This window comes from Esox lucius, chromosome 7 (assembly GCF_011004845.1).
Source record: "Esox lucius isolate fEsoLuc1 chromosome 7, fEsoLuc1.pri, whole genome shotgun sequence".
Classification (NCBI taxonomy): domain Eukaryota; kingdom Metazoa; phylum Chordata; class Actinopteri; order Esociformes; family Esocidae; genus Esox; species Esox lucius.
The window spans coordinates 14,865,617-14,970,402 of NC_047575.1; the positions used below are offsets into that span (position 1 = coordinate 14,865,617).

At 41.2% G+C, this 104,786-nt stretch overlaps 4 protein-coding genes across 4 annotated transcripts; all 4 read right to left on the reverse strand.

The window, feature by feature from the left end:
• Window positions 1-29,771: 29,771 nt before the first annotated feature.
• LOC117592730 (protocadherin beta-16-like) lies at window positions 29,772-56,593 on the reverse strand. Its single transcript, XM_029121148.2, has 2 exons — window positions 54,034-56,593; window positions 29,772-31,202 (listed from the first exon to the last, which is right to left on the reverse strand). Exons 1-2 carry the CDS (start codon window positions 56,452-56,454, stop codon window positions 30,864-30,866), a joined length of 2,760 nt encoding a protein of 919 aa, XP_028976981.2. The 5' UTR covers window positions 56,455-56,593; the 3' UTR covers window positions 29,772-30,863.
• Window positions 56,594-59,648: 3,055 nt separating this feature from the next.
• LOC105009176 (protocadherin gamma-A4-like) lies at window positions 59,649-61,671 on the reverse strand. The gene is made up of 2 exons (XM_029121001.2): window positions 59,939-61,671; window positions 59,649-59,765 (listed from the first exon to the last, which is right to left on the reverse strand). The coding sequence occupies exons 1-2, from the start codon at window positions 61,490-61,492 to the stop codon at window positions 59,649-59,651; spliced, it is 1,671 nt and encodes a 556-aa protein (XP_028976834.2). The 5' UTR covers window positions 61,493-61,671.
• A 4,465-nt stretch (window positions 61,672-66,136) lies between these two features.
• Window positions 66,137-76,107, reverse strand: LOC117594744 (protocadherin gamma-A8-like). The gene is made up of 4 exons (XM_034293447.1): window positions 74,869-76,107; window positions 69,780-70,757; window positions 66,773-67,174; window positions 66,137-66,160 (listed from the first exon to the last, which is right to left on the reverse strand). Exons 1-4 carry the CDS (start codon window positions 76,105-76,107, stop codon window positions 66,137-66,139), a joined length of 2,643 nt encoding a protein of 880 aa, XP_034149338.1.
• An 11,109-nt stretch (window positions 76,108-87,216) lies between these two features.
• LOC117594745 (protocadherin gamma-A12-like) lies at window positions 87,217-90,524 on the reverse strand. Its single transcript, XM_034293448.1, has one exon. It carries the CDS (start codon window positions 90,522-90,524, stop codon window positions 88,104-88,106), a length of 2,421 nt encoding a protein of 806 aa, XP_034149339.1. The 3' UTR covers window positions 87,217-88,103.
• Between the last annotated feature and the right edge of the window lie 14,262 nt (window positions 90,525-104,786).

A 104,786-nucleotide genomic window follows, 5' to 3' on the forward strand; every position in this document is an offset into this window, starting at 1 on the left:
CGACGTTCAATGTGCGAACAGATGATTGGAAATGAGGAGCATTGTCATTTATATCCTGAATCTCAACTTCTACCCTATGAAGCTGGAGAGGATGCTCAATAATTACTTCTAAAGGCAAAAGACAACTCGCGCTTTGTCCGCACAGATTCTCTCTGTCGATCCTTTCACTGACAACCAGCTCGCCCTTTTCCAAATCCACACTGAAATATTGTTTCCCAGACACGGAGGCTATTCTCAATTTACGATCAGAAATCTCAGCTATTTCCAAACGTAGATCTTTAGCTATGAGTCCAACCACGGTTCCCACACTGAGTTCCTCTGGAACCGTATACCGTATCTGCGCTTCTGATGTATTCCACCACAAAAAGAAACAGAGCAACCATATTAGCACTTGTCGTCTCCCATCACTGATTCGCCGCCCTTTCAATGTCTTCATATTGCTGTAATTCGAAATAAGTAACTTGTGGAAAACATGCTTAATATAAAATCTTCAATAAAAATCGCCATGGATCGGTCCTTTTCAACCAGGTATTTCCATTGTGATAGGAGAATAGGTATTCATCTCCCAGCTCGATGCATTGTATGGACTAACATGGCTGTGTCTGGGGGAGGGAGTAGATCTCTTTGTACCTTGCAGTGTGCTATTGGTGTACAGCGCCGCACTGTCCAAGCCAACTGAAAAGGTTTACCTCTTAAAGCCATACCCTTCTTTTTTGCTCTGCGGGTAAACCTGCTAACACGCTGTAGCGCATTTAGTGAATAAATGGAAATGTAATCATGATTAATGCAATGTCCTAACTTCGAAAAAAAGGACAGTGATAATGATGAGGATGATAATAGCGAAATTATCTAAACAAAGCAAAACGTTTGTAGTTGACTAAAAGTGGAACAACGTCTAATAGATGTTGGAGACAACATAGCATTGACAACACAGCAAGTCCGTCATTTCATGGCCTGTGGAGATCACATGTCGCTGTTCATGGTGCTGAATGTTAAAACGTTCCCAGCTCGCATGGAGGGAACGATAGCCCCTCATGAGACGATCGTTAATCACTTCTCGTAATGGAGATTATTTCAGTAAGGGAGATAAACATACAATTCTTTCTTTCATATATATAAAGCATAGAATATACTATTTTATTTCCATTACTATTTTAAAGGAAATTATTATAAACTCCTTGGGAATTTACCAAGGAAAAACAACATTTGGACATGCTCAAGCGAAGAAATAGGTCAACACACATTTTGGGAATTTCAGTAAGGGAAAGGATATGCCAATTCATCGGAAAATACACCAATTTACATAAAGAATGTAACTTAAAAAGTACGACAGGAATAAAACCTGCCAATTTATTCCCACACATTTGAGCTAAACAATTGATTAACGAAAAATGTACGCGTCATACCCACTCAGTGTTTTTTTCAATAACATTATCTCAGTCAAGTGAATGCTTAAAATATGGCCTCACCTGTTGACTCTCGAAAGTCCACGCACTGTCAGGTAAAGATGCATCAAGCACATTAATCATGTCCTTAAAGTCAGTGGTGCTGCTGGGCTTAACGAGGGTGAAATCACTGAACTCTGACATTGGAGAAAGACACGACCTGAAGGACTGGCTCTGAGACAACATGTCCCCTCCCAGGACCTCCACGTACTTAATAGGGCCGTCAGTGTTGAGCTGGATCTGAAGGTTTCGGTTGGGGTTTTTGTATCCGTCAGAGTCAGCCCTTCTGATACAGCAACTCGAGCTGTTCCTACTGTTTCTAACACACTTCATCACTAAGATGAGAAAAGTCAAAAAACACAACACAGACACTGAGGCCAGAGAGATAATCAGATAAAGGGTGATTTTACTGGTTGTCTTGCTGGGCTCTGCTGTTTTCTGGCGGAAGTCCAGGATGGGCTCGTGGAGTCCGTCCTCTAACATTATGTTGACTGTGACTGTGGTGGACTGGGCCGGATCCCCGTTGTCCTTTATTTCAATAACCAACCTTTGAGATGAATCATCCTGCTCAGAAACAGAGCGTTTAGTCCTCACCTCCCCTGTGTAAAGATTCACACTGAACAGAGATAAATCTGTGGCCTCCACCAGCCTGTAAGAAATCCAGGCGTTATGGCCCGAATCTGCGTCAACTGCGGATATCTTAGTGGCGAGGTGGCCGGATTTAGCGGACCGGGGCATCTTCTGATGTGAGCCCGTAATGGCGGATGGGTAAATAACAGCGGGAACATTGTCGTTCTGGTCCAGGATAAAAACATGAACAGTGGTGTTGCTACTCAAAGATGGAGAGCCGAGGTCCTTTGCCTGAACCGTGATCTGAAACACATTTAGTGTCTCATAGTCAAACGAGTGCATGCTATAGATGCTGCCGTTATCCGAGTTCATGTAAAAATATGAGGAGACAGACACGTCTTGTACTTTAGTGTCTAATATTGAAAACGAGATCTTGCCATTTATGTCCATGTCTGGATCAGAAGCGGACACTGAACCTATTACTGATCCAGCAGCATTGTTTTCTCTGACATAAACTGTGTAAGAATGCTGGGTGAAAACTGGACAGTTGTCATTGACGTCAAGAATAATTACAGTAATTATTTTACTGGACGAGAGTGGAGGTGATCCAGAATCATTTACTTTCACCTCAATAGCATACTCTGGATATGTTTCCCTATCTAGAACTGAGTCGGTAACCAGTGCATAATTATTTGAAAGAGATCGTTTTAATTTAAATGGAACACCGGGTGGTATACTCAGAATTACTTTACCATTGTCACCGGAGTCCATATCCTTTGCGCTTAGAAGAGCCACAACAGTTCCAATAGGCGCGTCCTCCCTAACTGGGCTAGGTTTCGATTTAATAACAACCTCAGGAACATTGTCGTTCACGTCCACCACATCTACCTCCACAGTGCACAGTCCTTGCATCGCAAGTAGGCCATTGTCTGTAGCGAGAACGTCAAATTTAAAAAGGTTATCTGCTTCAAAATCGATTTCTCCTCTAACAGCAATCTCTCCCGATGTTGAGTCAATAGAAAATATGCTATGAAGGGATTCAGGTGTGTGTGGCTCAAATGCATAGACTATTTCGCCATTGGCACCTTCGTCCGGATCTGCAGCTTTGACGGTCAAAAATACCGTTCCCACTTGTGTGTTTTCTAATAACTTAACGTAATATAATGACGTTTCAAAAACAGGAGTATTGTCATTCTGGTCTAATACCCGAACAGTTATTTCTGTTGTTCCTGATCTGGCAGGACTTCCACCGTCTACTGCTGTCAGAATGAGACTGTGCGAGGGTGTGTGTTCTCTATCTAGCGGTTGTTCCAACACTAACTCGGGTACTTTACTTCCATCTTTCCTTGTTCTGACGTTTAAAACAAAATGTTCGTTTTTACTTAGTATGTATGCGCGTATGGAATTCAAGCCTACATCAGGGTCTTGTGCCGATTCTAAACGAAAGCTAACACCCGGCACAGTAGATTCTGCAATATTTAAAACATTCTGGTTGTTTGGAAATACTGGGGAATTGTCATTTATATCTTCTAACTCTATTTCAACACGGTGGAGCTGTAGTGGATTTTCTATTATAGCTTCTAAAGGCAACATACAGCTGACGCTTTGTCCGCATAGACTTTCTCTGTCTATTCTCTCATTGACAACGAGCTCTCCTTTTTCCAAATTCACGCGAAAATAATCCTTATCACCCTCAGAGGCTATCCTAAGTTTACGTACAGATATGTCAGGTATTCCGAAACCCAGATCCTTTGCTATGTTTCCAATAACGGATCCCACGTCCAATTCCTCAGGAATGGTGTATCGAGTCTGCGCCTCTATTGTATTCCACAAGAGAAAGAACACCCATAACGTCCGAAAAGGCAAAACAATACCACCGATATGAATTCCCATTGTTAAAAAAACGTATCCTTAGAAGACAAGGTAGTTTGTTATGCATTGCAGAATACTGCAAGGAATTAGAATTTATCCAAGTAGTGTTATTGTGAGCATTGCAAAATGGTTCGTATTGCAGTACTGTTGATGTTGCACCTCCCTCTCGCTCATCTCTGTGCGTACTGGACTATGGTCCTGTAGATGGGGGAGGGACTAGATCTCCATATACAGGTCAAGACATGATTGGTGCAGAGAGTTCCAATAGAATATGGTTGTGAGCCACATAATTGCTCTTTCCAGAACCAATGGACTGCATGACGCTAGAGTGGGTGGGCTTTTATGAATACACCTCATCATGACAATAAGCCGTTTCAATAATCACATGTTAAATATTGAATTGTTGTTATATGTTATTACACAAATAGAGCCGGTGAAGCCTGATGCAGCGTCCTCATGCAACAGTGAATAGTCATAATAAATACAAAACAATTCTAGCGTTCCATAAAATACCACAGTGGAACAGTGAATCACATTACTTCAGATGAAGGTTATTCAAAATTGCCATGACAAATTATGACAAACTGCTAGAGCGCCAAAAAAACATAATGATAGACTGTCACAGTGGCATTGTTAGGCCTGGGCGTACGGGACTATAGCCCCGGTTCGTTTATGAATAGCCCCGGATCACAAATTTACCAAAAAAGTATTAATAAAGAAATAGCCCCGGATCTATTCATCTAAAATTCCGATTGTGTATTATGACATTGTAGACTAGCATGTGCATCGAAAATGTACGTTCAAAACCCTGTACTTTCTGTCCCGGGCGGGGCGGAGGAATGGGCTAAGCCCCAAATGTATTGTGATCTTGGTGACGCCTCTGGACTGAAGCATAATTTCAGAGATACGGTGAAGTAGTACATGATAATGACATAACACAGTGGCACACGTCACAAACCAATATTTGACTACAATGAAAAATCATTACCTCAAAACATGTCCATAAAGGCGAACGCGGGAGGACGCAATTTATGGGAACATAATTAGATTCCATCAACGGAGTGTCTATTCCATCAACGAAGATTCCGGGTGAGAATAGACATACTACAGCTAATCGGCTATTTACACCCACCCAAATAAATGACACAATATGTGACGGATAACTACATCAACGGCAGCAGATGCGAAAGGGTACTGGTCACTTACTACAGGCAGTTGACTCCAGCGTATAGTAGGTAGGGTGTCAGTCTCATCACGTGGGCCATGGTTGCATTTTGTTGTACTGTACTTGTACTTGTTCAATGACAACGTTTGGGGAATGTGGAATTTACATGCATATTATCAAACTGTCAAAGGTGCATTGATGACCTAAATTTGACTTTATACATTGGTTCTTGTGACATATATGATTAATAATTCCAAGGGTCAGCACAGATATGCATGTTTTGTGCTAACCGGCCAAAGCGTGAATAGTGCTCGTGTGCATCATGCAAAAAAATTGTCACAACTGGAAGAACTAATACTAGGTATTCTGGGGATGTTTTGTATTAGTGACGTGCATACACAGACTGTGGTAATAAACCTGAAAATTACAGATGAATGAAGTCATTACCTCACCAAATCATGTTCCATGTAATCGATGCAAATAGTATTGAGGTGTGATTAGTTTGAGTATTTGCACACGCGTAGTTGGCTACTGACAAATTGTCTGCCATTATATACACCTGGGTGTAAATAGATACATGGTCTAATTCCACCCCGGGTGCAAATATCATTGTTGGCTACGGACCAGGGTGCAAATAGCATTGTTGGCTACGGACACCTGGGTGCAAATATCATTATGGCTACGGACTACGGACACCTGGGTGCAAACATCATTGTTGGCTACGGACCAGGGTGCAAATAGCATTGTTGGCTACGGACACCTGGGTGCAAATATCATTTTTGGCTACGGACCTGGGTGCAAATAGCATTGTTGGCTACGGACCTGGGTGCAAATAGCATTGTTGGCTGCGGACACCTGGGTGCAAATAGCATATTTTATTTAATGTCAAGTTTAATGTAAAATACGTGTGATGTCAAAAAAGCACATCAGTGATTTTTTCGCATTGTTGTGCTTGGCGTGCCAATTCCAAACACCATGACAAAGGGGGGTTTCAGGCCCACAACTGTGAACAGCGTCAGACATGACAAATGAACTGTTGGAATGAAGGCATGTCAAATTATATTGATTATGTCAGAATTAAACATTAACAATCATCTAATTTTACATTACATTATTAATAGTATAATCATGAATGTTAAGACCAACGCTCTAAAAATAGGCTAACCTTACAGCACTGTACGACGTCCCATGATCTGGGGTTAAATTGGACGGGAGCTGAGCTCCTCCACACTTGGTCGAAATGAGTGATGTAGCGGTGCTCCTTATCCTTCAATTAGCCATGCAGTTGAACATTTTGCGCCATTTTGACCGGCCTATCTATCCTATTAAGGGCATGATAACCCTAACACCTACAGTGGCTATGCGCTGTGGAAATCCCGCTCCCTTTTATTTCCAATGGATACGTAGCATGGAAAGGCGATCTGTGCTGCGAGAAACGGAGCTGCGCGATTCAGACTTGGGAAGGGGTGAACCACTTCGACAACGTTTTATTAAAGATATTAAACACAACTGAATTCTACACAATTTCTATATATTCTGTAATGAAAACATTTTGGGCCAATTCGCACTCAAGCATTCCCTCAATGTAATACCTGCCCACGATGCCCTTCAAGGGTAAGCCCTGACTAAAAATCACCACAGAGTTATATTCATTTATGTGCTCACCTGTTGGCTCTCGAACGTCCACGCACTGTCAGGTAATGATGCGTCAAGCACGTTAATCATGTCCTTAAAGTCAGTGGTGCTGCTGGGCTTAACGAGGGTGAAATCACTGAACTCTGACATTGGAGAGAGACACGACCTGAAGGACTGGCTCTGAGACAACATGTCCCCTCCCAGGACCTCCACGTACTTAATAGGGCCGTCAGTGTTGAGCTGGATCTGAAGGTTTCGGTTGGGGTTTTTGTATCCGTCAGAGTCAGCCCTTCTGATACAGCAACTCGAGCTGTTACTATTCTTTCTAACACACTTCACCAATAAGACGAGAAAAGTAAAAAAAGACAACACGGACACTGAGGCCAGAGAGATTATCAAATAAAAGGTGATTTTACTGGTTCTCTTGCTGGGCTCTGCTGTTTTCTGGCGGAAGTCCGAGATGGGCTCGTGGAGTCCGTCCTCTAGCAATATGTTGACTGTGACTGTGGCAGATTGGGCCGGATCCCCATTGTCCTTTACCTCTATAAACAGCCTCTGAGATGAGTCATCCTGCTCTGTAACAGTTCGTTTAGTCCTCACCTCCCCTGTGTAAAGATTTACACTGAACAAAGATAAATCTGTGGCCTCCACCAGCCTATAAGAAATCCAGGCGTTATGGCCCGAATCTGCGTCAACTGCCGATATCTTAATGGCGAGGTGGCCGGATTTAGCGGACCGGGGCATCTTCTGATGTGAGCCCGTAACAACAGAGGGGTAAATAACAGCGGGGACATTGTCGTTCTTGTCCAGAATAAAAACATGAACCGTGGCGTTGCTGCTCATAGACGGAGAGCCGTGGTCCTTTGCCTGAACCGTGATCTGAAACACTTTCACTTTCTCATAGTCAAAAGAGTGCATACTGTAGATGCTGCCGTTTTCCGAGTTTATGTACGTATAAGAGGAGACAGACACGTTTTGTACTTTTGATTCTAAAATAGAATAGGAGATCTTAGCATTATCTCCTATATCTGTATCTAAGGCGCACACTGAACCTATTATTGATCCAGCGTCATTGTTCTCTCTAACATAAACAGAGTATGAAGGCTGCGAGAAAACCGGAGGACTGTCATTGACATCTAATATATTCACTGTTATGATTTTATTCGACGTCATAGGTGGGGACCCTGAGTCAGATGCGTGGAGCTCAATACGGTATTCAGGGGATTTCTCCCGGTCTAAAGTAGAATCTGTTACTAATGCGTAATGGTTGGAAAATGAAGGGTTTAATTTGAAAGGATAATCAGAAGACATACGAAGGGAGACCTTACCATTGTCCCCTGAATCTAAATCCTTTGTACTAATAAGAGCAACCATTGTTCCTACTGGGGCGTCCTCTCTAAGAGGTTTAGGTAAGGAGGTAATAGTGATCTCAGGTGCGTTATCGTTAACATCTACTACTGTAACCAGCACACTGCAATGGGACTCCATAGATGGCGTTCCCTTGTCTGTAGCGCATACGTCAAATTTAAATGAAGGACTTTTCTCGTAATCTAATGTTTCTGATAAAGTTATATCTCCAGTTTCTTGATCTATAAAAAATTGCTTTAGAATGGAATCCGGGGTATGTGATTCAAATGAATATACAATTTTACTGTTTGTGCCATCGTCCAAGTCGTTGGCTCTAACCGTTAACACTACAATTCCTGGACCTGTATTTTCGCTCAGTTGAATTTCGTACAAGTCTTGGTCAAAACTAGGCGCATTGTCATTTGTGTCTAGCACCCTCACTGAAACCTGGGTAGTTCCAGATCTTGCCGGCGTACCTCCATCGAAAGCGGTAAGAATTAGATTGTGCACCCCCTGACGTTCCCGGTCCACAGCCTTTTGCAGAATAAGTTCAGGAACCTTTGTACCGTCTGTATTGGTTTTAACGTTCAAAACAAAGAAGTCATTTTTATTCAGAGCATATGATCGCAAAGCATTGACTCCAACGTCGAGATCCTGTGCCGTTTCCAAACGAAATCGAACACCAGGGAGAGTTGATTCGAACACGTTAATAGTGTTCTCGTCTGACTTGAAACGAGGAGGATTGTCATTTATATCCTGTATTTCCACCTCAATCCGATAAAACTGCAGTGGATCCTCAATGATAACCTCCAGAGGTAACAAACAGCTGGCGCTTCGTTCACATAGGCTCTCTCTGTCTATTCGCTCATTAACAATAAGCTCGCCTTTGCTCAAATCAACACCGAAAAACGTCTTACCAATCTCAGAGGCTATCCTGAATTTACGATCAGTGAGCTTCGTAATTTCCAAGCCCAAGTCCTTCGCTATATTGCCAACAACAGAACCCACGTCTAATTCTTCAGAAATGGCGTAACGAGTCTGCGCCTCTATTGTATTCCACAAGAGAAAGAACATCCACAGCGCAAGACATGGCAAAACCTTTCTTTTGACTAGCATCCACATCTCCACAAAGTAAATGATAAAACAGATCCGTCACACATGGCAAAAGAAAGCAATGAACTTTTCAAATATTGAGTTAATTCTTAAATGAACAATCGAAATGTTGAAATCAATCCAGTAGGCTACATGTAAGGATGTGAGCTCTGCTCTCTCCTGCCCGGCACTGTCGGTAAGATACGGTGTTGGGCAAAAGGGGGGAGGGACTAGATCTCTTTGTAAGGTTCAGTTAATGGTTGGTTTATAGAGCTCCAATAGATTACCACGAATAACAGTTCTGAATTAAAGAAACAGTGCAACCAAATATAGAGGAGAGAGATAATGCATGAGGTAGGTCTAGAAGTAAAACTTAACTGGTGTCGAGAGTCTGGTGTTATTTTCGTCAAAAAAAAAACCGTTTTTACCTTAATGCAGGACACATTAGACCAGTAAAGTCATGTTTAATAAATCTGGAAACGTGAAACTGATAAGAATATGATGTCACAAATTCATTTTTAAAGATGTTGAACCATTATCAAATTAATAAATGTCAAAGTATAGTTATTTAAAAAAAAAAAAGACAATTACGGTGACCCTTAATGTAATTATGTAATTTAATCATTATCACACAAATAAACACATGTGTATTTCCAAAAGGCCAATGGGTGAATTTTTTTTTTAAATGTTGGTTAACTAAAATACCCAACACAAATTGCCAAGGCCCCTGATTTAGAATGAACACGTGAAAGAAAATAGGCTGTATGGTTTTCAGCACCTAGAAAGAGAACCGGCTAGAACGGCGCCAAACCGAACCACTCACACAGCACTGATTACAAACATTGCTCGAGACAAAAATTTATTTCTCGATAACACAACTCACCTGCATAATTTAAGTGCAATATAAGTTCAAAAGACATAGCAGGACACGTTTTAATAAAACCATGCCGTTATCTGCACTGAAAAAATGTAAAAGGCAATAGCACTGAGGCTAAAGAAATTCGTTCGTTACAGCTTTCAGCACTAAAGCATGTGGACAGCACCACAATGACGTACTGAAGATAGACAATGCAGCACAAAATGATCAGACAATATAAAGTTCCAAAAACGAAGAACATTTTCCATATAAACAGTGGAACGACCTTAGAGGGAAATAATATATGAAACAAACAACAGTCTTATGTTTTGGGATTATGAATCTACAATTGTGCTCACCTGTTGGCTCTCGAACGTCCACGCACTGTCAGGTAAAGATGCGTCAAGCACGTTAATCATGTCCTTAAAGTCAGTGGTGCTGCTGGGCTTAACGAGGGTGAAATCACTGAACTCTGACATTGGAGAGAGACACGACCTGAAGGACTGGCTCTGAGACAACATGTCCCCTCCCAGGACCTCCACGTACTTAATAGGGCCGTCAGTGTTGAGCTGGATCTGAAGGTTTCGGTTGGGGTTTTTGTATCCGTCAGAGTCAGCCCTTCTGATACAGCAACTTAAGCTGTTCCTACTGTTTCTAACGCATTTCATCACTAAGATGAGAAAAGTCAGTAAAGACAACACGGACACTGAGGCCAGGGAGATGATCAAATAAAATGTGATTTTACTGGTTGTCTTGCTTGGCTCTGCTGTTTTCTGGCGGACGTCCGAGATGGGCTCGTGGAGTCCGTCCTCTAGCAGTATGTTGACTGTGACTGTGGTGGACTGGGCCGGATCCCCATTGTCCTTTACCTCTATAAACAGCCTCTGGGATGAATCATCCTGCTCTAAAACCACGCGTTTAGTCCTCACCTCCCCTGTGTAAAGATTCACACTGAACAGAGATAAATCTGTGGCCTCCAACAGCCTATAGGAAATCCAGGCGTTATGGCCCGAATCTGCGTCCACGGCTGATATCTTTGTGGCGAGGTGGCCGGCTTTAGCGGACCGGGGCATCTTCTGATGTGAGCCCGTGGCAGCAGAGGGGTAAATAACAGCGGGGGCATTGTCGTTCTTGTCTAGAATAAAAACATGAACAGTGGCGTTGCTGCAAAGAAACGGAGAGCCGTGGTCTTTTGCCTGCACGTTGATCTGAAACACCTTTAGTTTTTCATAGTCAAACGAGTGCATGCTGTAGATGCTGCCGTTTTCAGAGTTTATGTAAATATATGAGGAGACAGACACGTCTTGTACTTTAGAATCTATTACAGAATAGGAAATCTTGGCATTTTCTCCTAAATCTGGATCCGTAGCAGACACTGAACACATTATTGATCCAGCAGCGTTATTTTCGCTGACGTAAACACTGTAAGATGCTTGTGAGAAAACTGGAGAATTGTCATTGACATCTAAAACTTTAACCACTACTTCTTTGTGCGTAGTGAGAGAAGGAATACCCGAATCAGAAGCCACAATTTTTAGATTATATTCAGACAATACCTCTCGATCGAGTTTAGAGTCTGTAACAATTGCATAATTATCTGCAAAAGAAGGTTTTAGTTTAAATGGGTATTCTCCTGGTAAGCTCAAACTTACCTTGCCATTATCCACTGAATCTAGATCTTTTGCGCCGATTAAAGCCACAACTGTTCCAAAAGGGGCATCTTCTCTCACTGGGCTAGGTAAAGAGGTTAGGATTATTTCGGGTGCATTGTCATTAACGTCTAATATATCAATCTGAACCGCGCAGTGTCCCTCTAATGCTGGAGTGGCTTTGTCTCTTGCACGGACGTTAAATTCATAAGTTTTACTATTTTCATAATCTAGAAGTCCAGTAACAGTGATCTGTCCAGACCCAGAATCAATAGAAAACATTTCATGTATGAGGTCTGGCGTTTGCTCAGCAAACGAGTATTCAACAGCCCCATTTGAACCCTCGTCAACATCAACGGCTTTGACAATTACAACTGCAGTGCTATCATGTGAATTTTCTCGCAAAGACGATTCATAAAGTGATTTCTCAAAGACTGGAGCATTGTCATTTATATCTAAAACTTGAACAGTCACCTCCGTAGTCCCTGATCGCACCGGATTGCCTCCATCGACTGCAGTCAGAACAAGCTGATGAATAGCCTCTTTCTCCCGGTCTAGAGTTTGTTGTAGAACTAGCTCGGGAATTTTGGTCCCATCTCTACTTGTCTTAACATTTAATACAAAGAAATCATTGTGATTTAATGTGTAGGAGCTGAGGGAATTAGAGCCCACATCAGGATCTTTTGCACCTATAAGGGGAAATCGTGCCCCTGCCGCTGTAGATTCGGCTATTTTCAGCATCCGTTCAGAAGAAAGAAAAACTGGACCATTATCATTGATATCCTGGATTTCAACCTCTACACGGTAAAGCTGCAGCGGCTCCTCAATTACAACCTGCAGTGGTAACAGACAACTGGGGCTTTGTCCACACAGACTCTCCCTGTCTATCCTCTCGTTAACAACCAACTCGCCTTTCCCCAAATCCACGCTGAAATACTGTTTACCAGCCTCGGATGATATCCTTAGTTTTCGCACAATAATCTCAGATGCTTCCAAACCAAGATCCTTTGCTATATACCCAACAACGGATCCTTCATTTAATTCCTCCGGTATAGTGTAACGGATCTGTGCCTCTATTGTATTCCACAGTAGAAAGAACAACCAGAACACCCGGTTAGGAAGAATCTTCATCTTTATAGTCTCCATTTCCAAACATGTATATTTCATACCGCGAAGATTTTGCATTGAAATACATCGCAATTATAAACAGCTAGATATTGATTATTCCAGTATTTTCCATGTACAAGTAGTAAAAAAAAAAATCCCTTTTATTCAACGTGAGTGTTGCGCCTTCTATCACAGCTCGGTGCATTGTATGGTTACAGTGCGGTGGCTGGGGGAGGGAGTAGATCTCTCTGTGTAGTGCCATCCGCTATTGGTGCTCAGCGCTCCAATAGGTTATGATGAGAACCAGTGCAGCATTAAAGCCGCAGTAGGCTAAGATAGAGGACAACAATCATTGTTTACTAAGCTCTACAATATTATGGACATTTTTGTTAGGTCTACTGTTAATTTAACTCAATTATTTATAATGTGTCCACAATCATGTGTTTCATGCTGTGTTGATGTACATACAGTGTTTATTTGTCCTTTATCAAAACCAAAAGAGAAAAGCAATAAATCTTTAAAAAAGATTATATATTTTTTCTCTCTCTGTAAGTAGCCTACTATTAAATATGTATAGCACTGTCTCTATGTGAGTGTCACATACATTTTTCAGTAGATGGCACTGACCCATGGTCACCCAAGCATTTTGTTGCAAGCAATATAAAAATGTGTAACCTGTTAAGCAAAAATGAAATGATCCAAAGCAGGAGGATTAACATGAAATAATTCAAATCAGGACGATGCCTGATGTTTTATGTACAGCCTAAATCAGTGAACATCAAATCTGTATGGATCCTCGGTTAGACAACTTGACAAATCAGGCTTCCTGAATTGTTCTGATGTTTTCTGAGATCTGTATTAAAGAGGTCAATTAAACTCGACCAAAACCATTGAAAATAAATTGCCCTCCTCGTGGGGGAATGGTAAATAATATTAGTTAAGTTATTTTTATATATTTCGAACTACATGAGAATAGTGTACATAATATTATTTGAATGATCATACTTGCATAGATCGTCACAAATTAACTGCAGAATTCACCTACCAATATGAATTGCTACAGTATCTCACAAAAGTGAGTACACCCCTCACATTTTTGCAAATATTTGATTATATCTTTTCATGTGACGAACACTGACTAAATGACACTTTGCTACAATGTAAAGTAGTGAGTGTACAGCTTGTCTAACAGTGTAGATTTGCTGTCCCCACAAAATAACACCACACACAGCCATTAATGTCTATACTGCTGGCAACAAAAGTGAGTACACCCCTAAGTGAAAATGTCCATATTGGGTCCAATTAGCTATTTTTCCTCCCCGGTGTCATGTGACTCAGTGTTACAATTCAACCAATGTTTGATTCACCAGTGACCAGGTATACATTTTTTGTTCAACCTGTCTAAATATAAAAGCAGCTGCCAAGGTCTCTTCATGCATGATCAACAAATGATTAGAATCTCTGAAAGCATGTGAGAAATCTAGATGATGCTTTACACAACATCAACATTTCCTCTCATGACTAAGTCATTCCAAATATAAAAATTTTTAAATGATGTAGGCTGATTATTTTTTAAACAATTTTAATAAGATTTTGTAATTCCAGTTACCTTTAATGTTTTGCCACCCAAACCAGGCAACAACAACTAATGTGATTTACTAGTTTATTATTATAATAAATATTATTGAAGTAGTAGTAAGCAAGCAAGCACTTTTATTTATATAGCACAATTCATACATAGAAGCAATTCAATGTGCTTTACAAAGAAAAAAAAAAGAATACAATAGCATAAAAACAAATACGAACCGGTCAAACTGAACAGGTTGGTTATGTTTTACTTGACTAGAATGAATTACTTTTCACCTTAACCTTTAGCTGTATCATGTTGGTGTTTTAACTAATAATAATAACCAACAGACTTAAAGTTGACTTTGCAACTCATTTGGCATGGTCATTGTTTTTCAGAAATATAACGTGTTGCCTCTCTGGTGCTTACGGTAACAGTATATAAGCAAAGCAATTTTAGCTAGCTAACTGCAATACACTGATGTTAATGAGTTACCTCAGGCTAGTTTACCGGCTGTCTAGCTATTTTTGAGTTGGACGCCGGAGAAACCAAAGCAACATTAGCCTGTCTTTTACTTGTGGAATAAGCCAACCAAGAATACAGTACTTTAATGTTAAACACCACATTCCACACAACCTGTTCTTTAGTTGACATGTTTTAGTTAAGCAAAATTTACATCTTAGATCTAAGCCCAACTATTGTTGTCATCATAACCTTTTCCATTTTGGTGTTAAGGCACTTTATCTGGGAGTGTCCATTGAGATGATCTAACATTTCCAGCACAGACTGCTGTGGGATTTGTAGGTAAAGGAATGATAACTAACCTTTTCCCATTTTTGTTGTTTTCATCAAAGGTTTTAACACTAACTTGAATACAATATGTTCAAGTTCACCTACTGGTGTCCTAGTAGCGGATTGCATTTTTGCCTTTAGAAGCTTTACGCAGGAGAGACCAGCCACATACAGACAATGAGAACAGGAACCCTTTACAAGGGCCTACACATCAGTTAGGCGGCGACTGTGAAAGGGAGCCTCTTACATCTGGAAACAATCTCACATCACCCAATGCCATATCTAGACCATATCTTTGTTTTTCAATTGTACATTACAAACAATGAACCTAATAGTCAAATTACCAAACACATTCTCAATACTCTGCCCAGCCCAGCCATTTACCCTGCTGGCGTTCTAAAGCCTATAAGCACAACTTGGCTTGTACTTGACTAATCTTGATAATTTATAATTTGCAGATGTTTCAACAATCCAGATCATCGGGCCCAGCACAGCCACATTTAAAGTTATTTTCAAGAACTATGCAAGGTAAAACGAAGAGGGCATTCAGTGACTCTTGGTACAAATTTCATCCATGGCTTGAGTACTCCCAAAGCCAGAACTCACCCATGACTTCCCTTTTTTCCAAAGAATTATGCATACATAAAAACAGGGTCCGAAGTACTTTTCTTGACACGTAGCCTACAATATGCAAAAGTCTTAGGCACATTTCTTTATGAAAATGCTAATAATTCTCTATAACACTGTATGTACATCACCAGTCAAATGTAGACACATTTTCCTAATCATTTGAACGGGAAAAATGTGTCCAAACTTTTGACTGATACTGTGTTTATATATGAAGAATACCCGACCAATTACTTTTCTATTTTTTGTATTTCGATTGCAAATTTTAGATTGCCTGACATCGGCTCACTACCTAAGTCAGTCTGAAAATTATATTATTTGGCTTCATTAAGAGGGTTGAGTAGCCAGGCAGTTTGTAGAACCACATTGGTCATCAATCAATACACAAATTGGTTGGTTCACGGACGTCTTTTTTTTGGCGGATTGTATTTCAGCTTGCTCTTAGAAACCTAAAAACCTACATTATGAGCAGATTAGACTTTGATTATTACAGTTTTTACATGTATTTAATAAAGTGAAAAAGATAAATACTTTGCGTATGCTAATATCATTATTTCTAAGGATGAACCTAAAAAGAGGAAAGCTGACCTGCAAAGAGATTTAAGCAATACATACCAGTAGGGAAATGGACATTGTTACATCTGGCCATTAGTGCAGATCGGGAATGACCTGCTTGAATACCTTAATGCAGTGGTAATCAAATCCCTCCTGGGGTCCCCCATTCCATTGATTAGATGTATTCCAGTGGTAGGGCACCTCTATCAACTTGTCAACCAATTGGCTGCTTGATTCAGGGGAGCTACTTCAGGGTAACAACAACATTTTGAGAAGGATGGGTATTCCCAGGAAAGAATTGAGTACTACTGATTTACTACAACAATCCTTTCATAAATTTAAGATGGGTGCAAAGTAGAATGTTGCATCTTGAGTGATCTTGAAATAGCTGAGTTGGTGGTGATAACTCTTTCAAGTCAACTGATATGGTACATTATACGATACAATGATATACAGCTCTGACCTTGAATGCAAATCTTAACAATACATTTGGAATTGTTCAATTTGAGTGTTGAATCATGACAATTCTAATGAAAAAATCGTATGGCCTCCCTAAACGGCGTCTGTGCCCCACCTTGGCTACCACAATCAACATTTTCTGGACACGTCCCTTGTGTAGCAGGATCTCAGGAAAATGGACGGAGTTAAACATTAAGCGTCAGGCTCACAACGCAGTGTACAGCCTCAGAAAGGCAGGGTGTGGTCCATATCAAATATATATATGTGCTCTTACAGAATAATGGTCGTCTATAACAACATATTTGGCTATAAGTCGCTGCAATGGCGGGTACAGAACTGAACCAGGGCATATTAAGTCACCTTAAGTGGAATCTTTTAGTTAATACAATATATTATGTGTAATGGTTTGGACGAGTGTAGACTAACTGACATCCAACCGCTGGGAAATCTGTAATGATTCTGCAAATTCCGAGTAAAGGAAAGCCTTAAAAGTCTCCTAAAAGTACGCATTATGCAAGTATATTGCCCTAAAACCTACGCCCATAAACTAAAAACACCCAGAAAGCAAAAATAAACACACAAGGTTATGTTGAACTGTGCACAGCTAGTGGCTGTCGAAATAAGAGCCCACTGGATATCATAACCAATATTTAAACCGGAATTGTGCTCACCTGTTGGCTCTCGAACGTCCACGCACTGTCAGGTAAAGATGCGTCAAGCACGTTAATCATGTCCTTAAAGTCAGTGGTGCTGCTGGGCTTAACGAGGGTGAAATCACTGAACTCTGACATTGGAGAGAGACACGACCTGAAGGACTGGCTCTGAGACAACATGTCCCCTCCCAGGACCTCCACGTACTTAATAGGGCCGTCAGTGTTGAGCTGGATCTGAAGGTTTCGGTTGGGGTTTTTGTATCCGTCAGAGTCAGCCCTTCTGATACAGCAACTCGAGCTGTTCCTACTGTTTCTAACACACTTCATCACTAAGATGAGAAAAGTCAAAAAACACAACACAGACACTGAGGCCAGAGAGATAATCAGATAAAGGGTGATTTTACTGGTTGTCTTGCTGGGCTCTGCTGTTTTCTGGCGGAAGTCCGAGATGGGCTCGTGGAGTCCGTCCTCTAGCAGTATGTTGACTGTGACTGTAGTGGACTGGGCCGGATCCCCATTGTCCTTTACCTCTATAAACAGCCTCTGGGACGAATCATCCTGCTCTGAAACCACGCGTTTAGTCCTCACCTCCCCTGTGTAAAGATTCACACTGAACAGAGATAAATCTGTGGCTTCCAACAGCCTATATGAAATCCAGGCGTTATGGCCCGAATCTGCGTCCACTGCCGATATCTTAGTGGCGAGGTGACCGGCTTTAGCGGACCGGGGCATCTTCTGATAGGAGCCCGTGGCAGCAGAGGGGTAAATAACAGCGGGGGCATTATCGTTCTGGTCCAAGATAAAAACATGAACCGTGGTGTTGCTGCTCAAAGGCGGAGAGCCGTGGTCCTTTGCCTGCACGGTGATCTGAAACACTTTCAGTTTCTCATAGTCAAACGAGTGCATGCTGTAGATGCTACCGTTATCTGAGTTTATGTAAATATATGAGGATAAAGACACCTCTTTTACTTTAGAATCTAATATAGAATAGGAGATCTTGGCATTTTCTCCAATATCGTCATCTGAAGCTGACACTGAACATATAAGTGATCCAGCTGCATGGTTTTCTCTGACATAAACACTGTACGTTTGTGAGAAAACGGGAGGATTGTCATTAACGTCTAGAACTCTGACAGTTATTTCCTTTTGTGAAATTAGGGAAGGAAAACCAGAATCAGAAGCTACAATTTTCAGCACATATTCAGGCCCTATCTCTCGATCGAGTTTCGAGTCTGTAATTATGGCATAATTATCAGCAAAGGAAGGATTCAGTTTAAATGGGTATTTGCCTTGTAAACTTAAATTGACCTTCCCATTATCCAAAGAATCTAAATCTTTTGCGCCTATTAAAGCAACAACTGTCCCCAATGGGGCATCTTCCTTCACTGGGTTAGGTAGAGACGTCAGGACAATTTCAGGTGCATTGTCATTTACGTCTAAAATATCTATCTGCACCGAACAGTGGCCTTCCAAAGCTGGGGTACCTTTGTCTCGTGCGCGGATAGAAAATTCATACATTTGTCTCTCTTCATAATCAAGACTACCAGTAACTGTAAGTTGTCCAGACTTAGAGTCACTAGTGAACATGTTCCGTATAGAGTCGGGGGTTTGGTCGTCGAAAAAATATTCTATATCCCCATTAGAACCATCGTCCGCATCAAAGGCTTTGACTGTCAACATTACAGTGCCTTTGGGTGAATTTTCTAGTAAAGAATGTTCATAAAGGGATTTCTCAAAAATCGGGGCATTGTCGTTGCTGTCTAAAACCTGAACAGTCACTTCCGCAATCCCGGATCGGACCGGATTGCCTCCATCAAATGCAGTCAGCACAAGCTGATGTACGGCCCTTTTCTCTCGGTCTAATGTTTTTTTTAAAACCAGTTCGGGAATTTTCGTTCCATCTCTATTCGTTTTAATGTTTAAAACAAATACATCATTGTGATTTAATTTATATGAATTAAGAGAATTGGGACCCACGTCCGGATCTATAGCCCCCTTAAGTAGAAATCGCGCTCCAGTCGCCGTAGATTCAGCAATATTAAGAACACTTTCGCTGGAAGGAAAAACTGGACCATTATCATTGATATCCTGGATTTCAACCTCTACACGGTAAAGCTGCAGAGGCTCCTCAATAACAACCTGCAGTGGTAACAGACAACTGGGGCTTTGTCCACACAGACTCTCCCTGTCTATCCTCTCTTTAACAACCAACTCGCCATTTCCCAAATCCACGCTGAAATACTGCTTACCAGCTTTGGCGGATATCCTTAGTTTACGCACAACAATATCAGACGCTTCCAAACCAAGATCCTTTGCTATATGTCCAACAACAGAGCCTTCTTTCAATTCTTCCGGTATAGTGTAACGGATCTGTGCCTCTGTTGTATTCCACAGAAGGAAGAACAACCAGAACGACGGATAGAAAACCATCTTCATCGCTGTAGTCTCCATTTCCAAACATGTATTTTTGATATAAAATAATTTGTTGAAAAGCAATACATCGTAAAAATTTGATTTTGGATAATTACTATTTTAGTATTTCTACGTTTTCCCTTTTACTGCGTGGATGTGAGAGGTTAGCTCGTCATCCCAAGCACTGTGCATTGAGTAGTTAGGCTACAGTGCGGTGGCTGGGGGAGGGAGTAGATCTCTTTGTACAATGCTGTACGCTATTGGTGCGCTGCGCTCCAATAGGTTATGACTACAACCAAAGCAACCTTAAAGCGTCAGTAGGCTACAGGCCCAGGCTATGACAGAAGACAACAATCATCATGTACTTTCCCAAGGATAACTAACCCTCTTCCTGGAGATCTATCATCCAGTACGTTTTATCTTAAACACCTATTTAGCACACATGATTCTAATAATTACCTGGATGAAAAACTTAATTTGGCTAGACACAAGTGGGGTTGGATGACAATCCTTTTGGATGGATGCTCTCCAGGAACAGGCTTAGGCAGCCGTGTACTAAGTTCTAAAATCAGTCAAGAACAATAAAAAAAATGTTTTTGTCTCAGCCCCATGGTTTTAAACTGCTATATTAATGTGCTAGGGGAGTAAGGTCTCTTACTTTCCTGGTGTTCTGTTCTGTTTAAACTTAAGAGGACGTGAGCCCTTGGACCACACCGCAGAACTACCAGGCCCGGAAGACTCATAGCTGTCCCTGTCCAAAGTCCTCCTGGTTGTATTGCAGATGAAGCAGCTGTCTGATGATTCCGGCTGCCACTGCTCTCAGCCACCTGGTTGTCCCTGTCCTTGTACACCTGGTCATGCAGCTGGCTTGGATAGTGATTATTGACACAGCCCACATGTATCTATTCATTATTATAAACGTGTACTGTCATAATCTTCACCCTGCATAGACAGATAAGGATTTGCATCCTTCAGAGTCTGGTTCCTTTCTATGTATCATTCTGACCTAGTTCTGACCTACGAGGGAGTTTTTTCTAGCCACTGTGCATCAACTCGGTTGTTGCTTGCCCTTCGGGGCTTCAGGCTAAGTATTTGTAAAAGCACTTTGTAACAACTTCTGATTTAAAAAGGGCTTCATAAAATAAATTTTCTTAATTGATTGATTTTACCTAAAACAGAAAGAAATTGAAAGAAATACTTATCTAATTGAAATATAAGTAGAACACTACTAAACTAATTGTAGTAAGTCAACTGATTTATAAAGTTACACAAACATGTACTCCCTTGATTGATATCCAAGCACAAAACCGCTACGATGTTTAGATTTTTAAAATACAGTGATGGGGGTTCTACAACAATGAAGTAGAGAAATAATAACTCAGATCTCTCCTGATGCAAACCAGACAGCAACAAAACAATCCCTTTTCAGCGTCTCAAAAATTTTAGGACCTTGGAAAGCACCACACGTCAGAACTGTTTTACATACATACTTAGGATGTGTAAAAAAAAGAACCCCAGGCAAACGGCATGATATTTGTTTAAACTGATATATCGACTTGAAGACATTTTAAGAAATGCAGAATAAGGTATAACGTAATTCGACTGTGACTATGAAAACGTGGGATATAATAACCCTAATTCATTAAGAATTGTGCTCACCTGTTGGCTCTCGAACGTCCACGCACTGTCAGGCAAAGATGCGTCAAGCACGTTAATCATGTCCTTAAAGTCAGTGGTGCTGCTGGGCTTAACGAGGGTGAAATCACTGAACTCTGACATTGGAGAGAGACACGACCTGAAGGACTGGCTCTGAGACAACATGTCCCCTCCCAGGACCTCCACATACTTAATAGGGCCGTCAGTGTTGAGCTGGATCTGAAGGTTTCGGTTGGGGTTTTTGTATCCGTCAGAGTCAGCTCTTCTGATACAGCAACTCGAGCTGTTCCTACTGTTTCTTAAGCATTTCACCACTAAGGTGAAAAAAGTCAGAAAAGACAAAACGGAAACTGAGGCCAGAGAGATTATCAAATAAAAAGTAACATTACTGGTTCTCTTGCTTGGCTCTGCTGTTTTCTGGCGGAAGTCCGAGATGGGCTCGTGGAGTCCGTCCTCTAACAGTATGTTGACTGTGACTGTAGTGGACTGGGCCGGATCCCCATTGTCCTTTACCTCTATTAAAAGCCTCTGAGATGAATCATCCTGCTCAGAAACAGAGCGTTTAGTCCTCACCTCCCCTGTGTAAAGATTCACACTGAACAGAGTTAAATCTGTGGCCTCCACCAGCCTGTAAGAAATCCAGGCGTTATGGCCCGAATCTGCGTCAACTGCCGATATCTTAGTGGCGAGGTGACCGGCTTTAGCGGACCGGGGCATCTTCTGATGGGAGCCCGTGGCGGCAGAGGGGTAAATAACAGCGGGGGCATTGTCGTTCTGGTCCAAGATAAAAACATGAACCGTGGTGTTGCTGCTCAAAGACGGAGAGCCGTGGTCCTTGGCCTGCACGGTGATCTGAAACACCTTAAGTTTCTCATAGTCAAAAGAGTGCATGCTGTAGATGCTGCCGTTATCTGAGTTTATGTAAATATATGAGGAGACAGACACGTCTTGTACTTTGGTATCTAATATAGAATAGGAGATCTTAGCATTTTCCCCTATATCTGTATCAGAGGCGGACACTGAACACATTATAGACCCTGGGGTGCCGTTTTCTTTAACATAAACAGTGTAAGACCGCTGGGAAAACGCAGGCAAATTGTCATTGACATCTAAAATATTTACCGTGATCGTTCTTTTTGAGATAAGAGACGGTATTCCTGAGTCAGAGGCAAGGATCTCCACAGTATACTCTGGGTGAATTTCTCTATCCAAACTAAAGTCGGTGACTAAAGCGTAATTGTTAGATACAGATGGTTTCAATTTAAACGGTAAAGCTGATGCTATGGTCAGATTGACTTTACCATTTTTACCCGAGTCTATGTCCTTGGCACTTAATAAAGCAACAACCGTTCCAATAGGTGCATCTTCTTTCACCGGACTAGGTTGAGACTTTAAAATGATTTCTGGAGCATTGTCGTTTGAGTCCACAACTTCTATATTAATACTGCAAAGTCCCTGCATTGATGGGGTTCCTTTGTCGGAAGCTAGTACATCGAATTTAAAATAATTTCCTTCTTCGTAATCTATAGTTCCTTTGATCTTAATTTCGCCAGTTCCTGGTTCTATACTTAGTATTCTTTTTAATGACTCCGATGTGTGTGGTCCAAATGAATAGACTATTTCACTGTTGGCACCATCATCATGATCAGCTGCTTTAACAGTGAGCACGATCGTTCCTGGTGGTGTGTTTTCAATCACTTGGATGTCATATGTATTCTCATCAAAAACAGGCGCATTGTCGTTAATGTCGAGGACACGAATTGTAATTTCTGCTGTTCCCGATCTAGCTGGATTTCCTCCATCTACGGCTGTTACCAACAGAATGTGTACAGACTGCTTTTCTCTGTCCAGTAATTTCTCTAAAACTAACTCTGGGACTTTTGATCCATCCTTTGCGGTCTTTATATCTAACAGGAAATGCTCGTTTTTACTTAGAGTGTATGAGCGTAGAGAATTGGAGCCAGCGTCAGGGTCTTGTGCTGACTCTAAACGAAATCGTGCACCTGGAATTGTGGATTCTGCAATATTGAGAACATTTATATTATTCTGAAATACTGGAGAATTGTCATTTATATCCTGTATTTCTATTTCAATTCGATACAGTTGTAGTGGGTTTTCTATGATAGCCTCTAAAGGCAACAGACAAGTGTCAATGCCTCCACACATATGCTCTCTGTCTATCCTCTCATTAACAAGGAGCTCGCCTTTTCCCAAATCCACACTGAAATACTGCTTACCACCCTCGGAAGATATCCTCAGTTTACGATCAAAAATCTCTGACACCTTCAAACCCAGGTCCTTAGCTATATTCCCAACAGCCGATCCCACGCTAAGCTCCTCCGGGATGGTGTAGCGCGTCTGTGCTTCTATTGTATTCCACAGAAGGAAGGAAAACAGAACGCCTCGCCATAGAAACACCTTAATCGTCATTACAATCCTCATTTCCATGGATGATCACTTGGACTTCGTAAAGTAATTGGTTTGTAATGCATTGCAAGATAATCAAACGATTGTTATGGAATTGAACAACGTTTTAAATATCCGTTAAATAATGTGCGCATGCACCTCTGTCTCTCCCAGCTCAGTGCAATGTAAGGGTTACGGTGCTGAGGCTGGGGGAGGGACTAGATCTCTTTGTACAGTTCAATTCATGATTGGATTCACAGAGCTCCAATGAATTATCGTCGGGAGCAGCTCAGCTCTGCTAGTTAAAGAAACAGTGTAGCTATCTGCAGTGATGATGCAATTGTGTCTCTTTCCTCGAACATTATGGGTAAAGCTTGGTTCATGTCAAAATAAATACATACATAAGGGATAAGTCAAAGTGTAGAAGGTCATTTCATTAATACAAATGTATGTTAAAAGATGTATTGCATGATATTTGGCCACTCGTTGTTATGGTGGTGTCTAGCCAAAGATTTTCCCCAAATATTGTGTTCAATGCCATGCATGTACTGATTTGTTCACTATTTAATCAAAACAACTAGCTTTCAAACTTAAAACGTCATAGCAAAATTTGAGATGATAGTGATTCTACTAATAGATTATGCATATATAACAACATTACACATACTGCCCAGAATGGGAGGTTACATTTATTGTTTTGTAAATCACAATAGTCCCAGACTGCATCTTACCCTCTGTACTGCAGAAATAGTTATTTTAAGACAGACGCAAATGGACCTCCCCCAAAACGTTTAGAAGATAGCACAGAACAGACCCACTGGCTCTGATCCACTCTCTGACGATGTGAAACCAGAATAGTCAAAACACATGTTTAAATCATACATAAAATAATACACCTTGTACTTGAATTAAATATGACAAATATATGTACCCAGCAAATTATTAGATTGTTTCCTTATTTAATACAATTTCTTCATTTAGACTTAATGTCGATATAGCAATGCTTTTTAATTAATAGTCCAGTTAGCATTTGGACAACATAATGTAGCAGTAAGAATTTTGTTTGGACTGGTTCAAATAGGTTGAAAATATAATTATTCAAAATAAATTAACAATCAGATTTTGCACCGGGCCTTCATCCTCCATACAAATATGAGCAAAATACGGCTAAACAGAGGCAAGGGGTCTCAGTCGATGGGGAGTAATCAAGACAATTCTAAATAAATTAGACGAAGAATTAGACTAAAGCCTACCCACGCGATCCGAAGAATTGTTTTATTACATTATTTTCTGAGTAATGCTTGGACGTGGACTTCAACATCACTTGCATATATATAAAATTAGTACGATTAGAAGTAGCCATTATTTATGAATGACACCATTCTTTGTTCAAAATATAATCAATGAAATAATTAATATATATATATATATATACATATATATATATATATATATATATATATATATATATATATATATAAAATAGGTTCAATATAATGAAATTAATAATAGTGGGAACATGTATTGTAGTACTAAGAGATACACCAGTAAAAAAAGAACAATACAGTTATCGGCTTGTTATTAGTTTACTCCATATCGACATTGAATCATTAGAAATATAGCATTTGTTTAGCGGATTCGGAATATGAGGAATGAAAACGTGTAATATTATTACCCTTATTTATAAAACCTGAATTGTGCTCACCTGTTGGCTCTCGAACGTCCACGCACTGTCAGGTAAAGATGCGTCAAGCACGTTAATCATGTCCTTAAAGTCAGTGGTGCTGCTGGGCTTAACGAGGGTGAAATCACTGAACTCTGACATTGGAGAGAGACACGACCTGAAGGACTGGCTCTGAGACAACATGTCCCCTCCCAGGACCTCCACGTACTTAATAGGGCCGTCAGTGTTGAGCTGGATCTGAAGGTTTCGGTTGGGGTTTTTGTATCCGTCAGAGTCAGCCCTTCTGATACAGCAACTCGAGCTGTTCCTACTGTTTCTAGCGCACTTCATCACTAAGATGAGAAAAGTAAAAAAAGACAACACGGACACTGAGGCCAGGGAGATGATCAAATAAAAAGTAACATTACTGGTTCTCTTGCTGGGTTCTGCTGTTTTCTGGCGGAAGTCCGAGATGGGCTCCTGGAATCCGTCCTCTAGCAGTATGTTGACTGTGACTGTAGCGGACTGGGCCGGATCCCCGTTGTCCTTTATTTCAATAAGCAACATCTGAGATGAATGATCCCGCTCTGAAAACACGCGTTTAGTCCTCACCTCCCCTGTGTAAAGATTCACACTGAACAGAGATAAATCTGTGGCCTCCAACAGCCTATAGGAAATCCAGGCGTTATGGCCCGAGTCTGCGTCCACTGCCGATATCTTAGTGGCGAGGTGACCGGCTTTAGCGGACAGGGGCATCTTCTGATGTGAGCCCGTGGCGGCAGAGGGGTAAATAACAGCGGGGGCATTGTCGTTCTGGTCCAAGATAAAAACATGAACCGTGGTGTTGCTGCTCAAAGACGGAGAGCCGTGGTCCTTTGCCTGCACGGTGATCTGAAAAACCTTAAGTTTCTCATAGTCAAAAGAGTGCATGCTGTAGATGCTGCCGTTTTCTGAGTTTATGTAAATATATGAGGAGACAGACACGTCTTGCACTTTAGAATCGTATATATAATAGGATATCTTTGCATTCTCACCCATGTCTGCATCAGAGGCAGACACTGAACTCAGTATAGTTCCCGGGGTGCCATTCTCCTTTATATAAACTGTGTATGATTGCTGGGAAAAAACTGGCGGGTTGTCATTTACATCCAATATTTTCACAGTCACTGTTTTCTTTGTTGATAAAGGCGGGGACCCTGAATCATCTGCGTTTATGACAACATCATACACTGCGAAAGCCTCTCGGTCTAATCGGCCATTGGTCACCAAAGCGTAATGGTTGGATGTGGAGGATTTCAGAGTAAAAGGGGAGCCGGGAGTCAGGTATAACTTTAATTTGCCATTATCTCCAAAATCTAAGTCCCTAGCGCTAATCAATGCAATAACCATTTCGGGGGCTGAATTCTCTGGGATTGGGCTTGTCAATGACGTTATAATAATTTCAGGAGCATTATCATTAACATCAGTTATCTTGATCTTTACACTACAGTGCCCATCCATTCGAGGATTGCCTTTATCTTTTGCCATAATATCGAATTTATGTAAAGTTGCCTGTTCATAATCAAGATGTCCTTGAACAGTAATGTCTCCAGTCTCAAAGTTTATAGCAAATAGTGTCCTTATTGCTTCCGGGGTTTTGTCTCTGAAGTAATACTCGACCTCTCCATTCAGTCCTTCGTCGCTATCTTTCGCTTTGACATTTAAAACCAGCGTGGAAACAGCTGCATTCTCTGCAACTGACACTTCATAAAAAGGTCTCTCAAATTGGGGCTCGTTATCGTTAATATCCAGAACTAAAACTGTGATTTCAGAAGTGCCAGATCGTGCTGGTCTGCCTCCATCGACGGCAGTCAGCACTAGTTTGTAAACTGCCTGCTTCTCTCGGTCAAGTGGAGCCTTCAACACTAGCTCTGGTATTTTTGTTTCATCTTGGGTCTTCACGTTTAACACGAAATTGTCGTTATCACTGATACTATAGGACCGTAACGAGTTTGAAGCTACATCAGGATCATGTGCGCTTTCCAGTGGGAATTTGGCACCTGTGTTTATAGATTCTGCAATTTTAAGAATGTTTTCATTATTAGAGAAACCTGGAGAATGGTCATTTATATCCTGTATTTCAATTTCTATGCGGTGCAGTTGTAATGGATTTTCCACAATAACCTCCAATGGCAATAGACATGCAATGTTATCTCCACATATATCTTCCCTGTCTATCCTTTCATTGACAACCAGCTCACCCTTTCTCAGATTCACACTGAAATACTGCTTACCAGCTTCAGAGTGTATCCTCAGTTTACGGTCATAAATCTCTGATGTCCCCAAACCCAAGTCCTTGGCTATATTTCCAACAACAGAGCCTTCTTTTAATTCCTCTGGTAATGTGTACCGAATCTGCGCCCTTACTGTATTCCACAATATAATTAATTGACAGATCCACAACAATTGCCACTTCAAATGGCTTGGAATGCTCATTATCCTTTGTTCCATCGAGCCTCCTTACACAGTAATTCTTTACCATCACACAATATAGAAATTGAAGTTAGACGCTGTAGTTTCTTGAATATCCATTTCCCCAAACTGCTGAAAGACCGTCTTTTGTTTCCAGTCAAGGCAATCGAATAGCTTTCAGATGTGAGCATCGTAAATGATGCGATGCTGAGACTGAGGGGAGGGAGTAGATCTCTTTGTATGTCTCGCCACAGTATTGGTGCAGATAACCATAAGCTACTGACCAATCACAGATTCACTGCATGTTAAAGGGATACTATACTTTCACTGGAGTATAATGCTACTGTATTTACATACAGGTAGAAGTCGATGCTTTGATTACAAAGTAATAGCAGTATTTTAAATGTGTCAATTCACTACATTGTTAATATATTTAAAATATTGTAAATGTAAAAGGTATGCGATAATTATTATAATAAAAACGTATTATAAATTAGATTAACCATTATTACAACTATTATATTTACTGTGTAATTATAACACTACTGTAAGCCTTCAGTTTCCTGTACTCTTTCTGCCGTCATGTGGCAGCGAGAGGGAATCACAGCCTAGTGGTACTCTCATTTGCGCAGTATGAAACGGAGGGGGCTAGACTCTCATTCCCTCACACACACACACGTCGGGTGCTGAGCTCACGCGGGATAACGACTACAGGCGGGCAGTGAAAAAGAATCGCGAGGTTTGAAGCACACATACATAATCACATAGAGAGCAGGAGGGACACACATGCAGACAAAGGCTATGATTTAGTATTGTAAATTTCCATCATGTTAAAAAAAATCATCTTCCCAATTTACTATTACCGAGTCTGTGAATAACTACTACACAATTCATCCACACGAATTTGAATCACTAGGCGATAGAAGAACGGTATAGAAAAGTGCATTGACCTAGGTTATCTAAAACTCCGTAGAGGGAGCTGCAAATTCACCATGAAATTAAAGCCATTATATTTAATCATAAATCATTCTTCTTATCATACACTGTATCATGCAACATGGGCCAGATCGACAAAACAAATATATTCTTATCCAATCATGTTGCAGAAAGCGCTCTGTCAATGACCCACTTGTCTATGACCCACACAGCACAAGATTATCCAACCCCTGGTAGCAGCAGCGCTGAGGCAGAAGGAAGACAACGCGCGCTGCATAGACCGGAGCATTTCAGTACCACGCGGGTGGACAGCGCCACACAGGAGGACAACTGAAGCTGGTGCACGCGCTAGACAAAAACGTCTAGAGAAAGGCCTGAACAATGTCGCCTGTTTTCTCTCGCTAGAGCGTGTCTGCAGTTAATTCTGTTCATTCATTTGCCAACAACTATTTTATTATTAATGAGTTGGGCTTCTTTTTAAGGTAGGCTGTCATGCCATAATTGCCATGATTCTAAATGAATTATTTTCATCCAAAAGGTAATTTGTGCTTGAAATAACATTTTCACTAGATCCTCTGAGACTTTTCTCTCTTTTTATACCTTATTTAGCAAAACATTTGCATTTCTATAGGATGCAACACTTAACCATGCTGGGTCTGTACCTTGATGCCTTATAAATGTATATTGAACATGGTCACAGAAGTGTGTCTGTTTGTGTGTCACATTGCACAGATAGATAGATAGAGAGAGAGAGAGAGAGTGAAAATGACTGAGCCTGTCCCTTTTAAGCAAGGGCAGTGTGGAGGCTGTGGGCAGGACTTATAACTTCAGTAGACACACACACCATCTCCTTGTGAATTCCTTAATCCGTTTATTTGCAACCAATACAAGGTAAAGTTATTGCAGGCGTGCAATCTCCAACTACATACATTTGTGTCATGTTTAATAACGACATGTCCTTCCTCCATTTGCTTTACGTGTTGCACTAACAGACAAATACAATTGCAGCATATGAATCTTCCTTTTCGTAATGACTTCGATGTGTGTTAATTTGAATAAGTAATAATGTCATGACGTGATTGCAAGTTAGGAGGGAGGAAGAATGTACATACATTTCATTGACGTTAATTAACCAATAGACTAGTTCAATAGCCTACCAATACGTTACTCTGTCTGAGATTGCCCACCTTTAATGGCTTTATACCTTTGATTGAATAATTATTATACAATTGCGATCTACGATTAGAAATAATTCATTCGGGTATATTAATCAGTAGACTCGTTTCACACCAATGCATGAGTACGTCTCTGACTGAGTTCCTGGAATGACTATAACTATTACTTCGATTGATCAATTAAATCAGACTTCCTCTCCATAATGATTTCGTGTTCATTGGATTAAGCAATGTCATAACATTTCAATAACTGCATTCAAATTAACTATAAATCAAATGTATATGAATGCAAGAAACTATATATTTGATCCTTGTCTGATTGTGTCTCTTTCGCATTTACATTTTATACCAGCATGCCAGGTAATGTAACGTTTCTATGTATTGATTGGTAAACACATGTCAGGCCATACGGCTGGTGTCAGGCCTCTGGACAGTGAATAGGGTCTGTGTCAGGCCTCTGGACAGTGAATAGGGTCTGTATCAGGCCTCTGGACAGTGAATAGGGTCTGTGTCAGGCCTCTGGACAGTGAATAGGGTCTGTATCAGGCCTCTGGACAGTGAATAGGGTCTGTATCAGGCCTCTGGACAGTGAATAGGGTCTGTATCAGGCCTCTGGACAGTGAATAGGGTCTGTATCAGGCCTCTGGACAGTGAATAGGGTCTGTATCAGGCCTCTGGACAGGGAATGGGGGTTGTATCAGGCCTCTGGTATCAGGCCTCTGGACAGGGAATGGGGGCTGTATCAGGCCTCTGGACAGGGAATGGGGGCTGTATCAGGCCTCTGGACAGGGAATGGGGGCTGTATCAGGCCTCTGGACAGGGAATGGGGTGGTGTCAGACCTCTGGGCAGGACATCTGGTGGTGTCAGACTTCTGGGTAAGACATGGGGTGGTGTCAGACCTCTGGGAAGGATATGTGGTGGTGTCAGATCTCTGGGCAGGACATGTGGTGGTGTCAGACCTCTGGGAAGGATATGGGGTGGTGTCAGACCTCTGGGAAGGATATGGGGTGGTGTCAGACCTCTGGGCAGGACATGGGGTGGTGTCAGACCTCTGGGAAGGATATGGGGTGGTGTCAGACCTCTGGGAAGGATATGGGGTGGTGTCAGACCTCTGGGCAGGACATGGGTGCCTGTAATACCTTAAACTTGTATTGGTTGCTAATAATAGAATTTTGGTCTAAGATGGATTGATACATCTAATGTATGGCGAATAAAAGTTGTTCTTACCTTGTTTGGAGAATCACAGAAGTGGTGACAACATGGAAAAGAGAAAGAAACAAGACATAGACTCATTAGCTTAAGACAGCGATAGCCCTCACGGCACATGTTCAGTGTACAAAGTCCCAAAACAGAGGCGTTCAGACATAGACCTGGGTAAAGCCCCAGTAGGTCAGTCACTTGGCATGACCACTGGGTTGTAAAGCAACGATGATGACATCAAACGGTGTGTGTGTAGTGGGGGTTCAATCTGTACACCAACCATGTTGTAACCTTGTCAGCAGAGTATCAGTCATGATAATAGATTCAGTTGTAGGTATCAGCATTGGCTCCAACAGCAACCCCAGCAATAAGAGCAACCTGTGGCATAGTGCCATTTAGCACACCCACATTTTACCCAAACTTGCGGTTCATGTAAGACGACCATAGACTTTGCATGACCTGGAGGCATTTTGCCAAGTCGAATGGGCAGCTATACCACCTGCAAGAATTCAGGGCCTCATAGACAACTATTACAAAAGACTGCCCGCTGTCATTGATGCTAAAGGGGGCAATACACAGTATTAAGAACTAAGGGTATGCAGACTTTTGAACAGGGGTTAGTTAATGTCTTTCTTTGTTGCCATGTTTTGCTTTATGGTTGTGCCATTCTGTTATGACCTACAGTTGAATTTGAATCTGTGAATGTGTTTTGCCCGCTCACTCACGTTTTCTTTACAAATGGTATATTACCCATTCTCCAAGGGTATGCAACCTTTTGAGCACAACTGTAACAGACACACTTTTCCCACACCCTCTGTCCTGTCTCCCTGCCCTGTTCCATTCTCCTGTCCGGTCCTATTCTCCTGTCCGGTCCTATTCTCCTGTCCTCTTCCATTGTGAATCAGTGTTGGTAAAGACTGAAATACGACAGTCTGCAGGGCTGGTTGTCCTGCACGTTAATACCCTCCCTTTCTACCAGACACCTACATACATTCAGCTGTCTCCCCCACAGCTTCTAAAACGATGGTGCAGTCTCCACCATGACTCAGACAGTAGTCATGGCAACACATCCCACCTTTAAAAAAAAAAATATGTGTGTGTTTCTGTGTCTGTGGGGAAGGCTGGGGTAGGAGAAGCCAGCTGTATGGGAAAAAATATGTTCAGAGAAACATATTTGATTGGAAGGAAAGATATGAATGGAAAGACAGAAGGTGTGCTAATTAGGTGGTGTGTTGTTGGCCCTACTGTCTTCACAGTTCAAGATTAGCACACTGACACACATTCATGGCGTTTTAATGGTTATGAATTCTATATGACAAAAGGCGGAGGACTACTGAGAAGAGATTTTGTCCATTTAATAAGAAAAAATTTGTGGGGTATTGGCTAGACAGCTCTACACCACTCCCGCTCCCTCTAACGGTCACGGGCTCTGTCCTAAAAAAGGTGGTGGGAAAAGCACTGCTTTCCCCCCTAGCTCAAGTGAATGCAAACAATTTTGGCGGTTTTAGTACGATATTCTACTACTCACTAGTAGGTTCATATGCTTTTGGGGCGTAGTTATGTCGCTTCAAGCCAATCAAAATATTACTGTCCAGTACTGCGAGAACGTCTAGCAAAGCCAACTGGCCTAACTAGCTATGGAAGCACCAAACTAATTCATCTAGAAATATTTCCCACATTATCTTTTGAAGAAAAATGTCTAAGAGAAGACCAACATCTGATCGAACGGATTTACAACAGCGTATGGGGCAGAAGATTACCAGAAGTTTCCAAAATGAATTGTATTTAAGAACCGGGAGGCTGTGGGGTTACGCAAAAGGCAGATAACACGTGTCTCGGTTGTTCTGCTTTCCCTGCCTGCTGTTCTCAACTGCTGACACCTTGTGGTCAAGGACTGGCTACGCTGACATGAATTATCTGCCAACAGCGATCCAAATTTGTTCAAAAGGATAGGTGAATGGATTTCGTCTTCAAATAAAGTAAGTTTACAAATCGCTTTTTTAGTTTCTTCCTGCAAGAGTTGGTTCATCTACTTCCTTATTTCATAGGCTAGACTATAGGCCTATTTGTTTATTGGATTTACGTTTTTGGAATGTCAATCAGACACGCTACTATTTTTCCTAATCGGTTGTTTTGTAAAGGCCCCGATGATGCTTACCTACCTGTGGGAAATAGGTTCCACTGACGAGATGAAAAAAATACTACAACATACAATGATGGCACTGGCGCACTCAATGGTTTACTTTGCAAGTTATGCGGATAAAACCGATTAAACCTGTTACGGTAACGTCCTGAGATCGATGTAATAAAATATTTCTTTGCATGAGGTATTTTCCAGGGCAGTCTCAATATATACGTGAATGCAAGGGCGTAGGATTGACTCTGATATTGGGGGGGACACACATTTGACCAAGTGTGAATGTTTTTCACCAAAATGTATTTTTAATATGTAGTTCTATGTGTTTTTCCCTTTCTAGAATCCACTTCTTGTTCGATTCTCTTTGTCCATGACTACGTTAGATATAGACACGCTCTGTTAAAAAAAAAGGTGTTGGCATTATTTACCAATGAAGTGCGAGTAGGACCAGTGCGACCTACACAATTTTGCTCAGAGGCAGTCTGGTTGAAAATACTGGGGGCGATAATTGTTTCCATAACGCTAACTTGCAATAGTCATTTTGTCTGGAAAGGTTGTAGCAAATAGATAGTTACCCCAAACAATATTGTCTACTCAATATGCTTTCTGTACCGATGCCTTGTGGGTGTTGAAAGGACTTTTGTGGCCTCTCTCTCCCTCGCTCAGCCTACCTTTTTGATCCATGCTATTGTTGACTGCCTCTCTCCTGAATGAAGTAACACATACAGTACAGTCCTAAATTCAGCTGCTGTCCAGATATCAGAGATTCTATTCAATGACTGATTGATTTACATGATGACAGATCAACAGTCTATTTTGGAGTGGCACTTATCAATAATTGACCTGTTGGTTTGTTGCCTTTTGCCTGTTGTTGTTCATGTCTATAACTTTCCTGCCATGATCATACATAGCATAAACCAAATTCTTAATATATTGAACACACTTTAGCTATAGTGAGCAGAATAAGTATTTGATACACTGCCGATTTTGCAGGTTTTCCTACTTACAAAGCATGTTAGAGGTCTGTCATTTTTATCATAGGTACAAAAATCCAGAAATTCAGATTGTATGATTTTTAAATAATTAATTTGCATTTTAAAGCATGACATTTTAAAGTAATTGATCACCTACCAACCAGTAAGAATTCCGGCTCTCACAGACCTGTTAGATTTTCTTTAAGAAGCCCTCCTGTTCTCCACTCATTACCTGTATTAACTGCACCTGTTTGAACTCGTTACCTGTATAAAAGACACCTCTCCACAATGACCAAGACCAGAGAGCTGTGTAAGGACATCAGGGATAAAATTGTAGACCTGCACAAGGCTGGGATGGGCTACAGGACAATAGGCAAGCAGCTTGGTGAGAAGGCAACAACTGTTGGCGCAATTATTAGAAAATGGAAGAAGTTCAAGATGACAGTCAATCTCCCTGGGTCTGGGGCTTTATTGCTTCTAGTGCCCCCAAAGTCCTCTGAACGCCCCTTGGGGGGGGGGGGGGGGGGGGGGGGGGGGTACCGCCCCAGTTGAGAAACACTGAAGTAGACAATCAGATTTTAGTGTGTTTCTCAATGTCTACCCTGACCTCACGTCAATGGGAGAGATTTATGACCCTACACAGATTAGAAATGTGTCATTATTCCCTGATGTGTTCCAACCAACCAAGATGTCAGTAGAGAGCAGAAGTACAGTACATAGTGAATGGAGAGGGAAAGGTTTTGTCTCCATGTTATACAAAGGAATAAGAGAGACACGTTGAGAGCTAGAGTTGGGATGGGCTAAAATAATAGATTATCCGATTAAAATCAATCTTTGTTTGAGTAATCTGATATTGTTTAATAAAATCCCAAAATCGATCTTTTAATATACAGTTAGGTCCAGAAATATTTGGACACTGACACAATGTTCATAATTCTGGCTCTGTACGCCACCAGAATGGATTTGAAATGAAACAACCGAGATGCAATTGAAGTGCAGACTTTCAGCTTTAATTCAAGGGGTTGAACAAAAATGTACTCAGCCATTGCAGAATACTTCACTTCTTTGCCTTAAAAAAAGTCCTGGGTTGCTTTCGCAGTATGTTTTGGGTCATTGTCCATCTGTAAAGTGAAGCGCCGTCCACTCAACTTCACTGAATTTGGCTGAATCTGAACAGACAATATATCCCTATACACTTCAGAATTCATCCAGCTGCTTCTGTCACCATAACCATGTCTTCTGTCATCATCAATAAACACTAGTGACCCAGTGCATATTGGAAGCCATGCACGCCCATGCCATCACACAGCCTCAACCGTGTTTTACATATGATGTGGTATGCTTGGGATCATAAGCCGTTCCAAGCCATTTCCATACTTATTTCTTCCCATCATTCTGGTACAGGTTGCTGTTCCAGAACTGGGCTGGCTTTTTTTGATGTTTTTTGGCAAAGTCTAATCTGGCCTTTCTATTCTTGGTAGACTGGGATAATGATATGCGTACCTCCTGGAGAGTGTTCTTCACTTGGATGATCGTAGGATCCTTGGATGATCGTAGGATCTTTTTCATGGTAATTCACATGTTATGAAGGGGTTTTTCATTACCATGAAAAGGATCCTACGATCTTCCACCACTGTTGTTTTCTGTGGACGTCCAGGCCTTTTTGTGTTGCAGAGCTCACCAGTGTATTCTTTTTTTCTAAGAATGTACCAAACTGTTGATTGGGCTACTCCTAATTTTCCTGTTATCTCTCTGATGGATCTTTTTTTTTTTGCAGCCTAAAGATGGCCTGTTTTACTTGCATTGAGAGCTCCTTTGACCGCATGTTGTGGGTTCACAGCAACAGCTTCCAAATGTGAATGCCACACCTGAAATCAACTCCTGACCTTTTACTTGCTTAATTGATGAAGAAATAATGAAGGAATAGCCCACACCAGTCCATGAAACACCTTTTGAGTCAATTGTCTGATTACTTTTGGTCCCATGAAAAAGAGGGGGATACATATTAAAGAGCTGTAATTCCTAAACCCTTCCTCCAATCTGGATGTGAATACCCTCAAATTAAAGCTGAGAGACTGCACTTATACATTATTTAACAAGAACTTCAATATATTTTTGTGGACAGCCAATATAACAAAACTTGCGTCAGTGTCCAAATATTTCCGGACCTAGTTGTATGCCTTTTCACATGGATTTGTGAAGTTTTAGCCCTGTTGATCTTGTTGAACATGCTAGGCTAGGCTGAAAATAGTCAACATGGCAGAAGTTGCACCACTGAAGGCATCGCCAGGCCTAAAGGCAGATGTCTGGATTCATTTCGGATTTAAAATCTATGAAAACAGTGAAGAACTGGAAAAAAAGCAAAGCAAAGTAAGATATGCATAATTCGGGTGAAATATTGTGGAAATACAACAAATTTCCGAACCCATTTAACAAGACATCACCCAGATAGGTCTAAGCAATCTGCAAAAATGTCTATTCTGAAACAAACTCCACTGGGGAATGCATTTGCTTTGAAGTGGCCATCCAATTCTCATGCCCAAAATATAACTGAAGCTCTCACAACGTTTCATATGCAAGGATTTATGCCCATACAGCGTTGCTGAAAACGATGGCTTCATTAAAACACAAGAACCACACTACGTTTTATGGACACACATGCAGCTGAGTGAAGTGGCAATGCCAAACCGGTATAGAGAAGTGAAACATCGTCACAACTTCACTCAACTCAGTAGAGAGAGTCGCCCTCAGTTGTGACAGCTGGACATCCAGATCAACATCTAGATACTTGACATTGTTCGTACCTGAGTCAGTTATCTAGCCAAATAATCAGCCTTTATTGGCAGTGACCCATGGTGAGAAAATGACCAAGGCCCATATCATAGGCCTCTGAAATAGTACTGATCTGAGTTCACTTGTTTGTTCACATAACATAATTAGCTCACACTTCCTGAAGAACCGATTTGGGGGAATCAGTGGTGATACCTGGCCCTAATAGAGGGAGAGACAAACAGGCAACACATCACAAACCCTGGTTACTTTGTGGGGTCTGTGTTACACACACGCAGCATACGCACACGTCATCTGAAACCAACAGTCTGACATCAATGAAGTGGAACCCGGGAGCTACTGCTGCAGTGAAACCTGCCTCCCACAGCAACCTTACTGCAGCCTGATGAACTCCACCACCTCGTCCCACAACCCCCCCCTAAAAATCAAGCCCTTGATTACTGAATCTGGAGTGCCTCTTCAAGGCTACAAAAACACAGACAACAACAGAATATCTTTGGTCCATGAGGAGATTGTAGATCTAGGTTTTAGCTAAATGTCTGCACAGGCATCATGTTGTAATGTAGCTAAATGTCTTTACTGGCATCATGTTGTGTTGTGGCTAAATGTCTGTACTGGCATCATGGTGTGTTGTAGCTTAATGTCTGTACTGGCATCATGTTGTGTTGTAGCTAAATGTCTGTACTGGCATCATGGTGTGTTGTGGCTAAATGTCTGTACTGGCATCCTGGTGTGTTGTAGATAAATGACTGCTGTGGCATCATGTTGTGTTGTAGCTAAATGTCTGTACTGGCATCATGGTGTGTTGTAGCTAAATGACTGCACTGGCATCATGTTGGGTTGTAGATAAATATCTGTACTGGCATCATGGTGTGTTGTAGCTAAATGTCTGTACTGGCACCATGTTGTGTTGTAGCTAAATGACTGCACTGGCATCATGTTGTGTTGTAGCAAAATGTCTGTACTGGCACCATGTTGTGTTGTAGCTAAATGACTGCACTGGCATCATGTTGTGTTGTAGCTAAATGTCTGTACTGGCATCATGTTGTGTTGTAGCTAAATGTCTTTACTGGCATCATGGTGTGTTGTAGCTAAATGTCTGTACTGGCACCATGTTGTGTTGTAGCTAAATATCTGTACTGGCACCATGTTGTGTTGTAGCTAAATATCTGTACTGGCATCATGGTGTGTTGTAGTTAAATATCTGTACTGGCATCATGGTGTGTTGTAGTTAAATATCTCAACTGGCATCCTGGTGTGTTGTAGCTAAATGTCTGTACTGGCATCATGGTGTGTTGTAGATAAATGTCTGTACTGGCATCATGGTGTGTTGTTAATAAAGTATTGTACAGGCTTGTTACTAGGGCTGCACAATATATCGTTACAGCATCGACATTGTGATGTACACATCCCTAATAGTCACATGGCAGAAGGTGTGATTTAGTAAGGTGAACATATATCAGTCTACATTATATCTTTTTTAAAATGGAAAACTAGCATTATATCTGGCTGTAATTTACTCTGATTTATGGGTTATTGAATACACAGTTAATTATAATTATTGTTATTATTATTTGAAACACTGGGTTCGTTGCTGCACGTGGTTGACATGCAGGCTCTGCTTGCGCGTGACGAAATGATGAGCGAGGAACAGACAAAAAAGGCTGAAATTGAGAATTTGGTTGGAAAAAGAAATGCATTGTCAGTTATTTGGAAATATTTCGGCTACAGACAGGATTATGTTGACCAAAAACAGGTACTTTGTCGAGAGTGCCTTGCAATAGTTGCCACAACACAAAGCAACACGACCAATTTGTTTGATAATTTAAGGCGGCACCACAAATCTTCGTATGACGAGTGCAAAGCATCTCAATGCCGTTCAAAGCAAAAACACCATACAAGAAAGGTTCCAAACGGCAGAGAGAAATCACAGATTCAATAATATTTCACGTTGCTAAAGACATGGTACCAATTAACACGGTTACCAAAGAGGGTTTTGCTTGATCCGTTTGCTTGACATGCAGTATGTAATGCCATCACGCAACTATCTTTCTCAAGTTGCCATCCCAGAGCTGTACGAGAAATGCAAGGCACAAGTTGAAACAGAGCTGTCACAAGTGGGATATTATACAGCAACAACAGACTTGTGGTCCAGCCAGACAACGGAGCCCTACATAAGTCTGACCGTACACTTTATTAATGAGGACTTCCACCTGAAATGTCGCTGTTTGCAAACTGCCTTTTTCCCAGAGGATCATAAAAATGAGAACATTGCAACAGGGATGAGAGAAGCTTTAGCTGATTGGGGCCTAGATGAGAGTCATCTAGTCTCTATAACAACAGACAATGCTGTGAACATGGTAAAGGCTGCACCTGAACAAGTGGACCAGATTGCAGTGCTTTGGCCACAGACTGGATCTTGCAGTTGGTAAGTTATGCCCATTGTGCATTCTATTTTACTACTGTTGCTATTGCTATACTATTACTGTTACATATTATTACCTAGCAACCTGTTCTGAAATATAAAAATTTTCATAAGTTTCATAAATTGTAATTGTAGAGGATGGGGCTGGGGAAGAATCAAGGATACAGACTGTCAGGTTTATAGCCAAAGCTCTTTCTGAAGACATCCTCTGTTTTTTCATATCACAATATATATTGCAGAAAAACAAAATATCACAATGTCAGTTATTTCCAATATCATGCAACCCCACTTGTTACACAGTATAAGAGTCAGGGATAAATTACATTATCCAGTAATAGATTTTATCTTGGCTTATCATCCATATCTCTGTGATGCAAACTGGCATTCACTCAAACACACACAAACACACACACACACACACACACACACAGAGTAACCAACATTGACTCTGTCAGGGATTGCTATATGGAGATCGTGTTGCCATGACAATGTGCATGATGTCGAGGTGAGTCTTCCTGAGATGCTGGAGAGGACAGACAGATTCTGAAATTTGAGCGTAGAGGACTTGAGGTGGTCTCAGTTTAACTATATTCCCAAATCTTACTAACAATCTGACAACATCATCATGTTGACCGTGCCTACTCCTTAAAATGGAGTCAGCCGTGTGTGAATGTGAAAACACACCCAACAGCACGTCAAGCTACCTTCACTCAGCCTAAACCTGCACAACCTGTGATCCACTGACACAGGTACACAGGTACTGTAAATGACAAGTACTGAGCAAGGCCATTGCTTACAGACAGGAAGGCAGACAGACAGGTGTATCTGTACCACTGAGTGTAACGCTGCAATTGAATGAAGCCTGTGGTGTGATGGGGAGATTGGAGACTGTAAGCCCATTACCGCAGCACACCACATGAGAGCAGCGTGTGAGTGGGGGAAAGTGGGTCAGTGTGCCCAAGCTCTGGGTGGGGGTTTATGATGACGCAAAACTGACAGAACGGGTAGATCCATTGAAGAGAACAAACACGGTGGCTCCTCAGAACAACCATGGAATTCACGGTCGGTCAGGGCGGTTATCAGTAATAATGTCAGTCCGTCAGTCAGAAGCCTTATGAAACCAATACGATGTCATAACATGTTCCTGCAACCACAACCCGGCTGAGTGAATGAGAAGGGAACGGAGTAATCACCTGGTTAACATAGACACCTGGTTAACATAGCATTTCATTTAGCATGTGAAACAGGTTAACAAAGGCATAACATCACACACTTTGTGCGCGCCTGGCCTCTGTAATGCTCTTTAGTCAGGTTGAGTTTTGGAACCATGCAACTGACATGATTTATATGGAGGCCAGAGAGAAAAATGATTGTACTTCAGTCATTAAAGAGGATAGGGGGGGTTGTCTCACCTGTTCAAACACTTCACCATCCACCTGCTCTCTCCTTTCTGTCTGCAATGTCCCGGTTCGACTCACATCCACCAGTGAGTTCTGACTATCAGGCCTTGTGAACTTCACATCACTCATCCTAGAGTCAGTGGTTCCACACACCTCATAGTTGTACACACGCTGCAGGGTTCCCAGAGTTCCGTCTGGGTAGACGGGAGGGTAATATGGAATAACGGGGAGATTTGCTGCAGACTGATAGAATAACTTATTCTGTTTCCAACGGTAGATTTTAACTGAAATGATTGCAATAATTGAAAAAATAAAAAGCAGCGAAACAACAGTAAGTGCCAGAATTAAATAAAAAGTCAGGTTATCATTGTAATCCTTCTCGTGTGTAAAGTCAGGATATTCTGAGAGGACTTCAGGGAAGCTGTCCGCTACCGCGACATTCACATTTACTGTAGCTGATCGAGAGGGCTGCCCGTTGTCCTCCACTACAACAGTGAGCTTTTGTTTCACAGCATCTTTATCAGTGACTTGTCGAATAGTTCTTATTTCTCCATTCTGTAAGCCCACTTCAAACAGCGCCCTGTCTGTGGCTTTTTGCAGTTTATATGAGAGCCAGGCATTCTGTCCAGAGTCCACATCAACAGCCACCACTTTAGTGACAAGATAGCCCACATCTGCTGAACGAGGCACCATTTCAGCCACCAGAGATCCACCAGTCTGTACTGGGTAGAGAACCTGAGGAGCGTTGTCGTTCTGGTCTTTAATATAAACAGTTAAAGTCACATTGCTGCTCAGAGGAGGCGAGCCTCCATCTTGCGCTTTGATACAAAACTGGAATTGTTTGATTTGTTCAAAGTCAAAAGCACGTACTGCATGGATCACACCGCTTTCTGAATTTACAGAGACATATGATGATACTGGAAGTCCATTTTTATGTGAATCATCTATTAAATACGAAATGCGTGCATTGTTGCCGGTGTCTTTATCACTGGCTGTTAGTGAAAATATGGATACACCCGGAGAGTTGTTCTCCATTAAATAAGCAGTGTATGAATTCTTCTCAAATAATGGTGCATTATCATTGACATCAGATATTCTTAATGTCAGTGTCTTGTTAGTAGAACGCTGAGGAGACCCATCATCCGTAGCTGTTATGGTGATGTTGTATTCAGACATAATTTCACGGTCTAACATCTGATCTGTGACCAAACTGTAGATGTTCGATGAGGAGGACTTAATACGAAAAGGTAAATCCGGGTTAAGGATACATTTGAACTGTCCATTTCTACCCGAGTCTAAATCTTTAATGTTCAACATTGCTATAACAGTATCTGGTGACGCGTCTTCAGGTACTGGGTTAGAAAATGTCATCAGTGTAATAACAGGGGCGTTATCATTCACGTCCAAAACATCGATCTGTACTTTACTGGAGTGTGATAAACGCCCCCGATCCATTGCTTGCACACTTATTTTATGCTGTTTGTTAGTTTCGAAATCCAATTTTCCTTTAAGTTTTATCTCCCCAGTGAGAGGATTTATAGTGAACATGTCGGAAGCATGCGAAAACGAATACATCACCTCCCCATTTGTCCCTTTATCTGCATCGGTAGCACTGACTGTCAAAATCACAGTTCCATTTGGGGAATCTTCAGGTAAGGAAGATTTATAAAGTCCAGAGCTGAAAACGGGTGCATTGTCGTTGGCATCTGATACTTCAATATAGATTTTTACAGTGCCCGACTTCTGAGGAGTACCTCCATCTACAGCAATCAACACTAAATTATGTTGCTCTTTTATTTCCCTGTCTAGCATAGTTGTAAGAACCATCTCTAAATACGTACTACCATCAGCGTGTGAACCTTCTTTCAGAGTGAAATGATCACTCGGTATGAGGGAATATGTTCGAACGGAATTAATTCCAACATCAGGGTCCATTGCATTCTCTAGAGGAAACCGTGCTCCAGACAGAGACCCCTCGCTAATCTGGAATCGAATGTCTTTATTCGGAAATATTGGTATGTTGTCGTTAATATCTAGTATCTCAACGTCAATACGGTGAAGTTCAACTGGATTTTCTAGGATTATCTGGAAATGTAACGAACATGGAGTCATTTGGGCGCACAGCTCCTCTCTATCAATCCTCTCTTTCACGATCAGAGTCCCTTTGTCCGCATTAAGACCGATATACTCACGGCTGTCTTCTGTAAAAATACGTGCTCGACCTAATTTCAGCTTTTTAACTTCCAGCCCTAGGTCCTGAACGATATTTCCTACGAACGAACCCTTCGTCATCTCCTCGGGAATAGAATAGCGGACCTGGCCGTCCACATAGTACACGAAAAAATAGAATGAAGATAGAAGATACAGTTGCCATTTCCCAATTGCTGTTCCCCTTGTTTCACGAAAACGTCGAAATGGCATGTTTCCCACCATGCGATGCACAGCGATCAATTGTAAAAAATCAGATAATGGGTATGTAGGCAAAGCAGTATGTATGTGTAAATGTATGTGGTATTCCAATGACATTCGTCTGAGATACTATTCTAACTGACAAATCACTGGTAATTAGGCACAGTCAGACCGCCTTCAGTATCATCCACTCTAGGCACGTCCAAAATCACGCTGTTGTGGGTAAACAGCGGCACTAAGAGCATAGAGAAGTTACTACATTCGTATAGATTTATCAAAGGTTTATCAAAGCCCTCTCACCATTAATCGGTTCATAATTCTTGAATTAAAAATGAAAATCTGGAAGCCAAACGAAACAGGAAAGAAGTCTTGTGTTTCGTGTTCCAAATACAGTTGTTTAATAGACTGCTTGGTTGTGATATTTAACGGTGCTTGTAGACCACTTTTGAGTTGTGTTCTCTTAGTCTAATGTTACATATCCCTGGTCCTGGGAACCCTCAAGATGCACATTTTAGTTCTGACCTCAGCAGTAGGGTAACATGGGGTTAGACACCCCCACCCCCAGACTGAATGTCCAATTGCTGACACAAAAAAGCAAGGTTTGAAAGTAATCATGCTTGTCTAATATGGCCATGGTAACAAACTATACATTAAAGTAATTGGCTAGAGGTGATACAGTTTTAGTCATTCAATAAAAATAATTATTTTTTAGGAAGGGACATTTGGCTCAGCTAGTGTGGTTAGATCCAATGGGGAACCTCTGACACTGTTTGCATTGTGTCCAGTCCCCACCAGAAACACATAATATCTTGATACAGAATATAACTTTTGGGGCGGTTGTTGTGGTTTTGGAACCTATAACAACTTTTTAAACATTCCGCTAATGTTCCGCTCTAACCAACACAGGGAATCTATGTCTGTGATGTTTCTAGGGCAGATGGAAATGTTTTCCAGTAAACATAGAGTGGTGTTGCTCACCAAGGACAACATTATGCTCATTGAATTCTCCTCCGAATGCAAATGATCAAGTATATCATGTCGCAAATTAGTTTGACATATTTTACCAACACCGTTGTTGTCATCTCTGGCACACAGCCTAATAGAGTAATGTATCTTTATTCATTTTTCCCCAAAAAATGAGTCAGGCAGAAATGGATTACATTTACAGAGAGAAATGGCAAGCATGCAAAAGATGTTACAGCTAAGAGTCCTTTCATGACAGTTTAATAAATTTCCATCAGGTTTAGGCATTATTAGCCACACTGACCCAAGTTGTTTGATCTGTGGCACTCTGTCTAACTAACTCTGCAACAGGATTAGCCTGCCAGCAGAGCCTGGTTGTACTTGTAAATCTTAACTAACTAGTTGGTATGTTTCTTTGTCATGATTCATTGATAAATAACTGCTGATGTGCAGTGTTCGTTTGTACAGTTCTGATCTGGGAAAAAGGCCATTTGTGCCATGTTTTGAACTGCATATGGATTCATGGATGTTGGGCTTTTTGACCATTGTCATAGGTGATTGATTGTTTGTCATCAAAGAGTTATTCATATTCATCAGGAATATGTGCATGCCAGTGGCATCAGCTGAAATGTTGGCAGAGGCAGAAATTATGGCAATGATTCGATCAAGATAACCAGACATTTTAAATGATCAAATACTGTTTTAATACTATTTTATGTACTGAAGTACAACTTAAAAGTGTATTCATTTGAAACCATAAGTTTTAGGCTAAAATGTTTTGACTTGGAAAACAGGGTTAACCAGTGTCTTAGCTAGAAACAAATTGTCAACAATAAAGGGACACGGTGTCCCCGGGAGCATCTTGCCCCATTTGAGGGCAGGGCATCATCCCCGTTGGAGGGCAGGGCATCTTGCCCCCAACACACTATCCTAACACATTACTACTTAACTCAAGAACCAACTACTGTTTTCTCTTTAAATAAGTGGATGAATTATCTTAATGCTTCCCTATACATCAGTATAAAACTTTGCTAATATAACTTCATTTGTTTGTATCTACAACTTTTTCAAAAGAACAAAAAATATCAATAATGTATCAACTTAATTCTAATTCAATTTGATTGAATTACATAAAACATATAATGACAGAATAGATATTAATAGTTTCTCAAGTCTAGTGTTAGCCAGAAAAAACAACGATTTGGACAGTTGGAGTTTTTGAAAGAATTATGGCGGGGCATTTTGCCCCATGTTACCCAAGACCTGGTTCCACTGAACAAAAGACTGATGATGACTAGATTATTTAAATCAGGTTTGTCTGGTTTAGGCCAAAACATAAAAAATGCTCCCCTTTGGTTCCCCATAACCACTATTATGAAACACTCGTAACATTTCACATATATTAAAATGTACAAACCTCAGCATTGCCAGAAAAATAACACTTGACTTAAATGATTCTACAAAACACTCATCGGTGAAGAGATCATTCACACATACAGGCTATTTACAAAGGATTAGTGATGCCATTGTGAATTTGAACTGAATTAAGTACATGTTGGAAACGGCATAATTGCATGCAGAATATCATTAAGTAATTTAGATTGATAACATCTGAATATAGGACAAGTTTGGGGGTCTCACCTTTGCACCGACATCAGCACCCTCCTTCTCTCTCTCTATCGTCCCCATTCGACTCACATCCACCAGTGAGTTCTGACTATCAGGCCTTGTGAACTTCACATCACTCATCCTAGAGTCAGTGGTTCCACACACCTCATAGTTGTACACACGCTGCAGGGTTCCCAGAGTTCCGTCTGGGTAGACGGGAGGGTAATATGGAATAACGGGGAGATTTGCTGCAGACTGATAGAATAACTTATTCTGTTTCCAACGGTAGATTTTAACTGAAATGATTGCAATAATCGAAAAAATAAAAAGCAGTGAAACAACAGCAAGTGCCAGAACTAAATAAAAAGTCAGGTTATCATTGTAATCCTTCTCGTGTGTAAAGTCAGGGTATTCTGAGAGGACTTCAGGGAAGCTGTCCGCTACCGCGACATTCACATTTACTGTAGCTGATCGAGAGGGCTGCCCGTTGTCCTCCACTACAACAGTGAGCTTTTGTTTCACAACATCTTTATCAGTGACTTGACGTATAGTTCTTATTTCTCCATTCTGTAAGCCCACTTCAAACAGCGCCCTGTCTGTGGCTTTTTGCAGTTTATATGAGAGCCAGGCATTCTGTCCAGAGTCCACATCAACAGCCACCACTTTAGTGACAAGATAGCCCACATCTGCTGAACGAGGCACCATTTCAGCCACCAGAGATCCACCAGTCTGTACTGGGTAGAGAACCTGAGGAGCGTTGTCGTTCTGGTCTTTAATATAAACAGTTAAAGTCACATTGCTGCTCAGAGGAGGCGAGCCTCCATCTTGCGCTTTGATACAAAACTGGAATTGTTTGATTTGTTCAAAGTCAAAAGCACGTACTGCATGGATCACACCGCTTTCTGAACTGACAGAGACATATGATGATACTGAAAGTCCATTTTTATGTGAATCATCTATTAAATACGAAATGCGTGCGTTGTTGCCGGTGTCTTTATCACTGGCTGTTAGTGAAAATATGGATACACCCGGAGAGTTGTTCTCCATTAAATAAGCAGTGTATGAAATCTTCTCAAATAATGGTGCATTATCATTGACATCAGAAATTCTCAATGTCAGAGTTTTGTTAGTAGAACGCTGAGGAGACCCATCATCCGTAGCTGTTATGGTGATGTTGTATTCAGACATAATTTCACGGTCTAACATCTGATCTGTGACCAAACTGTAGATGTTCGATGAGGAGGACTTAATACGAAAAGGTAAATCCGGGTTAAGGATACATTTGAACTGTCCATTTCTACCCGAGTCTAAATCTTTAATGTTCAACATTGCTATAACAGTATCTGGTGACGCGTCTTCAGGTACTGGGTTAGAAAATGTCATCAGTGTAATAACAGGGGCGTTATCATTCACGTCCAAAACATCGATCTGTACTTTACTGGAGTGTGATAAACGCCCCCGATCCATTGCTTGCACACTTATTTTATGCTGTTTGTTAGTTTCGAAATCCAATTTTCCTTTAAGTTTTATCTCCCCAGTGAGAGGATTTATAGTGAACATGTCGGAAGCATGCGAAAACGAATACATCACCTCCCCATTTGTCCCTTTATCTGCATCGGTAGCACTGACTGTCAAAATCACAGTTCCATTTGGGGAATCTTCAGGTAAGGAAGATTTATAAAGTCCAGAGCTGAAAACGGGTGCATTGTCGTTGGCATCTGATACTTCAATATAGATTTTTACAGTGCCCGACTTCTGAGGAGTACCTCCATCTACAGCAATTAACACTAAATTATGTTGCTCTTTTATTTCCCTGTCTAGTATAGTTGTTAGAACCATCTCTAAATACGTACTGCCATCAGCGTGTGAACCTTCTTTCAGAGTGAAATGATCACTCGGTATGAGGGAATATGTTTGAACGGAATTAATTCCTACATCAGGGTCCATTGCATTCTCTAGAGGAAACCGTGCTCCAGACAGGGACAACTCGCTAATCTGGAATCGAATGTCTTTATTTGGAAATACTGGTATGTTGTCGTTAATATCTAGTATTTCAACGTCAATACGGTGAAGTTCAACTGGATTTTCAAGGATTATCTGGAAATGTAACGAACATGGAGTCATTTGGGCGCACAGCTCCTCTCTATCAATCCTCTCTTTCACGATCAGAGTCCCTTTGTCCGCATTAAGACCGATATACTCACGGCTGTCTTCTGTAAAAATTCGCGCACGACCTAATTTCAGTCTTTTAACTTCCAGCCCTAGGTCCTGAACGATATTTCCTACGAACGAACCCTTCGTCATCTCCTCGGGAATAGAATAGCGGACCTGGCCGTCCACATAGTACACGAAAAAATACAATGAGGATAGAAGATACAGTTGCCATTTGCCAGTTGCTGTTCCCCTTGTTTCACGAAAACGTCGAAATGGCATGTTTCCCACCATGCGATGCACAGCGATCAATTGTAAAAAATCAGATAATGGGTATGTAGGCAAAGCAGCGAATCAAAAATGTATGTGGTATTCCAGTGACATTCGTCTGAGATACTATTCTAACTATGAAAAATCACTGGTATTAGGCACAGTCAGACCGCCTTCAGTATCATCCACTCTAGGCACGTCCAAAATCACGCTGTTGTGGGTAAACAGCGGCACTAAGAGCATAGAGAAGTTACTACATTCGTATAGGTGTATCAAAGGTTTATCAAAGCCCTCTCACCATTAATCGGTTCATAATTCTTGAATCAAAAATGAAAATCTGGAAGCCAAAGGAAACAGGAATGAAGTCTTGTGTTTTGTGTTCCAAATACAGTTGTTTAATAGACTGCTTCGTTGTGATATTTAACGGTGCTTGTAGACCACTTTTGAGTTGTGTTCTCTTAGTCTAATGTTACATATCCCTGGTCCTGGGAACCCTCAAGATGCACATTTTAGTTTTGACCTCAGCAGTAGGGTAACATGGGGTTAGACACCCCCACCCCCAGACTGAATGTCCAATTGCTGACACAAAAAAGCAAGGTTTGAAAGTAATCATGCTTGTCTAATATGGCAATGGTAACAAACTATACATTAAAGTAATTGGCTGGAGGTGTTACAGTTTTAGTCATTCAATAAAAATATATTTTTTTAGGAAGGGACATTTGGCTCAGCTAGTGTGGTTAGATCCAATGGGGAACCTCTGACACTGTTTGCATTGTATCCAGTCCCCACCAGAAACAAATAATATCTTGATACAGAATATAACTTTTGGGGCGGTTGTTGTGGTTTTGGAACCTATAACAACTTTTTAAACATTCCGCTAATGTTCCGCTCTAACCAACACAGGGAATCTATGTCTGTGATGTTTCTAGGGCAGATGGAAATGTTTTCCAGTAAACATAGAGTGGTGTTGCTCACCAAGGACAACATTATGCTCATTGAATTCTCCTCCGAATGCAAATGATCAAGTATATCATGTCGCAAATTAGGTTGACATATTTTACCAGCACCGTTGTTGTCATCTCTGGCACACAGCCTAATAGAGTAATGCATCTTTATTCAGTTTTCCCAAAAAAATTAGTCAGGCAGAAATGGATTACATTTACAGAGAGAAATGGCAAGCATGCAAAAGATTTTACAGCTAAGAGTCCTTTCATGACAGTTTAATAAATTTCCATCAGGTTTAGGCATTATTAGCCACACTGACCCAAGTTGTTTGATCTGTGGCACTCTGTCTAATTAACTCTGCAACAGGATTAGCCTGCCAGCAGAGCCTGGTTGTACTTGTAAATCTTAACTAACTAGTTGGTATGTTTCTTTGTCATGATTCATTGATAAATAACTGCTGATGTGCAGTGTTCGTTTATACAGTTCTGATCTGGGAAAAAGGCCACTTGTGCCATGTTTTGAACTGCATATGGATTCATGGATGTTGGGCTTTTTGACCATTGTCATAGGTGATTGATTGTTTGTCATCAAAGAGTTATTCATATTCATCAGGAATATGTGCATGCCAGTGGCATCAGCTGAAATGTTGGCAGAGGCAGAAATTATGGCAATGATTCGATCAAGATAACCAGACATTTTAAATGATCAAATACTGTTTTAATACTATTTTATGTACTGAAGTACAACTTAAAAGTGTATTCATTTGAAACCATAAGTTTTAGGCTAAAATGTTTTGACTTGGAAAACAGGGTTAACCAGTGTCTTAGCTAGAAACAAATTGTCAACAATAAAGGGACACGGTGTCCCCGGGAGCATCTTGCCCCATTTGAGGGCAGGGCATCATCCCCGTTGGAGGGCAGGGCATCTTGCCCCCAACACACTATCCTAACACATTACTACTTAACTCAAGAACCAACTACTGTTTTCTCTTTAAATAAGTGGATGAATTATCTTAATGCTTCCCTATACATCAGTATAAAACTTTGCTAATATAACTTCATTTGTTTGTATCTACAACTTTTTCAAAAGAACAAAAAATATCAATAATGTATCAACTTAATTCTAATTCAATTTGATTGAATTACTTAAAACATGTAATGACAGAATGGATATTAATAGTTTCTCAAGTCTAGTGTTAGCCAGAAAAAACAACGATTTGGACAGTTGGAGTTTTTGAAAGAATTATGGCGGGGCATTTTGCCCCATGTTACCCAAGACCTGGTTCCACTGAACAAAAGACTGATGATGACTAGATTATTTAAATCAGGTTTTTCTGGTTTAGGCCAAAACATAAAAAATGCTCCCCTTTGGTTCCCCATAACCACTATTATGAAACACTCGTAACATTTCACATATATTAAAATGTACAAACCTCAGCATTGCCAGAAAAAGAACACTTGACTTAAATGATTCTACAAAACACTCATCGGTGAAGAGATCATTCACACATACAGACTATTTACAAAGGATTAGTGATGCCATTGTGAATTTGAACTGAATTAAGTACATGTTGGAAACGGCATGATTGTATGCAGAATATCATTAAGTAATTTAGATGGATAACATCTGAATATAGGACAAGTTTGGGGGTCTCACCTTTGCACCGACATCAGCACCCTCCTTCTCTCTCTCTATCGTCCCCATCCGACTCACATCCACCAGTGAGTTCTGACTATCAGGCCTTGTGAACTTCACATCACTCATCCTAGAGTCAGTGGTTCCACACACCTCATAGTTGTACACACGCTGCAGGGTTCCCAGAGTTCCGTCTGGGTAGACGGGAGGGTAATATGGAATAACGGGGAGATTTGCTGCAGACTGATAGAATAACTTATTCTGTTTCCAACGGTAGATTTTAACTGAAATTATTGCAATAATCGAAAAAATAAAAAGCAGTGAAACAACAGCAAGTGCCAGAATTAAATAAAAAGTCAATTTATCGTTGTAATCCTTGTCTTGCGCAAAGTCAGGGTATTCTGAGAGGACTTCAGGGAAGCTGTCCGCTACCACGACGTTCACATTTACTGTAGCTGATCGAGAGGGCTGCCCGTTGTCCTCCACTACAACAGTGAGCTTTTGTTTCACAGCATCTTTATCAGTGACTTGACGTATAGTTCTTATTTCTCCATTCTGTAAGCCCACTTCAAACAGCGCCCTGTCTGTGGCTTTTTGCAGTTTATATGAGAGCCAGGCATTCTGTCCAGAGTCCACATCAACAGCCACCACTTTAGTGACAAGATAGCCCACATCTGCTGAACGAGGCACCATTTCAGCCACCAGAGATCCACCAGTCTGTACTGGGTAGAGAACCTGAGGAGCGTTGTCGTTCTGGTCTTTAATATAAACAGTTAAAGTCACATTGCTGCTCAGAGGAGGCGAGCCTCCATCTTGCGCTTTGATACAAAACTGGAATTGTTTGATTTGTTCAAAGTCAAAAGCACGTACTGCATGGATCACACCGCTTTCTGAACTGACAGAGACATATGATGATACTGAAAGTCCATTTTTATGTGAATCATCTATTAAATACGAAATGCGTGCGTTGTTGCCGGTGTCTTTATCACTGGCTGTTAGTGAAAATACGGATACACCCGGAGAGTTGTTCTCCATTAAATAAGCAGTGTATGATTTCTTCTCAAATAATGGTGCATTATCATTGACATCAGATATTCTTAATGTCAGAGTCTTGGTAGTAGAACGCTGAGGAGACCCATCATCCGTAGCTGTTATGGTGATGTTGTATTCAGACATAATTTCACGGTCTAACATCTGATCTGTGACCAAACTGTAGATGTTGGATGAGGAGGACTTAATGCGGAAAGGCAAATCTGGGTTTATTGAATATTTGATCTGGCCATTTCTACCCGAGTCTAAATCTTTTATGTTTAACATTGCTATGACGGTATCTGGTAACGAATCTTCAGGTATTGGGTTAGAGAAGGTCATTAGTGTAATGAGAGGGTCGTTGTCATTAACGTCCATAACGTCAATCTGTACTTTACAAGAATCTGCAAGAGAACCCGGATCTATTGCTTGTACACTTATTTTATGTTGTTTGTTAGACTCGAAATCCAATCTACCGTTCAGTTTTATTTCTCCACTAAGAGGATCAATAGTAAACATATCTGAAGTGCCATCAGTAGCATGTGAAAATGAATACATCACCTCCCCATTAGTCCCTTTATCTGCGTCGGTAGCGCTGACAGACAAAATCACAGTTCCTTTCGGGGAATCCTCAGATAATGAGTATTTGTAAAGTCCAGTGTTGAATATGGGTGCATTGTCGTTTACATCCAACACTTGTATATATATTTTCACTGTGCCTGACTTCAGAGGATTACCTCCATCCACAGCAGTTAACACTAAATTATGTTGCTCATCCGTTTCTCTGTCGAGTATGTTTTGAAGTATCATTTCTAAATACATACTACCATCAGAGTGAGAATGTTGCTTTAGAATGAAATGATCACTCGGTATAAGGGAATATGTTTGAATTGAATTCATTCCTACATCAGGGTCCATTGCATTCTCTAGAGGAAACCGTGCTCCAGACAGAGACCCCTCACTAATCTGTAACCGAATTTCTTTATTCGGAAATACTGGAGAATTGTCGTTAATGTCTAATATCTCAATATCAATACGGTGAAGTTCAACTGGATTTTCAAGAATTAGCTGAACATGTAACGAGCATGGAGTAATTTGGGCGCACAGCTCCTCTCTATCAATCCTCTCTTTCACAACTAGAGTCCCTTTGTCTGCATGAAGACCGATATTCTCACGGCTATCTTCCGTAAAAATACGTGCTCGACCTAATTTCAGTCTTTTAACTTCCAGCCCTAGGTCCTGAACGATATTTCCCACAAAATAATCAGTCGCCATCTCCTCCGGAATAGAATAGCGGACCTGGCCGTCCACATAGTACACGAAAGAATATGAGAAAAGATATAGTAGCCATTTCCAAATGGCGGATCCCCTTTTTTCAGGAAAACATAGAAAATACATATTTCTTAACATGCGTTGCAAAACTGTAGTTCAAAATCCGATAATACTTAGGCCCGATGTAAAGCAGCCAATCAAAAATATATCTTATTTCAAAGACAATTATATACTGACTCTTAAAATCTCTGTCGATTGCGCACCTATCCAGCCACTCTAATATCATCCACAATATAGGCATAGCCAACATGACGTTATTGTGGGCCTAAGCAATATTGGTCAACAGCGGCACTAAGAGCATAGTGGAGTTATTACATGTGTGTATAATAACTTTTCTCACAACCCACACATATTCTATCAATGTCCTATACAGGTTTCCACTCAAAACAGGACAGACGACTCACGGCATTTTCAGGTTGCTCCATAGCTTAGTTGAGTCCACACACATTACAATGATCTACAAACACCATTAAATTGTAAATATTGGCCGGGCCTGGATACCAAACTATTGAAGTAAATAAGCCGTGTAAAAAAATCATGATTCAGTTCAAACTAAATGAATCAAGCAAAGGTCAGAAAATAAATATATACAGAATATAAATATCGTTCAGGAATTCAAGAAATACAACTCTAAAGTCTAAATAGAGAACAGGATGGGGAGAGGGTTGTCTCACCTCTTCATGGACATCAACATCGTCCTGCTCTCTCCTTTCTGTCTGCAGTGTCCCCATCCGACTCACATCCACCAGTGAGTTCTGACTATCAGGCCTTGTGAACTTCACATCACTCATCCTAGAGTCAGTGGTTCCACACACCTCATAGTTGTACACACGCTGCAGGGTTCCCAGAGTTCCGTCTGGGTAGACGGGAGGGTAATATGGAATAACGGGGAGATTTGCTGCAGACTGATAGAATAACTTATTCTGTTTCCAACGGTAGATTTTAACTGAAATGATTGCAATAATCGAAAAAATAAAAAGCAGTGAAACAACAGCAAGTGCCAGAATTAAATAAAAAGTCAGGTTATCATTGTAATCCTTCTCGTGTGTAAAGTCAGGATATTCTGAGAGGACTTCAGGGAAGCTGTCCGCTACCGCGACATTCACATTTACTGTAGCTGATCGAGAGGGCTGCCCGTTGTCCTCCACTACAACAGTGAGCTTTTGTTTCACAGCATCTTTATCAGTGACTTTGTACGTAATAGTTCTTATTTCTCCATTCTGTAAGCCCACTTCAAACAGCGCCCTGTCTGTGGCTTTTTGCAGTTTATATGAGAGCCAGGCATTCTGTCCAGAGTCCACATCAACAGCCACCACTTTAGTGACAAGATAGCCCACATCTGCTGAACGAGGCACCATTTCAGCCACCAGAGATCCACCAGTCTGTACTGGGTAGAGAACCTGAGGAGCGTTGTCGTTCTGGTCTTCAATATAAACAGTTAAAGTCACATTGCTGCTCAGAGGAGGCGAGCCTCCATCTTGCGCTTTGATACAAAACTGGAATTGTTTGATTTGTTCAAAGTCAAAAGCACGTACTGCATGGATCACACCGCTTTCTGAATTTACAGAGACATATGATGATACTGAAAGTCCATTTTTATGTGAATCATCTATTAAATACGAAATGCGTGCGTTGTTGCCGGTGTCTTTATCACTGGCTGTTAGTGAAAATATGGATACACCCGGAGAGTTGTTCTCCATTAAATAAGCAGTGTATGAATTCTTCTCAAATAATGGTGCATTATCATTGACATCAGATATTCTTAATGTCAGTGTCTTGTTAGTAGAACGCTGAGGAGACCCATCATCCGTAGCTGTTATGGTGATGTTGTATTCAGACATAATTTCACGGTCTAACATCTGATCTGTGACCAAACTGTAGATGTTGGATGAGGAGGACTTAATGCGGAAAGGTAAATCTGGGTTTATTGAATATTTGATCTGGCCATTTCTACCCGAGTCTAAATCTTTTATGTTTAGCATTGCTATGACGGTATCTGGTGACGCGTCTTCGGGTATAGGATTGGAAAAACCCATTAATGATATAATAGGGGCGTTATCATTGACGTCCAAAACGTCGATTAGTACTTTACTTGAATCTTTAAGACGCCCCCGATCCATTGCTTGTACACTTAGTATATGTTGCTTATTATTCTCAAAATCCAATCTACCGTTCAGTTTTATTTCTCCACTAAGGGGATCAATGGTAAACATATCTGAAGTGCCATCAGTAGCATGTGAAAATGAATACATCACCTCCCCATTAGTCCCTTTATCTGCGTCGGTAGCGCTGACAGACAAAATCACAGTTCCTTTCGGGGAATCCTCAGATAATGAGTATTTGTAAAGTCCAGTGTTGAATATGGGTGCATTGTCGTTAGCATCCAACACTTGTATATATATTTTCACTGTGCCTGACTTCCGAGGAGTACCTCCATCCACAGCAGTTAACATTAAAGTATGTTGCTCATTTGTTTCTCTGTCGAGCGTCGCCTGCAGTACCATCTCTAAATAAGTAGTACCTTCTGCGTGTGAATGTTGTTTCAGCGTGAAGTGGTCGCTCGGTAAAAGGGAATATGTTTGAATTGAATTCATCCCTACATCAGGGTCCATAGCATTCTCTAGAGGAAATCTGGCTCCCACAAGAGACCCCTCACTAATCTCTATTCGAATTTCTTTATTAGGAAATACGGGCGTATTGTCGTTAATATCCAAAATCTCTACATCAATACGGTGAAGTTCAAAGGGATTTTCAAGAATTATCTGGAAATGTAACGAACATGGAGTCACTTGGCCACACAGCTCCTCTCTGTCAATCCTCTCTTTCACAACCAGAGTCCCTTTGTCCGCATTCAGACCGATATACTCACGGCTATCCTCGGTAAAAACACGCGCTCGACCAGATTTCAGTCTTTTAACTTCCATTCCTAAATCCTGAACGATATTCCCAACGAACGAACCGGTTGTCATCTCCTCCGGAATAGAATAACGGACTTGCCCTTCCACATATATGGAAAAAAAGACAGAGAAAATAAGTCCAAATTGCCATTTCCGAATGGCGGATCCCGATGATCCATGAAAACATATCCAGGACATGTTTTCAACCCTGCGTATTAGGACTATATATCAAAATCCGATAATTTGCACATGTAAACAGATTTTCTTTAAATCTACAATGTTACACAAATGATATCCGATTGAGAAAATATTCACACACTGCCAAATCAATGATGAATCCGCGCAGGTCACTTCGACTATAATATATTTTACAATCTAAACCCGGCCACTATGACGCTTTTGTGGACAACGCATCATTGGTCAACAGCGGCACTAAGAGCATAGCGGAGTTATTACATGTGTATAAAAAATGAGTTCGCACAGTCCAACAATTTATATAAGTAATTCCGAAATATTCAAATAATGTTGCCAAACAACATGATTTGAATGCCCTGTTTCATGTGCTCTTCCACTAGCGTCTCGTTTTGTAATCAGTTAACACATCTGAAAGGTTAGCTGGAAACACCATAAGACATCACAAAAATAAATATAACAGGATTAATTTTACAGTGAATTCCACTAAATATAGGCTACTGGAGAGGGATTCGTGATGCAGTGGCACAATTTAACCTAATCCACTTAATCAAAGAGAGACATAGGCCTAACTTTTTCAGAATATGAACAGAATTTAGTAATTCAGGTACAAAAGCCGTTGTAATCCTTGTCTTGCGCAAAGTCAGGGTATTCTGAGAGGACTTCAGGGATGTTGTCTGCTATCACGACGTTCACATTTACTGTAGCTGATCGGGAGGGCTGCCCGTTGTCCTCTACTACAACATTGAGCTTTTGTTTCACAGCATCTTTATCAGTGACTTGTCGAATAGTTCTTATTTCTCCATTCTGTAAGCCCACTTCAAACAGCGCCCTGTCTGTGGCTCTCTGCAGTTTATATGAGAGCCAGGCATTCTGTCCAGAGTCCACATCAACAGCCACCATGCACTTTAGTGACAAGATAGCCTATATCTGCCGAACGAGGCACCATTTCACACAAACACAACCATAATCCCCAAAAAACATTCCAAAGGGTAAAACTGTACATAAAGAACAAGATTGCAAAAAATCCCAAAGCTCTTTCACCTTCATATCAATTACAACAAACATAAATATTAACAAAATGAACTGCCACAAAGCATGCTGGGATATCAATAATAAAACAAATACTCTGTATTTATATAGCTTTTTTATGTAAGCTGCGAATCAAAGTCTGTGGAAAAATAGATAATTTCCTGATAACCGACTTTTCCAGTTATTTTACAGGACAAATGTTAAATGAAGGTTTGAATGTGAAATTTAAAACATAATTTTACTGTAATTCTGAAATACAGAGAATTGCATGTACCATTAAAAGTAAATTACTGTAAAATAAAATATTACAGTGAACCACTGTGCCTGGAGGAGTGTCTTCTGAGACTGCATCTGATGATGACCTGTCAGCAATCGTGGGGATGTTGTCATTTACATCTATAAAGTCAATACTAACTTTAACACTATCAGTCAGACCCCTTCTGTCATGTGCCTGCAACCTGGTCTCAGAATGATGACGTAGACTATTTTACATAAATGTTAGGCTGGGGATTTCGTAAAATAGATTACGTGCAGTAAAATAAGGTTAACCATGGTTCAAACCGGCGACATACTGCGTCTTACACAGGCGCGCTACCCACTGCTCCACTGGGGAACCTGTAACTGTTCCTGGCGAGTGGTATTGTCACAACATAAGTTTGAAGTGTTTGAAGTGATTTTCTTTGTAATCCTAACCCAAACCATAACCCTAACCTTAACCCCAGTGCTGTGATAGCTAACCTTAACCCAAACCCTAACCTGAACCCCAGAGCTGTGAGACGTAACATTAAGCTAACCTTTTTTGTCTCCTAACCGTAGCCCAAACCTTAACCTTAACCCCGGTGATGTGAGATCTAACTTTAAACCTAACCCCAGTGCTGTGAGGCTATTTATATTTACTTTTTAAAAACTGACGAATTGTCATTACTATCAAGCACATGTAGAATTATTTTAGCAGTGTTAGACAATATCGAATATCCGCGGTCAATGACAGTAAGAATTAGGGACATATGTTCATACATCTCTCTGTCTAATATTTTTTCACCATAGACACATGTTTAGTACCGTCAGTCTGAGAGTCCACTCTTAGTGTGAAATAATCTTTGGTTTTCAGCGTATAGCTTTGAGGCGTATTAACACCCACATCACCCACAGCACTCTGAAGCACAAACCTGGCCCCCGATAGAGCAGACTCACTAATCTCCAGTTTAATTTCTCGTTCTGAAAATACGGGATAGTTGTCATTGATATCCAATATTTCAGCAGTTACTCTGTAAAACTCAATTGGGTTATCAAGGACGGTCTGAAAATGTATTGAACATGGGCTCATCTGTCCACATAGTCTGTCTATTCGGTCTTTAACAACCAATATACCACTATCTCGAATTAATTCAACATACGCAAATTGTAGATAATCCCAAATCGTGATTAGACCGTTGCAACCGAATATGGCGTGTGGTGTCAACACCAGACTTTTCGTAATGGGTCGACTGAGGATCTTTATTTCAATTGAAGAGAAAAAGGGAGGTCCTTGTTCCTCAACACGCCATCAACCCACCGATCAACATCGCCCCCACGAGTCAAAGCACATGAGTGGAAAATCACATTATAAAACCATTTAAATGTATAACGCGTTATCTTCTCGAAAGGTTGATACCAATAGTACGCAAATTCCCCAAAATGAAAGGTGACAGTATATACGGGAACCACATAGTATTGTTCGAATTCAAATCCAAACCTCGAGCATAGCCGAAGGAAAAAGAAAATAATGCCTGTCCCAATTATAACAGAGAGCATTGTACTACTGACTCGAAATGAGTAAAACGTTTAAGTAACTGCCCAGTAAAAATATTTGAGTAATTAATACCAAAATAATGTACTTTTTCTTGTTCTGTACTCAAATCTGATGCCAAAGCTTGGAGTAAACATTTGAAATAAACAAACTTCAATCTCAAACACAGACCGTTAGAAAATGTACAATCACTAGTCTAAAGAAGTTTTCAAATTAAGGGTCTACTCACATTAATAATTGACACGTATACATAAACCTGGAAGGAAAAATATTTTACTCGTGTCGTATTTCATAAGATCGTGTAGCCTATACACTGGGAAAGCACTTCAATAATAATATTATTATTAATAATAATAGATAGATATAAAGTATAACTAAATTACCCATGTGCAACCATTCGGTCAATGTAAAATACGTTTTGCAGTGTATTCCCTATGAAAGCGCATTTGCAAGATGCTGCAGGACTGGTCCGCGTAGCTGTCCAGCAATGGCAGTGCTGAAATGAACAAGACGCTTTTGGAAATACTTTAGGAGTTACCCCGAAACTCTGCTAGAATAACACTCTATAAAATTATAACGAGTGAGACGTCAAAGACCTTAAATTAATTCAAATAATGCAATTTAATATATAGAATGATCAAGAACCATAAAGGTTTGGTATTATCTCACCTCTTCAGGAGAACCTGGTTCGTCTAGGAAGTCTTTCTCTCTTTGTGCACGCCGTAAAGTCTCAGAGGAGCTCGCGTCCATTATTAAAACGCTCTGATTTAAAGGACTGGGAAATGTACAGTCACTCTTCCTCGAATCAGTCGTCATGCACACCTCATAGTTGTACACGTGTTGCAGAGTCCCTGTTCCTCCGGCGTCGGCATACCGGGGTGAATAATATGGAATAACTGGGAGATTGGAGGCGTGGAAGTTGCGAAATGTTCTCCACCTGTAGATCTTAACTGATATAATAACTACCACACACGAGATGAAAAGAAAAGACACGACAGCCAAGGCCAACACCAGATACAAAGTTAAGTTATCATTGTAATCCTTGTTGTCTGTAAAGTCAGGGTATTCTGAGAGGACTTCAGGGAAGCTGTCCGCCACCACCACGTTCACATTAACTGTAGCTGATCGAGAGGGCTGCCCGTTGTCCTCCACTACAACAGTGAGCTTTTGTTTCACAGCATCTTTATCAGTGACTTGACGTACAGTTCTTATTTCTCCATTCTGTAAGCCCACTTCAAACAGCGCCCTGTCTGTCGCTTTCTGCAGTTTATATGAGAGCCAGGCATTCTGTCCAGAGTCCACATCAACAGCCACCACTTTAGTGACAAGATAGCCCACATCTGCTGAACGAGGCACCATTTCAGCCACCAGAGAGCTACTGGTCTGTACTGGGTAGAGAATCTGAGGAGCGTTATCATTCTGATCTTGGATGATTATTTTCACAGTAACATTACTGCTCAGAGAAGGGGTGCCACCGTCTTGCGCTTTTACGCAGAACTGGAAATCCTTGATCTGCTCATAGTCGAACGAGCGCACAGCTTGAATCACTCCACTTTCAGAGTTAACGGACACATATAATGACACAGAAAACCCATTAACTGACGATTCTTCTAAAACATAAGAGACACGGGCATTCTGTTTCCAGTCTGCGTCTCTTGCCCATAAAGACAAAATGGAGAGCCCGGGTGAATTATTTTCAGTAAGAAAAGCCTCATATGCGGTCTGCTCAAAGATGGGCATGTTGTCATTCACATCTGTCACTTTCAGCATGAAAGTCAAATTTTTAGATAGAGGAGCTGTACCCTGATCAGTGGCAGTGATAGTGATATTATATTCTGGATTTTTTTCACGATCTAACAAAGCATCCGTCTGCAGGCTATAGAAATTATTTGATGATGATGTTATTTTAAATGGGACGTCATCATTGATTGAACAAACCACTCTGCCGTTATTGCCTGAGTCTGAATCGTGCACTTTTAATACAGCTATAATTGTTCCCGGAATTGCATTTTCTGCCACGGTGTCAGAAGATGACATCAAAGCTATCGTTGGAGTGTTATCATTCACATCTATAACATCAATAATTAAATGTGCGTTGTTAATAAGTCCACCCCCGTCACTAACCTGGACATTCAGCTGATAATGTTTCAGCCTCTCATAGTCTAATTGGCCAGTTAGTGTAATTTCTCCTGTTAATTTATTAACCTTAAACATCTTCTCCATGCCGTCGTTATTATGAGTAATTGAATATAACACTTGAGCATTCGATCCTTTGTCAGCATCGCTGGCACTTACAACTGCAAGCAACGAGCCATTCTTCGCATTTTCAGATATAGACGTCTTGTAGATTGGCTGACTAAAGACCGGAGGATTGTCATTACTGTCAAGTATATGTACCAATATCTTAGTCTTACCAGACAACTGAGGATTTCCACCATCTACAGCCGTTAACGTTAAGGACATCTGCTCTGAATGTTCCCGATCTAGTTGTTTCTGAAGGACCATCGCTACACTTTTAGTACCATCAGGCTGAGAATCGACTTTTATCGTGAAATGATCCGCGGGTTGTAGTGAGTAGCTCTGCAACGTATTAACACCCACATCAGTATCCACCGCACTAAATAATACAAACATGGCTCCGGGTAGCGCAGACTCACTGATCTCTAACACTACGTCGTGTTTAGGGAAGACGGGTGGGTTATCGTTTATATCTAAAATCTCAACGGTTACACGATGGAATTCAATAGGGTTATCAAGGACAATCTCAAAGTGTATTGAGCAAGGCGTTGTCTGTCCGCAGAGTGCTTCCCTATCTATTCTCTTTTTGACTACAAGCACTCCTCGATCCCGAATCAGTTCCAAATACTCACTGTTTTCTCCTTCAAAGATTCGAGCTTTTCCGTTTACAAGTCGTTTAATATCCATCCCTAAATCCTGAACAATATTTCCAACGAACGAGCCCCTTGTCATCTCCTCTGGCACTGAATATCGAACATGGCTGACAACGATCCCACTAGAGAAAAACAGCATGAGAAGCTTAATACGCCATTCCATTGTCCTTGCCGTATGAGTCCACATTACTGAAATTGACAAACACTAAGTCTTCCTACAAAAATAACACAATCAGCTAACCGAGTTGTCCTATACTGACATCGATTTGTTTTACAAACAATATCGCGGACTAGAGCCGTCTGGTGTCTTAATCTATGGCCTCCTGCACTACAGGTTTGCGTCTCATCCACACGGATATGGAAGGGCGCCTTGAATCTACAACCACAAAACATTGTTACACTAATCAACAGCGTCACCGTGCGCTGAACATCCTTAATACAAGAGTTGGTTCCCAGTTCGATTTCCATAAGGATATGAAGAATAAACACAATAATTAATAATACATAGTTGACACTCGAATGAAAATTAGTAAGGAACATTATTATTATTACACACGGCATATTTGTGTTGAGAGTTAGAGCTCAATAAGCCCTTACCTCTTTGGGTGCATCGCCCAGTGATGTTCTCTCTGTGTACACATGAGGGAGTGTGTCTCTGCCAGTGGTGTCTATGCTCAGCTGATTTTGACTGATGGGTCTGATATATGTCATATCACTCTTCCTCGAGTCAGTCGTCATGCACACCTCATAGTTGTAAACGTGTTGGAGAGTCCCTGTTCCTCCGGCGTCTGCGTAACGGGCTGGATAATATGGAATAACTGGGAGATTGGAGGCGTGGAAGTTGCGAAATCGTCTCCATCTGTAGATCTTAACTGATATGATAACTACCACACACGAGATGAAGAGGAAAGACACGACTGCCAAAGCCAACACCAGATAAAATGTCAGGTTGTCATTGTAATCCTTGTCGTGTGTAAAGTCAGGGTATTCTGAGAGGACTTCAGGGAAGCTGTCCGCCACCACCACGTTCACATTAACTGTAGCTGATCGAGAGGGCTGCCCGTTGTCCTCCACTACAACAGTGAGCTTTTGTTTCACAGCATCTTTATCAGTGACTTGACGTATAGTTCTTACTTCTCCATTCTGTAAGCCCACTTCAAACAGCGCCCTGTCTGTCACTTTCTGCAGTTTATATGAGAGCCAGGCATTCTGTCCAGAGTCCACATCAACAGCCACCACTTTGGTGACAAGATAGCCCACATCTGCTGAACGAGGCACCATTTCAGCTACCAGAGAGCTACTGCTCTGTACTGGATATAGAACTTGAGGAGCGTTGTCGTTTTGATCTTTAATATAAACAGTTAAAGTCACATTTGTGCTCAGGGGCGGAGAGCCTCCATCTCGCGCTCTGATATTACCTCTAAAGGCTTTGATTTGTTCATAATCAAAGGACCTTAAAGCATACACTATACCGGTCTCCGAATTAACAGAAATGTAAGATGACACAGGGGAACCTGCTACATTGGTCTCCTCCAAAATATAAGATACCCGCGCATTGTGATTCCAATCACAGTCTGTAGCGTTTACTGTAAATATGGATATACCGGGAGAGTTATTTTCCACTACTTGTGTGGAGTATTCACTCTGACCAAACACCGGCGCGTTATCATTAACATCAGAAATCTTAACAACTAATGTATTGCTACTTGAGAGTGAAGGTGTGCCAGAATCCATCGCTGTTATTGTGATATTATATTCAGAAACTGTTTCTCTGTCAAAAGCAGAATCTGTTACTAATGTGTAGTAATTAGTGAGCGAAGACAGGATCTTAAACTGACGGTTGTGATTGATGTTGCATGTCACCTGACCGTTCATCTCTGAATCTATGTCCTTGACATTGATGACAGCAATTGTAGTACCGACCCGTGCGTCTTCCGACAGTGAATTTGAGAAAGACATAACATTTATGACAGGCGCATTATCATTAATATCAAGAACTTCTACAATAACTTTGCTTGAATCCGCTAGACCACCGTGGTCTTTAGCCTCAACACCAATTTCATACCGTTTTGTTTTTTCGTGATCTAGCTGCCCGACAAGTGATATGGTTCCCGTGTTTTCATCCAGCCCAAACATATCTGCCACCTTACCTTTCAAATTGGAAAAGGAATACGTTATCATACCATTTGACCCACTATCTGCGTCACTTGCATTAACGGTAGTGATGTAGGTACCTTTTGACGCATTTTCATTAACGGTTGCTGTGTAAACCGACTGATTAAACACAGGCACATTGTCATTTGCATCTAAAACATTAACCTCAATAGTAACAGACCCAGATCTCTGTGGATTTCCACCGTCGACTGCAGTTAAGATAAGAGAGATTCGGGGATTCTGCTCTCGGTCTAACGGCTTTTGAATAACCATTTCTGCGTATTTAACCCCATCTGGACGAGTGTGTTGTTTAAGGACGAAATGATCATTAGGAGTTAGTATATAATTTTGAAGAGCGTGTATTCCAACATCGGGGTCTTCCGCGCTCCCTAAAACAAAGCGCGCCCCCGTTGTAGCAGACTCGCTGATTTCCAGTTTGATTTCCTGTTTTTGAAATATCGGCGTATGATCATTGACATCCACAATCTCCACTGTGACACGGTGCAGTTCAATTGGGTTTTCTAAAATTATGTCAAAAGTAAAGCTACATGGAGTAATTTCTCCACAGAGCTCCTCCCGGTCAATCCTCTCGCTAACAACCAACATCCCTTTGTCTGTCTTTAGCTCCGTATATTGAATGCTGTCTCCGGTTACAATACGAGCCCTGCCTGCTAGTAATCTTCGCACGTCTAACCCTAAATCCTGTGCAATATTCCCAACAAAAGAACCTTTCTTCAATTCCTCCGGAATAGTATATCGAATTTCTCCACAAATCGTCTGGATTAGGCAAGCAATGAAACATATCCAGACTTGCCAACGCAGACGCAAAAACAGTGGCCATCTTGGGATGTTAAATGGGAGAAATTCTTCATCCATCCTTTACAACTCAGAGTTATCCCAATAAATCAAAAAGGCCAATTAAAAAAAGCGGCAAAAATACACGGAAGCAAGCTATCCTAAATATTCTAGGCGACAGCTATTAACACCCGTACGTGTTATTTCCGTCCGTCCAACACAGTAGGTCTATATGGGAGGGACCATTATAGATCCAAAATACTTACTGACAAACAGCGGCACTCAGAGACCACACACAGAATGAATCATAAAACAGAATACGCACTGAAAGCTGTAGAAAGTATTGTATTTAATATTAATCTAACCAGTCCGCATTATTCTATGAATATTGACATAGTATTGATATTGACTCTATGAAATGTACTATTACAATGTGCTAACAAAACCAGCTCCTGGTATAACATTTATACCAGCAGCAGACGAACCAAAGTTAAAAGGAGAAGGTGTCGGTCTAAGGGGCTTAACATTTGAAAATAGCCTACATAATGCAACTCAGACTTGGTACAATTCAACGGTTAGGCATACGATTATGTAGATATACAGATCTACACTGTGGCCTCGGGTCTCCTCTGTCTTTCACCAATTCACTGTGCAGTTAAAAAAATATACAAAAAAATCCACGCAACATCGATGTACTGGGCATACTGGTTTTATATTGGCAGTAGAGTGTATGTTCTGTAGAAAAGACTGTCCACAGCAACATAACATACATATAAAAGGGAAACCATGAATAAATGAGTGGAGAAAAATTACAAATGCAGTCATTTCCATACAGGTGTACAGCATGACACAATTAACATCTTATCATGCTCTGTTTTAGCATGAAGTGAATGAAAATGCTGAGCAGGCCCAGATGACCCCGATTTTGGATCAAGGTGGCAAGAGGCAAGGAACTAAGTTAAGGGGGTACATTACCGGTGCACGGATTGCACTGGATGGTTTGATGAGTACAAAAATTATGTGAGTCTTATCCTCCGGCCATCTCCAGATCCTAAACAAATTGAACACCTACGGGATCTTAATCAAATTAACTTACCTCCAGCGTGGAATCTGATGTATCCATTGAGATTTTTTCAGTCTGTTTGTGATGCAAAGTATCCGACGAACAGGTGGGGTCCATTATTAAAAGGTTCTGACTAAAAGGTCTGGCAAATGTACAGTCACTCTTTCTCGAATCAGTCGTCATGCACACCTCATAGTTGTACACGTGTTGCAGAGTCCCTGTCCCACCACCGTCAGCATACCGGGGTGGATAATACGGAATAACTGGGAGATTAGAGTGGTGAAAGCTCCGAAATTGTCTCCACCTGTAGAGCTTTACTGATATAATAACTACCACGCAAGAAACGAAGAGAAAAGACACGACAGCCAAGGCCAACACCAGATAAAATGTCAGGTTGTCATTGTAATCCTTGTCTTGTGTAAAGTCAGTGTATTCTGAGACCACTTCAGGGAAGCCGTCCGCCACCACTACATTCACATTGACTGTAGCTGATCGAGAGGGCTGCCCGTTGTCCTCCACTACAACAGTGAGCTTTTGTTTCACAACATCTTTATCAGTGACTTGACGTATAGTTCTTATTTCTCCATTCTGTAAACCCACTTCAAACAGCGCCCTGTCTGTCACTTTCTGTAGCTTATATGAGAGCCAGGCATTCTGTCCAGAGTCCACATCAACAGCCACCACTTTAGTGACAAGATAGCCCACATCTGCTGAACGAGGCACCATTTCAGCCACCAGAGAACCACCAGTCTGTACTGGGTAGAGAACCTGAGGAGCGTTGTCGTTCTGGTCGTCAATGAGAATGTTTAATGTGACATTTGAGCTGAGAGGAGGAGAACCTCCGTCTTGAGCTTTGACGGAAACCTGGATATGTTTTTTTTGTTCATAGTCGAAAGAGCGCACCGCGTAAATCACACCGGTCTCAGTGTTGACTGATATATAGGTGGACACGGGTGACCCAGCCACTATCGTGTCCTCCAGTAGGTATGAGATTCGGGCGTTCTGATTCGAATCAGTGTCATGAGCACAAACAGTAAATATAGACGTGCCGGGTGAGTTATTCTCTGGAACGTGCGCTGTATACACCTGCGCTGCAAAAACAGGCCTGTTGTCATTCACGTCTGACACCTTCAAGTGTAATGTTCTCTTGCTAGAGAGCGGAGGGGATCCAGAGTCGGTGGCTGTAATTGTGATGTTATATTCTGATATTAGCTCACGGTCCAGTTTTCCGCCAGTTACTACTGTATAATAATTTCTCAAAGATGACTTTATCGTGAATGGAATATTCTGGTCAATTGAGCAGCTAACCTGACCGTTTTCTGCTGCATCTAAATCTTTTGCATTTAGAATGGCTATAGTAGTACCAGGCGGGGAGTCCTCCGACACAGGACTAGAAAACGACATCACACTGACAGTAGGCACGTTGTCATTTACATCAATTACTTCGATTATGACTTTGCTAGAATCTCCTAGACCTCCTTGATCTTTAGCCTCTATGCCAATATCAAATTTATTTGTCTTTTCGTAATCTATATCTCCATTTAAAGATATCATACCGTTGTGTTGATCTATCTGAAACATTTCAGCAACATTGCCTTTCAGATTAGCGAAACTGTAGGTAATAAATCCATATGATCCACTATCCGCATCACTTGCATTAACTGTAGTGATGTAGGTACCTTTCGGTGCGTTTTCCATAACACTTACTCTATAGACTGACTGATTAAATACAGGTGTGTTGTCATTCGCATCTAAAACAGTGACATCGATGTTTACAGACCCAGACCTCTGTGGATTTCCTCCATCGACTGCAGTCAATGTCAGAGAGATGCGGGGCTGCAGCTCTCTGTCTAGGGGGTTCTGAAGCACCAACTCTGCATATTTCAGCCCATCTGGGCGAGTGTGCTGCTTCAAAACAAAATTATTATTTGTGTTTAATATGTAATTCTGAAGAGTGTTTATTCCTACATCAGGGTCTTCCGCGCTCCCAACTAAGAAGCGCGCTCCTGGAACTGCTGATTCACTGATCTCCAGGTTAATTTCCTTTTTCTGAAAGGTCGGCGAGTGGTCGTTTACATCCAAGATCTCTACTGTAACTTGGTGAAGCTCCATGGGATTATCAAGAATAATTTCGAACGAAAAACTACAAGGAGTGGTCTCACCACAGAGCTGCTCTCTGTCGATTCTCTCATTGACGACCAAAATGCCTTTGTCTGTTTTCAGCTCCGTGTGCTGTATGCCATCCCCTGTAACGATACGGGCCCTGCCCGATAGTAGCCTTTTCACATCAATTCCGAGGTCATGGGCGATATTGCCTATAAGAGCACCTTTTCTCATTTCCTCAGGAATCGAGTAGCGTATCTGTGCTCCCACGAATGGGCTGAGATAAACAATAATGAACCACAGTACTCGCCATGTTAGCCTCCGATGTAGAAGCTGAATATTCGAATCCAAGGCCACCATTCCTTCATTTCCCATTGCCATTTCAATTACTGTTATATATTTGAATGATAATTACTCTAAGAAGTAAAAAATAAATCCAACAAACGATATATATTTTTTTGCAATAGACGGTTGATTCCAGTGCTGCTCTCACGACTCCGTCGTTCTCTGTGTCCCTTTTCTCCCTAAGTGTTTAGAGAGGGAGGTACAAGTGCAATGCCGTTTTAATACTTTGCGTTTCCCTTTCCTGATCAACAGCGGCCCTTGCAGTCCAACACCATGAAAGACACCCACTAAACAAAAGACAAACATAGTTCCGTGATGTTAAAGACAGTCATTACACCACTATGACAAATCACTCAATACGAGACAATGCTATACAAAATAAATTATATAACGTATGTTATACATTCCTAAAGCTTTCCTGAACTTAGGTGACGCGGAAAATGACAACATTGGCTAATTTGATGGATAAGTTACGGTTATGTAACAAATAGCCTAGTTATATATGATTTTACAATAAACCAACACATAGCTTTTAATATTAGGTAATGCATTCCACAAACCTGTATTATATCGCTTTAAACGCAGGTTACAAGAATAAAACTGCAACTACATGATGACAGACTGACAAGAATAATTTTACTGAAGCGCTGTCCATCGGACATGGGGCTGAAACTGCGACTTTCCTGAAACCCGTCGCTATATGTTTACGAACACCACCACTACTTCACACCAGTTCCGGGCACAGACCTTCCGAGGGGCATGCGCTGAATGTGAAAAAGCGGGAGGAGTTAAAGGGACCACGTATTCCCATCGGAATGAGTGACGCGACGCACGTCACCAGGGTGGACGGGCACATGCCACCTGGAAAGGGCACTAGATAGCAAAGGGGCATGTTCTCTGCACAGGTTGAGCCCCACCTGTGCACGTGCCTGCTTTACACGGTGTCTGCCTTCACTACTGAATTAATACCTTTTTGAATTAAACCATTATGAATGAAAACCTTCATAGCTCAGATGAATGTGCAAGAAAACACGTTAGCAATAAATATGAATGTCATACACTGAGAGATAAGGTAACGTAATGCAGGCGTAGCAACTTGGGATTTATATATAGTACATTTCCCAAATCTCTCTCTATATTATCTCTTAAGCCGTCTTACCTGCTCATGAGATTCCGCGTCACCTAGAAAGATCTTATTCTGAGAGTTTTGTACAGAAGCATGGTCTCTGGTCATAGTAGAGCTCGGGTCCATTATTAAAACGTTCTGACTGAAAGGCCTGGACAATGTACAGTCACTCTTCCTCGAATCAGTCGTCATGCACACCTCATAGTTGTACACGTGTTGCAGAGTCCCTGTCCCACCACCGTCAGCATACCGGGGTGGATAATACGGAATAACTGGGAGATTGGTGTGTTTGAAGTTGCGATATTGTCTCCATCTGTAGATCTTAACCGATATAATAACTACCACACACGAGATGAAGAGAAAAGACACGACAGCCAAGGCCAACACCAGATAAAAAGTCAGGTTGTCATTGTAATCCTTCTCGTGTGTAAAGTCAGAGTATTCTGAGAGGACTTCAGGGAAGCTGTCCGCTACCGCCGCGTTCACGTTGACTGTAGTTGATCGAGAGGGCTGCCCGTTGTCCTCCACTACAACAGTGAGCTTTTGTTTCACAGCATCTTTATCAGTGACTTGACGTACAGTTCTTATTTCTCCATTCTGTAAGCCCACTTCAAACAGCGCCCTGTCTGTCGCTTTCTGTAGCTTATATGAGAGCCAGGCATTCTGTCCAGAGTCCACATCTACAGCCACCACTTTGGTGACAAGATAGCCCACATCTGCTGAACGAGGCACCATTTCAGCCACCAGAGAACCACCAGTCTGTACTGGGTAGAGAACCTGAGGAGCGTTGTCGTTCTGGTCGTCAATGAGAATGTTTAATGTGACATTTGAGCTGAGAGGAGGAGAACCTCCGTCTTGAGCTTTGACGGAAACCTGGATATGTTTTATTTGTTCATAGTCGAAAGAGCGCACCGCGTAAATCACACCGGTCTCAGTGTTGACTGATATATAGGTGGACACGGGTGACCCAGCCACTATCGTGTCCTCCAGTAGGTATGAGATTCGGGCGTTCTGATTTGAATCAGTGTCATGAGCACAAACAGTAAATATAGACGTGCTGGGAGAGTTATTCTCTGGAACGTGTGCTGTGTACGCGTGCGCTGCAAAGACAGGGCTGTTGTCGTTCACGTCTGATACCTTCAAGTGTAATGTTATCGTGCTAGAGAGTGGAGGGGATCCAGAGTCGGTGGCTGTAATTGTGATGTTATATTCTGATATTAGCTCACGGTCCAGTTTTCCGCCAGTTACTACTGTATAATAATTTCTCAAAGATGACTTTATCGTGAATGGAATATTCTGGTCAATTGAGCAGCTAACCTGACCGTTTTCTGCTGCATCTAAATCTTTTGCATTTAGAATGGCTATAGTAGTACCAGGCGGGGAGTCCTCCGACACAGGACTAGAAAACGACATCACACTGACAGTAGGCACGTTGTCATTTACATCAATTACTTCGATTATGACTTTGCTAGAATCTCCTAGACCTCCTTGATCTTTAGCCTCTATGCCAATATCAAATTTATTTGTCTTTTCGTAATCTATATCTCCATTTAAAGATATCATACCGTTGTGTTGATCTATCTGAAACATTTCAGCAACATTGCCTTTCAGATTAGCGAAACTGTAGGTAATAAATCCATTTGATCCACTATCCGCATCACTTGCATTAACTGTAGTGATGTAGGTACCTTTCGGTGCGTTTTCCATTACACTTACTCTATAGACTGACTGATTAAATACAGGCGCGTTGTCATTCGCATCTAAAACAGTGACATCGATGTTTACAGACCCAGACCTCTGTGGATTTCCTCCATCGACTGCCGTTAATATCAGAGAGATGCGGGGCTGCAGCTCTCGGTCTAAAGGATTCTGAAGCACCATCTCTGCGTATTTCAGCCCATCTAGGCGAGTGTGCTGCTTCAACGCAAAATTATTGTTGTTAGTTAATATATAATTTTGAAGAGCGTTCGTTCCAACGTCGTGGTCCTCCGCACTCCCCAGTAAGAAGCGTACCCCCGGCACGGCTGATTCACTGATCTCCAGGTTAATTTCCCTTTTTTGAAAGGTCGGTGAATGGTCGTTTACATCCAATATCTCAACTGTAACTTGGTGAAGCTCCATGGGATTATCAAGAATAATTTCGAACGAAAAACTACAAGGAGTGGTCTCACCACAGAGCTGCTCTCTGTCGATTCTCTCATTGACGACCAAAATGCCTTTGTCTGTTTTCAGCTCCGTGTGCTGTATGCCATCCCCGGTAACGATACGGGCCCTGCCCGATAGTAGCCTTTTCACATCAATTCCGAGGTCATGGGCGATATTGCCTATAAGAGCACCTTTTCTCATTTCCTCAGGAATCGAGTAGCGTATCTGTGCTCCCCCGAATGGGCTGAGATAAACAATAATGAACCACAGTACTCGCCATGTTAGCCTCCGATGTAGAAGCTGAATATTCGAATCCAATGAGAACAGTCTGTAATAATCCATAATTGTTACAATCGCAATTATCATCGAAAGATGACCCTGCTAAAAAACTTCGGTTATGGATGGATTATAATTTATCAATTATAATTGAAATACGTATATTTGTTCGTGGAAGGACATGTGCAGTCGATCGTTCCTCCCTCGAGCCTCACTCTTTTTCTCCAATTTCCTCTCTGTGAAGAGAGGAGATCCTAATGCAATGGATGTTTTCCTGTTAATAATTTCACTTTCTTGATCAACAGCGGCCCTTGCAGTCCAAATTCAAGAAATACATCCTTGAGACAAAGTACAGCATCGTAGTTTCATATGTCCAATGGACCAGACTAGCTCAATCTGCAATATATTGATGACAACCGTAATAGATCGCGTATGAAGTAGGCACATGATCCACCCTTACAGTGTAGGTGTCGCACATTTTAACTCACCAAAGTAACAGTGCTGATTGGACAGTAGACTAGTTGCTTTGTGATTTTGAATAAATTATCACAAATCTTCGGAACTACCAAAAACGCACTACGTTTACTATTGAAAATGACCCATTGTGCAGAGTTACATGTTCATTAAGTGTGGCTGTGTTTGTTATATTCTGTTCCCATTCCATTATGTTTTTTTGGAATTTATTTGTATTTTTCCAGAATATGGAAAAATACGTATAGCTACTTCCGCTATCGAATCTAAGCTTCATGGCAATTTGCTTCAGGCCACAGCACTTTCTGGACTCGGGAGAATAGAAAATGGTATGTTTTTCACTGAAAAGTGTGAAGCTCTAACAGGCTACCCAAACACACCATATACTTATTCTGGGTATATCTTAATCTTGTCTAAACCAACACTTGAAAAATACAATAACAACTGTTATGATAATGAGCTGTCAATCAAATTCTTCATGAATTAAACTAAAATGGGTTTAAAACAGAAACAGTTTTACGGACTTTCCCTTGATAAATCAATCACAGAGTTTTTTCTGGAAGTTTTAAATATTTTTTTTTAATCAAAAGTATACCTGGCATGATTATAGGTTTACAACAAAGAACATACACGTACCATGTAAAATGTATAGGTGAAATCTATTTATGACTGAAAACCATTATTGGAAAACCATATTGCACAAACGTTAAATAATTTATTGAACGGTACACAAAGGCGACTATGCAGACTTGCTCTCCTATCTAATGATTTCCTATCATCTTGTAAACATTTCAGAAATATTAAGTGGTTATATTACATTAATCTCTATTTGCTTCCTTCTTAACAAGGCCTAGGCATCGCCTTGTTGGATTTGTGTTCAGGTTATGGTGTATGGCCTGCTAAAATATGTTAATTTATGACTTATGACAGAGGGAAGGAAGACTACAAAAGATCTCACTGGTTATTTTAATTTTATTGTTGAATTCATGTTTCATAATTGTACACTGATAAGAATGGACTCCATGGGCTACCAGTGATGCAGTTTGTTCTTCTCCTGCAAGGAGACAGATGGGTATATCTGCTCCGTTATTTGGGGTTTATGCCAGAATAATGTTGGGGAATTTCTGAATACTCACCCCAGGGTACAGTTTTAAAACAACAACAACTGGGCATTTCTTTTATATTTCAGATTTAAAATAATTGAATTCTACTTTACTTTTTACCTTGTTACAGTTGTCTTTCATTGTTTTAAGCCTATATTCATGTGTGGGAGGTGTATACCTTTGCTTTAAAAAAGATTTGTTCTGTGAATTTTCTTAGATTTGTTTAAACCAACACAATCTTTTTTTTAAATCCATGCACCGATATTGTTTAGAATTAAGGTTTGGGAAAGGCACAAGAGTTGAACGCCCAACCCACCGACCTTTGAGACGCAAGATGGCGTCTCTACAATGGCAAAGAGCATAATAGCCAGGCACAAAAATGACTGGAGGAAAATATTGAATACAATTTTTGTTATCATTTGATTTTAAATAATCGAAATACTGGACGAAGTGATGCAAAATGGAGCGTGTTTAGGCCGTTTGAAAATGTAAATGAACTGTCCATTACATCTACCATGAGCCAGCCACTTCATAACAAAAAAGAGAAGCTAACCAGCCAGCTTGTAGTAGGCAACACAAAATGCAATGTTCCTTCAAATAGCTTGTTGCCACTGTTATATAATTTAATCACAATGAAACACGGTATGGCTAAAATGTGATCTGGTACCTGCAGAATCGACATCTTGAAAATAATGGGCTGTGAAAGCCCTACCCTTCAAACTTAAAAAGCATATCATACCTTCATAAAAAGAAAGTATAATGATATTTATACCGCGCAACTTACTGAAACCCATATGGTAGAATAAAAAAACACTTATTCAAAGCTACAAGAATAACTGCTTCACTGCAGAATAACCATGTTTGACTGGAGAGCTGTCCGGTTAGAGTGGTGCTGAAATTACAGTTTCATTTGGTGCGCACGTACTCCATTGAAAAGCACCATATAAGTAAATCCTGCCTTAAAAAACTAAAAACGAGTTGTACTCCAAAAACAAAATTAGGATATATGTGTACATTACATAGACCTACTGATGTATTTACATATTTGAGTTTATATATATACACATTTGCAAACTGGGCAGACAACGTTTACCAAACGAATTATAAAGTCTGGAACACCGTCTCACCTGTTCATGAGAAGCTGGGTCGTCTAGAACACGTTTCTCGTTCTGCGATTGTTGCAATGTCGCATGGTTTCTGGTCATAGTAGAGCTCGGGTCCATTATTAAAACGTTCTGACTGAAAGGCCTGGGAAATGTAGAATCACTCTTCCTCGAATCAGTCGTCATGCACACCTCATAGTTGTACACGTGTTGCAGAGTCCCTGTTCCTCCTGCGTCAGCATACCGGGGTGGATAATATGGAATAACTGGGAGATTAGAGTGGTGGAAGTTGCGTAATTGTCTCCACCTGTAGATCTTTACTGATATAATAACTACCACGCACGAGATGAAGAGAAAAGAAACGACAGCCAAGGCCAACACCAGATAAAAAGTCAGGTCGTCGTTGTAATCCTTGTCGTGTGTAAAGTCAGGGTATTCTGAGAGGACTTCAGGGAAGCTGTCCGCCACCACCACGTTCACGTTGACTGTAGCTGATCGAGAGGGCTGCCCGTTGTCCTCCACTACAACAGTGAGCTTTTGTTTCACAGCATCTTTATCAGTGACTTGACGTACAGTTCTTATTTCTCCATTCTGTAAGCCCACTTCAAACAGCGCCTTGTCTGTCGCTTTCTGCAGTTTATATGAGAGCCAGGCATTCTGTCCAGAGTCCACATCAACAGCTACCACTTTAGTGACAAGATAGCCCACATCTGCTGAACGAGGGACCATTTCAGCTAGTAGAGAACTACTGGTCTGTACTGGGTAGAGAACCTGAGGAGGGTTGTCGTTCTGGTCGTGGATTGAAAGGTGCACAGTAACCGCAGCACTGAGGGGCGGGGACCCTCCATCTCGCGCAGTTATGTTAAAACGAAACTCTTTAAGCTGTTCATAATCAAATGAGCGAACCGCATGAATAACCCCATTCTCTGAATGTACCGAAACTAATGAAGAGACCGGAATCCCATTTATCTCCCTGTCCTCCAGGTAGTAGGACAAGCGCGCATTTTGGCCTGAGTCAGCATCACTCGCCCTGATAGCAAAAATGGAGACACCCGGCGAATTGTTCTCGGTTACAAATGTCTCATAGACACTGCGATGGAAGGCAGGTGGGTTGTCATTGACGTCTGTCACTCTCACTGTCACTGTTTTATTACTGTAGAGAGTCGGCGTCCCTTCGTCTGATGCATTTATGGTGATCTTGTATTCTGATATCGATTCTCGGTCAAGAAAGACATCAGTTACTACGCTATAATAGTCCGTCATGGATGACTCAATTATGAAAGGCATGTCTGGGTTTATAGAACAACGCACCTGGCCGTTCTTTCCCGCATCTCTGTCTTCTACATTTATCACGGCTATTGTAGTACCAAGAGGGGAATTCTCTGGTATGGTGTTGGAAAAAGACAGAAATTGTATGGTTGGAAAATTGTCATTCTCGTCTATAATTTCAATTTCAACCTCACATATATCGGAAAGACCTCCGTGGTCTTTTGCTTTGACATTCAATTGATATTTTTTCTCCTCTTCGTAATCTAATGTGTCTGACAGTCTGATCTCCCCGGTTTCAGCATTTATCTCAAACAACTGCTTGGCATCTCTTGAGGCCATGGAATACGACACTTTTCCATTTGACCCAATATCAGCATCCGCGGCGTGGACTGTCGTAATGAGTGTGCCTTTTGAAGCGTTTTCTCTTACTTCAGACTTGTACTTTGATTGACCGCAAACCGGAGCGTTATCGTTCGCGTCCAGCACTGTAACATGGATGCTAACTGTTCCAGATTTTTGGGGTTCCCCTCCATCGGTTGCCGTAAGGAGCAACTGGAAATCTTCCTGTCTCTCTCTATCTAGTGGGTTCTGCAGAATCATTTCGACATATTTACTGTCGGTGTTGCTATGTGGTGCTAATTTAAAATGTTCTGATGGCTTGAGTGAATAGTTTCGTATACTATTTATGCCAACGTCTGAGTCCATTGCGTTATCTAATGAGAAGCGAGCACCAGACATGGCTGACTCGCTTATTTCCAAATTAACAATATCTCTTGGAAAGGAGGGGGCATTATCGTTTATGTCACGGACCTCGACCGTTATTCGATACAACTGAATTGGATTTTCAATTATAACTTCAAAACTGAAGCTGCATGGCGTAGTATGTTTGCAGAGCTCCTCTCGGTCTATTCTCTCTTTAACAACCAGAGTACCTTTGTCTCTGTTGAGATCAACATACTGACGACTGCCCTTTGTTACAATGCGAGCTTTCCCGGTGACAAGCCGACTGATCTCCAGACCCAAGTCCTTTGCAATATTACCGACAAACGATCCCTCTGTCATCTCCTCAGGGATGGAGTACCGTGCCTGTCCATGAACACTGTCTACTACACAAATGACACAAAAAACAATACACAGTACTTGCCATCTGTAATTAAGTCCTTTCGTGCGCAGGCTGTACTCATCATCGACCCAACACGAGGAATTCATTGTTTTACCATTTGAGTAGTTCTAAATCCAAATGAGGAGACAACTAATTCCGAAAAAAATATAAAAAAATCTAGATATGTTGTCAATGTCTACTTATATCCTGCTTCTCTGCAAACGGATTCAAGTCACTGCGTCTGTGACGGACTAAAACACCAGAAAGGGAGGGACCACCGCCCCCACAGCCTATGCCCTCGTCTTGTTGACCTACAGCGGCACTTAGAGTTGAAAAAATGCAAATGCACGGAATCACTGACAGTCCCTCTACATCGTTTTATCTTATAGACACAAACTGCCAAATTGAGTTCTGATTTTGTTTCCGACCACGAATTAATCAATGGGTCAATCTTATAAACATACAAACATGCAAATCTATAAATATCTAGATAGTTTTAGTCTCCTTGTTGTACTGAGCCTATCTCGTAGAATAACGGAAACCTCAAACCAGAAAAAAATGGTAAATGTGTCTCAAGACGTACAACGACCAGTGGAACACAACAACCATAGGAGTGGTATAATTAACGATTTAAATAGAACACAACCATCCACAAAGTTGTAATCTGTTGGAAAATTAAATATCCTGCACATCAACACTTACCAGAGTTGAATATTCACGACAAGTTGTCTCTCCGTGTCCACGATGTAAGGTGTCTGCGCTTCCATCAAAACTTAGCAGACTTTGGCTAATTGGCCTTAGGTACTTAATGTCACCCTTCCTCGAATCAGTCGTCATGCACATTTCATAGTTGTACACGTGTTGTTGAGTCCCTGTTCCTCCTGCGTCTGAGTATCGGGGTGGATAATACGGAATAACAGGAAGATGAGACTCGTGGAAGTTGCGAAATTGTCTCCATCTATAGACCTTAACTGATATAATAACTACCACGCACGAGATGAAGAGAAATGACACGACAGCCAAGGCCAACACCAGATAAAAAGTCAGGTCGTCATTGTAATATTTTTCGTGCGTAAAGTCAGGGTATTCTGAGTGCACTTCAGGGAAGCCGTCTGCCACCACTACGTTCACATTGACTGTAGCTGATCGAGAGGGCTGCCCGTTGTCCTCCACTACAACAGTGAGCTTTTGTTTCACAGCATCTTTATCAGTGACTTGACGTATAGTTCTTATTTCTCCATTCTGTAAGCCCACTTCAAACAGCGCCCTGTCTGTCACTTTCTGCAGTTTATATGAGAGCCAGGCATTCTGTCCAGAGTCCACATCTACAGCCACCACTTTAGTGACAAGATAGCCCACATCTGCTGAACGAGGCACCATTTCAGCCACCAAAGAACCACCAGTCTGTACTGGGTGGAGAACCTGAGGAGCGTTGTCGTTCTGATCTTGAATTATTAGCTTAAAACTCACGTTACTATGAAGTGGCATGGAGCCTCTATCTTGAGCTTTGATGTGGAATTCAAAAGCTTTCAGTTGTTCGTAATCCAACGATCGCACTACATAGATCACCCCTGTTTCTGAATTAATCGATATCAAAGATGAAATAGAATGTCCTCCCACCTGTGAATCCGCTAAGAAATACGAGACCCTTGCGTTCTGACCCCAGTCTTTATCTATCGCGTGTACTGAACTAATTGAAACGCCCGGGGAGTTGTTTTCCAATATCTGAGCAGTGTACACGCTTCTATCGAACACTGGCACATTATCGTTCACATCAGATATTCTTATGCGCAGGGTTTTATTGTGACGTAAGGAAGGAACACCTTTGTCCAGAGCTGTCACAGTGACGTTGTACTCAGACACAACCTCACGGTCTAAAACACTATCTGTTACTAAAGTATAATAGTTTGATAATGAAGATTGTATCTTAAATGGAAGAGAATGGTCAATGGAACAATTGACATTACCATTGTTTCCAGAATCCAAATCTTTGACGTTAATAATAGCGACCGTTTTCCCCGGAGGAGAGTCCTCGGGAATGGTATTTGAGAACGAAGTCAATGATATTACAGGAGCATTGTCATTCACATCCATTACGTCAATAATTACTTTGCATGATTTTGAGAGGCCACCTAGGTCCTTAGCAATAACATTAATTTGAAACTGCTTTATTTTCTCATAGTCGATTAAACCTGCTACTCGCATTTCTCCACTATGGGGACTTAAAATGAACAGCATAGCATTTTGTTGTGTAAGGTGGTCAATGTAATATTCTACCTGACAATTGGTACCCTCATCTGCATCAGTCGCACTGACTATTGTTACTAATGTCCCCTTTGGAGAATTCTCCAATACAGAGGCTTTGTACACCGGGGCATTGTCATTGGCGTCTAATATATTAACTTTTATACATACGGTCCCTGTTCTTGGTGGATTTCCTCCATCTGTAGCTGTCAATGTTAACAACATTTCAATTTGCTTCTCTCTATCTAGCGGACTTTCCAAAACCATCTCCACATGTTTACCACCGTCAACAAACTCTTGCTTTTTAAGAATAAAATGCGTCGAAGGGTTAAGACTGTAGCTTTGGAGTGCATTTGAACCTACATCAGGATCCAGTGCGCTGCCTAAAACAAACTGAGTTCCAGGCGACGCCAGTTCACTAATATTTATAGCCATTTCCTTATTCGCAAAAGCAGGAGAATTGTCGTTGATATCTAGAATTTCCACAGTGATACTAAATAATTCCATGGGGTTTTCTAGAACAATTTCGAAGCCGACGCTACAAGGCGATGTCTGTCCACACAGCTCCTCTCGGTCTATGCGCCTTTTCACCACCAAGATCCCTTTGTCCGGATCCAGCTCCACGCAGTCGTTTTCCTCACTAACAATGCGGGCACGACCAGATTTTAGCCTTCGGATATCTAGTCCCAAATCCTTTGAAAGATCTCCAACTAAAGACCCTTGAACCATTTCCTCTGGGATCGAATATCGCACTTGGGATCGAACAAAATTTGAGAAGAGGGCACATATAATAAGAACCGTATTATTCCATTGTGTCATTCGACCTTGGTTTTTGTTAAACATTTCAAAGCAATAAGAAAAAATTGATGTATTCCTCAACACAAATCTCAAGTACCCTTCGAATGTAAAACCGCTTCTGAGTCTTTATATTGCTGTTTCATTTGTCGGGTTTGATTCCTGCCTGGCGATCTTCCCCCGACTGTTTTTACGGATCAAATTAATCTTTCAGATGGGAGGTTCCGTGAATTTGACACATATAACTCTTTTTACTGTCCAACAGCGGCACTCAGAGTCCAGCGCGCAGAAAATCATGTCGACAACGATACATCTAAGGAAAGGGCATATTACATAGCCACATCAGCTATACATTAAACAGCTCTTGGTAATCCATTTGAATACAATCCCCTTTTGACAACACTGACTTTTGAACCCAACCTCCCATACATACAGTATTCACCCATTCTAGAAGCACTGGAGTTCGACAAAAACAAAAAAAGATTAAAGGTTAGCTCCAAAAAAAAAATATATATATATTTTTTTTTTTTACATTAACATATAAAGTAGTTTAATGATCTCACGCAGTAAACTTGTATGGAAGCATCTGCATTCATTATGTTTCTTCGCTCATTTATTCAGGTTTTCCCTTTAATTTGTCACCATTCTATATAACGTTTGTTCTTTAAATAAAAATAAATAAGCACTCAATATTTCTGTATCAGTTTTGATCTATTTGTATATGTAAAAAAATAATTTATCAAAAAACAAACATGTACATATCAATTCAGTTTGAATTTGAATGGCCAACCAGCATATTTTTATAGAACTTTGACATGTAGGTCCATTCACTTAATTATATTTCCATGATTGAAATTACATTCACTGTGTGTTCAAGAGAATGTTCTCAACCAATGGCAGTAAAAAATAAAATATATAATATAATAGTAAAATATTGAAAATGATGAGACTGACTATCTGCAATAAATACAGTAGACCTACTTACCCAGACTGATCTACTCATGTTATACAATTATGTATTATAGCATCTACATACACACACACACACCCACACACACACACACACACTATGTTATTTCAATCAGGACCCCAAGTTGACTGCCATTAAAAAAATTGTACTTTTACAAATCCTAACGTTAGCCTAACCTTAATCTCTATAACCTAATATGTATTCCTAAACCTAACCTTGCCCTAATGCCTTTCCATATCCGAACTAATAATGCCTAATTCTAACCCAAATTCTAAGCCTACTCTCAGTTGAACCATAAACCTAATAAATAGGCCAAAAATAATTGCCTTTTTGAAAATGGGGACAGGAAAATGTTCCCATTAGAAAGTTTGGACAATATTGTCACCATAAAATACTTAGGTTGGAAACACACAAACACATTGATTTATATACATGCCAACTCACATGAATAAAGCTTGTTTATTCTGTTCCTATGAGTTGTCCATCACACAAAATCACTAGCAATGCTAACACAGGCACAAAGACTGTTCTTAGAATACAGCAGTTTGGTGTTTCAGTACCATGGAGAGCGACAGGGCCAACTAATAGGCAAAGTATGAATAAAATAATGATTCTGACCAAAAAGACTCATGCTTCATCTATCATACTTGACCAGCTGGCATCACCTGCAGGCATGTGAACCTGACATACAATAAACAGGGGCTTTTGCTCAGCCCATGTAAGCATGACATACAATAGGGATACACTGGGCAAGCATTCAATGTATGGCCTTTCAACCTTATGTTGCTCTAATATGGTACGATTCAATATGTAACCTGTCCCTGCCACTCCTCTACTCATTATTCCAAATCAATTTGTCCAAAGGCCAAGCTGTGTTAATGTGTATGTTTAAGATGTGTATGTTGACCAGTCATCATCATCTCTATGTGTGTTGACAAGTTGGCATGTCCTCTATCTGTGTTGACCAGTTGGCATCACCTCTATGTGTGTTGACCAGTTGACATGCCCTATATGTGTGTTGACCAGTTGGCATGACCTCTGTGTGTTGACCAGTTGGCATCACCTCTATGTGTGTTGACCAGTTGGCATCACCTCTATGTGTGTTGACCAGTTGGCATCACCTCTATGTGTGTTGACCAGTTGGCATCACCTCTATGTGTGTTGACCAGTTGGCATCACCTCTATGTGTGTTGACAAGTTGGCATCACCTCTATGTGTGTTGACCAGTTGACATGCCCTATATGTGTGTTGACCAGTTGACATGCCCTCTATGTGTGTTGACAAGTTGGCATGTCCTCTATGTGTGTTGACCAGTTGGCATCACCTCTATGTGTGTTGATCAGTTGGCATCACCTCTATGTGTGTTGATCAGTTGGCATCACCTCTATGTGTGTTGACCAGTTGGCATCACCTCTATGTGTGTTGACCAGTTGACATGCCCTATATGTGTGTTGACCAGTTGGCATGCCCTCTATGTGTGTTGACTAGTTAGCATGCCCTCTATGTGTGTTGACTAGTTGGCATCACCTCTATGTGTGTTGACCAGTTGGCATGCCCTCTATGTGTGTTGACTAGTTGACATGCCCTATATGTGTCTTGACCAGTTGGCATGCCCTCTATGTGTGTTGACCAGTTGGCATCACCTCTATGTGTGTTGACCAGTTGGCATCACCTCTATGTGTGTTGACCAGTTGGCATCACCTCTATGTGTGTTGACCAGTTGACATGCCCTATATGTGTGTTGACCAGTTGACATGCCCTCTATGTGTGTTGACAAGTTGGCATGTCCTCTATGTGTGTTGATCAGTTGGCATCACCTCTATGTGTGTTGATCAGTTGGCATCACCTCTATGTGTGTTGACCAGTTGGCATCACCTCTATGTGTGTTGACCAGTTGACATGCCCTATATGTGTGTTGACCAGTTGGCATGCCCTCTATGTGTGTTGACTAGTTAGCATGCCCTCTATGTGTGTTGACTAGTTGGCATCACCTCTATGTGTGTTGACCAGTTGGCATGCCCTCTATGTGTGTTGACTAGTTGACATGCCCTATATGTGTCTTGACCAGTTGGCATGCCCTCTATGTGTGTTGACTAGTTGGCATCACCTCTATGTGTGTTGACTAGTTGGCATGCCCTCTATGTGTGTTGACTAGTTGGCATGCCCTCTAAGTGTGTTGACCAGTTGGCATCACCTCTATGTGTGTTGACTAGTTGGCATGCCCTCTATGTGTGTTGACTAGTTGGCATGCCCTCTATGTGTGTTGACTAGTTGGCATCACCTCTATGTGTGTTGACCAGTTGGCATGCCCTCTATGTGTGTTGACTAGTTGGCATGCCCTATATGTGTGTTGACCAGTTGACATGCCCTCTATGTGTGTTGACTAGTTGGCATGCCCTCTATGTGGATGTTGAGAAGTTGGCATCACCTCTATGTCCCTGTAACTGGAGGTGTGAGACTGGGGTCAGAGGTAATCTCTACTCAGTCTATTAGTCAAAGCAGCAAAGCATGCTACTGTGTATCCAAAACATGTGCTCTACATGTGCCAAACCAATTCACAAACATGACCTCACACACAGTACATGCCTCACAGTCCTCCATGCCAGCCCTGCCCCTGCAAAGGGAGGTGTATGAAGGCCTCTGCTGAGCAGCTCGGGGGGGGGGGGGCGAGGGACATGAAAGGAACTCGAGAGAAAGACGAGGCTCCAGAAGACAGAGAGAGCGACACACCAAGCCATGTTGCCCACATTGCTGCTTGTCCCCAGCAACGCAAGAACCAAGGAGGGAGTTAACACAGAAAAGATGGGTGGAGAGGCCGCCGAGACTACGACCGCCAGGGCCCTTTAATCCCAAACCGTCAAGAGAGGCCGGCGAGACTACGGCCGCCTGGGCCCTTTAATCTCAAACGAGAGGCCGCGCCAGAGACGACACCAATGCTTCAGGAAAAGAGATTAGTTTCCCTTATTTGATTACTCCCACACCTTGTTTCCTACAACTCCTATTGTCCTAAGTAAAATTCTCTCCACAGCCGTAAACACATGTCCCTTCCCTGAGTCTCTCTCCCTGTTACAGTGAAGAAGGTGGAGGGTTGTGAGCTACAATACTCCAATACTCATCCTGACCTACTTTAGAGTGGTGCTGTGTGTTCTTTGCTACTGGTGTTGTGTACTAACGGTCAGGCCTGTGCATGCTGCATAGTGTTGTGGTAGTGTGTTGTTTGGTACTGGTGTTGTGTACTAACGGTCAGGCCTGTGCATGCTGCATAGTGTTGTGGTAGTGTGTTGTTTGGTATTGGTGTTGTGTACTAACGGTCAGGCCTGTGCATGCTGCATAGTGTTGTGGTAGTGTGTTGTTTGGTATTGGTGTTGTGTACTAACGGTCAGGCCTGTGCATGCTGCATAGTGTTGTGGTAGTGTGTTGTTTGTTATTGGTGTTGTGTGTTGTGGTAGTGTGTTGTTTGGTACTGGTGTTGTGTACTAACGGTCAGGCCTGTGCATGCTGCATAGTGTTGTGGTAGTGTGTTGTTTGGTACTGGTGTTGTGTTCTAACGGTCAGGCCTGTGCATGCTGCATAGTGTTGTGGTAGTGTGTTGTTTGGTATTGGTGTTGTATACCAACGGTCAGGCCTGTGCATGCTGCATAGTGTTGTGGTAGTGTGTTGTTTGGTACTGGTGTTGTGTATTGTGGTACTGTGTGGTTTGGTACTGGTGTTGTGTATTGTGGTACTGTGTGGTTTGGTACTGGTGTTGTATACTAACGGTCAGGCCTGTGCATGCTGCATAATGTTGGGGCAGTGTGTCGTTTGGTATTAGTGTTGTGTACTAACGGTCAGGCCTGTGCATGCTGCATAGTGTTGTGGTAGTGTGTTGTTTGGTACTGGTGTTGTGTACTAACGGTCAGGCCTGTGCATGCTGCATAGTGTTGTGGTAGTGGGTTGTTTGGTACTGGTGTTGTGTACTAACGGTCAGGCCTGTGCATGCTGCATAATGTTGGGGCAGTGTGTCGTTTGGTATTAGTGTTGTGTACTAACGGTCAGGCCTGTGCATGCTGCATAGTGTTGTGGTAGTGGGTTGTTTGGTACTGGTGTTGTGTACTAACGGTCAGGCCTGTGCATGCTGCATAGTGTTGTGGTAGTGGGTTGTTTGGTACTGGTGTTGTGTACTGTTGTGGAAATTCTTGAACTGATGTATTCTTGGTCGTCCTATACATGTATGAATGAGTTACTAGTTAAAGATGCCGAGAGGGATCTGGTGTTTGACTAGGAGACATCCTTGACCGGTGGATTAGAGGGTTACTGGTAAATCTGTATAACCCTTTAGTGTCTCTGTTGATTGTCCAGACATTGTGTCTCCTCAGGAGTTGAGAAGGATAAGGTGGGGGGACAGCCCGCCCTTTGGGTAAATGTTACACAAGACAGATGGGCAACAACTTACCACACCCCTTCTAACATTTGAAATAAATACGGATTGTTCATGTCTTATGGTAGAGACTCCTCTGATGATTATGTTTGTAAGCGTTTGACGCGTCTCTCTTATTTGCAAATAATAATAAAATGATTGTGCCAAGATCATTTTGTCTCTGTTTCTTACTCCTTTAAGAGTGTCAATCGATGGAATTACTATCACAGTACTAACGGTCAGGCCTGTGCATGCTGCATAGTGTTGTGGTAGTGTGTTGTTTGGTACTGGTGTTGTGTACTAACGGTCAGGCCTGTGCATGCTGCATAGTGTTGTGGTAGTGTGTTGTTTGGTATTGGTGTTGTGTGTTGTGGTAGTGTGTTGTTTGGTACTGGTGTTGTGTGTTGTGGTAGTGTGTTGTTTGGTACTGGTGTTGTATACTAACGGTCAGGCCTGTGCATGCTGCATAGTGTTGTGGTAGTGTGTTGTTTGGTACTGGTGTTGTGTGTTGTGGTAGTGTGTTGTTTGGTACTGGTGTTGTATACTAACGGTCAGGCCTGTGCATGCTGCATAGTGTTGTGGTAGTGTGTTGTTTGTTATTGGTGTTGTGTGTTGTGGTAGTGTGTTGTTTGGTACTGGTGTTGTGTACTAACGGTCAGGCCTGTGCATGCTGCATAGTGTTGTGGTAGTGTGTTGTTTGGTACTGGTGTTGTGTACTAACGGTCAGGCCTGTGCATGCTGCATAGTGTTGTGGTAGTGTGTTGTTTGGTATTGGTGTTGTGTACTAACGGTCAGGCCTGTGCATGCTGCATAGTGTTGCATGACATAGTCATTGTTTAGAAAACAGTACAAACCACTGCATGTTGTAAGTAGATACTCATGACAACGTGCAAACACAACAGCCTGTATTCAGTCCCCCTACACCTGCCAATGACTCAGTGACGGACTAAACCGCTAAGTGCATGCAAGTCAAGGTGAAGTAATGCAGCAATCAGTCGCATTGCGTAGGTCAACAATGGACACCTCCTTGTGGAAGTAATTGGTGTCACACTTCGGTCCCTAGCAAATGGCTGATTGACCTAATTGCAAATGAAAACCAAACTGCCAAGCACATTTAGTTATAGATAACTGAAGTCAGGTATGTTAGCTGGATCTGAAGCAGAAGTTTGACAACAATCGGACCCAGAGGAGTTGCTCATCCCTGGCCTACCTGTCAACCATCCAACCGGACGAGCCACCCATGTCTGTGGGTGACCTTGATTCAACATGTGTCTACGGGTAAAGAGAAATTAAATGTATAACTCTTACCTTCAAATGTTGAGAGAATGGCCCAGTGGGACAGCATGGAAAGACAAGAAACAAAGAAGGGTGTTACAGTCATAATACTAGTTAATTTGTCCAGTACTCTGTGTTGAATGTCACTTACAGGAAGCACGACCCAGATGTAGCAGAGCTGTGCATCAATGGACTACTCTTACAGAGTCCTTTAGTCCCAACACTACTAACCACGGAAACAGAAATGCTGTGATGGAACAAAACACATCAATAAAAGACACATTTCCAACAAATCAGTTTGAAGAAATTGTTTATTTTCCCCATTGGGCCTAAGAATGTGTTGTCATATGTGTCTTTTAAGCCACAGTGTCTCTTTATCTGAGCTAGTTTAACATAGAAGACAGAAATCTTCTTTGACAGAAACTTGGACGCTGGAAGAGTGACCCTGGAGTGACCTCAGATAAACCAGGCAAGCCTCTTTACACTCCTTCATGCTGTGATGCCATGGCCATCAGTCTAGTCCATAAACACACTAATGGAAACAGTGTACACCTCGCCAGTTCAGTCAAACCTTCTCCCCATGCCATTTAGTGAGTAATTCATCACCGTGTGAATCTGCTAAGGAATGTTAAATATGTTGACCTGTGCTGTTAAAATGTCAAATTATGAAAACATTCTAAAAGACAGCCATCTACACAACTATCTACAGCAACATATTGAATAACAATAACCGTTTTTTATACAGTTGTACGTTAAAGACTGGAAAGTAAATTGGGAACTTTTAGCTCCCCTGATACAGCCCAGCCCAGTCCTAATGAAGTCAAGGTGAAACATCCCGTGATTGGTAATCAGCAAAAGTTCTACAATCTACAGTATGTATGTCTGGCTTGACTCATACCAGCGGTCAAAAGAAGGGTAAAGTAAATCAATTTCTTACCAACATTATTCACAACACACCACGCCAAAAGTCATAAATGTGACATTTTCAAATAGTTCTAACTATTAGCAAACACTGACTCGCTTTTCACCCTGAACCTCGCCATGACACCCACCACCTCTCCCGGTTGATCACATTTTCCAAATGTTATACCTGCTATTAACCCACTTGTAAAATGAAATGTTCTAGTATGGATCAGTACACACAGTAAAAGACAACCAAAACACATTACTCTCTCCCATGAACGTCCCACTGGTACTCTACCCCAGATTTAGTAGGCAACATGTTCCATTACCATAGTCAAATATTGTGATCCAGTTTCCATAGCTTCACAGTTATCATCTTGTTTATTCCTTGGTGTTGAATCAGCTGGCAGGGTGTGGTCATTGTAAGATCTGACAAACTTAAAGTCACTGGTACGTGAACCGGTTGTCAGGTAAGCGTCATAATTGTAAGAACTACGCAGAGTTCCAGTTCCATCCACATCTGCATAGTTGGGAGGGAAATACGCGCTGGGAATGGCGACTGCTCCATCAAACAACATTCTAGGCTTTGTCCTACGACAGAACTTCACGGCCAGGATGAGAATAATGAAAGTCAGGAAAAAGGTGGAAACAGAAACTAGTGCAATGATCAAATAGGAAGTTAGTTTGGAACTCTCCTCATGAGAAATGTCTTTCAGTTCAGGAACTTCCGCCAAGTTGTCTGATACAAGTAAATATACATCACAGGTTGTAGAGAGAGAGGGCTGTCCGTTATCTTTCACTGATATAACAAGGTTCTGCTTCATACTGTCAGATTCAGTAATGTCCCGCTGTGCCCTGATCTCTCCACTGTGGAGACCAATAGTGAAAAGTCCCGGATCAGTCGATTTTACAATCTGATATGAAAGCCACGCGTTCTGTCCAGAGTCAGCATCCACAGCTATCACCTTGGAAACCAGGGACCCCGCCAGAGCAGCTTTGGGGACCATCTCAGTCATCAAGGAGTTTCCTGCTGGAGCAGGATATAATATCTGGGGAGAGTTATCATTCTCATCTGTTATGAAGACACTCACAGTCACGTTACTGCTGAGTGGAGGAGAACCATTGTCTCTGGCTACAACGTGGACTTTGAAGCTCCTAAACTGCTCATAGTCAAATGCTCTCACAGCATGGATCACCCCTGTGTCTCCGTTAATGGATAAAAAGGAGGACATTGGAACACCGTTGACCTCACTGGGCAATAGAGAATAGACCACTGTGCCATTCTGTCTCCAGTCTGGGTCTCTGGCAGTAACTGAACACATAGAGGAGCCTGGCTTGTTATTTTCAGTCACATAGGCGCTGTAGGATTGTTCTTCAAACACAGGTGGGTTGTCATTCACGTCTGACACAGATAAATGAATGGTCTTGGAGGAGGATAAGGGTGGAGACCCCTCGTCAGTGGCAGTGATAGTTATGTTATAATCTGATATTATCTCTCGGTCTAGTTCACTAGTTGTTACCAGAGAATAATAGTTTTGGATTGAGGGATTTAGTTTAAAAGGAACGTTTTGTTGAATGGAGCAGTGAACCTGTCTGTTTCCCTCAGAGTCTTTATCCATTACATTAATGATGCCCACCTCTGTGCCAGGTAACACGTTCTCAAGGATGGGAATTTTCATAGATTTTAGGAATATTGCTGGTGCGTTATCATTAATATCTGTGATTTCGAAAATTACTTTTGTGTTAGAAACTAACCCGGCTCCGTCTTGTGCCTGGACACGCATTTCATAATAAGCTTCCACTTCAAAATCTATTGGCCCAATTACTTTAATTTTTCCGGTCTCCCTTTCAATTGAAAATAGCCTCGCTGCTTTATCAGATATTCCACTGAAATCATAAATCACTTCACCATTTTGTCCCTCGTCAGCATCTGTAGCACTCACTGTAACTACTACAGTATCCAAAGGAGAATTTTCTGGAAGACTGACCTTGTAGGCAGTCTGACTGAAAACTGGAATATTATCGTTGGCATCCAACACAGTGACATGGATAATTGCAGTACCAGATCTCCGTGGAGTCCCCCCGTCAACCGCACTAAGTAACAATGTCACCTCCTGCTGCTGTTCTCGATCTAACTCCTTCTCTAAAACCAACTCTCCATATTTACCACCGTCTTTATTTGTATTAACAGCCAAAACAAAATGGTCATTTCTCTCAAGCGTATAGCTTTGAACCGCGTTTATTCCTACGTCTGCGTCATGGGCTTCGTTTAAGGGAAAACGTTGCCCCTTCACCGCGGACTCGCTTATCTCTAACTGTAAGTGTTCACTTGGAAATCTAGGTGAATTATCATTTATATCCTGTATTTGAACGATAATACGGTGCAATTCTAAAGGATTTTCAAGCACAAGCTCGTATTTCAAAGCGCATGCAACCCTTGGACCACACAGCTCTTCTCTATCTATTGTTTCAGCAACGACCAAATCCCCGGAATTAGCATTAATTTCACAGTAGAGTCTACTTCTGCCATCCACGTCTAACCTAGCCTCACGAGCCGACAAACTGTCAGCACCCAGCCCCAGATCCGTTGCTATATTTCCGATCACAGATCCACGTTTCATCTCTTCTGGAATAGAATAGGTGATATCACCAAGGGAAGCGTGCAGCTCCAGCAGAGAAAATAACGTCCCACAGAGTATTGAGAACGAGAAACCGTTGTGTTCCATCTTTAAAGGTAATCTTACTGAAACAACGTCTAGGTGTTCTTGATTAAAAAAAACTCGACGACATAAAATGTGATAGTTTAACAAACTGATAAGCGACTGGAAAAACAAATGCGACCCATACATCCAGATTCTCAAGCGAAACTGCGTGACGCAGCATGGTGTTTTCACGCATTTTAATATTACAGTTGTTGGAGAGACGTAAATATATGTAGACTGCTGGTGTATAGCGACACACTGAGTACTTATTTAAACACTGCAGTTAGTGGCATTAAACAAATACAATAAAAAAAAAAAAATTATTCATGAACTCCATCCAAGAAGTCTTGTGGCCCATTCCTCCTAGTTCAACAACTGACTGAAAATGTTTTGATAACCTAACAATCCACAACATTTAAATTCCAGAGTGAATTAAAAGTGAGGTATGCTATATGGACAAAAGTATGTGGACACCTGACTGTCACACCTATATGAGCTTGTTGGGCAACCCACTCCAAAACTATGGGCATTAATTGAGTTGGTCCTGCCTTTGCAGCTATAAAAGCTGCCACTCTTCTGGGAAGGCTTTCCACAAGATTTTGGAGTGTCACTGTGGGAATTTGTGCGCATTCAGCCAAAAGAGCATTTGTGAGGTCAGGCACTGATGTTGGAGGGGAATGCCTGGCTCGCAATTGCTCTTCCAATTCATTCCAAAGGTGTTCAACTGGATTGAGGTCAGGGCTCTGTGCAGGTCACTTGAGTTCCTCCACACCAACCTCATTGAACCATGTCTTTATAGACCCTGCTTTGTGCACAGGGTCACAGTCATTCTGGAAAAGGAAAGGGCCTTCCCCCAACTGTTGCCACAAAGTTGGAAGCACCCAATTGTCTAAAATGTCTTTGTATCCTGTAGCATTAAAATGACCCTTCATTGGAACTAGGGGGCCTAGTCCAAACCCTAAAACACAACCCCAGACCATTATCCTTCCTCCACCAAACTTTACAGTAGGCACAATGCATTCCAGTAGGTAGCGCTCTCCTGCATCTGCCACACCCAGACTCATCCAGCAGACTGCCAGATACTGAAGTGGGATTCATCATTGCAGAGAACGTTTCCACTGCTCCTGAGTCCAGTGGCGGCATGCTTTACACCACCCCAGACGAAGCTTGGCATCACGCATGTTTGTGTGAGTTTTGGGTAAAGCTGCTCGAACATGGAAACCCATTTCGGGAAGCTCCCAAAGCACAGTTCTTGTGCTGATGTTGCTTCCTGAGGCAGTTTTCATCACTCATCACTGTGTTGAGTGATACAAGAGATGACAGGCTGTTTTTATGCGCTACGTGCTTCAGTACTCGTCGACACCGCTCAGTGAGTTTACGTGGTCTACCACTTGGTGGCTGGGCTGTTGTTGCTCCTGGACACTTGCATTTCACAATTATAGCACTTACAGTTGACCGGGGCAGATCTAGTAGGGCAGACATTTCCAAACAGACTTGTGGCAAAGCTGGCATTCAATGAGAGTGCCACGTTTAAAATCAATTTTGGCCTTATAATATATATATATGTGGTAGCACTGAATGACTTCAAGAGAAGTTGGAAAATATCACAATGTGTTGCAAAATATTGTAGGGCAAATAAATTAAAAAAATGTAATCCAACTCACATACTGTAAATAGTATTAAGTAAATCCTCCATTTTGAATAAGTGTATACCTGTGTATTCTCTGGGTTTAAAACAAAATAAAAATACTTTTCTTAAAGCAGGTTTACATTACATGTTGAATAGTATAAATAATTATAAATAAAATAAGTGAGTGCAAGGCGCTGTCCAGAACAGTGGTTCTGAACTACCAACGGCCTAGGATAAGCAGATAGCCAGCATAAGATACCAAACATTGTATATACACAGCATCAGATGAAGATAAAGAGCTACTGTTGGTAAATATTTAGATCATTTTCAGGAAAACGTATTCATTTGAAATGCAACTTTGTACACAATTAAAGGTACAATTTGTACTGTACCCCTAGCATAAAAACAAGTAAACATGACTGGTAAACATTACAAGTAAACATGATATCTGCAGCTAATGTTTCAAATTTAAAGAAAAATGACAAAATGAATCAGAGTAACTGACATATTTCCCATTTGAACTTTCTCGCCGGTTGGTCCATCAGTTTGCATTGACTTGTCTTGTAATCTACTTATACTTGCTTTAGACATTCGTAGGTAGCACTATCCTTCCTACGCTAAACCGCCTTGTACTGTTCTTGTTCACTAAGGGAAGACGAGGAGGGGACAAGTTCTGTTATTCTACACAGTGGCCCTTTAACAGTGAGCACTGTATTAAACGTTTTTCATGAACATCATTTGTATGGGCAAACGGATAACACACAGTAAACACACAAAAAGGTTAAATGTACTGTGCACTCGACATCAAGGATGACGTGTTGGAGAGAATACAAATCTAAGTGTGTCATGATCACATTTTATATTTACTGAAATTTTTTTAAAAAGAATACCAAGTAATTATTTATGATGAAAAGTGATTTGTAGATAAATCAGTTAGTTGTCGTCTGCACTCTGAAGTGGTTTTGAAGCTTTCAAATTGCAGAGTGAGATGTGACAATGCTCTCAGCATCTGTGATTTCTAAAGGACATATACCATTAACTGAAAATGCTCTTAGTCAATGCCAAAATGTAACCGTTTTGCTGATATCTTGGTGCATAAAGCCTTCATAATATGGCTGACTCTACCTTTAAGTGAACATTAGACCATACATTTCAGTTTGATAATTCGATGAATGATACCAAGTCAATGTTATCTTACCTCAACACAGTCTTCTGCACTATTCAAAGTAATTATACTTTCTCCAAAAGTCTCAACTGGATGCTTCAGGGTGAAATCAGCAGGCATCGTGCCGTCACTGTAAGAATTTACAAACTTGAAGTCACTGGTACGTGAACCGGTTGTCATGTAAGCGTCATAATTGTAAGAACTACGCAGAGTTCCAGTTCCATCCACATCTGCATAGTTGGGAGGGAAATAAGCGCTGGGAATAGCGACTGCTCCATCAAACAACATTCTAGGCTTTGTCCTATGACAGAACTTCATGGCCAGGATGAGAATAATGAAAGTCAGGAAAAAGGTGGAGACAGAAACTAGTGCAATGATCAAATAGGAAGTTAGCTTGGAACTCTCCTCATGAGAAATGTCTTTCAGTTCTGGAACTTCAGCCAAGTTGTCTGATATGAGTAAATATACATCACAGGTTGTAGAGAGAGAGGGCTGTCCATTATCTTTCACTGATATGACAAGGTTCTGCTTCATACTGTCAGATTCAGTAATGTCCCGCTGTGCCCTGATCTCTCCACTGTGGAGACCAACAGTGAAAAGTCCCGGATCAGTGGATTTTACAATCTGATATGAAAGCCACGCATTCTGTCCAGAGTCAGCATCCACAGCTATCACCTTGGAAACCAGGGACCCCGCCAGAGCAGCTTTGGGGACCATTTCAGTCATCAAAGAGTTTCCTGCTGGAGCAGGATATAATATCTGGGGAGAGTTATCATTCTCATCTGTTATGAAGACACTCACAGTCACGTTACTGCTGAGTGGAGGAGAACCATTGTCTCTGGCTACAACGTGGACTTTGAAGCTCCTAAACTGCTCATAATCAAATGCTCTCACAGCATGGATCACCCCTGTGTCTCCGTTAATAGATAAAAAGGATGACATCGGAACACCGTTGACCTCACTGGGAAATAGAGAATAGACCACTGTGCCGTTCTGTCTCCAGTCTGGGTCTCTGGCAGTAACTGAACACATAGAGGAGCCTGGCTTGTTATTTTCAGTCACATAGGCGCTGTAGGATTGTTCTTCAAACACAGGTGGGTTGTCATTCACGTCTGACACAGATAAATGAATGGTCTTGGAGGAGGATAAGGGTGGAGACCCCTCGTCAGTGGCAGTGATAGTTATGTTATAATCTGATATTATCTCTCGGTCTAGTTCACTAGTTGTTACCAGAGAATAATAGTTTTTGATTGAGGGGTTTAGTTTGAAAGGAACGTTTTGTTGAATGGAGCAGCGGACCTGTCTGTTTCCCTCAGAGTCTTTATCCTGGACATTAATGATTCCCACCTCTGTACCAGGTAACACGTTCTCTGGGATGGGATTGGTCAAGGATTTGATAAATAGCATTGGTGCATTATCATTCACATCACTGATTTCAATAATAACTTTACAATTTGATGCTGATCCTAACCCATCCTTTGCTTGCACACTCATTTCATAATACGTTTCCTTTTCAAAATCTATGGAACCGATTACTTTTATTTCTCCGGTTGTCTCATTAATAGAAAACAGTTTCCCTGCTTTGTTACTTATACGACTAATTTCATAGGTCACTTCGCCATTGGGTCCCTCGTCTGCATCAACAGCGGTCACTTTACTTACTATAGTACCTAAAGGACAATTTTCAGGTAGACTGACCTTATAAACGTTCTGACTAAACACTGGTTTATTATCGTTAGCATCTAGAACAGTGACGTGTATAACTACAGTACCAGATCTCTGTGGAGTTCCACCATCAACCGCTGTAAGTATCAATGTCACCTCCTGTTGTTCTTCTCGATCTAACTCTTTTTCTAACACTAACTCACTGTATTTGCCTCCATCTGGATTCGTATGAACACCCAATATAAAATGCTGGTTATTTTCGAGTGAATATGTTTGAACTGCATTAAGTCCGATATCCGCGTCATGGGCTTCGCTAAGAAGGAAGCGTGTTCCTCGAACCGCTGATTCCCAGATTTCAAGTTGTATGAGATCATTAGAAAATGTAGGTGAGTTGTCATTTATATCTTGTATTTGTACAGTAATGCGATGTAATTCCAGAGGGTTCTCCACAACAAGTTCGTATTTTAAGATACAGGAAACCCTCGGTCCACACAGTTCCTCTCGGTCTATTGTTTCAGCTACAACTAAATCTCCGGTATTCAGATTAACGTCACAGTAACGTTGACTACTACCATCAACATCCAAACGACCCTTGCGGGATGAAAATGTTCTAGCATCCATTCCAAGATCTTTGGCAATATTCCCGATCACAGATCCACGTTTCATCTCCTCCGGAATCGAATAGCTAATTTCTCCATGGCTAGTGCCCACAACGAAAATTAGGAATATCAGAAAGAGCGTCGAAAAAGACAATGATAATCCCACGCAATCCATTTTCTCAAATGTCACACGTACACTAAGTAACGTGAAAATCGTTATTGAACCCCGAAAATAAACACGAATCCGTTAATAGAGAAATAACCGACGTAAACACTAACTAAGCCTGTGTCCAAGCAAGTCGATGGTGTGTCACATTCACTAGACCAGTCTAAGTGTATGTATCCCCTTTCTCTGCGTAAACTGGGTGGAGAAATGTGCCTGACAGCAAACATGTAGTGAACAGCGACACTTAGAGTATTTTCATTAAAGTACAATAAACTGCATTGAATTCAAAGATACCCAGGACTAAAAAGACCTCCTACCATTCAAAGTAAACTACCTCCATAAAAAAAAAGTGTATCTGCAGTACTCGCACATGACCAAATAGGATGTGTATGTTGGCACTGTGACATTTAAAAGCTGTTTAATGTCAACAAAATGAAAACCATTGGATCGGTACTCATTATCCGCAGATATTCGAAGTTCTGTAGTCTGATTTATCCTCGGCAATTAAAAGTGGTATCCGTGCATCTCTAAATGGAGTTATATCGATTCGAGTAAATATACTGACTAAATACAATGTCTCCAAACAGGTAAAGTCTACACGTCACAGAATAAAAAAAATACCACATTTCATTCAGACGACAACTAGAATACATTACAGTAACGACATAAGCATAGTCTAGTACTCAGAAGCAAGTGAATAAAAATTAATTTCAGTGTTGTTTAGGATAACATGAGAAGCCATATGATTTAGACCAACTGTTTTTAACTTAAAACAACACATAACTGAAGAGCAGTCTACTATTATCAAGACTTTGGGAATATATATTTATAAACATCAGGCAATACAATAAAAATATTGTTGTACCACTGTCACCTCACTCACATACTACAATGGCAGAGCATGAACTTAATGTATGGTTGCTGTCCAGTGCTGAAACAGGCTGATGCTTTTGCCGCAGGTTATGGCCTAGAAGTGGGGTATTCGACTCTTAAACTGCGAGGTCCGGAACCAGCTAGTTATCTGTTCTACATCATCTTTAACTGCACCCGCCTGGTGTCCTAGGTCTGAATAAGTAGCAGATTTGAGAGTTGCAAAGAAAAAATGAAGTGGAACAGGCTTCGATGTCCAATATTATTTACTATATTACTATATTTCCTAAGTATGAAAGGCTTAGGAACTATAGTTACAGACTGAGTAATTTACCTATGTAGACTGCCAATCTCTATTTTAAATTACAAAGGGTGCATTTCTAACAGATGTAAACATGCATGCTGCTTTAAGAAGTCATTAAACAGTTCTATAGATAATTTACCCTGTACTGTCACAAACAAATGATGTGTAATAATAATTAAAGAAATGTAGTGTAAATAGCCTATTCATTCTTAATGGACAACAGCTTAACAGTTCACAATGGAGCATCCATTTAGTCAAATACAAATGTTTTTGTGCCTAAAAACCCAACAGTAATCAAATTTGAATCTGACAGGTTTGTTAATTGCATAACTTCCTAATGACAGAAAATATAAATCAACATTCAAAAGAGACAGCTAATCTCACCTCAGTATCACTTGGGTCTGGAAGTGTAATTATACTTTCTCCAAAATACTCCATTTGGCTCTTCTTCAAAATAAGATCAGCTGGCAGGGTACCGTCATTGTAAGATCCGACAAACTTGAAGTCACTGGTACGTGAACCGGTTGTCAGGTAAGCGTCATAATTGTAAGAACTACGCAGAGTTCCAGTTCCATCCACATCTGCATAGTTGGGAGGGAAATACGTGCTGGGAATGGCGACTGCTCCATCAAACAACATTCTAGGCTTTCTACTACGACAGAACTTCACAGCCAAGATGAGAATAATGAAAGTCAGGAAAAAGGTGGAGACAGAGACCAGTGCAATGATCAAATAGAAAGTTAGTTTGGAACTCTCCTCATGAGAAATGTCTTTCAGTTCTGGAACTTCAGCCAAGTTGTCTGATATGAGTAAATATACATCACAAGTGGTAGAGAGAGAGGGCTGTCCGTTATCTTTCACTGATATAACAAGGTTCTGCTTCATACTGTCAGATTCAGTAATGTCCCGCTGTGCCCTGATCTCTCCACTGTGGAGACCAACAGTGAAAAGTCCCGGATAAGTGGATTTTACAATCTGATATGAAAGCCACGCGTTCTGTCCAGAGTCAGCATCCACAGCTATCACCTTGGAAACCAGGGACCCCGCCAGAGCAGCTTTGGGGACCATCTCAGTTATCAAAGAGTTTCCTGCTGGAGCAGGATATAATATCTGGGGAGAGTTATCATTCTCATCTGTTATGAAGACACTCACAGTCACGTTACTGCTGAGTGGAGGAAAACCATTGTCTCTGGCTACAACGTGGACTTTGAAGCTCCTAAACTGCTCATAATCAAATGCTCTCACAGCATGGATCACCCCTGTGTCTCCGTTAATGGATAAAAAGGAGGACATCGGAACACCGTTGACCTCACTGGGCAATAGAGAATAGACCACTGTGCCGTTCTGTCTCCAGTCTGGGTCTCTGGCAGTAACTGAACACATAGAGGAGCCTGGCTTGTTATTTTCAGTCACATAGGCGCTGTAGGATTGTTCTTCAAACACAGGTGGGTTGTCATTCACGTCTGACACAGATAAATGAATGGTCTTGGAGGAGGATAAGGGTGGAGACCCCTCGTCAGTGGCAGTGATAGTTATGTTATAATCTGATATTATCTCTCGGTCTAGTTCACTAGTTGTTACCAGAGAATAATAGTTTTTGATTGAGGGGTTTAGTTTGAAAGGAACGTTTTGTTGAATGGAGCAGCGGACCTGTCGGTTTCCCTCAGAGTCTTTATCCTGTACGTTAATGATGCCCACCTCTGTACCAGGTAACACGTTCTCAGGGATGGGATTGGTCAACGATTTGATAAATATAATTGGTGCATTATCATTCATATCGATTATATCTATGATTACTTTTGTGTTTGAAGTTAAACCCGACCCATCTTTGGCTTGAACACGCATTTCGAAATCTGTCCTTTCCTCAAAGTCCACTGGTCCGACCACACTGATTACACCAGTCCCTTTGTCTATAGAAAATACTGTCGATGCTTTATCAGAAATACTGCTGAAATCATATGTAACTTCCCCGTTTGCACCAATATCTGCATCACTGGCGCTGACAGTTACTACTACAGTATCTAGAGGGGAATTTTCCGGGAGACTAACCTTGTATACGTTTTTACTAAACACTGGAATATTATCATTGACATCTAGAACGGTGACGTGTATAACTACAGTACCAGATCTCTGTGGAGTTCCACCATCCACTGCAGTAAGTAAAAATGTCACCTTATCTTGCTTTTCTCTGTCCAGCTCTTTTTCTAACACCAACTCACTGTATTTCCCACCGTCTCTGTTGGTATGAACTGCGAGCAGAAAATGTTCATTGCTCTCCAGAATATAGCTTTGCACTGTGTTTAATCCTATGTCCGCGTCATGGGCTTCGTCTAAGGGAAAACGTTTCCCTTTGTCTGCCGATTCACTAATTTCTAGATGCATTCGCTCATTAGGAAATCGAGGTGAATTATCGTTAATGTCTTGGATTTGCACAGTTATGCGATTAAGCTCCAGTGGGCTTTCAAGCACCAGCTCATATTTTAATGTACAAGTTAGTTTCGAACCACACAGCTCCTCCCTATCAATTCTATCCGTCACAATAAGATTGCCAGCATCCTGGTTGATGTCACAATAACGTTTGCTGTTTCCATCAATATCCAATCGAGGTTTGCGATTAGAGAATCTTATGGCATCCAGTCCCAGATCCTTGGCTATATTCCCGATAATAAATCCGCGCTTTGCTTCCTCTGGGACCGAGTAGCTCATGTCTCCGTAAATCGTGCGAAGGAGGACAGAAAATAAAACCGAGGAGAGCACGAAAGAAGAGAATAACGATGTTTTCTCCCCCATTATCAACGTTTGCAATTCTTGTCCTTGAGACGACGATTTACTGAATTATTTATGCCACAAAACATATAGGTATAGTTACATTCCCAAATTATCTCCAAGCGACGATAAATGTGGAAGCTATTTAGTTCAACGTTTTTATTTTTTCATTTACAAAAATAAGTCTCCTCCTCCTATTATGTTAATATCCCGGGTGGAGTCACACGCATTCACTAGATGAGAGGTGAACAGCGACACAGAGAGTATTTTCACAAAAACTGCAGTCACACAATTTGAACAATGCATCCTTTAAATCTTCTTTAAAATTAGTAAATATGCTGCCTAAATATCACTACATAGGCTGTGACTACAAGTCAACTAGGATAACATCAGCAGTTTTAAGTCCGTTAATGAAATTCGTATAGCATTAAAGACCAATGAGAATTCAGATGCAACTAGAGAACACCAAATGTCAAGGTAGTTTAGGAGTAGAGGACAGGCCATATAATTATGAGCAATAAAAAAACGAACATGCAATCACATTACTGATGAAGAGATGAAAATGATCAAGCCTTTGGAAGTGTAAATTAAAAGTAGCCCCCGAAGCAATTATTGTTTTCCCTTTCTGAGAAACGTAGGCCTACGTCATTTCGGACAATATTGCCAGAGCCTGAAAAGTTGGTCACTGTCCAGTGCTGAAACGTAACGATGCGTTAGCCCACTTAATCCCTTGCACCAAACAGTAGAGTGGGATTCAAATGTACTTCAACAAATAATTACCATCAAAACGAAATTAACATAATGAGTGATAGTAGTAATCTCTGACTTGGCATATTACAGGAGAGATTCTCCTAGTTAGGTAAACAGCTGACATACATTTAAAATGACAAACGGAGCATGTAATACTTGTAAACCTATATTCTATAAAATGAGTTATAAAATAGGTCAGTCGATGTTGTACCATGGGGTCATAAGAAAAACTAAAATGTCCAATATCAAATGAGAGGAAAATAAGTAACTGGTTTGTTCAAGCACATGAACTAAATGGCGATTCGTGCATTTGGACATAAAGTAGGTTACCTTGGTGATTTGTGCATGTGGACATAAAATAGGTAACCTATCTAAAAGCCAAAAGTGGTCACATTGAAATCTGCCAGATGTGTTAACTTGAAATATAGATCTCACCTCAGTATCACTTGCATCCATAAGAGTTACTGTATTTTCTCCCAAATACTCAATTTGACTCTTCTTCAGTGTCAGATCAGCTGGCAGCGTACCGTCATTGTAAGATCTGACAAACTTGAAGTCACTGGTACGTGAACCAGTTGTCAGATAAGCGTCATAATTATAAGAACTACGCAGAGTTCCAGTTCCATCCACATCTGCATAGTTGGGAGGAAAATACGTGCTGGGAATGGCGACTGCTCCATCAAACAACATTCTAGGCTTTCTACTACGACAGAACTTCACGGCCAGGATGAGAGTAATGAAAGTCAGGAAAAAGGTGGAGACAGAGACCAGTGCAATGATCAAATAGGAAGTTAGTTTGGAACTCTCCTCATGAGAAATGTCTTTCAGTTCTGGAACTTCAGCCAAGTTGTCTGATATGAGTAAATATACATCACAGGTTGCAGAGAGAGAGGGCTGTCCGTTATCTTTCACTGATATAACAAGGTTCTGCTTCATACTGTCAGATTCAGTAATGTCCCACTGTGCCCTGATCTCTCCACTGTGGAGACCAATAGTGAAAAGTCCCGGATCAGTCGATTTTACAATCTGATATGAAAGCCACGCGTTCTGTCCAGAGTCAGCATCCACAGCTATCACCTTGGAAACCAGGGACCCCGCCAGAGCAGCTTTGGGGACCATTTCAGTCATCAAAGAGTTTCCTGCTAGAGCAGGATATAATATCTGGGGAGAGTTATCATTCTCATCTGTTATGAAGACACTCACAGTCACGTTACTGCTGAGTGGAGGAGAACCATTGTCTCTGGCTACAACGTGGACTTTGAAGCTCCTAAACTGCTCATAATCAAATGCTCTCACAGCATGTATCACCCCTGTGTCTCCATTAATGGATAAAAAGGAGGACACCGGAACACCGTTGACCTCACTGGGAAATAGAGAATAGACCACTGTGCCGTTCTGTCTCCAGTCTGGGTCTCTGGCAGTAACTGAACACATAGAGGAGCCTGGCTTGTTATTCTCAGTCACATAGGCGCTGTAGGATTGTTCTTCAAACACAGGTTGTCATTCACGTCTGACACAGATAAATGAATGGTCTTGGAGGAGGATAAGGGTGGAGACCCCTCGTCAGTGGCAGTGATAGTTATGTTATAATCTGATATTACCTCTCGGTCTAGTTCACTAGTTGTTACCAGAGAATAATAGTTTTTAATTGAGGGGTTTAGTTTGAAAGGAACGTTTTGTTGAATGGAGCAGCGGACCTGTCTGTTTCCCTCAGAGTCTTTATCCATTACATTAATGATTCCCACCTCTGTACCAGGCAACACGTTCTCTGGGATGGGATTGGTCAAGGATTTGATGAATATAATTGGTGCATTATCATTCATATCGGTGATTTCAATAATAACTTTACAATTTGAGGCTGATCCTAACCCATCCTTTGCTTGCACACTCATTTCATAATACGTTTCCTTTTCAAAATCTATGGAACCGATTACTTTTATTACTCCCGTTGTCTCATTAATAGAAAACAGTTTCCCTGCTTTGTTACTTATACGACTAATTTCATAGGTCACTTCGCCATTGGGTCCCTCGTCTGCATCAACAGCGGTCACTTTACTTACTATAGTACCTAAAGGACAATTTTCAGGTAGACTGACCTTGTAGACGTTCTGACTAAACACTGGTTTATTATCGTTAGCATCGAGAACAGTGACGTGTACAACTACAGTGCCAGATCTCTGTGGAGTTCCACCATCAACTGCAGTCAGTATCAATGTCACCTTCTGTTGTTCTTCCCGATCTAACTCTTTTTCTAACACTAACTCACTGTATTTGCCTCCATCTTGATTCGTATGAACACCCAAGATAAAATGGTCGTTCTTTTCGAGTGAATATTTTTGAACTGCATTAAGTCCGATATCCGCGTCATGGGCTTCGCTAAGAAGGAAGCGTGTTCCTCGATTCGCTGATTCCCTGATTTCAAGTTGTATGTGGTCATTAGAAAAGGTAGGTGAGTTGTCATTTATATCTTGTATTTGTACAGTAATGCGATGTAATTCCAGAGGGTTCTCCACAACAAGCTCGTATTTTAAGGTACAGGAAACCCTCGGTCCACACAGTTCCTCTCGGTCTATTGTTTCAGCTACAACTAAATCTCCGGTATTCAGATTAACGTCACAGTAACGTTGACTACTACCATCAACATCCAAACGACCCTTGCGAGATGAAAATGTTCTAGCATCCATTCCAAGATCTTTGGCAATATTCCCGATCACAGATCCACGTTTCATCTCCTCCGGAATCGAATAGCTAATTTCTCCATGGCTAGTGCCCACAACGAAAATAAGGAATATCAGAAAGAGCGTCGACACAGACAATGATAATCCCATGCAATCCATTTTCTCAAATGGCACAAGTACTCTAGTTAAAGTGAAAATCGTTATTGAACCGCGAATATAAACAGGAATCCGTTAATAGAGAAATAACCGACGTAAACACTAACTAAGCCTGTGTCCATGCAAGTCGATGGTGTGCCTCAGTCACTAGACCAGTCTAAGTGTATGTACCCCCTTTCTCTGCGTAAACTGGGTGGAGAAATGTGCCTGACAGCAAATATGTAGCGAACAGCGACACTTAGAGTATTTTCATTAAAGTACAATAAACTGCATTAAATTGAAAGATATCCAGGACAAAAAAGACCTCCTACCATTCAAAGTAAACAACCTCCATAAAAAAAGTGTATCTGCAGTATTCGCACATGACCAAATTGGATGTGTATGTTGGTACTGTGACATTTAAAAGCTGTTTAATGTTAACAAAATGAAAACCATTGGATCGGTACTCATTATCCGCAGATATTCGAAGTTCTGTAGTCTGATTTATCCTCGGCAATTAAAAATGGTATCCGTGCATCTCTAAATGGAGTTATATTGATTCGAGTAAATATACTGACTAAATACAGTGTCTCCAAACAGGTAAAGTCTACACGTCACAGAATAAAAAAAAAAACCACATTTCATTCAGACGGCAACTAGAATACATTACAGTAACGACATAAGCATAGTCTAGTACTCAGAAGCAAGTGAATAAAAATAAACGTTTGTGTTGTTTTGCATAACACGAGAAGCCGTATGATTTAGACCAACTTTTTTTTTTCTTTACTTAAAACAACACAGCACCGAAGAGCAGTCTACTATTATCAAGACTTTGGGAATATATATTTATAAACAGCAGGCAATACAATAAAAATATTCTGTCACCTCACATACTACAATGGCAGAGCATGAACTTAATGTATGGTTGCTGTCCAGTGCTGAAACAGGCTGATGCTTTTGCCGCAGGTTATGGCCTAGAAGTGGGGTATTCGACTCTTAAACTACGAGGTCCGGAACCAGCTAGTTTTCTGTTCTACATCATCTTTAACTGCACCCGCCTGGTGTCTTAGGTCTGAATAAGTAGCAGATTTGAGAGTTGCAAAGAAAAAATGAAGTGGAAAAGGCTTCAATGTCCAACGTTGCATTTGAAGTGCGTAGGAAGTATAGTTACAGACTTAGTGATTCACCTATGTATACCGCTAATCTCTAATTTAAATTACAAAAGGGCATTTTTAAGAGATGTAAACATGCATGCTGCTTTAAAAAAAGCGTAGTGTAAATAGCATATTCATTCTTCATGGACAACGGCTTAACTGTTCACAATGGAGCATCCATTTAGGCAAATACAAATGTTTTTGTGCCTCAAACCCCAAAAGTAATCGAATTGAAATATAATAGATGTGTTAGTTGCATTACTTCATAATGACAGAAAATATGAATCAACCCTCAAAAGAGACAAATAATCTCACCTCAGTATCATTTGAGTCTGGAAGTGTAATTATACTTTCTCCAAAATACTCCATTTGGCTCTTCTTCAAAGTAATATCAGCTGGCAGGG

Excerpts from the sequence above, each read along its gene's own strand:
- LOC117592730 (XM_029121148.2), bottom strand. The coding sequence starts at position 56,454 with ATGTCCTGGATATGTTTTCATGGATCATCGGGATCCGCCATTCGGAAA. Across the intron at positions 31,203-54,033 it reads ATGTTGATGTCCATGAAGAG|AGGTCTGACACCACCCCATA; the intron begins GTGAGACAACCC and ends TGTCCTGCCCAG.
- LOC105009176 (XM_029121001.2), bottom strand. The coding sequence starts at position 61,492 with ATGGAGAAGATGTTTAAGGTTAATAAATTAACAGGAGAAATTACACTA. Across the intron at positions 59,766-59,938 it reads AACCAGGTTCTCCTGAAGAG|CACTGCCATTGCTGGACAGC; the intron begins GTGAGATAATAC and ends TGTTCATTTCAG.
- LOC117594744 (XM_034293447.1), bottom strand. The coding sequence starts at position 76,107 with ATGACGGACTATTATAGCGTAGTAACTGATGTCTTTCTTGACCGAGAA. Across the intron at positions 70,758-74,868 it reads ACCCAGCTTCTCATGAACAG|AACGCCCGAATCTCATACCT; the intron begins GTGAGACGGTGT and ends GATTCAAATCAG. Across the intron at positions 66,161-66,772 it reads CAGACAGGGCGCTGTTTGAA|GATCTGGAGATGGCCGGAGG; the intron begins GTGGGTTTACAG and ends CAATTTGTTTAG.
- LOC117594745 (XM_034293448.1), bottom strand. The coding sequence starts at position 90,524 with ATGGAACACAACGGTTTCTCGTTCTCAATACTCTGTGGGACGTTATTT.